Here is a 144179-nt window from a genome sequence, read left to right as displayed (position 1 = left end):
ATCCAAGCTCAGGTAATAATGTGTGACTGGTAAAAATCAAATCTGGTCGGGAGTGCTGCGAATTGAACAGTCGGAGGGCACATCGCATCAGTAACCGCTCAACGGCAATGAAAACATGGTAATTGAAGAGGTGGCAACAAAAATCAAAAGGAGTGATGAATTATGGTTGTAGTCAAACATTTAATCACCATATTTGCTGTAACATACCATGTCTGTTCTTAAACTGCCAGCATGCTTATCTGTGGTAAATAACAAAACTTTGTATACATGTTACCTTGGAAACGAGCCCCCAGTGCAGCACCTTCAGCTCAGAGATGTCAATCAAAATCTTACATCCCCAACTACAGGCTACAGGAAGAGTGGAGAAAATGAATTACTGCCTAAACAACTAAAATTTATTTTATTTTTTGACCACACAAACACACACACGCACGCATACACACACACTAGGGTCTTTGTAGTCTCTGACATGCACACTTTCTCAGGCCCACATCACACACATACTCTCGCACACAGCTGCCCCCCAGCTAGCATCCTCACCGTGTGTATGTGGGTGTTGTGTTAGTAGGGTTATTGTGCTCGTCTGGCCCGAGTATTAGCCGGTTACGGCGCAAAGGTACACTCCTTCCCTTAGGTTAGTTGTTAAGAGGAGGGAGAGTGCAGAGGTGTGTGTGGGGGGACGTGGGCTTTGTGCGTGCGTGCGTATGTGTGTGACTCATTGATGTCAGTGTTGCGAATGTCGTGTTGGTGTGTGTAGGATCGGTGTGACATCTATTGTCACTGTGTGTGCGTGATCAGGTTTGGTATTGTGGAGGTGTAACTGTGTAAGCCGGTCCAGTTGTCTCTTAATGGGGAATCCCCTTGCTACCTTAGACCCTGGACGGCTGATCTGAGCCCTTTTGAATTGGTGTTAAGAACAATAGTTTGTGTGTGTGTGTGTGTGTGCCTATCTTTCTGTGTGAAAGGTAACTGACTGGCATCACCAGCGTATGTTCACACACACACACACACACACACACACACACACACACACACACACACACACACACACACACACACACACGCACTTGCATACACACACACACAGAGTGAGGTAGTGCCTCATGTTATGTGTTCCACAGAGCGGAGGTAATCGGTGTGTGTACACTCAGCTCTTACATAACACCATCCAAGCAGTACACTGACTGAGGGGAGAAAGTTCATTGCTCTCTCTTTCTCTCTCTCTCTCTGTCTGTCTCTTTCTGTCTCTCTCTCTCTCTCTGCCAGTCAGTCTTTTATCTCTGTGAGCTTACTTCCTTCCCCATCTCTCATTTGTTTCTCTATTTATTCATTTCCTTCCTACCCGTCTCTTTCTCTGTCTCTACCTCTTTCTCTTTCTCCTGGCCTCTCAATCTTATATTTAGACCCTTACAGAGTAGTAGAGGTGGATGTTGATGTTTTTTTACTTAAAATGCCTTTATTTTTTAATAGGAAGCTCCTGTCACCAGCAAGTCATGAGTGATGACTGTTAGGTCAGGCCAATATCTTAAATTGGAGATTGGTGATTGTTTGTCACCAAGTCTACATGAAGAGTTAATTACATAAGTATGAACCCATCACAAGTCAGGTGGATTTATTTTATACAGCTATCATTGATGTGAAGATCTTACATCTATAATTTAGATGGAAGTGCTTAACCAAGAACCACATGTAAAAATTAGCTATTTTATTGGGAGGAGAGAATCACAATTTGCAATATGTGGCATTAGATATCATAAATTCAATGCTGTAGCCTACTCACTCAGTAGAGTAGGTTCCCCAGTCAGCTGCAGCAGTAATATAATGGGTGGGGGCAGTGAGGTCAGAGGAGGAGGATTTTGCTGTATGCATTTTGCATTTCATGCATTTGACCTCCTGGAAAAAATCCATCATTTACTTAGCAGAGTCTTGTAAAATCATGTTTTATTCACACTCTGTAAACTGATTAAGAAGTTCACTAATAGTGGGAGTAATACAACTTGGGTAGTGCTGCTGCAATTTGCAAGCTAAGCACAGTATAAGTTAGCCAGAAGCAATCTAACCTACATCCTACATCCCTCTCTATCTGTTTATAAGTCGTGTAAGATTGTTGACGAGCAGAGGGCTGTAACAAAATAGAAGTCACCAAAAGTAATTCACAATAATGATATCCATTGGCAAGTTATGCAGGATATCAGTAAAGACTAGGCATTCACCTGCTGGTAACACTGCAAGTAATTTTGACTTGCATGTACATTTCACAGTTAAGGCGTCAAGCTTACACTCCTGTCCAGGGCCATCGAATGGCTTTTTCTGTACCTGGCAGGCCAGTCAGAACCTGGTTGAAGGCTGGATCAGGAACGTGAGCCTTATGTCGCTCAGGTAGGCCATAATTATACCAGGTATAACAGTGAGGCATAGAGATTGCCATGTGTGGTTTTGCGCGTGGGGTTGGGACGGGGATGTGATGGAGTGAAGAGGACTGGTCTGTACCAGTGCAGAGCAGCTGTGTGTGTACTGCTGAGCTCAGTGCGCAGTAGAGCAGACTGGCTACCATTGTCTAGATGGGTGGGTGGTATTGTATAGTACAGTAGAGTACATACAGCAGGCTGCCATGGAGGTTGGTCATCCTGTAAGGTCAGCTGCTTCAGGGCTTCCTGCCACACACCTCTCTAGTTCTCCCTCTCTTTCTTTCTCTTCCATGCTCTCTATTTCTTTATTTTGCTCTGTATATTGCTGTCTCTCTTTTTTCTCTCTCTGTGAGGTTACATCATCATCAGTCTCTCTCTCTCTCTCTCTCTCTCTCTCTCTCTCTCTCTCTCTCTCTCTCTCTCTCTCTCTCTCTCTCTCTCTCTCTCTCTCTCTCTCTCTCTCTCTCTCTCTCTCTCTCTCTCTCTCTCTCTCTCTCTCTCTCTCTCTCTCTCTCTCTCTCTCTCTCTCTCTCTCTCTCTCTCTCTCTCCCAGCTCTTGCGTAACGTCCAGCTTTATTTGCTCCAGCTGAGGATTCTAATCTCTCCCGCGAGGCAGAGCGAGAGAGCAAAGCAGGAGAGGAGTGGGGCGAGCCGACCTTTCTAACCCGCCTGTGCGCACTGCCTCGTTAACTCAATCACTCCACCAATTAATGGGATCTAGAGCAGGGCCCTGTTTGAGTGTGTGTGTTTTTTTTTGTGGTTATAAAGATGGTTTCCATCATTTATGCCCCCAGTCTTTCATGACTGTATCTAAGTGTGTGTGTCCCACCCCCCAGTGTAGTTTTGTAGGCGCGTGGTCTCCCCTGGCAGCCCCATGCTAAGTGGGGGATAAACAGTGATTATCTACGCTACTTGGTGCGAGAACACACACTGATGGATACACACACCGGGGGAAACCATGATGATGTACACATTCAGCCACTGTAGCAAAATGTGCTCACGTTGATGAGCGGAGACCACGCGCCTACTTGGCTGCAGTCCGAGGACACATACTATTACTGTAACACACTCACACACACAACAAGCGCAAATACTCCACACAGAGCAACGTTCATTGAAGCACACTTTATCTTATCCTTTCTCTCTCTCTTACACACACACACAGAGGCACATACACAATATGCTGGCTGGCTGGCAGCGATGTCCGTGTGAGGTGAGTGTTATGTAAGGCTGATCAACGCTACTTAATCAGCTTTAGGAGACACACTTAACAAGCTGACCAAGGGGGGTGGGGGTTGGAGGAGCTGGAGCAGGAGAGGAGGAGGAGGCGGAGGGGCGCAAGGCAAGGGCAAGGGCACGAGAATAGGGCTTGGTGGAAAAGAGGAGAAAATGAGGAAATGACAGAGGGAAGGACGAGAACAGTGGGGGGAGAAGAGAAAGTGGTGACAGGCGGTGACACGGCATGTGTCCCCAGTCCCTGTTTATGACGGGATAAACACACACACATAAACACGCTGCGCTCTGCCCTCTGTGTCCCCCTCGCAGCCCACTGTGACGCACTGTGGTGATTGCTAGGGTTCTGTGTGTGTGTGTGTGTGCCGCTGTGCATGCATGTGCGCGTGTGAGTGTGTTTGTTTGTCCCCGTGTAAGCCTAAGAGTGTGTGTGTGTGTGTGTTTTGATGGATGTCTGCTCTGCCCAGTGGAGGTGAAGGAGGGCCATGTCACCCCACACCAGTTGTTCACAAAGGCAGACAGAGGTTTGACATTGCTGCAAAGAGTTGAGGCCACTCCAGTGTTCCTTATGTTGTTCCCCCTTGACCCGCGAACATTATGGCATGCCGATCCACTCTACACACTACACCTCATACATGGGAATGATTACCATTCACATGAGACCCAGGACAGACCACTTGCTCCTCAGCCTATGGGCTATCAACCTCATATTTTTGACCTGATAAAGATCCATGTCTGATTGAAATGTCTAATAAGAGTGTATGAATGGAGTTTATAGTGTGCAGGCTCTACTTGCTACTTCTCTACGATTGCCGGATAGCCCAGCACCTTACTTTGAATTGCGCATAACTGTTTATCTCTACAACCTGATATTGTCATCAAAAACAGGCTTGTTTGCATTCTTCATGACAAACATGACAAACAACATGATGATCCAGACACTGTTCTGTGAACTCACCAAGTTGATTTTATTTAATCAATCACCATCTGTTGTTGCCAACCCAATGACTCAGCACTAGAAACAACACTCTTGTATAATAGTGTGCCTTTTATGTATGTCTACGTTTGTGCCGGGAAAAACAAGCCAAGGCGGTGCAGCACAGTGACACGGGCTAAACACCAAGTTTGACCTGGGTCTCCACCCACATGCTTCCCCAGGTCACTAGTCTGGTGTTAATGCAATATTGGTTTGTAGTTTATTTGTCAAAAGCACACCATATATAAACATGACTTGAATATGTAGCTGCTTTCTAGCTTCAGAGGCTGAGGGTAACATTTGGTTGTGGTTCCACGTCCCTCCGTGTTTTGTCTCTAGAGCAAGTTGCAGCACTAAAACTAGTCCCATTGGATACATTATGATGATAGAAAGCACCATTTCCAAACAGTTTGTGCTTTTTGAGGCAAATTGAGCTAAATTATAATGTTTAGTTAATTTCATATGCTCTTTAGTCATGATGGTAGTTTTGTTGCTCTTGTGGTGCACCACTGCCAAGTAAATGTAGAGGAAACACTCCACTCTAAATGATTGTATTTCTCCTATGATAGGCCTTTGTTCTGGTTGGGATGTGGACTCTGTGTCTCCAGTCTCTGTTTCTACATTACTTCTTCAGAACTCATTCCACTGCCTCTCTTCTTCTTTTAACCTTTTCCCAGCTTCCTCTCTCTCTACCCCTGACCCCATCTCCACTAACGCACGCGCACGCACACACACACACACACACACACACACACACACACACACACACACACACATCTCTCTTAAAGGAATGACTAGCAGATGTGGACAGAGCTTTTTCCTTCATCTAAAATTAGCTGCAATAGAAGAATGGCAGGAAAGCGCGCAGGGTTGGACGCACAGACAGGGGGAGGGAGGGAATGGGGGATTGATGGAGGAATAGACCAAAAGTGGGGAATGGAGGAAGGAATCCGTTGCTGGGACTTGGTGAAGTAGTGTGTATTTTTGGTACAGTTCACGCGCGCTGCTGACGCACTGGAGCCACTGGAGGCCCAAACAAAGTCCAACACAGTGTCCAAGTCTGTGAATATGTGTGTGTATTGGGAGCATACACACTTAGCTGTAAATGGATGATGGGGAGGAGATGGATAGCAGCAGGATCATTCAGCCATACAAGAATGGTTATGGATTTTCATGTGGTCATCCCAACAGATAAATAAAAGTCACATCACAAACTTATCAGGAGATAGGAAGCTGACTCGCACCAATCAAATCCACACCCAGGCTGTACTCAGGAAAAGTGATGTTTTTGATGTTGAAGGATGACAGGATTTTTGTAACTTAGGTACTTCCCTCAGCAGTGGTTTTCATACTTTTTAAAAATAATTTAATACTAATTTACAACAGCAGGGAATCTACTTTTTAAAGGGTTAGCTTAAGTTTACATTTTTACCAGTTTGTCTTTCATTGCAGGGACTTGGAAAGTAGGCCTGCGTGATACTGACAAATAATCACATTGCGGTTATTTAGCTGAATATTGCAATTTTGATATAATACAGACACAGATTTTTCAATATTTTAGGTTTTTCAGCCAACAAGAAACAACTGAGATGTTCCTTAAGATTTGTGCTGTTTGAACGGAATGCAAGTTCCGTTAGAGGCCATAGAATTTATGTTTAGGAGCCCATTTTGAGCACCCACCACTCTGATAAAATAATGCCTCTTGCAATTTGGAAATTGAAGTAGTTCATTTTGCAACTCACACCCATGCTTATTTGTAGAAAGCAAGAACGTAGGCCTATTAGGCTAGGCCTGTTTCTATCACCATCATCATGATGCAATGCTGCTGTGAAAACTTCCATCCTTAATCAGTGTAATTACCCATCTATTAGCACTGTGGAAGCTGGAGGTTGTTCACAGCTCCATTTCTGTCTCTCCCCCAAGCAGCAGGAAGGTGTTAGGGACAACAGTGCTGGTTGGCAAGCTGCCTCTGTCCCCTGTTCACCCAGCACCCTAGGGCCTGTTTAGAATGCCAGGCCACCAGCCCTCTGCTCCCCCCTTAAAACTCGCATTAACTCTCCCCTGATGATCACATACAATACCAGGGAGTGTGTGTATGTAGGATGGGAGCTTGTTGACTTGGTCAACATTCGAGACTTTGATGTTGTGTCCCTGTGCTTGGACAACCACCGTCAATTTACTGTTTTTGTTTTGTTTTTTTAGAAAACCTGCACGGCTTTTAAACTGTTAATTCTCTAAATGTCCATGTTTTTGCAGAAAGCAGTCTAGGTAACTCTGTGTGTGTGCATGACTTACTACTGACTGCGAATACGATGTGAATGCAGCCATCATCAGTGCAGTTAGCAGCACCAGAGCAGTGAGAAAAACATGATTCCCCAGGGCCACTCACCTATTCCACTCTCATCTCCAGTTTGAACAACAGCACACAGCTCATAACAAGACACACGCACACAAATACACACACATACACACACATACATCCACAGGCTTCACCTTTTGAGTTTTTGGAGACAAGTGTGCAGTGTAGCCAAGCAATGTAGCTAAAAACAGTGTAAGGGAGCTATCTAAAGTAGCTAAAACTTTGTCCAGGTAGCTGGGTAGTGTAGGTAAGAGTAGCATCAGGGTCTGTAGTGTAGTGTACATAGATCCAGGTACCTACAATATGTAATGTAGCTAAATGTGGCTTCAGGTAGCTATGTAATGTAGCATAAGGTAACTAGGTAATATAGCTAAAGAAAGCTGTAGATAAAAGTATGTCCAGTGGCTTAGTAGAAGCCGATGTAAATGTGTCCAGTAGCAGCAACAGTGTGAGCACTGGGAAACTGTAAGGGCTCAGTGTTCAGATCAGGTGTCTCTCTCCACTGCTCCGTCTCTCACTTGTCGCCATGCTCGCAGAATGTTAATCCACCATGGAATGTGTCGGCTTCAGACGGCAGGCCTCTGTGTGTGTGTGTGTGTGTGTGTGTGTGTGTGTGTGTGTGTGCGTGTGCGCATGACTCAGTTCTCTTTTTGTTTGTTTCATAACACTGTAGGTAGAGGATAAGAATCATTTAAAAGTGCTCTCTGTTAGCGGGAGAGGCCTTGCCGAGTCTTTTGTCGTGCAGCGTGTTGTAGTTGTCAAACTCTCAGTTTAGTGCAGGCCTTGCCGGCTTGTTGCTGGGTTGGTTTATACTAAAGTCTTGTTTGCCTTGAGCAGCCCCTGCTTTAGAGGGTGGAAAAGTTCTGTCTCCTCCCCAGCCAAGGCTGGTGGGCTGTGCACGCTCGCAAAAACACACGCACACACACATATACACACACCTTCTTCTGCCATGCAGCACAGAACTCTGTCTCCTCACGACTACCTGTTGCTGGCAGATTCAGCCTCCCCCCCTCCTTCCTCTCTGTCTCTCTCCATCTCTTGCTCCCACCATCCTCTTCCCTTTCTAATACCTGGTCTATTTGAGTCTGTGTTCTAGGCTTGAAAGGACTAATTGTCGTTTATGCTTTATTTTTTTGTTCTCTTCGTTTCTGGGGGTTTATTTTTAGGCCTTAAGTGTCTGGTTGCTAGGAGACAGTGTGAGAGAGAGAGAGAGAAAGAGAGAGAGAGAGAGAGGCAAGGGAATGGAGGAGAGTTCGCGTTGTGAAGGCTGAATTGCAAACATGCTCACGCACTGAGTCAGCACTGACGCACACACGCACACATAAATATACACACACACAGGGTGTTTTAGTCTGTAGCTGTTATTGTGAACTTGTTTTTCTGGTTTTGTGTATCTTGTCACTAGGTCTGTTCTCTGTGTGTGTCACTGTCATTTATGTTTGGCGATCCTGGCTGTGCTACCTGCTGTCACGATGTGTGTGTGTGTGTGTATATTATATATATATATAGTGTATGTGCACACACAAGCGAGTCTGTGACTGCATGTACATCCCACTAGTCACACAAGCTCTGAATGCATGTTAATTTATTTGAAAGACAGTCCAGTTCAACAAGTGCGCCATCCCCTTGCAATAGTTTTCTTTTGAAGCACTCTTCACTGTTTTCTCCAATATAGCATTTCCACATCTGTTACCATGTGCACAATTATTTCTGAGCAGAATCATGCTATGTTTTATGTCCACGCTCTCTTTTGCCTGTTGGCCTGCACTGGTTTTGATACTAGCCAGATTTTGTTGTTGGCAGAGACTGGACTAGACTGTCAGAAATGAAGTGCATGGATGCATGTGCCACACACAAACACACTCACATACACACACACACACACCACAGGAAACAGACCTGTTGTTGTGGTGCATAACAGTTGCTGACTTCCTGTCCCGCTCTAGTGGCACATTCCAGGAAACCACCTCCCACTGTAGTGCCACTTATCTCTTACAGACACACACACACACACGCACGCACACACACACACACACACACACACACACACACACACAGTGTATTTAACCCTTATTCACCTGACAGATATATGATGTTTCGATCAAGCCACATCTAATTTACTCCTGTGTGGCAAAGTCACCTCTTGACCTTACACACACACACACACACACACACACACACACACACACACGCTAACAGTCCAACTCCATACTGTGGGCCAACAAAACTACATACTCGCTGCCCCAGGGTCACACATTCATTGACATAATAGCATGCTCTTACACACGCAAGTGTGCACACAGACAAACACACTCTTAGAGGCAGTAGTAAGAGTGTAGGCAGTGTTGTTGAAACAGAGGTGAAGTGTCAACTGACAGCTCTCTGCCAGGCTGTTGGCTGGAGAAGTACATTAACACCAGCCTGTGAGATGGAGGGACGGAGGGAAGGAGGGCAGAAGAGAGGCGCCTGTGGCCAGTTACATGTGTGTGTTAGGCCTGACAGCTTTTCCCCAAAATGTACTTTTAACAAAATTATTAGGCTATCATGGGAAAATTCATGCATATATATTTTTTATCCATTTGTTTTTGATACTTTACATATCAGTTTAGATGCACTGAAACGCTACCTTCCAATTGTCGATCTGATGCCTGTAGAGAAGTGCCTGCTGCAAAGCCCCACATTAAAACCATGTCCATAACCGTATAAATCTATATTTTAATGAAGGTACTGTTGCACAAATTCCTTTCATGTGACATCAGTGAAATGTCTTGCCTGACTGTGGGGAGCAAACTTTTTACATTGAAATATAAAAGTGAAAATTGAAAGTGTTTGACTTGCAACGTGCTATTATCACATTCACCACAATAAAGTGTCCTGTGCACAGCACTATATCATAAATGTAGTGTGATAAAAAGAAGTTTGAAAAGTAGTGGGGAGTTACAGCAATAATACCTGATTTGGGTGATGCAAGAAGTGTGAGACACAGAACACACTAGCAGGTATTATGGCTTTCATATAACAGCTACCAATGTACTGTATGTTTACTGTCTGAAAAGTTTATTCCAAGTAGTAAACTCATAAATAAGAATAAAAATATGAGTAAACAAGAAAGTCCCGTAACTAGCTCCCTGGTTACCAGAAGAGTTGGTCTAGCAACCAATAAAGCTCAGCTAGCTGTGCTTTACAGGAATTACCAGCACAGTTGGAACATGTCTTTGACCAATCAGACTGTGTGGCTGAAACTACCTGTTGTATAAAATAGCCTACGAATAATCATCTCTGTTGTCATACAGAGAAAATTACACTGACAACCTAATGAGGTGTGAGGCTGGGTGTACAGGGGAATCACACCATTAAATCTCATTCTGTCATTGCAGTTTCTGCTTTTTAACAACATAACTTGATTCCAGAGGTGGAAAATACATTTGGCACTTTTCCATTTTGTGAGTCTTTATACTCTTACTCCACTCCATTTCAGAGGAAAATATTGTACTTTTTACTCCACTACATTTATCTGGCAGCTACAGTTACTGGTTACTTAATAAGGTTTTACGTGCAAAACATACAATAAGCTCATAAAATATGATACATTGTTGGAGTTTAAACAAGCCAACAGTATATGGATTAGTTAGACCTAGCGCCACCTGGAGTATTTTTCCATTATGGTGTTGCAACTTTTACTTTCACCGGTGCTTGATTCGAACTTTTAAAACAAGATTACAGCTATAATTTATGTTCTTGGCCCTTTGCACCTTGGCCTGTGTGTAAATGCAATATGTAGGTGAGGTGTGTGTCTATCTGTATGTGTGTATGTCTAAGGAGAGAGGTTAATGTCCTGGGAGCAGTACGTTACTTTGGTGAGGGTAAATATACCCAGCAGCACCCTGGGAGCAACAGGACTCTTCTCTCACTGACACAATATTATTCTGCTGTTCTTAACGCCCTCTGGGGAACACACATGCACGCACACACACACATACATACACACACACACACACACACCGGGCTTGTTTATGAGTGTGATTGCACACAGAAAAGTCCAGTTGTCCAGCCCACCAGAGAGTGTATCAGGTGCAGCGCCTCGGGGCTTAATGCGTGTTTATGCGTGGACAGCACTTGGTATTTTTGTTCACTAGGTGCTCATCCTACACGCATTTGTGACTACCAGTGCCTTTTGCTCTTTTAGTCTCCCAGTTCCCGTGTGAAAAAGCTAGATATGTGTTTGTGTCTTTTATTGGAGCTCCCATGTGAAGCGCTGCCTGTTGTGTGTACATGTTGCTAGTTACACAGGCTGTATAGTGAATTTAGCTTGTCCCCTGTGGTCCCGTACCAGACCACTGGGTCCTCACAGCCCAAACTCAAACCAAGTTACCTACAGGCTCAACCTCTGCAGAAACACAAGGACTCCCTCCTCTTAGGTGATCAGTCAGTTATTCACTTATCGTTTCCTAGTGGTTAATCTTTTTTCCGTTTTGTTTTGTTTTTGCATTCCTAAAGTTTTGCGCACATCAGAACAATATCAAGAAATATATGTTGGTCTTTGATAACCACTAGATCTAACGGTCAATTTGGATAACTGCATATGTTTGCAGGACAATATTGTTTTAAATAGACTTTTCAGTCAGTCGATAAAGTACTCATAAGCTTAAAATTTCTGTAGTTGAGGTCAGCCCTAAGACACACACATACTCAAAGTAGGCACACAATGCAAAGCATTGCCTCACGTATTCGACCCATATCTGTTGTGACTTAACTAGCTGTTTACAGTCTAACAGATGAGCATGTGAACTAGATGTGGAATGGTTGCGGGACAGCAGCCTGTTCTGGAAGAGTAGATCCCTATGGATGCTCTGTAGTCTTTTTTTTTCTGTTTTTTTTCTTGCTCCTCCCCTCCAGTTTCCTGGAAGAGGCGTCTGTGTGTTCACTGGAAGACGAGCTATCGAGCACAGTGTAGAGAAAGAGACAAAATTGCTCATCTTACATCATGTCCTGCTCTTCTCATCCTCTCTGTCCCACTCTGCCCCCATCCCTTCCTCCGCCTCCTCCCCCTCCTCCCCCTTCAGCACTTCTCTACTTTCCCTCTTCTCCCCGTCCATGTTGTGTGTTCTTTCTCTCGCTCTCGCTCCCCCGCTCTCTCTCTCGCGCTCTCCCGCTGTTGAACAATAACCCCAGTGTGTGTAAGTGTGTGTGGGGCTATTTTTGGCCCCTCCAAGGCCACAAAGCGCTCTCTCTCTCTCTCTCTCTCTCTCTCTCTCTCTCTCTCTCTCTCTCTCTCTCTCTCTCTCTCTCTCTCTCTCTCTCTCTCTCCCTCTCTCCCTCCTGTAGTTACATGGTAGTGATCTGTAGCCTATAGAAAATGTAGACTATGGCGACCTCTAAGAATAGTTGAGCAGCCTTCTTTGCCTACATCTTTGTATGTGTGTTTAACCCCTCCTAGCCCTCAGGTCAGACAGGGTGCAGGAACATTCTCTGCTCAGACCTCCAAGAAGCAAGAACGATTCCTCCTAGAGAACTTTGTCTCCATCTGGATTATTCAGCAACACCAGCTCCTCCTGTATTTTCATGAAAAAGCACAAGATTTGCCTACATAGCCAATGATTCCTTCTCTTCCTCTGTTTTTCTTCTCTCTGCTGTGTTGTGAACTGAGGGTTTGCAAACAATGGAAACTTTTGGGAAAGTTTTTGGGAAATAATTTTAGGGAATCTTACAGGATTTTATAGAAAGTCTATGAAAATTGTTTTTCTCAAGTGTAACTACACTGAAAACAATTAAAATAATAACGCAAAATTATTCCTTGTTCACCAGCACAAACACTAAAAAGCACAAGCAATATCTATGGACGTTTTTACTTCTTAATACAACAAAATGCATGTAGTCTTCATGTTGTGATACTTTGATCACATGAAAAAAGAAAGCCGGAGCAATAACCTGGAACAACCTGCACACTCAATTAATTTGCATCATCTAGCTAATTTTCTGCAGAATTTAAAGCCGTTTAACCTGGAAAATGGAGGCTGAGCTAAACAGTAATCACTAGTCATCCTTCTAATCTGCGTGCATATCTCCTCTAGACATTTCCACGTGGTAACTTTTAACATCTGATTCCACTGTTTTATCAGGGTTACAGATAAGATGCGCACAAATGTCATCATTGCACAAATTGAGTTTGTGACCCCAAAGACTGATAAGTGTGCTTTTCCAGTGCAAGAAGCAGTGAAACATATAGCTGATGGTTTCATCCAGAGCAATTTACAATGAGTGAGAAGGCAAGGGTTCAGTGTCTTGGTCAAGGACGCTTAGGCAGGAGGTCTTGAACCCTAACCTGGTGGTTATGGGATGGTCTTGCTAACCATGAGGACAGCCTAACAACTCACAATGAGTAACTTTACTTGTAGCATCGCAACAGAAGGTTGATTCTGCAGTAGGGGACAAGGAATCATCCCTTTCCATGACAGTGATACATTTATAACCCACACTCATCATTATCATTGCTATATCTGTGTTTTTACCTATATTTGGTCAAACTCATGCTGATCCTTCCTCCATATGTCAATCATTTCCACTCCTACAACTTGAACCAAGAGATGTGCAAGTTTCCATTGTCTGTTTTATTAGATTAGATTAGATTTAGATTACTTTGCTGCTATATTTTTTCGCATTACTTAACAAAAAGATTCTAGTGAAATTCAGAATTTTCCTTTCCAAAACATACGCTCTTTCCCATCACTCTTTTTCTCAAATGCCCTACTACTGTTTTTCCCCTTCATTTCTGTCCTCCGTCTCTTCTTCTCTCACTCTCCTCTGTCCCTGTCTCTCTCTCTCTCTCTCTCTCCAGCCTTCCCTCTAGTATTGGCCTAATGAATGTTTAATGGACTTTGTGGGAAGAGTCCAGACACTTTGGGATTCAGGCACATGGGCTCTGATTACCCTCCCCCTCCTCCTCCTCCTCTGCAGCCCACCCTCCTCTTTCTCTCCCTCTTTTCACTCTCTCTTTCTCCATCTCACCCTCCCATTCTTTCATTATCCCTCCATCGCTCCCCTCCACCTCCTCGTCTTCTGTCTCTGGCCCCTCTGTTCCCCAGCTCGGCGCTTCAGGCAGTGTCACTCATCCAAGCGCTTGCGACAAAGACAAGGGTGTGTATACGTGTGTGTGTTATAGGAAAACACGGTCTATTTCTCTATCTCACAGTGTTTAGTGCTTTTACAGACTCTCAGAGCTGGCAGTGACCTCACCCCCCCCAACCCCCCACCCACACACACTTGCACTCGTCGTTTCCCACATCCACGCTAAAGCTGAGTTGGGTTAAAGTAGTCCGGTGCCAGCCAACTGCTGCTAATGGCTGTGCTGAGGCCCTGGCCCTGTAGAAAAGCCCTGAGTCGGCAACTCCACTGTTAGTTTGGCACGGGCCCGTTAGTTGATTTGCTGCTGAGTAGGAGTCGTGGCTCTGGGAATCTTTCCTCCTCATCTCTGTTCGCACTCTGCTCTCCGTCTGCCTGCCTGCCTGTCTGTCTCTCCCTCCTTCCCATCAACTCTCTCCCTCCTCTCTCTCCAACATACACTTGGCATCTTAATCTAAGGCTGGTGATGCACTAAGTAATTTTTTGGGCTGTCTAGCTGTCAGATGTTTCAAGGCAAGTTTATTTATAAAGTGCTTTTAACAAGCCGGATTGTCACAAAGGGCTTCAGAGAGAACAAAGGACACAAACAGATAAAACTAAGGATAATAAAAGCAAAAGCTAGAGGGCAAGTACACCATGAACTCCAAGAAATAGGGCTAGAACTCATGTGCGCTTGTGTGTGTGTGTGCATGTGTGTGTGTGTGTGTGTGTGCGTGCGAGTGCCTGTGATTACAGCAAAAATACTGAGGCAATCGTAGAGCACCATCGACCAAGAAGTTGCCCTTTACCAGGCCGTAACAGTCTTCTCACTCTTCTCACAGCTCAGCGCTGTCTACTCTCATCTTCTCAAGCCTTTTGTAATTTCTCTTTTCTCTACTTTCTTTTCTCTTTCTCCTGTTCTCTCTTTCTTGCTCTCTCCCTTTCGGTCGCTTTCATCTCCTCAACCCCCCTCTCTCCTCTCTGTGTGAAACTGGAGGTCATTGTTGGAATGGTGAGCGGCGCACATAGCTGGAATAGCAGCAGTGTTAGAAGTCTGCTAGGGGCCTGCCACCAAGATCACACAGAGGAAAAGAGGCATCCGCACTCCTAGAGAGGGGGAGGAGGAGGTGGAGGGGAGCGGGAAGGAAGGAGGGAAGGAGGGGGGGGGGGGTAAGCAATCTGACCTGGATGACAACAGACTACCAGACAAGCTATGATCTCATCGCTCCCTTAATCCCCCCCTCCCTCCTTCCCTCAACCCCCTCTCTCTTCTCCCACTCCAACCATTGTCTCCCTCTCTCTTCCCACTCTTGTTTCCCTGCTCTCCCTCCCCCCGTCTCTCTTTCTCCCACTTTCTTTTCTCTGTTCTCTCCCTGTCCTAGTGCTCACCCCATCTCGTCTTCCCTCCTTCTCTTTCACTCCACCCCGCCGCCCATCCTCCCCCCTCCACCCCCCCTCCTTCTCCTCTTCCCCTCTCCATTGCTTTCTACCACCTGCCCCTCACTTGTCCCAACTCACAACTCCTCATCCCTCCCTGTATGCACGCACACACACACACACACACACAAAACTCACACACTTGCACTCACTCTGGTGTCCCAGGGCAGAGATTAGGCGCACCCCTATCCTCAACCCTCCACACCAGTCTTTACATTATTGATGCCGAGTCTCGAGTCTCTGTGTGCGTGTGTGTGTGTGTGTGAGAGAGAGAGAGAGAGTGCGCGTGCATGCAGCTCCTCTATGTGCTGTAATGGCTATCTGGTGTCTTCCCCCGGGAGGGAGGGAGGGAGCCAAAGAGAGGGAGAGTCGAGGTCATGGAGGTTAAGTGTGGGGGGGGGGTTAGGTCATGCTCTGGAGCCTCTCTCCCACTGCTCCTGTCCCTCGCTTCTTCATCCTGACTCACAGCTTCACACATGTCATGCACTCACACACACACACGCACAGATTCCAAAAATTCCCTTCTGAAATTCTCCAATCAGGTATACAAGCCTGATGAAACAGATCTGTGTGTGTGTGTGTGTGTTATCCTGTATGTGTGATAGCTGATCCAGTGTGCGTCAGGACAGCTCAGCCCGGGGTGGGCTCAGGGTGGATAGAAGGACAAAGACACCTGTTCTAGCTCTCCAGCTCTCAGCATTCCTCTAAACATAATCCCCAGCGTATCTCTCTCACATGCGCACACACACACACACACACACACAGGGTCAGTGGAGGGAGTTGCATTGTCTCCAAACTATGCAACAGTGCACATCACAGATCATGTTAGCTCTTTGATGTATGGGTTTTGACAGGTAAGTTATACTAAGTGCCCAGATATGAAGTACCCAGCTCCCTGACACACACACACACACACACACACACACACACACGTGTGCGCCATATTCCTGCTTCTGTTTTTCTGTAATATGTTATTGATATGCTGTAGGTACAGGCGATGATGTGGAACCATGCATTTCAGGTAGAGAATGTCTTCTTGTCTTTATTCACACACAAACCGGCTGCGTGTCGAAGTTGTGCTCAAAGTATTTACGAGGGATCCATTTCACTCAATGACCTGAAATGTGATGCTTGTGTGTGTGTGTGTGTGTGTGTGTGTGTGTGTGTATGGTGACCCCTGTGGCCCATGCCAAAGTCAAAGTGATCATTATAGATGCATCTTCACACACACAACACAAAAACACACACACACACGCATACAAACTCAGTCACTGACTCTTCTGCGCACATGCACAAACTCTGGCCTCTAGATCTCCTATTTTTTCTGTATTTATGTCCTTCGTGACTTTGTAAAGCACCTTGCTACAAACCTTTTTAATTAAAACCCCTTTATAAACAAATGTGACTTTTTTTTTTTTCTTTTTTACATTTGGTCATCAAAGGAAGGGTTGCTTAGCTTGCTTGCTCTTTTTTCACACATTTACACACCAATCTTTTACTGTTGGCCACTAAGTGCCTTGCTCGAGGGCTCCTTAGAAGTAGTGGTTGAGAGTAGGGTGAGCACTACTCATTCATTTTTCCTAGCCAAAACAGGGATTTGAGCAGCTTCCTCTTGAGTTGACTTGATACACATTGCTTGCTTAGAACAGAACAATAACAGCACCATCAATCTCCTGTATCTGGAAAGAGTGTGTTGTCCTCCGCTGTGGGAGTGTGTGTGGGTGACTGTGTGTTATTGTTAGAGAAGCGTGCTTGGCTGGGCCAGTCTGTGTGTGTTAGCTCTCTGTGTGTTGCTCTGTGGTCCCAGTCCACTCAGGGTTTGATAATGAGAGGAGTTCTTGTTTGAACGACGGAAGACAAAGAGGAGGAGGAGGGGGGTGGGGAGAGAGAAGGGAAATGCAGTGACAGGAGTGAGTGTTGTAACTTGGAACACAATATTTCATTTACATGCAGGACTCCTACCTACTTACGCAGGTGTGGAAAGTCTGAAAAATTACAGAAAGTGAATAAGAAACGATTTTGCGTTTATTACAATTTTACAAATTGTTGCAAGTTACACAGCTCTTCAGCTAGAGTGTAGTGGCTGGTTCACTGCCACGTAGGCCAGCCACTATCAGCAACATATTGAACACTAACCAAATCCAGTGAAGAAATTAAGATCTAGAATTTCGAGATGGAAAATGTGTAGGAATCCTGTAGCCTACATCATGCTGACTGGAGGAAAACCATTGAGAAAGGGCGGTGAGGGAGTAGCAGGTAGTCTACATTTAATGCGTAATCAGACACATTGGCAGGTAAATTTCCTTTCAGACTAAGTAGCTTAAAACTATTTTTTTTAAGTGGGTTGGAACCCTAAATAGCCCAACGTCTACTGGGTCCTCTATATGGCATGAGAAGCAACACAAGTGAAGTAGTTACTCGTGTCGACCAAAGCCTCCATGAAGAACATTTATAGATGTCCACTAAAGGAGAGTTGGCTCAGCACTGCCTGGCAGATGTGCTATTGACATTATTAAGTGTTATGCAACAGTGACTAAATGGTAAGAGCAGTCCAGTGCAGTAGAGATTATCTGGGCTATCTATCTCCCCCTCTGTCTGTCATCTAGTAAATCCATTGACAGGTCTGCACATCATAATCTGTTGATTTGGACCCATCTCCACCCCAGCCTGTCTCATTTCCTCTGTTGACGTTTACACGCTGTGCAGTGAACAGCTTTGTAAACACTGGCTTCATGCTAGGCTTAGATCCTTTACTGGTTTATGTTTTAGCGGTGTGTCATGTCTTCCCAAAGTAGGAAGTAATAATACTGTTGAATTGATAATTTATTCCCTTAAGAGAAATTGTCTTTTCGCTTGCCCTCTCCACAGGGAGGTCAGAGTGCAGTGTCAGTTTCAAAACTGCGTCGCTGTGGCTGGTTGGGATTTAGTGTCTTGCTCAAGGACACTTCAGCAGGGTGAAGGCTCGCCGATACGTGACTTGATCTCCTCTCTTGTGCTTTTATCAGTGCTACGATGATGATGGTTGTTATGATGAGCCAGTCCAGTCTATATCTGGCTGAGCATTACAAACTTCAGTTCTGCTGATAGTCAGGCGACAGAATGTTAGTGGGAGACGCACACACACAGATATACACACTGACACATTAGTTTACTCATGACTTAATCCTCTCTCAGTTCACACACTGGCACATAAACTCTTTAAAACTTGTACATTTGGGCACACACATGCTCACACAGACAGTCACGCACCCACACCCACAGTCTGTTTCCGCCTCTCTTGCTCTGTTTCCTTCAAGCGTCGGGGAGGAGAGAGATGGAGGGATGGAAAGGAGAGAGGACTGGCCGTGTTGTTTCCTCCGGCCGTAGGAAAGAGTGACTGCACGAGAGGAAAGAGGTGGAGGAGAGGTGGAAAGCTTTTCATATGCTTAACTGTTCCACAAGGCCCACTAACACTATGACTGACTTTCAGTATTAGTTTTAATGTGTGTGTGCGTTTCCTGTGAAGAGCTGTTGTGGTGAGTTGATGGCCCAGAGGGTTGTGGTTTATACACAAAACCTTAGATAGTCTTTGTAAAATCAAGACATTCATAGACTTCAGCTTTCACCTGCTTCCCTGACTTAGCTGTTTCAGTCGAGGGGTACTCAGTGGTTCGGCGGGTTATGGCATGTTGCGGTGTTTTTCATGCCATCGTGAGTTTGAGTCTGGCTCGTACTGCAAGTCATTCTCTCTCTCTGTCTCCTTGTCTCCTGTCTTTCCTCTTGCTCTCCATTGTGCCCATCTGTCCAGTAAAGGTGCTTGAGAATAATCCTACAAAAAATGTTCAGATGCTTTGAGGTTGACTGGAGAGGAGGATGAAAGAGAAGGCAAAATACAGAGAAGACTGGGGGAGGAATGAAAGGAGAGCAATGTGCAACGTGACATATGAGCGAGGACACTCCATTCTATTCTTGACCGAGCTGGACCCTTATGTGTGATCCAGACTTAGCTAGCCAATGATAGCAGACAGGTAGACAGGTACACAGGGCCCTGTCACTTCAGAGCACCACATATCGACGCCTGTAATCCTCTTTCCTCTTATAGACCAGACTCCACTCACCTGAAATAGCTGCCACTGCTGACTCTTAATTGTAATCACATCTTAGTCTTGTCCTGCCTTGCTGTGTACCAGTTTTCAATGGTCTGGTTTCCACTACAGAGCCAAACAAGACTTGTAATATATGTCACTCATTTTCTGAATGTTAGATGCAGTCTCGTCAGCAAAAGAGCAGATTTGTCAGTAAGCAATAGCCTGTAGAGCTTATGTTAAAAAACATTTTGTGTTGGGTGTCCAGGTGGATCAGTGATCTAAGGCGCGTACCATGTAACTGACATCCTGAGTCTGAATCCGACCTGGGACGTTTGTCGCATGTCATCCCCCTCTCTCTTCCCCTTTTCCTGTCTCTCTCTCAGCTGAACTGTCCAATAAAGTATAAATGCCATAAAAATAATCTTTAAAAAAAAACATTTTGCATTGGCTCTTGCCCTGGTAAGACCCACCTACTTGAAGTTATAGTCCCACTTAATTCAGTGGGGAAAAGGTTTTATTACTACTACATGAGCTCTCCACATCATCGCTCTTGCCAGTTTGATTAATTTGTATTAGTATCTCTCGCTCTCGCTCTCAGTGCTCCAGTGACCCAGACTAACCCTCACTCTCTGCGTCTCTCCACTCCAGGGTTTGCCTTCCCAGACTGGGCTTACAAGCCCGAGTCGAGCCCCGGCTCCAGACAGATCCAGCTGTGGCACTTCATCCTGGAGCTGCTGAGGAAAGAGGAGTACCATGATGTCATCGCCTGGCAGGGCGACTACGGAGAGTTTGTCATCAAGGACCCAGATGAGGTGGCCCGGCTGTGGGGGGCCAGGAAGTGTAAACCCCAGATGAACTACGACAAGCTGAGCAGGGCCCTGAGGTATGCTGTCAAAATGGCTTTTGAATGAACAAGTGTGTGTGTGTGTTTCTATGTGTGTCCGTATGTGTGAATATGTATAATTTGGACATTCACCATCAGCTCCTTTGTGTGTTCATTCACCTTTTTGGAATGAGATCACACACAGACAAGTTGGTACTACTATACTTGGGAGAATATTCGCTCATAACTGCATGCCTAACTTAACCTTATCCTTATTCTAGCCACAAAGCAAGAACTTTTCCTGTGTGGGGACAAACACCCTCACAAGTTGCTTTTCAGAAAGTCTAATTGTGCTGTACTACAGTAATCAGGAGTGTAATAATGGTTTGTCGATCTCAATAGTTGAGTTATACCTAACAGACTCTTAAACACACACACACACACACACACACACACAGACACCCCAGAGGGTACACTCTTTCCAGAAGAACATTCTGTAATCCTAACTCTGAACACCAGCTGTGACCCTGGCACTTGACGCCAGTTACAGTGCTGACCTGCTGGAAGCACTTCATTCAGACCCCATATTGTCACAGCTCTGACTCACACTGGCTCTGTTTCACCCAGACATTCTCTTAGTAATGCCTGCCTAGGTACTAACAGCACTTACCAGCTGGTTCCTACCCAAGTCCACTATACTGTTGCAGGAGTGACCCTGGCCACTTGCACTGACATGGTATTGACCTGTACAAGTTTAGCTACTATTTTGCTCCATGCAGTGTTATGGCACTGACCCATTTGGCTGGTCACTCACTACGCCCACACCTTCACACCTACTGGTTTAAGTTAAATCCATGGACACCAACTGAGCCAAGCCCCTTAACTTGTTATGACGGTGACCTGGCACAGTTTTGGCAGAGACCCATAGGTTTGACTTGGTCCAACGGATGAGTTCTGGCTCAGCAATTACTGTTATGTGACAATGGCCTAATCCAGGCCTCGTCCGCGCTCACTGCTCACCGTTTACCCTGGATATGTTGCATAGACACTGTTCACACACACACAGACACTGTAACACTTCAGACAGATTAAACACATTAAGTCAGTGAGAGAACACAGCAGACACTGGCAGAGCTTCTGCTCTAATCACCGTCGCCGTAGGTAATTTGCTTTACTCACATGGCAGCCATATTTGATTTACATCATACTCGGGATGGGAAACACTAGCCGCAAGACAGTGAAGCAGATGGAAACAGAGGCAAAGTCAGCCGGTCTTTGGACAAAAATTATCCTGTGATATCGTTGAGAAATGAGCAGAGCTGGAGGCCAAATCACCCACAAAAGTTGAAATCAAATGCTACAGCAACTGGACTGAAGGTTACATGCATGGATGGATGCTCCCTTGGTACATGCATAACGTTAGCTAATGTTGGTAGTCAGCTACATGTTATTAATGTTATATTTGTCTCCAGAGTTCTTCATAGAATTGTCAGAATTAACTGCCTTTATGTTTAGTGTTAATAATATGCTAACATTATGCTTCATATCCTTAGTGGTGCTTCTTGGACAAACACAAAATTTAATTTTAAATTGGTTGCATCTGCTAGCTAATGCAAGTGTTAGCTGACTTTAGGAGGTTAAAACTAGTTTTTATGGTTAAGACTAGTTGATAGCTACAGCTTATGGCGACCTTACACCAAACGACTTTTCAAGCGATTTCACTGTCGCAGACAAATTTCCAATGTCGGAATAAAATCATGAGAGTTTTGCTAGAGTTGTGGCGCGCTCCCGTCATCTCGATCGTTTGGTGTACGGTGGTCAGAAAACTCAGTCCGAGCTGTCTTAAGTCAGTCTTTTTCTCGCCTTGACGTTCCGATAAAATCAAACATGTTTAATATTATCGGAAGTCTTTAGTCTTGGCTCATGCAAGTAGTGAAGTTCAATGACGTTCTTTTCAAAGTCTTCTAGTGTATGGTAGGCAGTCTTTGCAAAATCTTATAGTCTGTGACTAAAAACTCAGTGACTTATGACACATTGTCTTTAGATGTGAGCTGGATGTGAGAGGGTGTCAGACTTTAGTCTTTTAAAAGTCTTTTCAAAGTCTTTTCTAAGTCTTCTAGTGTATGGTAGGCATTACACAGTTCCAACATAGTTGGTTTGGGAGATAAATATGACATTAATAACATTAAGTACCTGACTACTAACATTAGCTACATTAAGGCTCAACATCATGAATCCATTTGCTTTTGATTTGGACCTTCGTGGATAATTTCCCCTCCAGCTCTGCTCATCACTCCCTGGTATCAGGATAATGTGTGTATATTTGTGTATGTTTCGATTTTTTTTGTCCAACGGCTGGTTGAGTTTACCTCTGTTTGCATCTGCTTTGCCGTCCTCCGGATAGGGTTTCCCACCCCAAGTATGAAGTAAATCAAATATGGCTGCCATGTGAATAGAGTGAATTGTTGCCAGACCAACAAAATAGTTAGGGTATTGCGAGGGAGAAAGCGGCCATAAAATGAATAAAACCCAAGCAACACAACAGACGCTTCTAATTGTTTTTATGCATTTGGCATCCATAAATAGAGATTAGGCCACAATATGTTTTGAATTATACATAGAACCAAAGTTAGACAGTAATCAAGTTTATGATCTATACTTATGACACGTTATAAATGACTCTTCTCACCGCTTTAGCGTTCAGTATTGGCGACATCACACATCCCTGGGGAACACTTCTCTGACACCAGCCGTAGTAAGCCTAGCATCTCATTTACTGTGTCTTGTGTCCCCGGCTTGTTGTTTACAGCAAAATAGGGCCAAGATTAGGCTAAGCACACTAAAGTGATAAACCCACATAGGCTGTTAGAAGAGGGAAATGCATTGAGTTGCCTAATTTAGGGTAGGAGGGCTTATGTAGGTTCACTTACAGTGGTGAGATTAAGATAATGTCTGTTACAGATGGGCTCCTATGGGTATGAAGAGGAATTAACATGCACTGCTAATGTGGGCTTGCACACACACACACACACACACACACACACACACACACACACACACACACACACACACACACACACACACACATTTCGGACTTGGAGCCCAGATTTAGAATTCCAGAATTAGAGAGAAAGAGAATGTGGATGGGTATACTTGTGGTCAGGCTGTGTATTTATAGCACGTCCAGCCTCTGGTGCTGTAACAGATTTGGAGCTTAGGCTGCACTAAGTGCTTATATATAGCAGGTCTTAGTGGCCTCTGATGGAGCGGCCTGAGGGGCTGGTGCGCTCCTCAGGAGTTTCCCTCCTGTCTCTCTATCCGGCACTCTCTGGCCTCACCCTCCGAAGTCCAGGTTGTCCCCCTCTGTGCTTATAAATTGAGCAGAGTCACTTCAAACTTAGAGTGAGAAGGGCAGTCTACAACACGCACACGCACATACACACACACCCATGTTGTCACCTGATTTGACACCAGAGCTGCCGTCAGTCCTTCACCACAACAGACGCTGCAAATGAAGCCTCTCAAGATGCACATCAATAGTAATGTGGCAAGAGGATTAATGGCACTAAAGATTAATGAAGTTATAAAAGACGCACACACACACACGTGCATGGTAACTATCCCCATATGGAGCACATGGTTATGGAGCAAGCCACCTTGAGCCCCTCATATGGAGAAAACCTGGAGTCTGATAATAATGGAGGACAAAGTTAGTGTGGCAATCAGCTTACACACATATGGACACACATGCGCACACACTTCAAACAGCACGCCTGTTTTTGAGTGTGCTTTTTATCGCCCAGCCTTTGTGATTATTATTTTTACCCCCATGATCTTATTCTTTCCTGTCTGCCATGCACATGGTGGAAATTCCCTTAATCAGGAATGCTGCATTGTGTGTGTGTGTGTGTGTGCGTTGGCTTTCCGTTGAGAGGACACAGCCTCAGTCCATGCGTCATCCTAGTCTCCCGCTCCCACGGCCGCTGTGAAATTCCCACTCCTGTTGAGAGGATTACACTCACACTGTGTGCGCGTGCATGCGTTCGTGTGTGCATGTGTGCGCGTGTGTGTGTATGTGTGCTACGTACGCATATATATGTGCTTGACGTTGAGAGGGAGGCAAGGCTTTTCATTCCCTGTTCCACTTTTTAATTCAATTTGTTTTTAATTAGTTAGTTTGTAGTTCTGTCTTTTTACTCAGAGTCAGATGTATAAAAAGGCTGTCATACAAACCAGTAGACCATTAGGGCATATTCCCATTGTTATCCAGATTGTGTCACTAAGAGTCCTTGCTGAACTTTCAGCTCTTTTCAACACAGGCAGTTCATGTCCTCCTCACCTCCTCGTAGCAATTTCCCCAAGTTCTGACAAAATCCTATCAGCGATTGTCTGAAATTTTGTGTGCAACAAATGAACGAAAGGAGGGAGACCAATCCATAACCCCACCCTCATTTTCATCATGGGGGACAAAAATACAATGGTATCCGTGTATTAGTTAGGGCCAGGGACTAAACATGCCCAGTAATAAAGCTGCTAAACCCAAAGCCTTAACCCCCCACCTCCTCACTTCCTCCACCACCGTCTCTCTCTTCTAAATGAGAGTTGTAGTGACCCACAAAGGAGAGATGGTGAAACCAAGCCAATCAGTCATTGCAGAGTGCTGGCTTAATGAGTGTAATCATGCTAAGAGGTCCCAGCTCCTAAAAGGCCCCAGGCCCCTTGTCCTCTAGTCCGCAGCCAGCACTGGCTCTAACATGGCGGTCAGAGGTCAGGGGGACTGCCATGCACAGCTGGCAAAGATTAACAGCATAGCACACACACATGTGCACACAGGCACACACTAGGACATACACTGACATTCATATTCACACACACAAACTCATGCACCATTGCAAACATACTCTTGTCCATGCATGGCCACATGCTTGCATGCTTGTGTCTGTACACTAGTGTTTACTTCATTTCCTACATTCATTTAGCTGCGATGGGCCCCCACAGTTAGAAAAATGTTAATACAATGAAAATTCATCATCTGGCCTTATTGCTCAGACTTAAAAATGTTGTGGAAAAGATTGTCCATATACTATATCATAAGTATCCATATAAATACCCCTTCTTAAACTGCAACACATTCTGGAACTGATGCTGGAATGGGCTCAGAAGTGAAGCAGGAGCCAGAATAACCCCAAGCCCCCACATCTACAAAATAATCTACAGGAAATACTGCTGCATATACACACACAAACAAACACACACACACACACACACGCAGCCACTCACCTAGCTGGCCAGGCCTGTTTGTAGGTCAGAAGGCCTTGCACCACAACAGCCCATTGTGTAGAAACACCCAGGGCCGGAGAGAAAGTGCGGAGGGAGCAGCCAGGGACAGGACCACTGTATGACATTGTGTTCAACGTATGCTTGTGTGTGTTGTCTGTTCATTGTCTGTATCTGCAGCACGTATGTGTTCCCCGTACGTGTGCGTTGTGTGCATCTCATTGTCCCTGACAGAATGAGCCCTTTATTTGCTGTGAGGGCGGAACGCACACGAGCCGTGCACACGCACGCACACACACACCAGTGTATGCTCGAGCACACACTTGCACCCACAGAGCATGTGACCAGGCTAATCAGACCCTGACCAGATCCTCTTGCACACACACACACACACAGAGAGAGAGAGAGAGCATGTGACACCTCGCCTAATCAGACCCCCAACCCAACCCTCATCCCTACACAAACACATTTTATTCCCCCTTACAGAGAGTAAACACTCATCAAACCTGGCTCCTACACAAAGCACTCTCACGTGTGCAGCTTACATACACACACCTGAGTGTGAGCAGCTGGTGTGTGTGTGCGTGTGTGTGTGTGTGTGTGTGTGTGTGTGTGTGTGTGTGTGTGTGTGTGTATGGAAGAGGATCTGGCCGGGGCGTGTGTGTGTACCAGCCAACGCTGACGAAAGAGGCAGAAAATAAACATGGGGCTCATGGGGAGTATTGTAATCCCAACTTCCTGTCACAGTCAGCGCCTATTTACAGCCCAACAATAGGCAAGGCACGGCCCGCGTGCGCCTGGGTGCGTGCACACGCAAGTGTGTTTGAGTGCTGTGCATTTGTCTGTTGACACTTGGATGTAAGTGTGTGTGTGTGTGTGTGTGGACTGACACTGAAATAGATTTGTGAGCTTAGATATATTATTATAGGGTAATACAAAAAGTTGGCCATAGAGAGCAAGTCTATTGTTCTTAAAGTAGAATACCACTCTATCTGAACTGGATGCGACAACATACACTTTTAGTCCCAAAACATTTATGCTGCATGAAGTTACAGTCATCTATCTCCAGCTTTGCCACTTGGCCAATTCATTTTCAATGGAGCTGTGTATTACTTTGGCATCATGGATAAAGGGGCAGGGCAAACTGTGCTGTCCTGTCCGGCTGTACAATATTGTAGATAGTAGATTGTTTTTCACCCAAAAAAATAGAATAGTTGATATAATCAAAATGAAGTTCAGTGGTTTTCCCCTTTTAAATTTCTTCAGAGCTGGTTAAAACACTGAACTAAAATTTCCAAGCTCATTCATTGTCATTGTCATTGTTAATGAGTTCCTGGGTTCCTGTGTTCTTATTCTCCCTCTCTCTCTATCTATCTATCTATCTCTCTATCTCTCTATTTCTCTATCTCTCTCTCTATTTTGGCCCACATCAGGTCTGTGTAATCGCAGGCTTAATCCCTGGCCTACAATCACACAGTGTAACAACTGACTTGATAGAAAACCTCCGCTCTGTTTCCCGGAAGGCTTTCTCTAAATCCATACTTGCATTGATTGTTCAGTCTAATTCCTTGGTTAAACAGGGCGCAGGCTGATACCTTCTGTTGTGTGTGTGTGTGTGTGTGTGTGTGTGTGTGTGTGTGTGCGTGCGCAAGCATGCACATATGTGTTACAGTGTGTGAAACAGAGCAAAAGTGAGATGGCAGCCATCGAGTCAGAGTACATGGAAGAGGTGTGTGTGTGTGTGTGTGCGTGCATGTGTGTGTAAGGCGAGTGCGGTGGGCAGCTAAACACAGGCACTCAAAGAATCTCTTTCTTCTCTTTTGAAGTGAGTTCAAATGCTCTTCAAAGACTGTCTGCCTGTATGACGGCACGGGGAGGGAAGGGGGGGCGCAGGGAGAAAGAATGGGTGACCATGTGCTCTAAACGGCTTCAGTTGCTGCAGCTAGGATTACGCAAAGTTGTTGTCTGCTTCCAACTATGCATTTGAGTATTCTATGTATTAGCAGCATGTACGTGTACAGCCAAGTGCGAGCAAATTTTTTTTGTCCGCTGAATTTCCTTCTAGCCCTCTACCGTGAGCCAGGGTCAGACAGATGTATCAGCGCAGTGATATTATTGGCCTTTCAGGGATGTATCCACACTTATACCAATAATAATGTACCAGTGCAGCACAGAAGATGTCTAATATTTTCACATTTACTGTATACAGCAGTGGTTCTTACGGTGTGCCATCGAGGCCCAAGAGTACGCAGGTTTTCATTCCAACCAAATCACTACAACAGCTGCTTTCACTGATTAGTACAACTTCAGTCAAAGATGGGAACTAATCAGTGAAATTAGCTGCCCTTTGTGGTTGAAATGAAATCCTGCGTACTCTCGGGCCTCGATGACAACCACTACTGTGTACTACAAAATCCTATGATATATGTGTCTTTTAGAATTGGATTAAAGTGCCCACCAAGTGGAGTATGCTATGAATATTTGGTGGAGCTACAATAATGCTGATGCAATGACACAAAATGAATTATTGGTAGATATATTGGAAATTGTTTGTTTTCTTCCCCAGCTATCAGTATGTCTATTGGACCCTCAGCTGGGCCTTAGTACAGGGCCTCGAGTTTGGTATCTTCAGCTGATTTGATCACATTACTGTTGTGGTTGTAATTCTGCTTGACTGAAGACTCGTCTCATCTCCCTGCCTGCCTGCCTGCCTCTCTCTGTCCCCTCGCTCCCCTCCCCTCCTCCCCGGCCCTTGTGAGTGTCTCCCCTAGAGCAGAAATTACATGCTGCTTTGTGCCTGGCGTAAACAATGTTTTCAACAGTGCAGGCCTGTCCTGTCTCTGTCTCTCCCTCTCTCTCACCCTCACCCTCTCCCTCTCCCATCGCCTCAGGGGACGAGTGGAAAGTGGAGAGAGGGAGGGAGGGATAAAGAGGGGGAGGTGGAGTGATGAGAGAGAGAGAGAGAGAGAGAGAGAGAGAGAGAGAGAGAGTGAGAGAGAGATATCAGAGGGATAAAGGGAGAAGAGAGGGAGGGTTGGGGAGAACAAGTGGAAAAGAGCAACAGTCTGTGCCCAGAGCACAAAAAGGCCCAACAAGTCTGTGTAATAAGCATAATAAGAGGGGGTGAAGGGTGCCCCCCTCCTCCCCTCTGTCTGGATAACTACCATTCAGCGTAATGATAGTCAGTGGGCTCTGACTCACTATGAGCATTACCTTAAGACCCAACCTTAAGACCCAAGGCCCCTATTTGTGCCAGCACACACATGTTGGTGGATGGGACAGGGGAGCTAAAGCATGGAGACATGCTGAGCTAAGGACGAGCTGGTTGGATTAAACCTTGTGTTCCACATGGGATGTGAAGGAGGGGGGGGCAGGCGGTTAGAGAGAGCATAGCACACATCTCTCTCTTTCTCTTTCTCTCTCTCTTTGTCTGTCTCTCTCTCTCTCTCTCTCTCTCTCTCTCTCTCTCTCTCTCTCTCTTTATCTTTCTCTTTCTTTCTCTCTTTCTTTCTTTCTTTCTTTCTGTTTCTTCTATTTGCCACCCCTCTCTCTCTCTGTTTTTGAGTGTGTGAGGGTCGGTGGCCAGGTTACATAAAGGGGATGTGAAGCTGGGGAAGAAAGCAGAAAGATGTTACATAAAGAGCTGTAGCAGGACAAAGGTTAATATAAATGGAGCCTTATACTGTAGGCAGTAGCCACAGGAGAGAGAAAGAGAGAAAAAGAGAGAGAATGGCCATTACATAAACAGATAAAGATGGGGTGAATTATTGGTGGCTTTGCTTTGGTGTTATATAAAGAGATGGGTCCATCTAGCAGAATGAATGACAGAATGTGCTGTGATGTGTGTGTGTTTGTGTGTGCCCTTTCACATTTGTCTGTATCCGACAAAATCTAGCCTTAAAAGACCCATTTCTTTACTTCCTGTCTTTTTTTTTGATGGATGTGGATTAGTAAAGATAACACACGCCATCTGAGATGTTCTGACATTACACAAGCGAACACACAAACTCACATACACATACACACACATTCCACGCAGACTCTAAATAGTCTAATGCTCGGTCGCAATGGTTACACCACATAGGTTGACCTCTCTTTATTGTTTGTTTATCCCTTCATGCAACATTACTCTGCCGCTCTAGGACTCTGTCCATCCGCTGCTTCCCATCTTTCTGTTTTCTCTCTTTCTCTCTTTGCCCCTTTCTCTCTCTCTCGCCCTCCTCCCTCTCCCCTATCAGGGTCTGCTTTGTGTGAATGTCATACAACACTCTGTAATATCTATCATTAGCACGGAGAGTGACATGAAAGACCCGTGCTTATTAAAGTGTGTTCCTGTGTATGTGTGCGAGCGTGTGTCATAGTCTCAATGATCTGAGGAACAAAATTATTTTCCTTCACTTCAACACTTCAAATCAACATCTGGAATATTCTGTAGTGGACATGTTAAATTAAATTTAATTAAATTAAATTAAATTAAATGTTTCACTGTTCTTGTTGATTGTGAAAACCAAAATCATGATCATACACAATTGTACGATTAATACACAATTAATTATGCAACCCTAATGTGTGCCTGCATGCATTTTGTGTGTGTGAGTGCAGTGTGTTTTTATAATATGTCTATTTTACGCTCCCTCCCAGGTACTACTACAACAAGCGGATCCTCCACAAGACCAAAGGCAAGAGGTTCACCTACAAGTTCAACTTCAATAAGCTGGTTTTGGTCAACTACCCCTTCATCGACATGGGCTCCACTGGTAAGCCTAGACAGACTGGCTGTGTGTGTGCATGTCTGTGTATGTTCAGACATCACCTAATCCTACAATAGGATAGCTAGATTACATAGGATTACACAGAAAAAGACTATATATTTTCTCTCATCATTCTCCCTCTCTTTTTTCCTCATACTTTTCCCCTCCCTCCTCTCCTCTCCTCTTGCCTTGTCGTCTCCAGGTAGTGGTGTTCCTCAGAGCGCCCCTCCTGTCCCCACCGGCGCAGGCACCCACTTCCGCTTCCCTCCCTCCACGCCCTCTGAAGTGCTCTCCCCAAACGAGGACCTGCGCAGCCCCGGGGGCGTGTTCAGCGCCGTGGCCCGGCGGATGGCGCGCGGCTCGGTCAGCGACTGCAGCGACGGCACCTCAGTCAACTCTGAGATCGAGGAGGGCAACGGGGGAGCAGGAGAGGAGAGGGGGGGAGAGAGGGGGGTGAGCGGAGGAGGAGGAGGGCCAGGTGGAGGAGGAGGAGGAGGCTACCGAGGCATCATCCATCCCCGTCTGTCTCACGAGACTCTGTTCCGCATGTACGGAGGACCGGGCAACCCCGCCGGGCACCCGGGTTCCCGTGGCCCTGCGGGTCACAGGGTCCACCCAGAGCCCCTGTCCCCCTTCCCCGTGTCCCCTCTCCCAGGACCGGGAGGAGCCGGCCTCTTAGCCCCGCCTCTGTCCCCAGCCCTGTCCATGACCCCCTCATCTCACCTCCCCTACACCCCCTCCCCCACCCTGTCCCCCATGCTAGGCTCCCACTTCTCCTTCAACCCAGAGGACATGAAGCGCTACCTGCAGGCCCACACCCAGTCAGTGTACAACTACCACCTCAGCCCCAGAGCGTTCCTCCACTACCCCAACATCGTCATCCCTCAGCCCCACCGGCCCGCAGCAGACAAGGCCGGTCTGTCCGGAGAGAGAGGAGCAACCGAGAGGGGAGAGAGAGCGGCAGCAGCAGGAGGAGGTGGAGGAGAGAGGGGAGGAGAGCGGCACCACCACCCGTCTCTGGCTCATTCTGCTCACCACCACCCCCATCCTCCACACTCTGCCCACCCCCACCCTCACCCCCATTCCCACCCTATCCACCACCCTCTCCACCTGGGTGAGGAGCCTCCACATATGTCTCCTTTCAAGTTCAAGCTGCAGCCACCACCACTGGGCAGGAAGCAGAGGGAGGGTCAGAGCCAGAGCAACCCCAGGCAGAGCTCGCTGTCCTCGGGCTCAGGATCGGGGTCCATGTCCTCCACCTCCGGCCTGGGCTCGTCACTGTCTTTCGGCAGCGACCTGAGCTCAGCCAGCGGCTCAGGCCTGATCTCCAGCTCCTCCTCAACGCAGTCCCTAAACAGTGCAGGCCTGCCCAAGATCAAGGTGAGACCCACAGGCCCAAATATCTCCCATTTTACCTTCATCCGTGCAGTCCTCTCAAAGCTGCACAGTGAAGTTAACAGGGGCTGTGGAAGACGTGTGAAGTAAATCACTGACACTCCATGTGCTCTCTCTCCCTCTCTCTCGCTCTAGGTTGTTGGGAATGTTCACGAACAAACCAAACTTGTTTGTAATATTTTGAATAGATGATATAATCAAAATTAAGTTCAGTGATGTTCCCTTTTTAAATTTCTTTAGAGCAGGTTAAGACTACACTGGACTAAAAGTTCCCTCTCTTTCTCTCTCTCTCTCTCTCTCTATCTGACTGTCTAGGTGGAGCCTATCTCTGATATTGAGTCAGAAGAAGAAGTGGAGGTGACCGACATCAGCGATGAGGACCCGGATGAGCGAGACGAGGAGTTTGACCTCTTCTCCCCCCGCCACTCCAGCGCCTCTGTCCACCACCACCACCACCACCTCGCTAACGGCACAGCCGTGGCCCCACATCAACCTCATCCCTATGAGGACCTGGACGAGGACGTCTTCAAAGCCCCCGCTCCACCCCCGCCCGGCCTGATGCCCTTCTTCACCACCCAGCACACACACTCCAATGCGCATCGCGGGCCGCCCACCCTCAAGAGCGAGCCCAGCGAGCCGGGGGACAGCAACACGCCCCCACCTCAGACAGGCTCGGCAGGAGCTCCCCAGACCAAGTGCATCCCCCTCAAGCTGCGCTTCAAGAGGCGCTGGAGCGAAGACCAGCGCATGGAGGCCTCACAGGAGGAGTCGGACGACAAGAAAGTACGAGCAGAGGAGGAGAGGGAAAGGGAGAGGCAAAGGAACGGAAGGATGGAGACTGAGGAGAACGGGACGGGCAGCGGAGAAGGGGACAGTCCGCCCCCATTGGGGTACGAGAGCTCTTTAGCCACACCGTTGGCCTCCCACCGGAGAGTGAGCGCTGAGCTGCATCGTGCCACTGCACAGCTGTCTCTGGAGAACAAGGACTGCTGATGAGACACACAGCTCAAACACTAATGCTCCAGTACCAGTGGAGGTGGTACAGGAAAATGTAAATGGATCCTCTATAATCCCTCTCCCACACTGACAAACTAGGCAAGATTCCTGAAACCTCCAGTGAACTGGGAGCACAACTCAACACACATATGAACCAACACCTCAAACACAGCCCAACTCTGGTTCTGTCAGACCCCCCAATCCTCAATCTGGATCAGTGTTCCTTTGGGACACATCCTGGGGGAGAAGGGGGTCACTCGGACCCAGCCATCCCAGGCACAGTGACTGAAACGGGGTTGGAATCAGAGGGAGGAAGGCCCCCTCTTGGAACTTGGCTCCAAGTTCACCTCCCACCTGGCCAGTGCAGCTCCAGATGCAAGCCCCACCCCAGTAGCACGTCTCCTGCCTTCAGGCCCCCACCTGTCGGGTCACCAGTCAGTCGTCACTCTCCTCAGGGGACCCGCCACTCCCTTACAGCCCAGCAACAAACCTAGGACGATGGGGTGCACACTCTCCCACATGCTAGTTTTTCTATAGAGATGACGGGGCTTCGATAAGTGCCTGTATGTAAAACCCACAGCCCTGGAGTGACATGGAAGAGAGCGAGGAAGGAAGAGTGGGAGGGAGGAGAGGGGTGGGGGGGTAGAACTGCTATGATTAACCCTTCTTTCACTCATGAAGTCCTTGGAAAGTTGGGCAGATAATGGGGAAAAAATGGTGATAAAAGGAAAGTGTGTCTCAAAGACTGAAAGGGGGGGGGCGCTGTTGAGTGGTGTCTGACTGACAGAACTTCTCGTAAAACTGGCCCACTCCACTCAGGGAAGCCTATCGCTGTATGTTTATTGGATCGACACACACGCTCGCAAAAAAGGCCCAGCCAATGGTGAATGGAACTTGGGGGACTCACAGTTGAAGCTTCGCTCTTGGACGCTAACCAATGTTCACTGCAACTCAAGGACCACAAACACACACACACACATACACACACACACACACACACTCTTTCACTCTCTGGCACACTGTTCTCTCAGAGCTTTTGACTTTTGTATACCCTTCTTTCTGTGTCTCTCTCTTTCTCTCTCCTATCCTGCCCCTCTTTCTCTTGTGGACCACCTGTGGAAAGATCGTGACTCCACTGAAATACTTTTACCCCCGAGGGAGAAGCAAGAAATGAACTGAGGAGAGGAAAAGGGAAGAGATGGGAGAAGAGAAAGAGTTAAGAATTAGTTCAGGTGTCTCTAGATAGAGAGCTGCTGAGGGGACCAAGAGGGGAGGGCAGCAGGGGGGAGAAAGGGTTTGGGGGGGCGTAAGGTAGGGGGTCCAGTAACTGCTAGCCTGTTGACCTAGCCTACCCACCTAATATAGCTTGCATACTGACCATAGGTTCCCTGAAGTCCCAGCAGCATAGAAGCCTAGTTCACCAGCTTGAGCTCCTCTAACAATCATAGTCTCGATAGTGTTAACTAAACCAGCAAATGTTCATACACACAGAATACACACACAAACAAATCACACATGCACGGCACTGCCTTTAGTTCCTTAACTTGCTCCCTCTTTCTCTGGACCTTCAGCCCTCCCTATAGTGACGTCATCCCCAGAGAGTGGAACTGAGCATTGTGGGATCAGTAGGCCGTGAGACCGCCGGCCTGTAGTTGACTACAAGAGTCTGAGAGCCAGAGAGAGCAGGGACACCTTAGACCTCACACACACTGCCTCTCTATGCCTTGTTTTTATAGCATGTACAAAAGTGCAAACTGAGCTCTAATACACACACGTACAGACTATATCTTTATATATTCTATATGAAATTATAAAAAAAAAAGTGAGATTTTAAAGAACCATAGCATTTTAATGATATTGATTGATTCAGGATTTTTTTGTAAGTGGATTATTTTGAGCGGTAAGAAGCGACATATAAAGTGATTTGTGACTTTGCTTCTTGCCTCTCACAGGGAAATGGGGGGGATGGAGGGTAGCTGGGGGGCCGGGGGGTAGAGAGGGGCATATGAAGGGGGTTGGGGGTCTGGGTTTTGTCATACTTTTGTTCCACCGGTAAACAAGCCAGAGAAAAACAGCACAGGCCAGTCTATCAGAAGAATAAGACCAGCAAGAATAAAAACACACCAACACAGGACTGCAGACTGATAATGATTCAGATGCGTGGTTTACTATGCTATACACTTCATTTGCAGTAGCTTTGCCCTTTTAGCATGCAGTCCTCTGCTCTCTCCTGTCTGTACAGTCTATCACAGTGGGGTATTCTGCGGCCCCTGGCCTGAATTGGCCTGGCCTCAGGTCACCTCTCCAAGCCCTGTGTGTGAGTTAGCCCGGGATAGCTCATGGGTTATTAGTGAAGTAGAAATCCTGTCTTTTCTCTTAGGCCAGTTAGCGTAATGCTCCACATTTTGCAGCAGCTCTGGATTAGGTTCCCAGCCAGCGAGGGGGAGAGGGGGATAAGGGGTTAATCATTACTGTAAGATAGCCTGGAAAAGCTGCAAGTACAACATGTGAGGCCTGACCTGAAATACCCTCTCCTCAAGCTATGCACACACACACACACACGCATAAAAGATTCCCCAGCATGCACGTTCCACACACACACATTGTGATTATGCCCCTTTGATGTTTTAATATCCTGGAGCTCTCCATCTCTGCAGCCAGGTCAGACAGGCATCTGATTGGTTAACTCCGTCATGCTGACCAGCAGTCTGCTGCCCCGAGCCAGTCACTCGCAGGCCAGCAACGAGACGGATCTATAGCAGGGAACTGTGGGATAGATTGGCCTCCAGGCCGTCTGTGTAGCTGAGCTGATCGAATTTCCTCATCAGACCCCCGTGGTCTGGATTGGAGCATGTCACAACATGCGCACACACACACACACATACTCTCTCACCCCCAACAAGTCCTGTGTCTGTATTTGAACTGACAGCTGCCTTATTACTACTTTTCATATCTAAGCAACAGATTAGGCATCAGTCTGCCTGCTCTGCTCTCTCTCTTTCTCTCTCGCTCTCTCTCCTATTTTCAATTTCATTTTTTCTCGCTCTGTTTCAAGCATTGTCTAACTTCCTGCTAACTGTGGCGTGATCTGACTCAATCATGATAGTGCGGGGTGAGATTGATTGGGGTTTGTTTTTAACGCAGCCTCTCATCCAGTTTCAGGCCTCTACAGTCAAAGCATGGTAGACAGATAGCACAAAGATTACATTTCTCTATCAAAGTTATTAAGAATAAAGGTTTCTCATTTTATTTTTCTGATGTCAATATTGCTGTTGATTATTATTGTTATTGTTGTTATTATTGTTCTCATTGGATTATTTACCTCTCCCCCTGGCATTATTATTCCATGGCTCTGTTAGCTATTGCATTTACGTTGTGTACATCACTTTGGATGATGTGGACCCCCCCCCCTCCCCACCTCAAAGCTTTTTGACCCCTACCAGATCCCTTCTCCCTGTCTTTGTAGTAGTTTTTACAAATGTAATATAACTAAAATGTGTAATATTAATTCTGAGAGCAGTTGATATGCTGACAGAGAAATAACATCGGGGACTGAGAGGGAGGGGCAGGGGCGGAGGATTTTATTTAGGCGCAAAGGGGAATGATTTTATCTTTTTGTCACGTATTGTAATTTTTATTTTATAATGTTACTTTTCTCTCTCGCTCTCGCTCTTGTATATTTTTTTTTTTCCATTTTTGGGGATTGTATCATTTTAAAAGAAGAAAAAAGATGTGTATTGTTTTACTGTGTAAAGGTCTATCTCTATTTCTCCCTCTTTCTCTCTCTCTCTCTTCTTTCTCCCCATCTCCCCAAGCAGTTACATAACACTCAGATGGAGAGATGAGAGTTAATACCATGATGTAACATTGAATTTCTCCACTTTAATTCTTTCGTGTTTATTTTTTTTTTTCAAACTTGTAATTAAGCTGTAATCAGGGTTAATTAAAACCGGTTAAAACCCAATATGAGTATCGCTGTGTTTGTTTATGTCTGCTCATTGTTTGATGATATCCATATTTATTAATGACACATAATCAGACAGTGGATTTTTATTACCTGGTTGTTTGTAAACAAAGAGATTAACCTCTGACCCCTTCTCTCTCCAACAACCAGCTCATAGTCATATGAGGCGTCTTGACTGCTGTTCCTTCAAGATTACATTACCAATTAAGACAAGATGACAAAATAATGTTTTCTGCCCTAGAAAACGTTGTTTTCTTGCTTTTAGCTCTTTCAAATGATAATTATCTGTTTGGCTGTGCTTTAAGGAATTAAAACATCTTCACAAATGTGCAGTATATGATGGTAAATTGATTCCAGTGCCAATAATAGATAAGGCAGCCATTTGAGAAAAGCTGCTTTAAATCAGTCCATTATGATATTCAATAATTTTTATATTAACTCAGATTTGGGAGAGATTTTGATGATATAATCGTATCACTGGCATACAAAATAAATAAACGTTTGAGTTCAGGTCTGCGGTGTGGAGAACTTTCCAACTTAAAAACAGACGCAGGCAGTGTCCCCGAACTTTGAACAAGAGTTCGCCTTGTATCCTTGCCTTCATGATCAGTGATGGGTAAAAGGATGAAATGAACACACACACACACACACATACACACACACATACACAGAGAGCTGCGGCGATGCAGAGGCCTCTGAGGTTATACGTTCAGTGCGTGATGAGGAAAAGCACTTTGTCTGTGGTGTTGCTGCCCACTCGTCCACATAATGCTCACATAAGGCTCACCCATTTACCTTTTAGTGTGACGTCAATGGCTGCCTTGTCTTAGGAGCACTTGGAGGAGGACGGAGGAGGATGAGCCGCGTGAGTGATGGGAGAGAGAGTTGCTGCACTTGATTGTCACACTTTATGCTTTTTACCAGGCGGAGTTATTTTGCGGCAAACGAACAGGATAAACAAATATTCCAACCGATATACTGTGAAGAGCTTCTGTGCCCCCTATAGTGTATCAGTGTATGCCTTGTGTAACCTAGTTTTACCCGCTTTAACCTTGGTGAGGGTCAATGTGCCGGCACACCAGATGACAGGTGTGTGTGTGTGTGTGTGTGTGTGTGTGTGTGTGTGTGTGTGTGTGTGTGTGTGTGTGTGTGCGTGTGTGTGTGTGTGTCAGCTGCACAGATTCCTGGCCCCTCGCTGTTGACACACCAGCCATCCAGGTGCTCCATTCACAGCAGAGGAGAGAGAGAGAGACCACAGGAACCGCTGTGCTCTCTCACCTGCACCACATCCCTCTTCCCTCGCTTCCTCCGAGCGCCTGCTTTCGCAGAAACCTGCGCACAGCCTGGTATATGCTCTACACATAACCGCAAACTATGCATTATGCACACATGCACATAGTGCAAAAAGTCATTGTGAATGCACAAATGCACAGACGAGTATTGTACTCTTCCATGCTGTGTGACCGTTAACGCACAGTGACACATACAGCGGCATAATGTTCTGTCTGTGCGGCATCATGTTCTGTCTGTGCGCCACATCCTCCACTATACAGAGAAAAACTCCGCGACTCCGCCACAACACACACAGGGATGAGGCGACTTGACTGACAGAAACTTGTCACACTAAAGAACTAAGCACAGACGCGCGTGCACGTACATTTATGTGGTTTGAAATTCTGTTGTATTTTTATTTCCCTTTCCTCCCTCTTTCCTGACAAACTTTCTTTTCAACTGAACTGGCCCCGTAAAGAAACACCACAATCTGTTAGTCTCCGCTACAGGGAGGTGATCGACTGAGCTGAGATGCAAAGGGGAAATTAGACTTATTCAAGTAAATTAACATCATGTTTGATGCAGTAACTTAGCATTTCTATTACAAATATACACCATGTTTAGGCTACTTTGTTCTCTCTGTGCAGGCATTTTACATTGGATGTCTCCCCCTGCTGTTGGAATACTGTACAGCACATTAATAAAACCAAAAACTATTTCCTTAGTGTTGTTAGCTGTGTGGGGATTGTATTTTTTGCTTAATTGGTCATGATGTAAGTGAAGTTGATAGGAAATAGAATTTTTCTTTTTGTTTGGATTTGTTCTGTTGTTTGTTTTTGTTCACAAAATTGCTTTGAGTCACTGGTAACCTAATGACCGTGCAATAAGCAGACGCATCCATACCACCCTGCTCTTGCTTCAACCTATCAGAACATAACCAAACAGTAAACAAATCGTACGTCTAAAACAGTAAGCTTAACCCCGGCCATCCACATGCTTGTTTCCCCACGTTGTCTCTGATAAAAGCAGGAATCTGTGCGTCTGAGGCTCCTCGCCCATGAGAACTGAGTCCCGTTGACTCCTCCATGACATGACACGGACCCCCAGGAACAGCTGAGTGGTGTAAGGTTACTGTGACGAAGAATGCCGGGAGCACACAGGGCCTACTGTTCTCCACGCTGCGGCTCGTGTGGACGCTGGCCCCCTGAACCGCCTCTGTTAGCCTTTAACGATGCTATTATGTGCTTTCCGTTCCAGACTGTTTTTTCTGGCCCTTCATCAGTGTCACAGAGCTGCAGCAAGTCACAGATAAAGGTTCAGGTCAACATGGCTGTCCAGGAATGAGTTGATCAAGGAGGGTGTTTTTACGTTTTGACATCAACGTTCATTTCTTTGGTGGTGAGTATTCATGAAAACACACACACACACTCTCTCTCACACTGGCTTCATCTTTAAGTTTAACACCTTTAGCCAGTGTGTGCTGACATGATTGCTTCTCTCCCCTAAACCCTTAACCCCGCAGAGTTTAAGTGGAGCATTAATCAGGCCTAATGATTCCTAGCTGCCAGTGCAGTGTGTGTGTAGGTGTGTGTGTGTGTATTTGCGCGCATGAACACGTGCACACATGAACACGTGCTCCCTCATTTTTCTGTCTGTGTGCACCTTTGTGTGCAAGAGTGATCGTGTGTATGTGTGTACATGTGTGTGTGTGTGTGTGTGCGTGTGTGTGTGTGTGTGTGTGTGCGTGTGTGTGTGTGTGTATGCTGCCACCCACTATAGAAGGTAGTGTAGTGCTTACAGCAGGAGACTTGGCCTCTGCTGACACTTGATACACAATGAGCCCTTCCACAAGAATGCGCTCCTTCCATAGAAGCCCAAGGTAAAGAATCTACAAGTTGGAAGAACTTCATCTATAAATCTATTGAAAGACTCTTGGCCCTTTATATAAGAACACTTTCATAGAATTGGCCTTGGCCCTTTGGTAGCCTATGGAATTTTGAAAAGCTGACCAAAAACCAAAAAGTTCTCACACTCCACCCATAAAAAGTAAACAACTCCGGGTACAGCGATGCACAAAAGAAAGACAGTTTATTATTCCATGAAGCCCTGTGTGATGACTCCATCCCCATGGCAACAAGACTCCATTGCTCCAGGGATCGTAAAAGAGTGGCTTTTTCGGATGAGACAGGGTGCATGACTTCATGGAAGTTTCCCCAAACTGAGTCCGCGCCGAACCCTTAGAAGCAGTGTTGTTGCCATAGTTTTATTGAAGCGCTGCCTCCCCAGGGCCGCAGAGCTGAAACCAAAAAGAAGCCTTCAGTCTGTCAGTTTCCCCTTTTTTTTATCACCTTCTTCCCCCGCATGCAGACAGACAGAGCTTCCACACACCCGGGGTCCAGGGTTTGATGGAGCAGGGTCTGACTGGGCTGGGGTCAGAGGTCAGGGTCAGGGGTCGGGGGTTATGCTACTGCGAGCGTCTGCTGAGCTGATAAACATTCCAGATGTGAGTTTACAGACAAGTGAGGGATGTGGACCGGGGAAAGAAAGAGATCAGACTGCTGCGTTTTTTATCTTGTTTATTGAAAAAAGAATTGTTGTTGTGAGGGCAGAGTGCTTAATAAGCATCACCGGTTTCCATGCAGTGACCTCTGATGGTAGTCATACAGTTCTTCAGTGCATGGTAGTAGTTTATTTTATGTAAATTTACCATGAAGACTTAGGATTTCTCTCTGTTTCTCTCTCTTTGTCATGAACTTTCTCTCACTCTCACGGTCTTTCTCCATTCCTTCCTTCTATTTACTTTCTTCAGCTGTTGTCTGTACCTGAGGCCAGTCTGACAGCAGAGACCAGCGGGGGGAGGGGAGGGGGGGGGGGGGGGGGGGGGGGGGGGGGGGCAGGTCTCTGGTGTTTGATTGACAGGCCAGTGATGAGCGCACAGAGAGGAGGGTGAAGGGTGAAGGTCAGAGGTTAGGCTCCCATGGAGAGGGGGAGAGGAGAGCCGGGGAAGGAGAAAGGCAGACTTGCTAACAAGGGGACAGGAGGGGGGTCGACACATACTTATATAAAATATGTTTCATCCTCTTTTTGCTGTAATCTAGCTGTGAGTTAGCTAATAAGACAAAATAAGATGAAATTCTAATGATCCCCGTGGGGAAATTGGGCCACTGCAGCAGCAAATAGTGATAGGATGCAACAAAGAAGAAAGAATATAAATAAGAATATAGCAAAAGAGAGTTGTATACACATATGCAAGTGACAGTAGAAAGAAGAAATAGAAGAAAAGAAGAAAGTAGAAATGTATAAATGAAAATATGAGGTATGGTTGTGCAAAATAGCAGCAGTAATGGCAGTAGAACAGGATGAAAAAGAATGAAAATATATATATTAGAATAGCCTTTTCCAAAAAGTATTAAATGCTGTATGTACAGCATGAAATTAAAAGCATGAAGTTAAGCATTAAAACCCTCCTGCTGTGTTCGTTTCATGTTAATTAATTCTTTGTTCCCGGTCCAAAATGACCGCCCCATTATAGCTGATTATAAATCCATAATAATACATATTATCACCTAATGTTGTGTTAGATCTTTTTATCAACTTAAGTTCTTGTGAATATTACAAGTTTTGAACTTCTATTTGCTATTTATGGCCTGTAGGCCTCATTGACCTGAGCTCATACAACTTGTTTTTGAGTAAAAAAAGCATAATGTATGGATTATTTTGACTATAACAAATACTCAGATGAAACATATTGTGCTATTTATCACAGACTACTTTGTGTCAAAGTTTAACAAGGACATTTGTTTTGAAACCGTTTCAAATTTTTAAATAGTGGCACAAAATAACATCTGTTATGTTCCCAGTCAAAACTGACCAGTATGATTTTATTAGTAAAGAAAGGACATAGGGCCATAACTACACATGAAAACTTTACTGCATCTTCACTGTCAGTTTCCTGGCCTCTCTCCTCCTCACCAGTGTCATGATCAAAGATACTGTAAGATCAAGAGCCTCACATACAGTATATTGTTTCGTCATTGTGCTGCCACAGAATGAATTGTGAGCAAGGCCTCAAAAAAGCTTCATATACAAGAGCTGCGAGAAAAGTTCTATATATTATTGAAACAATGTTGCGATTGTTTGTGAGAATGCCAACAGGTGTGGTTCCCGTGGGGGAAAGATTCTATTGGGGAAAGGTTCCCGTGGGGGTTGCTATGGAAGCCAAGAAGGGGAGTGAGGTGTGTGTGTGTGTGTGTGTGTGTGTGTGCTCAAACACACATGCATGTGGGGGTCTGGGAGAGGAAGTGTGTCCATCTGATGAATGGGCAATTGCCTGAACTCAATTTTATACACTAATTGTAGTCTCCCATTCATTTCTAATGACCGGTCATTTTTGACCGGGAACACCACAGGTGTACAAAAGTTAAATAAAACACCCAAAATGTTATGAAAATTATCAAAATGTATTTTGTGTGTTCAGATGCCCTGTGTGGACAAAGTCATGGAACCTTATGACAATCAGATTAAATGAACTACATTTTTCAGAGAGAAAACTTGTAAATCAGTCCAATTCGACCGGAACACAATAGGAGGGTTAAGTGAAATATAAAAATATCTATATATATACAATATATAACAAATATTATATATTATTATATTCACATTACTAGGTCTGCTACAAAAAGTGTCTAGGTGTGTAGATGTGTTGTTAAAAATCTATACACCTTATCAAACATATTCAATTTATACAGATGCAGATAACATGTAAAAAACAAGATTTGGAGATGTGCATCACCTGATAAAAAAACTCCAGATGTACAGAATGTATATGTACAGAAGAATGACAATGTGCAAGGCGCATGTGCATTGTCGTCTATTCTCATTATCACTATCATAATCCCATCACAGTGCGAGCAAATGTTGTATGGAATATTCCAGACCGTAGGAATGCAAAAGTAGTCCAGGATCGTTCACATAGGTGGTGCACATGTCTGGCTCCAGCACCCTCCTCCTAAGTTGGCTGAAGCCGGGGCCGTTTGGGCAGGAGGCGCTGTACAGTCTGATAGCTGTCGGCATGAAAGAGCACTTAAGATGGACTTCAGTTAAGACCTCATCCTCCCCTCTGCTATATTGTCTCCAGAGGCTACAGAGTCAGGCTTTTTCACCAGTTTGTTTATCCTGTCTGATTCATAGAGCATGTAGAGTCGTCTGTTGGATACACTGAAACTCCCGAGCCTCCTCAAGAAGACCAGTCTACTCTGCCCTCTCCTGTACAGTGCCAGTCCAGTCTGCTGTTGACGTGAACCCTGAGGTACTTGTAGGACTGCCTCATCTCCAACCATGGATGGTGACGGGTGGTGTCAGCGGCTACCTGCTCCATCAGAAACCCATCACCATCTCTACTGGCGTCAAGCTGCAGACAGTTCTCCTTATGACTGGGAATGGAAGCTCCTATGGGATGGAGAATGGGCACAAACTCAGATGATGGAAACACTGATATATAGGCAATATATAGGCATACATACACAAACACACTAAACACTAAACATACTGAAAGCTAACAAAAGCATCTTAGCATAAAGGTCACATTCAGATGCATCTACTGAGTTGAGAGGCTTTTTATCCTGCAGTTAAGCTACCTGTCCGAAATTAAACTTTTCCAGGTTGAACTTGTAAGTTGCAGTACTTAACATTTACAGGTAGATGTCGCCCTAATTCAACATTTAATCAGTACTAAGCCTTTTCTATTTGTCTTTCTCTCTCTCCCACACACACACACACACACACACACACACACAAGCACGCACAGTCTTGTAAATACAGAGCCTCATTCAACCAATCAGCACTTTCGTTTCTTTCAGTCTACACATTTCTTCCCTCTCTCATCACATGCCTCAGTGAGAAATGAACACGCGCGCATCAGGCCGGCAGGGGGCGCTGCTCCGAGGTCCTGCTCGGCTGTCTGTCTCAGCGTGAGTCTGGCTGTCTACTACAAACAGAGCAGAGGATTATGTAATGTTTACTATTATGGCACTATCCCTGGCAGGCTAGTGCGTGGTGCTCTTCTCCTCTACCAGGATCAAAGGTCATGATGCAAAAGCCCACAAATCAGAGTTATCAAACGCAGGATGCACATCTCACACTTGTGTCATCCTAAACATCCAAGTGTTTGTCTCCAGCATCCTACATCTTTGAATGCCACAGTCGTCTCTCCCTGCCGCCCTGCCTCGCACGGTGCACGGCACACCGGTTGTCTCCTACTACTTGCAGTACAAACACGGGGTTAGCCGAGTTTACGCCAGACCACGCCCCCTTGGTCCAGCTGGTGGCAACACTCGTGATGACATCATCGCCGTGCGCGGCCATTGGCTGGGAGATCTCTCACACCTGCCCAATCGCCTGTCGATGAAGTGACGTCAGCCGAGATTGGCCCGTTCAGTTTCTATGGAGTGGGCGGGGCGGAGTAATTACCGACGTCAGAGCGAGCGGAATGCAGCGCCGTGATTGGTTGAGAGCCACGAAGTGAGGGTCTGTTGCTGAGAGAAAAGAAAGAGGGAGAGAGAGAGCAGTTTGCAAGGACCGATGCCTCAGCTGCACCACACAGGAGTTCACCATCTGTGAAAGAAACTTTTTTAAAACATGCATTCTGTGTTCACTCTGCTGCTCTGTGCACTCTGTGTCTCACCATGCTTTTACCCATCGTGGTTTGCCAAATTGGAAAAGTGTTGATAATTTCGTAGTTGGGCTGCTAGAGAACAGAATAGCAAAATGATCGCATTGAGGGGCTTTAATCCTGTTGCACCAACTTAGATCTTGACAAGAAGGGGTGATGCATTATCGCCGTCTGCCCAAGGATGGCACTTGTGCTGTCAATTATGGTAAACATACTCCTTTTCAGAAGGGGAGGGGGCATTTGTGCCTTTCTATTGGCTATCACTGATTTGGCCCCTCCCTTTGACCCGCCCACATACTGTTCCTATGGTTCCCAAAGCCCTTATTGGATACTGTAAAGTTTGGGACAGGGCACCGGTTTGGGCCAGCATCCCTCCGCCATTCGCTGGATAATCCCGTCAGTCAACTGGCCTTTGACAGCTCGCCACGCCTTTTAGCTCGTAGCGTCAACGCTGATAGGCTACTGTACCTGTCACAGACCTCTGATTGGTCAACTCGCCCAGCTGTTAGTGGTTCATTCACCATTTTGTGACTGTAGTGGAAAAGAGACTGATAGTTTTTTATCCTTGTTTGAGTTTCTGTGGGGAAAAGACATGTTTTGCGGAGGAAAAGTAAAGTGTGAGTCTGGACCGCACAGCCGTCGCCGACAGCCAAGGGATGTTGTCCGGAGTTGTTCAAGCCTCCTCATCCGCAAAATAGGACCATAAATCTTTCTCTGGCGAAGTGAAACGTTCTGTTTGGGTGAGTTGAAACTAAGTTAGCAAGGTAGGGAAGCTCAACCGACTTGAATTTTATATTCCAGGAGCAGCAAGTTGGCATCAGATACAACCAACTACCAACGGTCGGTCGGTTGGTCTGATAGCGTCCAAAGAAATGGAGTGACACCGCTTGCGAGCCAAGGAAGAGACGAGAGAAAAGGAGGAGGGGTGGGGGGTGTACAGCCTAAAACTTTGTCAAATGTTTTACTGCAGAGTCTACTGGACGTGCGGGGAACAGTTTAGCTTCTGTCGGTTAACACTACAACACCGTGGTTAACGTTGTGTACTTTCCCTCGACCTTAGTTTGCGAGTTTGCGTAGAATAATGCTAGCGTAGTAAAATAATCGACCCATTTGCAGCATTGCTCCTTTTTCACGCAGCCAAATGTTTACTAATAGCCTCGCTGTGTTTTTCAGTGTGTATAAAATGCACAGAGGAAAATGAAACACAACATCAGAACATAACGTCCCGTTTCCTTGTGGTCTGGCTCCTGACGTTGTCATTATCTTGGTACTAGTCTACCAGCGTTGCGTACTACGACTACTACAACCACCACTACTACTAACGTTACTGAGCTGCTTACTAGAGCGAACCACTAATACTGAAAGGTGGTTTCTTTATTCAACTTTTTCCCCATCTAGACAGGGTTTCACGCCACTGGCTTTAAGGAAGCTTCTCCGGAGTGGCTGCATTATCTATTATCGGCATCGTAGTAGATATTTGCATGCCAAACATCGTTGCATGAGAATTAGAATTAGGCCCGTCTAGTTGGGGTAATAAAACGTCACTCGATACCGGTTGTTTGTGTTTGCTACCGAGCACCATACGCAGAGCAGACCGACTGACTGCCTCGAGTCATAATACTCCTTTGACATTGTGTAGCGCCTCTCGTAGTACTCGCAAAGATCAGCGCAAAGAAGCGTACGGGCAAAAAGACCGGGAATGCATTCGCTGTTTTCTCGGCTTTTCCCCCCGCCGACACTCCACTTTTCTGCATTGCAAAACTGCAATCAGTGTCGATGCATCTTTGATCTCCCTGAACGAGCAGTTTTAACAGTTTGTCATATTTGTGCTGGGGCATATTTTCAGTGATAGAAATAAATGCTGTCTTTTTATTTTTTTATTTTTTTTGGACATTCACTTTGGACTTTAGGGCAAGTGACCCCACGTATCCTGCAGATGCACATTGTGATATGCATGCATTTTGTGCATTTATCATATCTTCATTATTGCACTTGTGTATGCAGAAGATAAATCCCTAATGGTCCAGGGCATCTTTGCATAGCTTGTAGAGTAGTTGGCCATTGATGTGGCATTGGCAGTTCTGCCATTTGGTCCCAAACAGGAACAGTCACCTCTGATCTATGCTACAGCCTCCTGATCAATACGGGCCAGAATGCACAAATCCCAGGCCTCAATATTTTTCTTTTATTGATAATATGTACAGTCAGATATGCCATCCAGAAAACAGCTGCCAGTATTCATACTACGTCACAACGGATGTTCTCCAAACACACTCTCACACACTTACACTCTCACACACACACACACACATACGCTTCACAGCTCGCACTCTCGCTCCACCAAAAATACCCTAACGAAATGGTTTTACTCATGTCATGTTGCCTCTACAGTCACATCCCACTCACTCGTGAGTGCATGAGCCAAAGTCACTAGTGTGTGTGTAACAGAGAGCATGTGTTCTGTTTTTTTTTTTTTTTTTTTGCTGTTTCATGTGTGAGTGTGTTCCCTGGTGACCCAGTTAAGGGCAAAGTCGCCCTGCCATGCTGGAGGCCACGGTAGGCTTCACTACTATGGTAGTAAGGCAGTTTTCCTCCATCGTACCACCGTACTACTGTGTAGCCAGGCTGCTCGCCTCTCTCCATCCCTGTCCCCCTCACTGCAGCCCTGCGCCCATACAGACACCCATAAAATGCTTTTAGGAGAGGGATGAGCTGCAGTGTGCCTGGTAACCACACACACACACACACACACACTCTCACACACACTCGCACATGCTGACATAGTGTGTAGTGCAAGTGCAGTGTCGAACAAGGTAGACACAACCTGAAGTCACACACATATGGTCTTATACACTATATACTATATGCAACTCAAATGCCCCCCTTTCTCCCACACACACACACACACACACACGTACTGTGCCATGTTGCAGTGGGGCATACGCTAAATTCCCTACGAGTGGTTCAATAAACTGGCATTATAGTAGTGGTTTATTAGGGTTGTATAGTACTGTAATAAATTGGAGTGTAATAGGAGCATACATGTGTACTCTCCCCACTGTATGACTGCTGCTTCCTGTAGCATTGACATTGAGATGAGATTTCCTTATGAATGACCCTTCTGTGTGTGTGCACGCTCACATAGTGCATGCGTGCCTTCGTATCAAACCTGCTATCAAATCACCAGCAATGAATACAGCAAAGAATGCTTCCTGTGCTGTGAGTGTGTTTGCATGAAAATGTGCATTACTTTATTATCTCAAAATTAAAAGAATGAAAAAATGTATTATTTATTTATTTATTTTTATGTTAGTTTTTACAGCAAAGTGAAACTTGTACTGGTCGAAGAGTGAGCTCCTCTGTGTGTGTGTGTGTGTGTGTGTCTGTGTGTGTGTGCATGTGCATGTGTGAGCGCGTGTGCATGTGTGTGCCTGTGTGCAGACGAGTGTTTATACAGCACAGTGAATGTGTGAGTGAGACAATATATAGGGCCAAGGGAGAATTTAACAGTGTATGCATGACTGCACTGTAAATTCCAGGGAGAGCGTTTAGTGTGTGTGTGCGTGTGTGTGTGTATGAAGTTTGATGTTGCTATGCTGTGGAAGGAGTTATATGGTGTGCTAGTGTATGTTTATTGTGTGAAACAGCCTCTTTTTGCAGTTTAAGGAGGAGTCCAGCCGAATGCCATGGAAACGATAGCCGTCGATTATCTATCTATTCAGGATTTTGCTGCCGGCCAGCCGGCAAATATCTCTCACTTCACCTGCTGTTATGCTGAAAGTTTTAGGCTTTTTGAATTATCTAAATTATGATTGAGCTCCTCTCTGCTCATTTTGATTCAGGCCATGAGACAATTATGATTTTACAATAATTTCATTTAGACTGTCAGTCCTAATTTATGATTGACCAGTTGTGTGCTGAAAACAATGCCAGCACCTTATAGATTTTGATTTATGCGAGGTCTTGGCATGTATGCTTTCAGCTAACAAACAATGAGATCCAAAGACCTACTTTTTGGTAAACATTTAATAAGGTTAGATATGCATTACCTAGAATAGTTCAGGTACTGTAGCTTTTACAGTAATCTGCCAATTTAAATTCAGCTGATGTTTGTCAAGCAAAAATTGCATAACCCTGTAGGTTCCTATGGAGGGAAAATTATGACTACTTGTGGTACATTTCTTTAAATGTTTTTCATTATGAATTTCTGAGTAAAAAAACAAAACAAAAAAGCTCTTGATGCGTTCCATGCTAAATTGATTTAGACCGAGGCACGTAGGCTGCCTACTGACATCCACCAAATACACAGACCTGAAAATAAAGAATAGGTCTATATTTAATTCTACATAGTCAGTATTATCTGCAAGTTGTGCACGTACCCTATTGTGCAGTCCAGTACCTTGAAAAGTTCAGACTGCTAACAGAATGTGAACACACACACATGCTTGCTGCTTGCTTATCAGCCAAAGCCAAGAGCATTTTGGGAGGCCATAACCATGACCAAACACATTTTTCTAAGCTGAGATCAGATCCTAGCGAGTCATTTAGCCAGTCAGTCAGTCAGTCAGTTAGTCAGTCTGTCAGCCAGCCAGTGGCCCTGACTCCTTCCTCTCCTCACCAGTGCACTACAGTCCCCCTACAGTACCGACACTCCCAGTCCAGGCACCAGCGTCTACTCTAATGAATGGGTGCTTGGCCTAGTACTTGTAGAGTGTGCATTCCTGCAGTCTGATTTTTCTTTCTTTTTTCCCTTGCTTTGTCTGTGATGGACAACTTGTACACGGCCATAACATTTCTGTCTTGGCTAGCTAGCTACCTAGTCAAAAAATGGAATTTGCAGAAAATCTTGAAAAAAATAAAATACCAGAGCAAGAGTGTGAGTAAAGCATGTGGAGTTCCATTTCATATATTTCTCCTGCTTTTCTTTTCCTTATTTAAAGTTCAGTGACAACCTTTGGTGGGTTGAGCTGAATTATATAAATAATGATAATAATAGCGTATTTGCCAGTTTATACAGTGAATAGGATGTGAGGGCAGAGGTCAAAATGGAGCATCAGTGACGAGTGTGAGAATAACTCGGGGAGTTTATTAGTGATACAGGAACAGGAAGAGATGCTATGCTGTACAGCAGGAAGTGGAAGTGGGGTGTGACCAGTTTATGTTATGTTTTGTCACGGCAAACAAACAGTTAATGGTCAGCTAATGCATGTGTGACAAACTTCTCCAATGTCTCGAACAGGGTGTGTTTCCGTGTAATTCTGTGTATATGTGTGTGTGTATATGTATATATGCGTGTGTGTGTGTGTGTGTACTTGCGGGAATGCTGGTATTTGCATATGTTAGTGAGTTGTTGACCGCACATGAGTGTCTGTGTGTGTGTGTGTGTGTGTGTGTGTGTGTTTGTGCATGTGTGTGTGTGTGACTGTATTTAGCCTGTACTCTTGCATCAGTGAGTGTGCCTGATCCTGTGCCAGCCTTTTAATTTCTCTCATTTTGGGCACATCTTACCATGGCAGATTATTCCAGTTATATTGTCTTTTCGGCCAAACGTGTGCCTGAGCGTGCCAGTGAGTGTCAGTGTGTGTCAGTGAGAGAACGAGAAAAGAAGACAGGGAAAGACCGAGATGCCGAGAAAGAGTGAGAGAGGGCCTGCGTGCGCTAGAATGACTGTGGAAATTCCCAGTGACTACACAAGAACAGCCTATTTGAACAAACAGCCAAACAGCCGCATACTCCTCCCTCTCTCTCTCTCTGTGTCTCTCACTCTCTCTTTCTCCCTCTCTTTCTCTTTCTCTCTCTCTCACTCACTCGTGTTGTAGGGTGACCTCACCCTGGCCACTGCCAGCCCTTTCCTCCTGATGGGAGTCAAAATAAAAGCCGTGTTGTTGCAATCCCAAGCGAACGCGCAGCATGGGGTCTATACTGCATAGCGTGAGAAAGCTACCCTGTCGCATGTCGAAGTAGCAGGAGGGAGTACAGTGAGGAGCTCGGGCGACCTGTAGTATAAGGCTAAAAGTGTGTGTGTGTGTGTGTGAGAGAGAGAGAGAGAGAGAGAGAGAGAGAGAGACATCAAGAGAAAGCTTTTTTGTCTCGGCATGCGTTTGAAATGAAGGAGATGTAGGCCTCATTAAAGGCAAAGGTTTGGATACTGGAGATGGACTCAGATGTACCATAAGAGACCAATTGTTATGAGTGACCTTGGTTATTTATGCTTATGCTTCTTTCTTTCTTTCTTTCTTTCTTTCTTTCTCTTTCTTTCTTTCTTTCTTTCTTTCTTTCTTTCTTTCTTTCTTTATTTCCTTCCCTCCTTTTAATTTATGTCTTTGTTAATCCTTTATTTCTAAATAGGCTAACCATGAGGTTAAACCGCACTCTCAGATGTACTTATCCAGGATTACCCAGGGCATCAATCAATATTTCGAAAACAACATAACTATCATAAACATAACTAATTATTTATTTACTATTTACTAACTAATTGGTATTCAACTAACTATATAAACATAACTATCTTTTGTAAGCAAAGGTCTTAAGAAAAATCATAATATTGATAATAACCTACAGCAATCATTTACAAAATCAATTATAAAAGTAGCCGTCAGTCTTTAAAATGGTGAATAACTAATTTTGGAGTGAAGCATATATGTATTGAGTATATATATACACACACACACGCACATGCACACACACACACACACACACACACATACATACACACACACTCTAGTGGATTAGGCAGACATGGGGGGTGAATGAAAGAGTGTGTCAGATATTGAGCCAATGTGATATCCAGTGCAGTGTAGCACACTTCCAGGTATGACGTCATTTCTAATCTCAGCAATTTTTGATGATGAAGATAATAAATGACCACCTGTCTTCTACTTCTCCCTCTTTTTTTCTAGCCTGCAATACGGAGAGGACAGAAGGACAGAAAAGGGGCAGAGAAAGAAAGAAAAAATTACAAGGAGTGCCTAAGAAGCAAAAAAGAGGAGCGCCACACAACCTGCAGCACTTTGTGAACAGAGAAGAAGGGATGAGACCGCTAAAGAAACACGGAGGGCGTTCTCCCCCGCTGACCAGGGGCAGGGGGGGAAGGAAGAGAGGAAGCTCTCAGGCCCCCCCAGAGAAAGATACCAGAAAAGACAGAGTCAGGAGGGAGACACTCGTCAAAACCCCACAGCACATCCCACCGAACCCCAATACTCCCTCCACACGCAGACAGACCCCGCCCACCACAGCCAGCTCGCATAAAGAGCCAATCACAAATAGCAATACACCTACGAGGGAGGAGTCTAATGAGCTAAAGAAACCTGTGGTATCAGTAGAGAAGGATGGAAAGAAGGGTGAAGAAAAGATAGAGGAGGGGAAGACAGTGGGGACAAATGGAAATAGTACCCCGTCCAATGATACCATAGCCTCTCCTACCTCTACCCCAACGCCACTCTCCGCAGCCATTCCCACCCTCGCCACCAATCATAGCCCCAGCCCCGGCTCCGGCTCGGTCTCCAGTAGGAAAACGGCCACCTTCAAGGCCCGTGTCCCCAAGAAGAAATACACTTATGAGCACTTTGCTAGCAATGCAAATGCCCTAACTACCACCCCTACCTCCAGCCCTGCTCTCACACACAACAGTTACTACAATAACCGTAAAAACAGCGATAGCTTGAATATGACTAATAACAATGTCACCAGTAGTAACAGCATTAGTAATAGTATTAGTAAGAGCATTAGTGGTAGCGTCAACAGTAGTGCTAATAGTAACAGTACAAGTGGTATTAATAGCACCGCTAACAGTAGTAACAGTAGTACTAGCAGTAATAGTATTAGCAATAGCAGTAGTAGTATAAGTAATAATAGCTCAGGTAATCAGCCATTAGCGCTAACTGCGGATAGTAAAGTTACAGAAGCTAACCATTTTAGCAGTGTCTCCATGGAGGACGGGGCTCTCAGGACAGCAGCTTCCCAGGACAGAGAGTCCCAAGCTGGGGAAAATGAGGCAGAGGGGGCCCCGAACTCAGTGCGCTCCTCATCCACTGATACAGCCAGCGAGCACTCAGCTGACCTGGAAGTGATGGAGACAACAGGACCAAGCCTCCATCAAAAGAGCTCCCACAGCCTGGCTCCCCTCCTTAACTCCCACCCCAAAGAGGCCAGTGTGTCAGAGGGGCTAGTCGAAGCTCTGGCCAAGGGCCTGAAGAACCAGAGAGTCCTGGCTCGCCAGCTGAGGACAGCCATGGAGAATGGGGCTGGGGCTGCAGGGGAGGGAGGGGGCAAGGGGAGAGACTCGGGCCCCCTGTCCCCGCTGTTCAGACCGGGGGTGGTGCGCAGGGTGAGTGGAGGCAATGTTGAAGTCCAGCTCCAAGGAGAGGAGGGACTTGCTCAGTACCCCTTCCATGGTGGAGCCATGATGACATCGTCAGCAGGGGATGAGAGCACTGTAGAGTTCATTTTGGATGCCCCTCCGCCTGGCACGGTCCCTGTGGCTGTTGGAACCCAAGTGTGTGTGCCTTTTGGAGGAGAGGAGGGGGGTCCCCTGGTGTACAGAGAGGGGGTGGTCTCTCAAGTGGACCCCCACCCTGCTGTCTCGTTCCCTTACCGGGTTCTCCTGAGCGAAGACAGAGAGACTCTGGAGGATGGAGGGATGGGGGAGGAGGAGAGGAGGAAAGCTAAGGGCCAGGCAGTGTGGGTGTCCAGACAGAGCCTGAGACTGCTCACCCCTCCTTGGGATGTCCCACATTTGGATGGAGGGAGGGCAAGGGAGAGAGAGCGGGAGAGGGAAAGGGAAGAGAGAGAGCGGAGGGAGGAGATGGAGGTGGAGAGAGAGGTGTGCCAGTTGAGTATTGGAATGGGGGTGCTGGGAGGGGGAGCTAGGTTGGGCCATGGCTTCACTCATCAGGGGGTCATGGGGGGGCATCCCTATGGAAACGCACATCCACCCCCCCACTCCTCCACCGTCACTTCTAGTGTTGTGGCCAGCACAGTCCATGGCTGCGGAGATAACTACCCTGACAGAGAGAGGGAAAGAGGGAGACAGAAACAGCCAAACACCCCAGAGGAAGACATGGAGGTGTCTCACTTCAACATGGGCCTCTCCGGTGGTCCCAAGCCAAGTGCCGGGATGCCCCAGCACAGACACATCCTCTCCAAGTCCGCTGGCTACCCTCCCTCCTCCCCCCACCTCTCTTTGGTGCGGGGCCTGGGACCTCCACACCTCTCTACCCTAGCCAGTCCCCAGCCACCCCCTTCCCCTGCCTTACTGGGGCCCGAGATGAACATTGCCCCCCCAAACCTACCTCCATCCAAGACCACTCCCACCCAGACCCCCACTCCCACTTCTGGAGGGGGGTCCTCCTCTACCTCCTCCTCTCGCTCCCGGACCCCCCTCTCACTGGCCCAGCAGAAGTACAAGAAGGGAGATGTGGTGTGCACCCCTAACGGGATCCGTAAGAAGTTCAACGGTAAGCAGTGGAGGAGGCTGTGCTCCAGGGAGGGCTGCATGAAGGAGTCTCAGCGTCGAGGATACTGTTCCAGACACCTGTCCATGAGGACCAAAGAGATGGAGGCAGCGGGGGGAGAGAGGGGAGGAGGGAGTAGCTCAGGGACAGTCACTCCCTCTGACCTGCGCGGGAGAGCGAGTAGTGAGTTCGACTGGGACGACACATCGAGAGAGAGCAGCGAGGCCAGCAGCAGAGGAGACTCCAGACCCCGCCTGGTCCTCCCCTCCCTCCTCCCCCACGACCTGTCATCGCGCTTCGACTTCGACGAGTGCGAGGCCGCCACCATGCTGGTGTCATTAGGGAGCTCTCGCTCTGGCACCCCCTCCTTTTCTCCTATCTCTAACCAGTCGCCCTTCTCCCCTGCCCCCTCTCCCTCACCCTCCCCGCTGTTCGGATTCCGGCCAGCCAACTTCTCCCCCATCACCGCCTCTCCGGTCCTCCCGCATCGGAGGCACAGGCAGCCCAGTGGGACGGGGGGCGGAGGGGGAGGGGGCAGCAAGGCAACAACCCCAGGTGGGGGAGGAGAGAGGGAGAGACACACTTCAGGCATCCAGCCCTCCTTCCACACCAACCTGACGTTTACAGTCCCCATGAGCCCCAGCAAACGAAAGCCAGACGCGCCTCCTCCCCCTCCCCCTCCCTCACACCACCACGACTACACACCTAAGACAGAGCTGGAGCAGGGGGACCTCAACAACTCCTTCAGGGTGCTATCCCCCCAGACGCCAGCCTCACATTCCCGCACACACACTCCCACCTTCTCCCGTCCCAGAGGGGTGACTACCCCCTCCTCCAGTAGGCCCCCGTCCTCCACTGCCACCTCCCCTCCTCCTCTGCTTGTGTCCCCGACTCCCCCTTCTCTCACTCCCGATGGAGGGCCTCGTCGTGTGGTCCCTGTATCCCAGCAGGCCTTGCGGGACTCCCCTGTCATTGTGAGGAACCCCGAAGTCCCACTGGCAAAGTTTACTGAATGTCCCCTGGGAAGAGGAGGAGGAAACGGGGGAGGGACAAATAACCCCAGCCCCAGCCTCACCCCCCTCACCCCTCAGCCAATTTCTGGCCTCCAGGTTCCCGTCCCCATCAATGCTGCTGCAGCCACAGTAACCAACGGCACCGTCCTCCTCCGGAGCCCTGCTCCAACTCTGGTGCTGGTGTCCCCGACCCCATCCTCCCTGCCCACCGCCGGCACCCCTGCCAACCCCCTACAGACCCTGTCGGTTACCGTCAGCACAACAGTTACAGCTCCCACCCCCTGCAGTACAGCAAGCCCTGGGGAACGAGAGGGGGACAGGGGGACAGGGTTTGGGGGTGAAGTCCAGCAGCCAGTTCCCTGTCACCCTTCTCCCACCGCCCTGCTCCCCCTGATCCTGCCGGCTGAAAGCTTACACCCTGCACCACGCAAGGACATCATCATGGGACGCCCTGGCACAGGTGAGAATCGCTGTGTATGTGGGTGTGTAGTTGTCTGTGAGGTCAGTGATTATGAAAGAATATGGAAATTTTGGGCAAATTAATTGCAATGTTGTCAATTTGTGAAAAAGGCTGCAATTATTACAAAGACAGCAGAGGACAGTAGATATGTGGAATAAGCATATTGCATGGTGTAGTCTGTGTGCGTTCCGAAATAGTGAAATCAAATGATAACTATGTTCAGCAGCTATTCCAAAGAAAAAACAATAATGCAAGAATCCAAGAAAGTGGACTTTTTTTTAAAGGACTTTCTTTTCTTTTTTATTGATGTATCACTCTCAAGTCAAAGCATATTCTTATATGTCTTATCAAATTGCAGCTCTGCACAAACTGAAGTAGGTTTAATGAGAGGCTATTCTCATGTTTTCCATTTCCACCAAAACCCCATTTTTGGAACATGAAGACCTCAGGGGAAGGAATTAGTTACGACCCTTCAGTAGCAGGGCATAAAAGGTTAGGGGCCCTCTGGAAATGTTTTTTTCTATGGCTAAATTAATGACTTCTAGTTTGTTGTTAGAATTAAAATATAAATAGTCCATATATCTATGGCTAAACTTAATTATCATTAGGATTGTCTTAAAGATATTATCTTTTTAAAGGAGATTTTTTTTTTATTAGCTGTGTGACTCGGTAGTGTGTTACATCGACTCAGCAGGGATTGAGGAAGTTCTGGTCACTGGCCTTGAACTAGCAGGTTATTTTTACAGTATCCTGGCAAGCATTCTTTTTCTCAAAAATTGAAGCAGATTAATACATTCTCAAAGACTACACAGAAAATGAAATGATAGTGCAGCTACGTCTAGTGAATGGTAACGCATGAGAGAAAGATGAAAAATTGTGTTTATTAGTATCAATGCAGTTAAAGGTACAATAAGTGGCATAAGTGTTAAAAATCAAAATAATGAGAGCACTGGCCAACTTGCGTCTGAGCTTAGCTTTCCCAGTATCTCTTTTTATTTTGTACACACACACACACACACACACACACACACACACACACACACACACATACACACACACACACAGAAACAGAGTGAGCCTTAATTGTAAAATGACATATCCCTGTAAAATGTTTAAAAAGTAAATTGAAAGGGCCTTATTGACTTTAAAAGTTAAGGTATTTTATTTTCTCAGTGATTTATTTCTCGCTATATAATTTGTATAATTATTTTATTACAGCCAACCAGAAGTACACTGTATTGTATTTCATTCATTAAATAAAACTAATTCAGGTGAACAGTCATTCAATCAGCAGACTGTTGAAGTCCTGAGCTTGGATAATGTATAAAATTGCACAAAATAAATTAAGGATAAGCTGTCTGAATTTAAAAATAAATAATTTGTGACATAATTGGGAAAACATGAGGAAAATCATTTATGTCTGAGAGCAGTCCCACAGTCTAATAAGAGGTTAGACTCACATGAGCATGCCACGACCTGTGTGTGGCGATGCCTAATAGAAGAAGAAGCTCCTGATAGCAAGCATGCTGTTGTCCCATATGGCCTCCGCTACTCGTCTGTCCACCGGCCTCCTGTCTGCGGGTAATGTAACGCTAACCTAGCGTGCTAAAGCTGGGTCACGTGGCCCGCGTAAGCCCTTGAACTGGGACCTGTGATTCACCAGGTCAATTCAGAGTTGGGCTCTTTGGGATCTCTGTTGATGACTTCTCCTGAATTCACTACTTGGCACTCGATGACACTAGACAAATCTGTCCGCTCCAAACCTCAAAGTGGGGGAGAGGGAGCTTGGTTTATTTGGTGATTTCGTAAAGGGTTCCTTTATGTGGCATATTTAAGATCTGAACACTGTTATTAGAATAACAAAATTACCAAAAAAAAAAGCCAAAATTACCAAAGTAATAATTAAACTGTAGTAGGTGGAGATTTTATTCACAAATGGGAACGGGACGCTCTAGCTGGTTGCAAAGTTATTTGCGTGTGTGTGTGTGAGAGAGAGAGCAAGAGAGAAAAATGTATGCACGAGCATGCATGCTTTGGTGTGTTTGTGTTTTCGATAGGGATTAGGCTATACGTTATAGGGGATTAATTTAGTCGATATTGGAGAGTCTCTCTGATGTTCTGAGTCATTATGGACAGAAACTTTGTGGTTGAGTGGTAACAATCATACCTATATAGACAAGACCCAGCACAACAGAATGGATTTATAATAGAAAGGAATGGGGAACTTAGATAAGAAAAAAAAAAAAAAAACAATCTGAAGAAAAGCAAATACTGGAGGACTGAGGAAGAATAACTCTGTTGTCAGAGACTAGCTGTATTCTGCCTTGAATCAGCGCTTCCCAAGAAATTAACATTTTAAGGAGAAAGCGAGAGTGGTTATGGAACGTGGGCTAGATGTATGTAGGCCAGTTATGGACTGTTTCCACCAACTCATACTGTGTGTGTGTGTGTGTGTGTGTGTGTGTGTTTGTGTGTGTTTGAGAGAGAGAGAAATAGGGTTTAGATCAGAAAGAGAATGAGGAATGCCTCAGAGAGGATGAGAGGGTGGATGAATGAAGATGTAGAAAGAAGAAAAGACGACATTTCAATAGTGGATTTTGGAGAAATCTTTTCGTTGTTTGTTTTCTGGAAGATTGTTCGGCAAGACGAATCGCACCAACACGCTGTCTCTCTTGGTGTGTGTGCGTGTGTGTTTAGGGTTGGATTTGACTCCCTGACCTTAGCAACTATTATCCCCTCACACACTACGAAATATTTCCGCTGACTCATGCTGCGTGTATGTGTGTGTGTGTGTGTGTTTGTTTGTTTGTTTATTAGTGACTCACGTAATGTTATAGTGAAAGAAGGTGTGGGCAGAGTTCTTGGCTAGTAAGAGCGTGGTGAGTTCATTCTAAATGTGTGTGTGTGTGTGTGTAGGCTATAGGCCTGGTCCTATACGTTGAAGTGCCAGAATATTGTGTGGGTGTGTGAAGAACAATTTCGTTGTCAAGCTCCTGTGTGGGAATATGCTGTACTACAGTGTGTGTGTGTGTGTGTGTGTGTATGTGTGTGTGTGAGCGTGATTCATGCCCTGCTGAAAATTAGAGCCCATTTCTCAATTCTGTTGCATATGGACACAAATTATTAGTTATAGTTCACTTTAGCCGGGCCTTTTGCCCTCAGAGTGTCTGTACTTAATGCCGTGCGGACGTTCATGAGTAAGACAGAGAAATGGACAGGGAGGGGAGAGCTGTCATTTTGAGCGTACGGTCCCTTCTCAAATCCCCTTTTTTGCAGCTGAAAGGACGCTGAATGAATGAATAGCGTCTCTTTGTGTGAGTGCATGCATGCTTGCGTGTGTGTGTGTGTGTGTGTGTGTGTGTATGTGTGTGTGTGCATCTATTTTGAAGATCTTTGAGTGAAGAGCACATGTGGGTGTTTTCTGTAGTTTCTGTAGAGTTAGAAAGTGTGTGTGAGCTTTTGCGAATACTTGTGGGGGAGTGTGTCATAGAGGGAAAGCAGGAAACTGTGTGGGGTGTGTGCATGCACGCAAGTTTGTCTTTGAATCTTCTTATCAGCTAGTGAAATATGAGCAAACTTAAATTGCTAATTTCCTAATGTTTGTAAGATTATTTAATTCAGTGCTTGTCACACCATCTCAAAATTGTTTGTGTCAGAATCTGTGTATATTATAAAAGTATACTAACAATTTCTGTTTAACATTAATTGTTTGGAGTCATTGGGAATTGTTTAGCAAAAAAAAAAAAAAGGAATGGGTACCCTAAACCCTCAGAAACCCCGCAGAAATAGTGCTGACAATTCCCGATCTTGACGTATGTTTGCATATTTCACATATGTATTGGTGAGTGTGTGTTGGTAGGTAGTAGGGTCCAGTAGGGCAGGGCGATGTTGTTGAAATCAATATCACAATAATCATACAATGTTTTTTTCTATGTCAGTATATATCATGATATGGCTTATGTATGCGAAATCACGTTAATCAAATTGATGATCATTGCATTGAACTGCATGGTAATGTTAAGTGTGATTGTGGTGGTTGGTGGTGGTGTGTGGTTTCATACCTCATTTTGTCCGTTTTTAAATAATTTGCTTGTTATCAATTGAGACAACAGAATTGTGTATCACAATATCACAGTATCATCATGTCATAACAATATGATTGCACTGAAAGACGATAAAAGATATAATATTGAATTATTGCCCAGCCTTAGTTCTGAGTATCAGGATACCGAAACTGAAACAGCATTTAGACCATCATGTGACACTAAAACTCTCCATTGAAATTCTTTTAGGCAAAGGCAAGGTAAACTTTATTTATATAGCACATTTCATACACAAGGCAAATACAATGTGCTTCAATATGCAGCTTTTTAGGTGAGTTAGCAGCTCCTTAAAGCAGGGTGACCCACTGCACCTATTCAATGGTTCAACTCATTAATTTACAACAAAAACATTATTGAACAATTAAATGAATAGATAAAATGTGCAAAGTAAATAATATTGTATTGCTGGTTATGTAACTGTGGTCAGGGAGGAACCTCCATCCTATCGGCACTGGACAACATGACTGGCCAATATCTGATATTTAATAAAAGGCCAATATCGGTCAAAATTTCAGCAAATGGATATATCATTCTAAACCTAGTAGATAGTACAGTGAAGCTGCAAAATTTATGTATAGCTGGAAGAGAAAGAGACAGACTGAGACTATGATATGGAAAAAGAAGGGAGTCAGTTGAGTTAAATTAGAATTAACTTAGAAATAAAGAGTTGTGGTGAGCTCTCTCTGTGGTTTTCACCACTCCCCCCTATTGTCTATGTATACAGTAAGCATAAACATACACACTGATATTCTGGTGTTTTTTTTACTTCACTCAGAAAGATTGCAGTAATCCCCTGGCTCCATAAAGTTCCCCTAGTGACATTGACACACACTTTTAAGACAATGCTGTGTATGTGTTTTGTGTGTGTGTGTGTGTGTGTGTGTGTGTGTGTGTGTGTGTGTGTGTGTGTGTGTGCCCTCCCACCTGGGACACACTAATGAGTGAGCAAGAAGGTCAATGTCATCTTAGTCTACCCATAACTTCCTGTAAAATAGAAGCGTCGAAGGAATGGGCAGAAAACTAAGTGTTAGCGACAAGGTGAAGGATGAGACCATTTTTATGTTGTCACGTGTGCGTTGCATGCAGTGTGTGTGTATGAGAGAGAGTAACCAAGCGTCAATCATTGAGCACCGGATATGATGTGTGAGCGCCAAACGTCTGTTGCCATGGCAACAAAGCAAACATCACACTGATGTAGCCTGTGCATAACACAGAATATTCACAAATAGAAATTGCAGCCCCTGAGTGTGTGTGTGTGTGTGTGTGTGTGTGTGAGAGTGTGTAAACACATGTGAGCGTACTGCCATGAAGTTCCTCCTCTCTGTGTGGAAAGTGACAAGCACACGTGCCACACACACACACACACACACACACACACACACATACACACACAAACACACTATCGTTGCTTCCTCTTTTATTCCATCTGGGGCATTTTAGTCAACAGAAATGATTCAGGAAAATCAGATGTTTTCCTCTAAATTAATTAAAGGTTGACTGTGTGAAGTGTTCCAGGTCAGATATTCATTACACCGTCGTATTTACCACAGCCACCAGCGTGAAGTAAATAACTAAAAATCATGTCACCTGCATTTCCACACAATAGACTCTTTGTAAAACGGACAATTTATATTGCAGCATTTAGATGGAAATTGTTGTACAGTTTTCCTCAAGCATTTGCTTTTTTTTTTTACGTTTACAGGGAGTGCAGCATTATCAGGGGGCAAACTTCCTTGACTCCAGTTTGGAAGTAAGCGAGGAAGGTGTGTGTGGTGTCCTTTACATAGGACACCCAGATGAGGTTTTTTGCTGTGCAGTTCTGTAATGAGTGGTTTCTATTTGTTCTCTGGGGCCATCGAAAAGGCCTGGTTTCACATGGGAACACCAGCTTTCTCTGTGTGCCCATACAGGCAAATTTGGATAGTTAGAAAGGGGAGTTAGTCGTTCTCACCCAGCCCACCTATAAGGCTCTGCATCTCACATACTTGTGCTGCATGATTATGGCTGTGATCACAATTATTAATCTCGATAATTTGCACAAAATTCTTTTACTGCACTTTTTTTTTTTAAATCAACATGTTGACTATTTTCAACAACAGTGGACATTCTAAATTAAATGTTTCAATATTACAGATATGCCAATATTCCACAATTCTAAATAATTTAAATAAAAATTGCAATATATGATATATAATATAATGCAGTTAAGCATTTTCTCACACACACATAGTTTGTGCAACACCGAGGAAACACATCACACTCCCTTAATTACACGTGAACACACTTTTTTCGCAGTGTTGTTTTGCACTCGGAGATGCATCTTTTCCTCTGTCCTCCCGCCTTCCTCCATCTCATTTTTGATTTTTCTGAAAACTATGACGCGTTCATGTTAACCCTTCGCTCCATCGCATTGCAGTGGCTTTGCCTCCCCTCCTCTCCACTTCGCTCTCTTCATCCTGGTCTACCCGGATACGGATACCCGGGAATAACATCCCCGCTCCCCCCCCACCCCTCCTTTACGTAACGCTTAAAGCCCTGCACATCCTCCCTGGCCATGGCAACAACCACATCTGGATCACACAGCCATCTACAGTGGCACCGAAGCACATGTGAAGCACTCAACACTTATCACAAAAGTCATGTGCAACGATAATCCTATTTCACATTTGGAAAAGCACACTTTGGGGAAATTCTCAAAATGCACTGGTGCATTGGGACTCCTGAGTGTGAGGTGACTCCAAGGCTTAGACTGCATGCACACAAAGTTAGTACAGGGATCTGATTTTTCTTCAGGATTTCAGTTGAGGGTTGGAAACATAACTTCCATTCATTGCTCATAGGAGATCGCAGTTTTCCTGCTTTTTTGTGTTCCTCACATTCTAAAGTACAATTTGAGCAGAGTTTTTAAATTTTCTTAGGAATTTCTCTTCTTTCCTTCATCCCACTCGCCGCCTCCTCCTCCTCCTCCTCCTCCTCCTCCTCTCTTTTCCTTGCTTCTCCTCTTCCAGAGTCTTTTCACTGGCTGTCTGGTGCTGCCAGTCTGTTGGCCATTTATCTGCAGGCTAGTAGTGCCCCCAGATGGCCAGACACATACATTACAAGTTCCATCACGCAGTGGATAGGAGGAGCTGGATCTCCGAACACTGGTCTGAAGTTGGTGTTACGTAGATTCTCCTCATTCGTGGTTGGGGAGAGAACGCTGACCCTGCATCTGTAGCCACAGAGTAGGTTCAGGAAAATGGTGTGATGTGTGTATTTAAAGTCAAGCGTTTGAATAGTTTTGTGGGTTGTGAGTTCTACCGAGTTCACTGCAACCTCTGCTGCTTTCTTCTCAAAATTCACTGATGCAGAGATGTCCCAAGGTCTTCCTTCTGCAACACAAAAGGAAAGCATTAAGGAAGGAATTAGGGGACGTTTTTTGACAGTTTTCTGACATTAATGGTCCAGTGTGTTGAAAATCTGCTCTTTGGGTCCCACACAATTATTTTTCTGGGTGTCCATCAGCCATTGATTTGTCAAAATATTTCTCTTTGAATTGTTGCGCAAGTTCAGTTTGATGCAGTAGTTGGTGATGGTCACTGGTAGACCGGGAGCCACAAGCGACACGGGGACCTGTGCCCAACATGGCTGTTGCCATGGTAACTGCAAAGATTTGGTGGATCGAGTTATAATTGGACGGAGCAAATGGTGGGTTGTGGGAGGGAGAGACACAGAGCACAGGGGTGGAAGATGAATTAAAGGATGAGAGAGATGGGATGGGAGGGTGAGAGAGGGCTGTACTCCGCCTATAGTGCCAGCTTGGGTAAAGGGGAAGGGGGAAGAAAAGTTTCTCTAGTGGGGGCATGTGGTTGTTGACAGATGTGTGTGTGTGGTGGGGGCAGACACATGCATACATACGCACATTACAAACATGATGTATGTAAGTGCAGACAGCCAATGAAACCCGCTAAACACCTACACAGATAGCACACTGCCAATCCCAGGCAGCAGGGAGAGATAGTTAAGCTTAGCTGAGGGGGGATCTCTCACGTTTTTTCCCCTCTCTCTTACTCTGTCTCTGGCTGTTTGACATTTGAAACCGTCTACAAGATGGCCAAAAACATGACATACTTTCACATTAATAATCCGACATTGGCAGCAGTTTGTAGTGAATCAATGTGGGCTTATTCAAACCAGACTGAAAGTAAAACTCGTTACGCTGCTCTGAATAATTGGTTGGATGTTATAGTTCATTATCTGGGGCTTGCGCTGTTTACCCAGGGTTGTAACCTCTGAGCAATCACAGTAATCCCTCATCTCCACCCCTGCCTCTCTTTCACCCTCTTTTCCTGTCACTCACTCCGTCAGCCAGCCTTTCCGCCTCCCTCCCCGTGACTCTGTTTACCGGATTGACTTGTTTGAGAGCTCAGGGCAGTTGATAAGCCTTAATCTCTTACTCTCTCTCTCTCTCTCTCTCTCCCCCTCTCTTCTTCGGTGCTAATTCCTATTAATTTAACTCTTTCTGTAACACCCCAGACTTAAAGAGGCATGGTCACCCCATATCTGCATGACACAAGATCCTTGATGCCAACACACTGTGGGGAAAAACAGTACAGGCAGATTGAATGGGAGCTTAGGCACGTTAAAAAAAGAAGCTCATTTAATAACTGTTTAAGATGTTACAAGATGATTTCCCTTTTCCCTCCATTGCATTCTTGTATAGTTACAGACACATCCAAAGCCAGAGTGCTGACTTGTTTGATTTTAATAGAAATGTGTAACCAAGGCTTGAGAGGGTTAAGTTTTTTACTACAGAAGACAGCATCTGCCAGTGGCTCTCACGACCTTATTGGTCAGTTCCCAAGCTCCTTATGAGCTGACTGGCTGTTAGTGGCAATTAAGTCCCTCCCAGTATTGTGTGTGCGTGATTGACAGATGAGCTGAGCAGCTTGACTTCTTGATTCATACAGTACGCTGAGACCATTAAACACAATTCCTCTTTATGTCTGCATAGAGTCGTGTTACAACGCAACTATTTCAGGTATCTGTGTGTGTAGGTGTTCCCCTTGCCGTGCCTTTGTGATCTGTCTCCCCCATCTCTGGCCCCCCACACCCTTCCTCCCTTAAGAGAAGTTCTGTTTTCACAAGTTGTTTTCTCTCTACCCTCCTCTCCGCCGTCCCTCCCTCCCTCTCTCTCCTGCAGAAAATGACTCTCAGTCTATTTTTACCCTCTGGTCCTCTCCACTCTTATCCCGTTCCACCCATTTTCCCTCTCTTTCAAACCACCCCTCCTCTCCTGGTTTCAATTCTCTTCTCTCTCTCTCTCTCTCTCTCTGTGTGTGTGAGTGTTGCATCAGAACATTTAAAATTCTGTCTGGAGGAGGCAAATTTGCATGATGGAGAGATGGAAAACTGTTCGGGGATTGAAAGGGCTTTTTATGGTGGAAAATTACATCACTTGCCTCCCCACTGGTGGCTGTGTTCCTAAAAGCAAAAGGTACAGCGTCACCAAAGGGGAAGAGTTTACAATCCTTTCCACATACAAGCATGTACTGCTGACTTGTAACATGGCCAGCAGCTAGCATATCCATTCAGATCTTCCTAAAAAACATAAATGACTGAATTAAACTAAACTAAATGGCAGAATTACCCTGCTTACTCAGACGGAAATAAGAGGTGAGGATGTTCGTTGACGTCATGACCCCATGGTCCCCATCAACATCCTCCTATTTGGTACAGTATTCTATCAGATTGCACAGGGGAAATGACTCAAATCCTCAACGTTGTCAATAGTGTGGCCACAAGGTAGCTTACGAGCGCCATCCCCGCATTTGATGGTCTTTATGGGTACTGAACCTGAATCTGGAACTTGGCATTTGTAGGGGGGCGGGATCTTGTCCTACTTGTGTTAAGCCATTGGTTGGCCTACATCTGAGTGTCGGCGTTTGATTCGTGCTTTCACTAATCAGTCCAGGTTTACTACGAACCGTATACCAATGATATTGGTCTAGGGTGGGTTTACTTTAGGAACTTGCAATTGCATACTTTGAGGCCATTAATTGAACATCAGTCAGAATTTATATGCGGAGTCAGTAGAACGCCATGGTCCGTTTTATTATTGGTATTGTATATTCAGGATGAACTCCATTTCTTTGGTGCGATCAGCCGCCGTAAAGCTGTGTGAAATTTGCATATGACTGGCATTCCAGTGCACACTCTAACCAATCAGGGTTCGTGGCGGTCGGATGACAGGTGGTTGCTTTAGCCAATGCCGGAGTGTAAATCCACTGAAAGGGGCGGGACACGGTTGGGCGAGGTTGACAGGCAGAGGAGGGGGGAAGGAGGGGGGGGGGCAAACAGCCTAGTTTACAACAAGAGGAAGAGGGAGGGAAAGAGAAAGAAAGGGCCAAGGCTTGCGAGAGAGAGCGAGAAAAAAAAAACAAGGGAGTAAACTCGGGCTGGGTGCTGAGAAGATGTGATACGAGGACTTTTCTACACCAAAACAAGACTCGTAACATCAACTACGAGTATTAACCGAACTGGACGGTGTGCGCGCCGTTGTCGGGGGGACGTCCGCACGAAGTGGCTAGCTAACCTGCTGCAGACGGACCTCACCAACGGCTGTAACCTACTGTATATTTTGTTTAAAGCTCTCCGGTCCGAGTCCTGTGTTTGAACATCTCCAACTGGCCACTCGTTTGCTGCCTTTAGAGCTCGACTGAGGAACAGAGAGGAACATACAAAGCCAACTGTGATCATCCCCTTTCTCTTCACTGACTGGAGTCGGGAGTCCTCATCGTTGTCGCGTTATTGCTGGCTGCTGCGCTGTATTGTAGTCCATCAGTAGCTAGCTAACGTCAGGTTGGGGCTAAATTGGCCAGGTAGGATAGGAGCTGGTAAGTTAGCGAGTGCTTAAAAGATCAGCTAGCCACTAGACGGGACGATAGCGTACGTAATTATCTCTTTACAATTAAACTGATGGATAGCGGGCTAGTAAGAGATGGGTGATGGATGAATGCACCAGATTTATAGCCAACAACATCTGCTTTTTGACTTTACTGCGTAGTAAATAGGAATACACTTAAGCTCAATGCTTTCCTTTAGTTGGTTATGTTGGATGTTGGCAGGTGTTAACTAAATTGCCATCTTAAGACAGGTGTTTATTACAATTTGGGGGTTAAGAGATTGAAAACCAAGTTGACTTTATTTGGTTTACGCTCTGATATGGCAAACTGTTCTTGCAGAATTATTTTAGCAGCCAATACGTGTGAATACGCCTTTGTGTTGAGACATGAGAACAATTGCGTTTCTTTTGCCTCTTTCTGTGCGGCGGGTGCACGACCAGGGGCGTTCCCGAGGGGTTGGTCTAATTTGGAGCGGTGCACTTGAGGCTCCAGTTGTTGCAAGAGGCGGCTAAATTAGCAACTCTGCAATTTGTTATGTGAACCAGCAATGATAAACGTCAGTGTTTTAGTAAATAGTGTACATTCGGATAGTATGCAAAGTCACCACACCGCTTTCCAAGTTAGAAGTACTTTATGATAGCCCCAATTTGCTTGTTGCAATGCTGGTTAGCCTGATCGATACGGTGGCCCGCTTGCAGTAGCCCTTTCGCTATCGGACTCGGGGCTTCCTAGGCTTCTTAATAGTTGCCGACTCCACCTAACCACAGCTGTATTGTAGTGTAGAGCAAGGTTTGACATGACCCAGAAAGACTGCGTAGTTCCCGGACGGGTGTTTTAATCCAGGCCGTGGATGAGCTCAAGGCCTTGTTAACCCTTTCAGCACCAGACTGCTGTAGTAATGTAAACAAACAGAGGGAGCGGGGGCATCGGGGGTAATTAGACCAAAGGGAGGAGAACCTTGCCTCTGATCATCATCTTCCTTTCGATGGGTCGTCTATACGCTGTTGCATTTTTTACAAATATAAATTAAGTTTCAGATTTTGTTATAATCCGTTGTAGTACATTTTGTCCACGGATGTTTGATTGTTCAGTGCGCGTTATCAGATTGCGGCATTCTGCGATGAGGATAGATGGACTCTACTTGACCGACAGATATCTTTATACTCACATTGGAATAAAAAATACCTCTCTACGCCACATCGTAAAACATCGCGGATGATGCAGTGGTTATTGTGAATGATGACTGCAACCTGTAGGGAAGAGACGGATACAGACACCATTGAGCACTTGTCTTTTCATCTGTGGAGTTGCCATCTCTATCAGATCGAGATTTTGGATTAAGGATGTTTTGTCACGTGGATTTCTGTCAATCGTTGTAAAAAATATATTTTAAAAAGGACATAATCATTGTTTTAGGAAAAAACAACAAGGATTTTATTCAACCATGTTTTCATCAGAGAATCCTCAATATCTCCGCCAAGGATTAAGCATGTTTGGTCAGTCCATGTCAGTTACTTTACTGTTTGTATGAGATTGCACTATCGTTTTTGCAGCACCTGATCAACTGTAAATAACTTCTCATAATTTCTAATGTTTAGTTCAGTTGTAGCATAATGCAGGCCTACAGTCTTAAATTAATATACTGGTAGAACTGATTTTTGAACACTTACATAAAAAAAGGGAAGGTTGTTTAATTTACTTTAAATGGGAGGGGGGAGTCCAGCCTTATTGTTATGAAAACTTTCAGTAATGTAAATTTATATTAACCTGTTTGGAAAACCAAATAAACATAATATGGGTTGTGTAGCCCCTTACTCATTCAAAGTTCTGACAATGCCAGCTTCCGTTCTCCATCCAGCCTGTTATGGGGAGCAAATGGTCTTTTGTGCAGCTGCTGTTGATTGAGTGATTTAATCAATAAAGTGGCTATAGGTGTTGTGGTGTGGCAGTAGTGATATCCCCTAACCCAGTGGCGCTCAATCCTGGTCCCCGGGGCCGAAGTACTGCTGTTTTCTGTCTCACCAGGTAGTTAATTGCATTCACCTGGCTTCCCAGGTGTAAATCAGTCCCTGATTAGATGGCTAGAATGAAAACCAGCAGGGCTCTGGCTCCTGAGGACCCTAAATCTAAATAGTGGTCTTATCTTAGTACAGTGGTTCTCAAACCTGGTTCTCAGGACCCAGAGTCCTGCTGGTTTTCTACTCTACCTGGTATTCATTGTATTCTGTTACATCATCACACGGCCATCTTGGTAGGAAAATAACAGGTGATTGTAATAAATTAACAGGTGGTTATAATCAAACGACAGCCACAGCCAATGAACTGTCTATATTGTAAGGCACCATATTGGTAGGAAATGCATGTGACATCATGGGAATACTATGAATTTAATTACATTCACCTGGTGTAATCAAGGGCTAAATGAGACCTGGGACACCAGGTGAGCATAATCAATTACCAGGTAAAATAGAAAATTAGCAGGGCTCTGGCTCCTGAGGACCAGGATTGAGAACCACTGTCTTAGTTGTATATATTCTCCACCCTAATAGACAAGAGTATATTGTAACATTGTAAGGTAGACTATCTTTCAAGAGTGATTAGAGTTGGAGTAGAACTGTGTTTCTGTTGGGAGGGTCGTACTTGGAGCTTTCATTCCCTAAATAAGGAAATAGCATCTTGATTATCTGGATGTAAGAGGAAGGCCTGGTTCTTCTGATCTGATTTCTGGATAGAGCATCATATAATGAAGTAATGGGCATTAGATAGCACTGGCTGTTGATAATAAAATGTACTGTCTTCCTCTGCAGTGTGGACCAATGTGGAGCCCCGGTCAGTTCCAGTGTTCCCCTGGCATTCATTGGTTCCTTTCCTGGCACCCACCCAATCAGATGCTTCTTCTCAGCCAGGAGAGGGCCAGCAACCAATCAACCACCCCCAAGCAGCCAGTCTGAAGACAGGTACTGAATATATTTATGTGGTTGACTGAATGGCTGTAGAAAATGTGTTATCTCCACTTAACTCTATTTGTCATTTTTTGATTATACTATTTTACTTTGATTTAAATATATGCTCCGCTCCACTCTGATCAAGTACCTCCTCGCTTTTTTCCCCCAGAGTGTCAGGGGGTGGCAGCGTTGCCACAGGAGCCTTTGGAGGTACCTCCCACTGTGGAGAGGGGTCCCCCGTCCCGGCCTCCCCCCTCGTCTGACGAGCCACCCCCAGAGAAGGAAAAGGGAGATGCAGAGAGAGAGAGGCCTGACAGTGAGACAGAGAGTGACGTGGATGACCCGTAAGTGCAGTGTTGTTGTTAATGGTGATAATGTGTGTAAATCTGTGAGAGGCTGTGTGTACACATAAGCGTACGCATTGCATATATACCCTTAAGTGGGGTGTTGTTTGTATGTGTGTATGAAAGAGGTTATGTATGAGTCCAAGTCATCCTTCACATAAATTCTGTGTGTGGTGTACCCACACATACGTGAGTGTGATATTTTTTGTATCCTCGCGCTAATTTGGGCAGAGCAGCTCAATGCCAGAACAAAGCAGATGGGAACAAAAGCATTCCATCTCTGGGCTTTATCACTATATGAAAGGCAGTGGCCAGGCTGTCAGCCATTGAAATGGATGAGCTATCTGCTGAATCTGCTGATGTATCTCATGGGAGATGAACTACTTGTGCTCTGTGTCTACATCTGATAGACTGGCAGTTCTTAGGTAAATAATCCTCAATAAGACCTAGAGAATTTCTCAGGTTTTAAACATTAAAGAGGAAAAGAGAGACTAGAGTTTCTGTGTAGGCCTACATGCCTTGTGAGGTTTTTTTTCTTGCAAAATGAAATCTTATTTTCATAATAAAGATTATAAATAGAGGGTTGCTTTTTATTTGTCTCCTCCCAGCTTCCTCCCAGGAGTCTTACCTGACCAGCCCCTCTCTACATCACCAGTGAAGAGACGTACTCAGTCCCTCAGCGCGCTGCCCAAAGACGGGGACAAGAGCAGCCCTGGCAAGGTAGTCCGTCACCGTCTGCCTCCACCGGCACCTCAACATTCCCACTCTCCCTTTTACTGAAATGTGTAACCTAATATCTCTCGCTCTTTCTTGCTCACTCACTCAGAGGGAGAAGGACCACATCCGGCGGCCAATGAATGCATTTATGATCTTCAGTAAGCGCCATCGGGCGTTGGTGCACCAGCGGCACCCAAACCAGGACAACCGGACTGTCAGCAAGATCCTGGGGGAGTGGTGGTACGCCCTGGGACCTAAGGAGAAACAGAAGTACCATGACCTGGCCTTCCAGGTACACAGATGCATGTGAACACACAACAATTAATAACAATGATTTTGGATATTGTGCTTTTGTTTTTCGTCAGTGTGTATAAGTTTGAAATAATAGGAGACTGGATTCTATGCCTGTCTACATATGCTCCTTCACCATATACTACCTTTTCACAAACTACTTCTTCCTTCTCCCTGTCCCCTCTCCCGTTCCCAGGTGAAAGAGGCCCATTTCAAGGCCCACCCAGACTGGAAGTGGTGCAACAAAGACAGGAAAAAGTCCAGCTCTGAAGGCCGTGGGGTCCCGGGAGGCAAAGACATCCGAGAGAGGAGCATGTCCGAGACCACAGGTCAGTTTTACTCAACTTTCACATTATGCACCCCCACATTTACACGTAAACACACACACTCAAACACTCTTATACTATTCAATCCTATAAAGTTAAATTGTCCCCTTTTTGTCCTCTGACAGAGCCCCATTCTGTGGAGCTGAAGGGGGTTGGTCCAGGTCTGGTGGGTGTGTCTGAGCGGAGTACAGGGGAGGGCCATGTGGGCCAGCTTACCCGTCCCCGAGCCTTCTCTCAAAGTGCCATGCACAGCCTGGAGCGGAGTGAGAGGGGTAACACACAGGCCCTGGCAGAGTTGGCACAGGTAGGGCGGGGCACAGTTCATAGGCCTGGGAACTTGACTTTACAATGTGCAACAAAAGTGCCTGCATCACTAGGCAAATTGTAAGCAAAAATCATCACTGCTGGAGACATTGGCAATGTTCTGATACCATTTTTGTACACATCACATGCTTAAAAAAAGGTTGGTTTGTTCTCTAATGCAATAACTTGAGAATGGGGATTATGTTTTTTCTGGCAACTCTGCCTTTTCCAAACATGGAGACGTGGAAAATGAAAGTGATAACTGTTTAACAGTTAGTCAATGTGACGACATAGCAAAATTTGCTATGTTGACACATTGACTTATCTGGCATATAAGAACAATAGATGGCACTGGAATACAACCATTCTATTTTTTTCGTAAGCATCTCTGCTACAGTATCTCTTCACTTCATTACTTCAGATGTGTGGGGATGGAGGCGGTCAGTTTTCGGGCCGTGCCCCACCCCTGTCGCAGTCCCAGCGGGGGGTCAGCGAGGACATGACCAGTGACGAGGAGCGCATGGTCATCTGTGAGGAGGAAGGAGATGACGATGTCATTGGTGAGAAGTCAAAACTACTGTACCCATGAAGCCATATGTTAGATTTGAGAAAAATGCTGCAGTCAGTAAACTGCTTCCTGTGGCATTGCCCCACCTTGCAAATTCCCAGCAACTGCTTGTGAAATTTCCTGTCAATGGTAAACTGTGATTCTCCCACTGAAGTAATATTTTATGCCATCAGTTGTGCCCTAGTACCACCATGTCAGAAAAATCCTGGGAGGGAGTCTGCTCTAGCATCTTTCCCAATAACAAGTGTAACTGTTCCTTTCTACAAAGTAACATTATCATAACAGCATGATAAGTGTAACTATGGCTATGGATATATTCAGCATTTTTATGTGATTTTTGAGATCTGATTATAAGATTTCATAAGACCACAATACTGTGTGTTCACACTTGGACTGACAATGGCTTTTAATCCGTCCATCTGCATAACTTTTTCCCACTCCCCTTCTCCATTTCTTTATATTGTTTATATGCATGTTGTGGCTGGATTCTGTCCAGTCTATGTAGGATTCTGATCTGATGCCAATGTGAGCAGATTCTGATTTTTGTGCATCCAGACACTCATCACATCCTGGCTTGATTGGATGATAAGTTGCATTGAAATGACAAGTCTAACTGTAGCCTAAATTTCTTTCCACAGAGGACCCGTATCCTAGCAGCTCCATAGACCTCAAGTGTAAGGAGAGAGTGACTGACAGCGATAGTGAGAACGGCTCTGGAGACGAAAGTGATCGCAAGGTAACCAGCCTCCCACCACAGCCTGTTCTCTCCTGTTATTGATCTTTTCAACCAGTTCTTTTCTGTTATGCCCTCATGTTCTCAAAATACTCACTCTCTCCATCTACCTTTTCAGAGAGTTTTTGCTCCAGTCATCTGCTCTTCTACATCATCATCTTCCTCTCACCCCACCCCTCACGGCAGGAGCGTCTCACTCTCCTCTTACCCCACCAGCAAGCGCTATGATGAAGGGAGATCAGGAGGCGGAGGATATTCAGACCGCAGGAGGAAGGGAGGAGGAGAGGGAGAGGGTAAGGACGGATTTGGGGGAGAGGGAGGAGGAGCACCAGCTCATTCTCTTTCGCTCTCTTCTGGCCAGTCAGTCATCTCCAGTTCTCCGGCTGGAGGGCCTTCCTCTGTGGTGGGTCCCCTGGGTCTGAACCCTCTCCTGGGCATGGGGGCTGTGAGGGTGGCTTCCACGGTGGTGACTAATGTGGTGCGTCCAGTTATCAGCACACCGGTCCCCATCGCCAGCAAACCCCGAGATGGAGGCACATCGTCCAGCCCGCACCCGCCAGACAGAAAGTCCCTGACCCCACAGCAGCATCCCCAACTTCTGATTGGCGCAGGAACAGGAAGCGGGGCAGCAGCCACAGGGGGTGGGTACTACTCCTCAACGTCACCTAATCCTGTAGGTGCAGGGGTGGGCCCAGGTGGAGTAGTGACCAATTTGGTGTTAGGAGGGGCGTTCTCTGCCCAGCCCACTGTGCAGCTAATCTCACCCTCTTCCCAGCCTCAGTCCTCCCAGCAGCAGGCCCCTCCCACCACCCATGTCTCAGCCCCACACAGCCAAACCAATGGGCCCCTGCCTCTGCCCCTGCTTCAGCCCCAGTTCCTTCCCGCCTCCTCCCTGGCACCCCCTGGGGGTAAGGCCATCACACAGGTTCAATACATCCTGCCCACCCTACCTGCCAGCACCAACCCCAAGAGTCCCCCTCAGCATCTCAGCCAGCCAACCAGTATCTTCAACCTGCCCACAGCTCCGCCCACACATGTGTCCTTGGCCAATGGAAAGCAGCAAGGTTCAAGTTCACTGACAGGATATACCTCCAGTCCATCAATGGGAGTGGTCAGCCCGGGGGCCAGAGGTGAGGGCTTTAGATGAGCAGTCACGACATATTGGGCTGCCTCAAGCCCTTAGGTACATATAGCTATTACCCTGTACTGACTGCTAATGAAGTGCTCATTGTCTCTCTCTTTGCCTCAGTGCAAACACAGTCTCCGGTGCTCCAGGGTAAAATGCTGGTTCCCATGGCAACAGTGCGGACTGCGCCAGCCCCTGCCCAGCAGTTTCCCATTGTTGCTCCACCTCTTCCTGTCCAGAACGGTGCTCAGGCAGGAAGCAAGGTGAGTGAGCACATCATTGAACACACTGACACAGAATTTTTCCACCTTATCTAATTTTTGTTAGTAGCTCTGAGTGAAGGCAAGTCGTAAGCATTTCTGGTCTTTCCGTTTTGTCTCTCCCATTCACCCCCCCCCCCCCCCCCCCCCCCCCTCTCTCTCTCTCTCTCTGTTCCTCCTTCCATCTCTTTCCAGATCATCCAGATAGCTCCCATGCCTGTGGTCCAATCCCAGCTCCCTCAGGGCGGAGCAGTGCACTCTGCCAGCCCCTTCCCTGTAACCGTGGGAACAGCTGCTGTAGTGGCTCCAGGGTCAGCCTCCCAGGCTGTACTACTGCCACCAGCACCTACCAGGTAGGAAACAACAAACACACACACAGAAATACACACACTTGCGGTGAGGGACTGAACAGGGATCACCACCCTCATGGGCTTTTCACTCAGCTTCAGAGCATCCACTGCTGACTTTATCACATCTGTTCAGCTATACACACAAACAATAGACCTAGGTTGTTGTGGTTGCAAGTAATTCTTAGCATTTGTTTTGGTTCTAAACCCCACCTAAGTGGTGGGGTTTAGAACAACACAAATAGTATCAGGTAAGTTTTCAATCACAGAAAAGTATTCTGAATTGACTGTGAAATATTTTCCTGTGATTACCCATCTTACACCCACTGTATTCTCATGAGGTAAACCCCACCTTCCGTCACCCAAGAAGGCTAAAATAAACTATTTACTACTATAAAGTATTTGCTAGTACAACTTGACCCAGCTCTGACACGTTAACAGGCATCCATATATGAACATACACCTCACTCATCCTGTCCTGGGATACTATTGGTCTTAGTAGTCATTCCATCAGTGTCAGTTCTTCTCTTCTTTATTGACATGTGAACTAATGGGGCTTTTGTTGACTATAAAGATAAATGCTCCGTTGTTGAACAGGTGTTGTCATCAAAATGAATGTGTCGGCTTTTCCTTTCTAGTCTTTAGATTGAAGTGGATCCAGCTACATTACATTTGACACTTTGTAAAACAGAACCTTGATTGAATTAAGGTTAGATAAATTATACCATACAGGAGGAGCTTGTATTGTATCTGATGGTAATGCAGTCCAGATTTCAGATGTACGCATTGAGAATAGTGAGTAGATGATGTGAGAAACTAAAACTCCAGTAGTGGTGCAGCCGTAGCAGTGCAGCTCTATTCTGGAGCTGGATGTTTAGTGTTAGTCATGCTGCTGGTGGCCCAAGTTGCTTCTGCCTGCCGCCCCCACACTAGCTCTCAGCTCCTAACATACACACACACAGCGCAGCACTAGTCATCCAGTGCTGCTATCTCTGATGTACACTCACCCACTGACCCCCACTGCAGCATTTCTGTCTTTCTCTTCCTCTTTCCTTCTAATCTTGTCTCTGTTCCCCTCATTCCTATTCTGGTTTATTATTGTCCCTCAACACCTCCTGTCACTACAGCTGCACCTTATTTGACATTTCTCATTACTAAAATGTCATCTTCCCTTCTCTGTCTCTCTTTGTTTTCTTTGTTTTTTTTCCTCTCTCTCTCCTCTTATTACCTCTCCTCTCTCTGTTCCTCCCATCCAGGATCACCTATGTCCAGTCCACTCCAGGGGTCCCATCCACTCTGCCTCTGGTCTCCACAACAACAGGCTCTTCCCCCACCCAGCAAGCTCTGCCAGTGCCAGGATCTGCATATGTTCCATCGCCCCTAGCAACACTAGGCTTCACAGCCATCGCGCCCCCCGGACAGACCCTGGTGCAGCCGCTGATTGCAGGTCAGTGTGACGGAGAGCTGAATTCATAGGTTCTGTTCTTTTTACTCTTATTCCACTTTTGTTATATGGCCTACTGTTCCGACATCATCATATGTCTCTCTAGTCTCTTGATTGAATAAATATGCTGAAATACAATGACTTTAAAGTGGTAATCTGCAAATTTGTTTTTTGTTTTGTTTTGTTTATGGGTTTTCCTTTGTATTCAGTGGTCACTGCTGTTTTTGCACAACACTTCCCACAGAACACTTGGCAACAGTGTGGCCAGTGTTAGTACGTTACAGTACTGTCACAGATGCAGACAGAGCTACTGACATATCCGGACAGGCAGTTGGAGAGGCAGACTGTGAATCATTACTGTGTTATATCAATCAGCAACAGAGGGGCAAAATTGACATTTATTAATATGAAACTTTTGTGGATTATTACATTAAGTGTTATGGAAAAATAGCAAAAATCTCTGTTGAAGTGGATCTCCTGTCTCCTTCCTCCAGGTCAGCCACCACTACTAGCCACAGCCCAGTCCCCACAGCCCTCCACCCCAGCCCCTGCCTCCGGCACCGGGGGCCAGATAGTCACCGCCATCTACCCTCCTTCGCCCAGCGTCACCATGGCAACGGGAGTGGTCTCCATGACAGCAGTGCCCCCCAGCGTGGTCTACTCCGTCTCCAGCCCTACCAGTGTTTCCCCCCACATTCTGCCCAAACACACAACAGCTCCCACCACGATCGCACACACATATCCACAGACGCACCCGGACAGACAGGCAGACAGGCACCTGTCTCAGGACAGAGCTATGGATCGACAGACTGACAGGCAGGCTGAGAGGCAGACAGAGCTACTGATGCATCCGGACAGACATTTGGAGAGGCAGACTCAGGCTTCCAGCAGTAGCAGCTCAGTGGCACCTCCCAGTGGCTCAGCTGTTTCAATAAGGCCCTGCAGTCCCCCTATACAAATCCACACACCTGGTAATATATTTTTATTCAAGACTCCATTTGTAAAGTTTTAAGCTGTAATGTCTCTAATTATCATGAATCAAGAGGCCTCATTAAACAAAACTGAAGAACTTGTAGTACACTCCTTCCAACAAATTTGCTTTAATGATGGCTGACAGTTTTTTTTTATTATTGGTACCATGGTTTAAACTGATCTTTATTTTTCTGACTTTACAGGCAGTACACCAGGCACCCCCAAACTCCCCCAGCTTCCAGTCAGGACCCCTCAGAAAGTGAAGGCAACGGTGGCTAACATCCCCATCGGCAACTATGAAGGAGGAGGCCGAGGAAAGGAGAGGGACAGGGAGAAGGACAGGGAGAGGGAGCGAGAGAGGGAGAGGGAGAAGGAGAGAGAGAGAGAAGCTTTTGCCAACAGTCGTTTCTCCTTTGAGCCTGAGCCAGCGGGGCAGATGGGGTCTCCCTCCACACATCCTGCTGAGGAGCCCCTCTGCTCCGACAGACCCCCAGAGGGCTCCGGTGCAGCGGACTCCTCCGACACACGGAGCAGAGATATGACTGCCAAAGAGGTGAGACAGGCATCACGTAACACCTTTACTACTCAGTTGATATGTACACATAATATCTCTGGTCATGTGTAAAATACGTTGAACCTCTTCTCCATATTTCTGTGCAGGCTGGATGGAAGGAGTCCCTCCCCTCCTCTCCTCTGCCCCCTCCATCAGCCACAGAACCCGCCCTTCCGCCCCCCCAGACAGATAAAGATGGTCCTCCACCCAAAAAGGTCAAGGCCCGCCCACCACCACTTAAGAAGACCTTTGACTCTGTGGACAAGTGAGTATAAACCTGTGTATAGTTATGTAAGTGTCTAAGTGATAGTATATTGGTGTGTAATTTAACATCTCTGTGTATATATGTATGTGTGTAATTTAACATCTCTGTATGTGTGTGTGTGTGTGTGTGTTGATGTGGCAGGGTGCTGTCGGAGGTGTATTTCGAGGAGCGCTTCGCAGAGCTGCCAGAGTTCCGGCCTGAGGAGGTTCTGCCTTCACCCACCCTGCAGAGCCTGGCCACCTCCCCCCGCGCCATTTTGGGCAGCTACCGCCGCAAGAGGAAGAACTCCACAGGTCTCGCTCACAGTGGCATTTCACAATGCAGTGGCCGAATGCCTTTAAACTTTCTCTGTAGGGCAGCTGCAGTAACTGTCATGGATGTGCTAGCATTTAGAGTCCAGCAGATAGATAATTTTTGTGGCGGATACTGATAACTGCTGAAGAAAATTCATGATATTTGAATTCTGCTGACTTATTATTGTGGTATTGTTGTTTCTCAATGTAATTCATCATCAAAACTATTCTTTGGAACAAATTCTTGACCAGAATTCTAAAACACATTTTCTTTTTTTACATTTTTAAATAACTATATCGTTGTGTCGAAATCTGTGATTTGATTATATTATGATTATATTGGCCCACTTTTGACTTTGAGTTTGTTTCCCCTGTGTCACCTAGACTTGGACTCGTCCACAGAGGACCCAGTCTCTCCTAAGAGGAAGAGCCGGCGGCGCTCCAGCTGCAGCTCTGAGCCCAACACGCCTAAGAGTGCCGCCAAGTGTGAGGGAGACATCTTCACCTTCGAAAGAGCAGGTAACAACACACAGGGAAGGACAAGGCAGGGAAAGGATAGGTGTGTGAGAGAGATGACACTGCACACATGCATAATTCCTCCTCCATGTTTATCTTCCTCTTGGTTATTCTCACGATCAGGGGATGTGTTTGTACCTACTTAACTCCACCTCTTGGAGTGTATCACTTACGGTGCTCTTTGAAGGGGCATATACAAAGAAGTTAATCACTATAACTAGTTTCCCAGAAGGATCAAGCTAACTCCACCTGTATGTCCCTTTCCCCAGGCACGGACGGGGAAGACATCCTGGGAGAGCTGGAGTTTGATAAGGTGCCCTACTCGTCCCTACGACGAACCCTGGACCAGAGGAGAGCACTGGTCATGCAACTCTTCCAGGAGCACGGCTTCTTCCCATCAGGTTGGTCTCTCACACTCACTCACACACACACGCACACACACACACAATCTTATACATACTCTCAGAATCTGTTTCCACGTGCAGGCATTCATGCATGTGTACACAAACTATTTATCCCACAAATTAGATTATATACCCCTTGTTTAAAAAGAGGCTGCCTAGTATATGAATATACTGTATTTTATCATTGTTTGCAGGTAGACAGGAAAGATGGTAGAGGGAGATGAGACTTAATGAAATAACCCATGAGAAAACCCACCAGAATGTTTTCCCGTTCTGGTTTCACAATTCTAATTTCCTGCCATCCCTCTTCCAGCTCAGGCCACCGCAGCCTTCCAGACACGATACTCGGACATCTTTCCCACTAAGGTGTGTCTGCAGCTGAAGATCAGGGAGGTCCGGCAGAAGATCATGCAGACAGCTGCTCCCTCTGAGGTCTCTGGCATGGGCATCTCTGATTCCTCCTCCCTCCCCGGACCCTCAGGCTCCCAGTCAGGAGAAGGATCTGGAAGAGGAGGCGGGGAGCCTCCAGGCGAAGATGTGGATCGAGACGCAGAAACTAGCCCAGAGGAGCCTCGTGATTCACAGGACTCTTCTAGATGAGGGATGCTGAAGAGTTAGATTGAGCAATCGGCGACTGTTGAAGTCACGCATCTCCGCCCCGCCTCTCTGCCTTCACTTTTTTTTTTTAAAGGCCACACTCTTTACCTCTCCTCTGGTCTAATTCTGATTCTTTCCATCCTCAGCGGCCAACTTGAGAGAGTGAGATGAAGAGAGAGTGTGTATGCAATGTTGGGGCATTGATGTTTTCTTTAAAATGTGTCATTCCCTTGTACCAAAAAAGGACATGTGAAACACCAGTGGCACAAAAATACCACATAACACCACCACCACACACACACACACACACACACACACCCTGCAGACTCCAATTCCCACACTTGAATTAGCACTCTGTATTAACCTTGGATAAAGCTTCCATTGATGCCAGTGAACGATGGACCATTGTATTCACCTGCACTCATTTGCCTTGAAGAAAGGGTTCTCGTTTTAGATGGAGAGACTTGCATAACCCATTCTGAGATGGTGGAAAAGTTAGCAATTTTAGAACTCTCACATTAACTTTTTATGTTTTATTTGTTTTTTTTTAACTAATAGGGTTATAGGAATAAAAGCAGTGAATTACTGCTTGAGAAACAACCTGTATGTACACTCAACTGGCGTCTGCTTGTTTGTTTCTGCTGGACATTAGGGGGCTGGGCCCTCACCGGCTGGAAACTATTTGATTGGATGGAGAACCCGTTGCTATGGAGCTGGATCGGAAAGATCTTTTACCGGTTCCGTTTCCCCACTTTATTGCTCAAACATAGACCTTCAAGTGAGGTCTACTTGGACTGACCTTTGACTGAAACTTAAGTGGACTTTTGGCAGTGCCATCATTCCTGCAAATATCTGTCTGGCCAAGTCCTCCCTTCCCATGATTGACCTTAGCAGATGCCAGTGTGTAGGAACCAAGCATTCCTGTGCCTCTCATTCGCTAGCCATGAAGGAAGGAGGTGGGCCAGAGTCAATGGGCACATCCTGGCTCTTAGTTGGACTGAATTTTATTAGTTGCCTCAACTACGTTAGTTTTAAGCATTTTTGTTTTGTTTTTAGGAGGGGGGGGGGATTCGTCATTTAAGCGGAGGTCAGGCTGTCTAGGCCTTAATCCTCTATTGCCAAGCAGTTTTATTAACTTTTTTTAAACAAGAACAATTTGATTTTTATTCAACATTTTCATTATTCAGTTTGTTGTTATTGTACTATTCCTATGACTATTATTACTCCTCATATCATTGTAGTGAACCCTGGTCCTTACTTCTGTTCCTCAGTGCTGGCAGATGTTCCTCTCAATTCTGCCAACTGTTTATTTCTCATGCTAGTTTTTTTTATAATTTTGGAGGCAGGGTGAGGATGTGTGAGAGATGCCACTCCACACCTGTACAATTCCTCCATCGTAGTCTTCCCTTTGATTGCCCTCACCTCAGCAAGGACCTGCGGTGCACTTTTTTATTATTATTCATTTCAAAGAGGAAAACACACAAAACGTGGACCTTTATATTCTTTCAAGAGAAATAAGCAGTATGTTTTTAGACAACCCTGTATCCCTCTCTCACTCCCTCGCTACTAAGTTTGATTCTATAGCCTCAACACTTGTATTTCTCCTTCCTCCACCTCTTTCCTTCCCTCCTTCCTCCCTTTGTCACTTTATTGCTCTCTCCAGATCTCCTTTTTGGGCGGGTGGAGAGAAAACTGGGGGGAAGTGAGGGGAGGGTAATTAATCAAAGAGAGTTGGTAGGATATAATATTGGTTGTGTCTTTGTGCAAGACTTGGTTGTGTTGTACATAATTACTGTAGAGTCAGTAGACTCGTTATATTATTGATAAGGAAAAATCTGTCATTGAACATAAGTTGACTTTTAAAGACACCCATTACCGAAGGTAAAACACATGAAATGGAAAAAAACAGTAATAAATATGGCTATTAATGTTTTTGTGTTATACTCCTTGTTTTGCTGTTCCAGTATGCAAGAGAGGAATTTATATGAATAATTTAAGTTTGTATCTGTATCTTTCAGTATACAAATAAAACTAGGTGTTCAATTCAACAGTGATTTTGTTTATCGCTAGCTATCTAAAATGGATTCTCCATGAGCAGATTTACCATATACCAAGTGCTTCAACACTGCTGTCCTAGCCTCAAGAGTACAATTGAGTTTCACCCCTTTAACATAACAGTCACTTATGAAAGCAAAGGTAGGACTGTTTCTACTGTGTTTAGTAGTCTGGATGTGGCATGTATGGTTGTGTTGAATGAGGCTGACTGCTGCTTACTTAATCGATAGTGCTTAATCTAAATTTTATAAATTGATTTAAGTAGGTAATACACTAACAATAAATTCAAATACAGAATCTTGAAAAACATTTATTCATTTCACTTATTTACATCAGAATACTTTGCTTCAATGGCATTATCGAGCCTTTCAACAAAAGTAAAAATCACAGCCATTTGACATAAATGGTAAATCAATCAAACAGAATACAATGTTTATCTGAGGCACAGCCAATGGTCCTCAATTATCATGTCAGACATTTTTCAATCAATTTCAACACTGACCCTCCTCAACTTTGTAAAAGTGAGACGTTCACATACTTTGGTCTACGGTTTCTCGAACTTTAAATGCATTTTATTTTCATCATTTTGGGGCATTCTTGTCCAGTAAGTATCTGGTTTTGGTAAATCATATTACTCTGAATTAATCATATTACTCTCCCTCCCAGTAGTCCTTAAGGCATTTGTCTCCCCTTTAGTCAGTATCAAGACTAATAATACTGGACTCTCAGTTCAGTTCATTGATAGTTCTGAAGAATGGGTTCTAGTTTTTGTTGTTTGCCCCTCGTCCTCAGAGGAGCTGCACTCCATCCACAGCGACGGTGTCCATGGCCAGGCCGTTCTCCAGGGCTGTGTGGTAAATCTCCAAGGCCTGCTCCAACGGCAGCGCTCCTCCCTCACTGGTCTCAATGATGGCTATGGTCTCCCCAAACTCATTACACATGATAGTAGGGGTGCCCTGCCCCTGGAAGGAGAGATGGAAAGAGAATTCAGGTTAACTAACAACATAGAATGGACACACAGTGAGCCACATTTTCAGACATTGATTAAGCCTCACCCTCTGACTAACTGTGTTTCAATAAATACTTTAAATACTAATGATTTAGTCAACAGGACTAGGCTTAGTTCCTATCCACTGAACCAGCTGATGTTAACCTCATGCTATACCTCCAGTTGGCTAGTTTCATATGTTTTACAGAAAAGAAAATAAGGTGACTTAGAAATCCATTCTGACCTGCTGAAGATCTGAGGCCTGGATCTGGATGAGCTGAGGCTGGCCATTAGTCAGATCCACAGTTGAGGCATCCACGAGTGCCACTGCAGAGCTGGTCTCCATGGCGGCTTGGGCAGCAGCCTCCTCATCCAGCCTCTGTTGTCTGGCGTGGGTCTTTTTGTGGTTCCTCAGGTTGGAGAAGGTCTTGAAGGCTTTGCCACACTGTGGACATACATGCGGCCGTTCGCCCGTGTGTGTGCGCCGGTGCTCAGCCAGGTGCATGCTCTGGATGAAACCCTTTCCGCAGACTTCGCAGCGGAATGGCCGTTCTCCCGAGTGTGTGCGCAGGTGCTCTCGCAGGTGTGTGTTCTGGCGGAAGCGCTTGCCACACTCCTGGCAGGGGAAGGGGCGTTCGCCAGTGTGGACCCGCTGGTGAAGAGCAACTCCTGAGGAAGAGACGAACAGCTTGCCACAGATGGGGCACTGGTGGGCTTTGGGCCGCTTACCCGAGGTGCTCCGCGGCCGCCCGGGGCCCATGCCTAAGTGGCTCAGTCGGTGAAGTCGCAGGTTGGCAGGAGAATTGAGCTTCTTCCCACAGATGTTGCAATCTAGGCCCCCCCGCACAAGAGCAGACGAGGACCCTGACTCTCCCTGCCCTGTGGCTGAGGTGGAGGGCTCTGAGGCGGGCTTTCCGCCTGGCTCTGCCTGGGTGTGGGTCTCCTTGCCCACCTCCACCCCTGTGTCGGCTTGGACCTGGGTGGGGTGCTGCTCCAGACAGTGGCTGTCTCGCTGCCTCCTAGTCAGGAAGCCATTCTCACAGTGGGGACAGGGGAAGGGGGCCGGAGCCCCTGGGTGTTGGGTGTAGCGGTGCGCTGCTAGCCTGGCTGGCCATCGAAAGGTGGCAGGGCAGTCAGGGCAGGACAGTTTTGTGGCATTGGAGTGGAGCAGGCTGTGCTGGCGGAGGTTGGAAGACTGGGAGAAGGTGCGGTGGCAGACATCACAACGGTAAGGCCGCACACCAGAGTGAATGAGATTGTGCCGCATCAGGTTAGCTAGAGACGAGAATGTTTTACCACAGTCTGAACACTGGAAGGGCCGCTCGCCAGTGTGTGTGCGGAGATGGTTCCTCACGTGGATCTGCTTCTTAAAGGACTTGCCACAGATGCCACAAATGAAGTTGCGCTCAGTAACATGGGACTTGCGTCGATGGTGAACTAGCTGCAGCTGGGAGGGGAAAGTCTTAGTGCACGAACGACAAGGAAAGGGCCCTTTGTCTGTTGCCCCAGCTGGAGCAGCCTCTGTTGGGTCAGACGAGCTAGACGAGGCTCCTACACCAGCGTCATCCTGGGGAGTAGGATTTGCAGCTAAGCCAGTCTCAGAGCCATCCTCCACCTGTTGGGAGTCACTGTTGGTCCCTGAGAATGGGGCAGCCATTTCCACGCTGTTCTTCTCCCCCTGCTTCCCTTCACTTCCTTCCACTTTGCTCTGGGAACTGAGTGCCGTATCCTCTCCCAATCGTTCCATCTCTTCCTCTGTGAGGGGGGCCAGCAGGTTGATTTTTGCCTCCTCCAGGGTTTGAGACACCTCCCTCTTCTCCCTGGCTCTCTGCAGGATGGCCAGAGCAGACAGAGATGCTCTTCTGGGAGCTGAGACCTAAAGAGGACAACAGGCATATGTCACATCAAAACCTCAATCTCATGCATTTATTGTGGCCTTTCCCTCATAATTTTGTCCAGGACATCAGAAAGCCACATTGTTTAGTGTGCCATGCTGGACTAGCATGCCATTTTCCATATTCCTTAGAAAAGTCCTCCCACTTTTAAGTAGAATTTGACTACAATGAAATGCGCCCAGCTCTTGTGAACTAAGTATGCAAAACAGAGTTCTGAGTCATCTAAAATTAGCTTGTTAAAATCACAGGGTCTACAAAGAAACTGTTCAAATGTGGTGAGCCACGACTAACACCAAAGGAGACAGAGTTTTTATATTTTTATGGTGAGGCCCCCAAGTTATGGAACAGCTTGCCTGATAATATTAGAAGGGCTGAGTCTGTCACAGCTTTTAAATCACAACCGAAAACACTTTTTAAAACTTGCTTTTTCCTAATCGTTTTATTCTCCTTCTCTGTTGGCTTTTTATTGTTTAGTGTCTTTTTATGCCATTTCTTTTTATTTTATGTCATTGTTTTAATCGTATTGGTGTTCAGCACTTTGTAACTTTAGTGCAATATAAATACAACTATTATTATTATTATTATTTTTTTATTATTATTATTATTATTATTATTATTATTATTATTATTATTATTATTATTATTATTATTATTATCAAGTCCACCACCAAAACGTTTATGACTAAAAACAAAGAGGCAACATGAAGCTACTGACAAGCTGGAAGAGGATAGGTTAATTCTGCTACCATGGTGACGGGAGTGGTTGTCCCAGATGTGTCGCGGTTGAGGTGGGTCCGACGGTGGTACAGGTACTTGGTCATGTTGGTGAACGTTTTGTTGCAGAACTGGCACTTGTGCAGGGGGTCAGCAGTGTGGGACTTCCTACAAAACACAGGGAGAGAGAGATGACACACAGACACTTTCACACAGTGAAAGAACCAAAAGTTCAGATAGGCTTGTCAGTTGATCACAAGCTACACTGTAGCATCATAAAACAAGTTATCATTGACAGCCATAACAGCTGTTAAATTAAATAATTCACTGTTTATATATGGTAGAAGTGTTTTGCTAGCAGTTCATTTTTCCCCCCAGAGAAAGTTCAATGTGCATGCTTTCTTCCAGCAACGATTTTTGGGTGGGGATTGAAACCGATTCAAACTTCCAATCACAAGCCCTCTTCTCTACCATCTAGGCCAGTGCCGCCCCCCCAAACCTTTTACCTGTGCATGATGAGAGTCATCTCAGTGGTGAAGCCGTGGCCACAGTCCACACACAGGTACCTGGCCACCCCAGAGTGAGTGCGCATGTGTGTCTGCAGCGATGTTGCCTTCTTGAACACCTTGCCACACTCTGGGCACTCGTGCGTGCCCTGCTCGTGCACGCGCTTGTGAGCGGCCAGTCGGTTGACAGAGGTGAAGGTGCGGTTGCAGAGCTCACACTGTTGGGGCTTGGCCCAGACTGTTGCTTTCTTCTCCACGACTCGAAGCCTTATCTCCTCCATCTTCTCTACAGGCTCTTCCCTCCCTCGCACCTCCTCAAAGCCGCTCATGACCCCTGGCTCGCCGCTCTCTTTGTCCTGACCCAGGAAGTGCTCCCCCTGGTGCTGGAGGAAGTCCTCTGGGGTCTGGAAGAGAAGCGAGCACTCTGAGCATTCATAAGGGTGGATGACCACCATCTCTGCTGGCTGCTGCTGCTGCTGCTGCTGCTGGGTGTCATCCTGGACAGCGGGGGCCAACCTTATCTCCAGTCTCTGAACACCATTCTCCAGGACCCCCAGCTTTCCCGAAGAGCCTCGCCCCAGAGCGGGCAACAGAGGGGGCAACTTGGTCCGGCGCTGGCTGGGAGTGGTGGAGCCGTCGGCCAGGGCCTGGGCCGTGAGAATCTGCAGGTGCATAGTGGCTGAGCCGGGGGTCGGGGACACTGGAGGCAGCAGGGAGGAGCGGGGGGGTGTAGCAAGTTTAGGGACAGACTGACGTTTCTTCTGTTGCTGTCGTTGCTGCTGCTGTTGTTGCTGCTGTTGCTGGGCAAGCACCTGAGGGAGACACAGAGCAATGTAAAGAAAAGAGCCATACCATTCTGAAACCTCCAAATCCCTTCATCCCACTCCCAACCTCATGCCTCTGATGTGAGGTATTTACAAAACCAAATACCTGTGCCAAGATCTCCCCAGCCTGCTGTTCACTCAACACATAGTTCTGCACACTGTTCAGTGGAGTAACGGTGCCATCAGGCTGCAGCACGTACTCCTGTTGTAAGGGAGGAAAAGAGCAGATGTTACTCAAATCAACATTGAAATGTTTACATCAATCAGTCCAGCGCTCCAGAGAGCAAACATAATAAAGTAATGTTTTGTGTTTTGTAAAGAGAATGTAAGTGATTTCTGATAAAGACTAGTCCATTTAAGAATAGCAGAGCTGCTGAATCTCTGTTTAGAACTGCTGTTCTTGCCTAAAACCCTCTGGTTTCTCTCGGTAGGTTATCAAGTGCTTTGTAAGCTGGATGTCTGCAATTTGGACAAGTCACCCATTCAAGCTAGTATTTGCTAACTAGAGTTCTAACTGCAACAAGCCAATGTATTAGTCTACACAACCAAAGCAGAAAATCATTGAAATAAATGTGTTTCACTTTGGCGCAGTTTGACTGCAGTCTATATGCGCATGGCCTGAATGTAATAAATATAAAGTTGGAAACAGTCACTTGTTAATAATCTCTCTCGGCCATGACTCAAACTTGGAAAAAGATTTTAAAAGTGTCATAATCACCCAGAGATTATATGGAGAGCTAGCTTTTGGATTTGTGGAGAAACATTGCCTGAAACTAATGCTGCATTTGAGTGCTGTCAAAAATATTGTAATTGAGTCGAGCACACATGAATGACTCAGCAAAGTGGTAAATACTGAGTAAATGGGAATTTTCAATGATACCAGAGTTGCCAAGACGTGACTTTAGGGAGCAGACAGCATGGAGGCCATATCAACAACTGATGGTATTGTTTGGCACTCTATGTAAATAATTAGTACCGAACAAATATACAACTTTTAGTTCATACATCAATTAAAAACATAAATTAAATCCCTGATGCACAGCACAAAGTAGCTCTTGACGCCTTTGTTACAGGAGCTATTTTGTTATTTTCAACCAAAAGCACTTGAATACACTAAACTAATGCACTATGCAATAACAAGTCCTATTGCGGGGTCTGTGTTGTCAGACAGGACTGCACATTGATCACTAAAGTAAAGCAGGCAAGTATTCAAATTCACAGTTGGACCATTGCCTACTTTGTTTTCCGATTAATCACACTATTAGAGATCTGGCCTACCATTACCTAGTGTCAGCTGGTTTGGTTGTGTGTCAAATAGGATTTTCAGGTCTGTCATAAGGCAGACCAACTCTGCTTTGGTTGTCTGGGATCGACCTTTTGGCTAAAAACAAATGACAATTCACTTCATGATTTGCAATATTTAATCCTCTTCAGCAATGACTAATGGCAAACCGAAATCTGGTATTAGGTTGTGAAAGAGGCTGCCTAACATAGTCTACATCCTTACCTATTCTAGCACATTATCTACATTTATGTAATTGAATCTGCTCAATGACACCTTCTCGGCACAACATTAATTTCAAGGGCCAACCTATTTCAATAGACTAAGTATTAATTACTGTGAGAAGTAGTCTCCTGCCCAAAATATTGGTTCCTCCTAATGATCTGTTAGTGCCACCAGTGGAGCAAGTTAGTCTGGAGCCCTGCAAGTTAATTAAATTACCAAAGATTGTGATCATGATGAAAAGACTTGTACCCTAGTATAGACACAGTATTGTCCCAGATTGGGACAAAAAGTTATACAGTAGTTAATAATGGCATAATAGTCAGTTAAGTACTGATGACTATCAGTGCTGTTTGGCTCTGGTTTCCAGTGCCTTACCGTGGTCTCGGTGTTGCTGTGTGTGCTGCTCCTGCTGTGCGTCTGTCGGTGCTCCAGCCAGATCTCAGGCGAGTCGAACAGAGCCAGGCAGTCCAGACACTGGTACTGGACTGGCCCCGACAGCTGGGCCTCTGACCCGGCCTCCTCCGTCTCCAGAACCTCACACAGCTCTGGGGAACAGTCGTACAAACATACAGATAGGTTAGTATTGCCGTTTAAACTTAAGAATACTTCCACGCATGTACAAAAATGTTGAATGTACATTTAAGATTTTTGTTAAATGACACAAGATTGTATTCTGTGTCAGTGACCTTAAACTTGAATGAGATGGTATGAAGTGCCAAAACAGTTGTTAGCTTAACTGAGAATTTACTTTGTTTTCTTTTAATGTGACAGCGATATTATAGTGTGCAAAAGGGTTTTAATCAAACTTATTTATTGTTACAATGATTGCAGGTTCAAGGTTAACTGCATAGAATACCACAATGTTGCATCATGTACAGAAAATCTTCATCCACACTAACCTACAATCACTGTCTCAACACACTCATTTCTCAATTTCTCACGCATCCATGTATGCTCATACACTCTCTCTCTCTCCCTCTCTCTCTCTCTCACACACACACACACACACACACACGCTCTCTCCACAAACCCATCTCTCACCTTGCTGTTCCACCTCCATCCCAGCCTCTCTCATGTGCATCTCCTGGTGCTGCAGCAGCTCCTCTGGGTTCATGAGCAGGGTCCCGCACTCCAGACACTGGTACTGCTGGGTCTGTCCCATCTCTGTGACGCCCTGGATGGTCATGGTCTCTCCTGCCTCACCCTCCCCTTCCCCCTCTAGCCCGTTGTGGATCTGCTGGTGGACCAGCACGTCCTCCAAGGTGTTGAAGAGCTGGTGGCACTCGCTGCACATGTACTGGTGCTCCACATAAACACCCTCTGGGTCCTCCTGTTGCTCAGCCATGGTTGTGGTGTGTGTGTGTGTGTGTGTGTGTGTTGTCTTATTCAAGTAATAAGTGCGTCATGAAGAGGATGTCACTTGCCGATCAGATGTGAACTTTATGTGAGTGAGTGTGAGAGAGACCACAAATAGGCTGCTGAGGTGGTGAGTGTGAAACTGAAATTGCACTATTATGTTTCTTTTTTTGTCTATTATGTTTCTTTTTTCATCCAGAATGTCAGTGCAACAGCAAACCTGTAGGAAATAGAAACAGATAAGAAGGGATAATTACATATGGCGATGTGGTCAAATATCTGCTCAATCATGGAAAAACAGTAATTATGTGCAAACCTTCACATTGCACATGGCCTCGTGACAATATATGATTGTGTCTGTCTGCCGCATAACGTTAACAGTAAGGTTACATATCTCATTATGTACAAAAAAAAAGTCAGGAGGGTTTTGACAGAGACTGCCTGCGACAGCCAGGCACACAGACATCGCAAACTTCAAAAGTAAATGAAGGCCTTTGGTTAATTCGCAGCGCAACGATAATTCAATAAGAGCTAATTATGTTTGTTTTGCTTACAAGTGTGTGTTTCATAGCTGTGTTTACAGTGTGTGATGGCATATGGAGAGCTGTTGGCGGCGCTCCCTCTGATATTACAGACCTGTTTCTCGGCACCGCAGTTTCCTGACAGTGGCTCCCCGGTTCGAGGCGGTCGTCAGGCGGCGCTACCCACTTTTCCCCGAAGCTCTCCGGCTACCGCGACGGGCCCTTCTTCTCCCTTACCTCTCATTTACTCTCGTTGGACAATCCCTTGTGCGGTCGTCACTCTTCCCTCACACAACAAAGTCCCCTTCTACTGCTCTGTTTTCCTCAACTGTGGCCTGAAAAATGACAATTTAAAGGGTGTCCGTGGGAAATTAGCTTTCAATGCGTGAAATAAAACGTTTGCCCGCCGATCGCCTCCATTCTTGTGATACGAAGCCCCGCCTAATGCGGTAGCTGTTGACATTTCAGAACCTATGATTGGAGAGATTGTCTGTCAATCATAAATCATGCGCTTTTGTTATGGTCTTTGTAGTCTTTTTGTCGAGTGCTGGAGTTCCTTGATAACTGTTGTACACTTGGTTGTGCAATTGAGTTTTGGAATTTATGATAAATGAATGTAGTTTTGAGTTACGCTTTAAGGGATTTCTATCTTTAGATTCTCTTCGACAATTTTCTCAGCCCTCATATCCTTGCTTGCATTTGTGGTCATTTAGAGGTTGAGTGCTTTAAATGTACGTTAAAATTTACGTGCAGAAAAGTTACCTTATATACATTGACCTCATAATAACATGGTCCATATTTATCAGTCAGATAAAAAACACTCTTTATTATGTTTATTCCATTATAGGCCTGCTGGTTTTCCACTCACTACTTTTTAGGGAGGCATAGTGCTGGTAAAAACTCCGTTTCCCATGAATCAACACGAGCTTTACGTTGTTGTGCGTCAACTCCCCAGTCCCCCCACCATCACTGTTCCACAGAGGAAGAAAGGGGGAGACGGGCAACCTATACAAAACGCTGTAAGTGTAGTTTTATTTATATCGAATATTAAATATATACATATAGCTTAAGCCTGTGCCTTCTTGGCTCTTTATAACGATCACTTCCCCCTGCCCCGGCTTTAGTTCACACAAATATGAGCGGCAGCGGGCGGCCCAGGACCAGCTCATTTGCTGAGCCTCCAGGAGCTCCCGGAGCCGCTGCAGCCGGTGCCGGATCAGCAGTAGCCGGTGGAAGCTCAGCAGGAAAAACTGGGGCTTCACAGGCCAGTGGAAGCAGCTCGACGAGCTTCGGAAATTTGAAACTATCCAGTAAGTATTATGTAGTAATTCTAGCATAGGTCCAGTGTATACGTTATTATCAAATCTTGGGTTGTAATCATTTAACTAATGTTTCAGCTTTTTTTAAATGTCGAGGTAGCGTTAACGATCATTGGTCTGCTATCGCGGAGCTAACCTTTAGCCAGTAGCTGTTAGCTAGTTTGCTAACTTTAGCTAGCTAGCCAGCTAACGTTAGCTATGTTTTTCAATAAGGAACCTCTGCGATCAAGGGCTTTTATTGCATAGCTAACGTTAGCTGCTGGTGCCAAGCTTGGAGCGAACACATTGTCATTTTGGGTGGAAATATTTCCAAATTTTACGGTAACATTAGCTGCACATTAATAGTGGATTATAAGTGTAAGGTTGGTGTTAGCCGGCCCTCTCATAAATTCGTCGTTGGTGTCAGAAGTGGAAGCTAGCTAGCCTGCTAGCGATAGGAAAGGAGTGAGCTGAACATGAACTGGTCTAGGCGTCGTCCTCAGTCCAGCCTGATCTTGCCTCGATAGCTGTAACTGGACTACGCTAACGTTAGTACAGGTTGCCTGGAATGCCTGTTAGCTAATCTGAAGTCTTTAGACATGGAATCGATTTTGAGTGGAAATAACTTGAATAATTAAGTTACAACCAGCTTTCTTGTTTGCTCATTAACTAGCTTACGTTAACGTTACCGTCAGCTGACGTTACCTTATTTAGCTAACTACCCAGATGTCATATATGCATGCATAGATAAGTATAGACAGTTGGTCAAGTAAAGAACTCCATCTATATCAGCTATACATTTATATAAATGACTTACTCCCAGGTAAAGTGAGGATATGCTAGCTCAATGGAAGCATGCATCTGGAGACATCTTTATGTGGTTTGTTCCTTATACATTGCTCTAGTCAACAATACAAGCACCCAGGTAGCCGGGTTCTGAACTAAAATACATTTCTGTAAGCCTCACAGGAAGCCATTATCCCTTCAGGTAGATTACACCACCGACCTATGATATCTGTGCTGAGGTTGATGGTTGGTTTAATGTAAAGTATTCACTCCTTGAAACAGCAGTTTGCCAACAGGCCTTCCAGCTGGTTGTGTTGGTGTGATGACAAGAACTTGCAGAATGCCCAGGGGTAGTGCAGCTATGCAGAGGTGGCAGCTGGCTGAAGATCTGTAGGGATGGACAGAGGTGTTCACAAGGTCAGACTTGGAGAGACCATAGCTGATAATACCTGTGTTAAATATAGTTTGTCACCAACATGTAAGCCTGACTGAAGTGCGCCAGCGTTTTAAAAGTGGCAAAGAAAACCAGGAATTATTTGGGCCTATGGGACAATGATTGGAATAAGTGAAATGATTGACAAAGAACATGGTTAGAAGTCTAAGTTTGGCTCCGCCTGCTGTGCCTTCAGTGTTTGCTGAATTTAGTACATGTAGCCAATCAGCAGATCTTCATTAGCTTGCTTGGCTCAGATTCTCTCACTTATTGTTTTTGAATGCAAGTTGACTTGTTTTTTTCTTGCTCTCAGTCTTCCTACAAGGGTGTGCCTCGCTGTGAAAGCATTGTTCCTACCTCAGAGGTGTCTACTCTGGACCTTGCAGAAACCCAAACAAAAGGGCTAGCACCAGTGTTCGAGGCTGCTAGAAGTAGCACTTGACTTGTATACGAGTGAGGTGTAAAGCAGAGATCAAGAGTTGTAAATGTGAGACAGCACAGTGTTGTACAAAACAGGCCAGTTTAGTTAATTGCATCTTGGATTACTTGGCCACACTGTGGAGTGAGTTGACAAGTTGTTTTCCAGCTTTTAATGTATAGCCCCAGGTGAAATTGTTGTCAGGTGTGTCATGACTTGGCCAAACAGATTTATTAATTTAAATGTTGGTTTATATTAGTCTAGGATAGCTTATATTTGTTTTAGTTAGCCTAAAGTTGGTTTATATTTTGTGATCAATTCATTGCCAGATACATGGCCTGCTGTGCACTTTCTTTTAATTATTGTAGACATTGGGGGAGGGAGCCTGAAAAACATGTATTATGGATTAAGAGGCCCAGCACCAATAGCTTAGGGGTGATTCATTCTCCGAGCCACACTTCGAATAAATCCATCTCCAGACAATATCGGGCAATAATTACTAGAGGCCACTAACTTGGTGTTAGGAAATGCAGAGTATCATGCGATTGCTGATCATTTTATCAAGTAATGGGTGTACTGACGTTTTATATTTAGAAATAAGCCTAGCCACCTAGCTAATTGATCAAAGGTCTGGGTGTGATGAAAGTCACTCCCCCCTTACTCTTTTGTCTTACTCATCAGGCTTGCATTAACTTCCACAGAAACCAAAGCTATTCACTGACAGCTGGCCAGAGTGCTCATCTTTGCATTCATTATTCAAGGGACTATCATGCCACGGCTGCTCCATATTTAATGTTCTCCCCTCTGACTCAACTTGTTTAAAAAGAGTGTGAAAGTGATGCTAACAGGCAGCGTACAGAACAGTGTATTGTTGAGCTACAGTATAGGAACTTGCGAGAACCTCACAGTGACTGACCTCAGAAAGCTGAATATTTTAGTTTGAGGGCAGAGACGTGATCTAGATCAATCATATAGGCATGCTACCGATGGCTGTTTACGGCTAAGTTTGAAAAAGTTTTGGCCGGCATATTACCGAAACATACAAGTATATGGTTGTCGTTAGTCATTAAGAACCACCTGGAGATAGTAGTGTTCCCAATTTATTAAAGCACACAGTGTTATAATTCAAGCAGCTGTATTCATACAGAGAAGAAGCACTTAGCGAAGCAACAGTTCTACCTTCATTATTTGTCAGGCTGTAGGAAAGACCTTAATGCCTCGTCATCTGCCTCCATTTCGAGATGCATAGTCTGTGGTATTGAAAGATGTAAGTCTGCAGCTGAATTAGGAGGCACAGAGACCTACTAGAGATCAGGAGGGGTCTTGTTGAGACAGGCGAAGTGAGCAAGCCTAGGAAATGGTAGCACTCTGGGTGTGCTACTGTCCGTGCAATTTTATCACAGGCTCTGACAAGCCGGTTGGCAACAGGCCTCTTCTCTACTGTTCTTCCCTCCCAATGTCATTGCTTCTGGTGCTGATTTGTCAGATCATTCTTGATCCTACACGTGCACACTCGCAACACACCGAGCTACTATTTGACCATAACTAGAACTGTCACTTACTGTTAGATCTTGAGCGTCTCACTTTGCATGCTTTCCACAAGGTCGAACATTAGCCAGACAGTGACGCTGTTCCAGTACTTTAAAACGCACACCTTGCAATTCTTCCCTTCCTGTGAAGTCGTCTCTAATCTGACTATAGCGCTAGAGCTCTTACCTATCCACTTACATACAGTATATGTGATAAGTGTGTACCTCAACTCATCCACCGGGTGGGTGTGTGTGTGGTTTTGTGTGAGAAATTATCGTATTGGGGATACTGAGGTGAGTGAGATTGCAAAGGTGCAGAGCTGGAACCGGGATGGAGCCTGTAAGCTAGTTTTCCCCGGGGGAGGAGGGGAAAGTGTTGTGGGAAGTATCAGGAGCTCATTACCAGCCAGTGGAGTGTGTCTGGGGAGCCACCGCTGAGGTCACGACCGTTTAGAGGAGGAGGGAGTGCTTGTTGATGTTTAGTGTCTCCCTCCGCGGGGACATTTGTGGAAAGACTGAGCTGCAGGGGGTTATGTCACTGTGTCTCTCATGTGAAGGTGAAGGTGGGAGAGTGGAAGGGAGAGAAAAGTATGTCTGCCATTGTGAGTGCTCAATATTGGCTTATGTGAAGGGTTTTATTCCGTAGCATTAATTGTTCAATTTGGAAAAATGCTGCCAGGTGAAATTCCTCCGTCAATATTTAAGTTTGATGCAGATGATGAACTGACTTTTTCAAATGGCGGATGTCTCATTTTGGAATAAAAGCCCCAGTGAGTTTTTCTGATAATGTAAAATATCAGCTGGCATTCGTGGCGGTTTCAGGATCTCTATAACCAAGTGTATTGCTACCCTCATCCACCAGGAGACAGTGGCAAAGTGACGACGGTGGTAGCCACGCCTGGCCAGGGCCCCGATCGCCCACAGGAAGTGTCCTACACGGACATCAAGGTGATAGGCAATGGCTCCTTTGGAGTGGTCTACCAGGCCCGCCTCATCGACAGCCAGGAGATGGTGGCGATCAAGAAGGTTCTGCAGGACAAGAGGTTTAAGGTACGCTTGGACATGCTTGGTTGGTTAGATTATTACAGCAATACAAAATACAAAATGCTGTCCATTGTGTATTATAAAGAAATGGTACAGGTGGTTTTGGATTGAAGCAAATGGATTTTCTTTCTTTTTTTTTAGAAGACACTCCTGTTTCACACTCTAGATTGGAATTTAATGTTCGTTTTACAGAACATAATTTTACAGAATAAGACATTTTTGTCATTTTACAGAATGAAAAAAGACCACATGCCAGTTTGCTATTACAGACATGTTCTTCCATAAAGACATCCATCACCCCCTGCCCTTGTCTCCTTTTTCCCTTCTCTCTGCCTCACTCTCCTCATTGTAGAACCGAGAACTACAGATCATGAGGAAATTGGACCACTGCAACATTGTGAGGCTACGTTACTTCTTCTACTCCAGCGGAGAGAAGGTGTGTATGCAGTGAAAAAAAAAAACTATGGAGAACTATGCCTCCACGCCCAGTCAATTAACAGCACATGCATCAAGGATGATTCATAGACTTGTTTCACACAGGTAGAACTAGGTCTATAGTCTAGTATTCATTCATACTCTGTACCAAACCTACAGTTTGTTTTGTTGCTTATGCTCATAGAATTCACTAGCAGTAGCACTAGAATTCACTTTCTCTCAAGTCCCCCTTGATTGACTTTCTTTCTCACTCTCTGTGTTTTGTTCTCTTCCTGTTGTTCCTCCTGTCCAGAAAGATGAAGTCTACCTGAACCTGGTGCTGGACTTTGTCCCCGAGACGGTGTACAGGGTGGCTCGGCACTTCAACAAGGCCAAGACCACCATCCCCATCATCTATGTTAAGGTGGGTAGACCCACACACACGACTGGGTTTGCTTTCTAGTGTTTTCCCCACAGTGCCACAGAGCTTCAGGCATCAAGAGGCAAATTCAACTCAGTCATTCAGGGGTGAGGTACTTTACTCCTCCAGTGTATCCCCTAGAATTTTTTTAGGCCTTCCAAAGTTACCGGTCTCATCGCAAATAGGCATTGCCGTGGGGTTGGCCCGAGGAGTTAGACCCATGGAATGCTACGCATGCTACGCATCCCGTAGGGTCTGACCATGGAAGTATTATATTATCTCTACATCTGACATCTAATTACAAAATGTGTCTCCCAGTGAATGTATTTCCTTTCTGGATATAACTGCAACAAAAATGTGTCTTCTAGTTAAGTGGCCTTCATCAATACATCCATTCTTTGTAAATACAAAATGGATGTCCACCTCACCTTGCCCATTATTTGGGTAAATAACCCAATGCAAATGCTTTTGCCATATCCAGTGGGTAGCAAAGCAAAAACATTCTCACCCCTTGACAAGCAACTAAAACCTGGTTTTGTTGTTCCTTGATGGGGAAAGTGTAAACCTATATCATACAGGTTTATAGCCTTTCTTGTAAGGAAAAACCGTACTGGTCAGTGTTTACATCTCTTCATCACGTACCTGCAACACCTGCCCGAAATCACCCCTGTTACTAAGGCTACGAGCTGCGAGTAGGCGCAGTGTACAGGGGCTTTTTATTTTGAAGTTCAGCTTCCATGTGTGACATATGTTTACACTGGGGAAATATCTTAGCTAGTAGGCAGAAAATCTGCTACTTTATTGTTTTCACATCATCATGAATACATTGCGGGGAGAGAGACAAGACCCACACAAACCACCCTGGTAAGTAAAAGTAACTCTATAAGTAGTCGTTTTTGCCTGGAGACATATTTTGTAATTAGCCTGTGTGAAGATGTCAGACCCTATGGGAGGCGTAGCTGTTTTCTTCATCAGCTGCTTGTGAAGGAGCGGCTGATGCTGGCCGATTTGCGCTTGTGGATGGCTCTGAACTTTCAGATGAGCTGGCAGCGTCTGCCGTGACAGGCATACATTTATTGTAGAAAATAATTGAATAAAATAAAAAGTATTTGTATTTTTTTGTTTTGTTTTTTTACATTTATTGCGTTCACATGCTATTTTGTCGAAAGCAAACCAGACAAACGATAAACAAACAAACATAAGCTGTTATGGAGGCTGCAGCTTTGCAAGTTGGAAAAATATTCAGTGTTGGCAGAGGTTTGCACAGTACTGATTTGATGTAGCCTATTGTAAATACACACATATGAAAAGATCAGACTTTTTAGTCACAATTCACAACTCTGACATGGAAATGGCTGATATTTGCACTTGTACAATGTGTTGAAAGCGTATTTAGCTAGCATGCTGTAGCTTGCAAAGCCACCAATGCGCTGTGGGGCTGTACAGAATCTGCACTTGTTACACTCATGCTATGTTCACTGGTTTGCGCGATAACAGTCTTTATCTCTCTCCAGTTATCAAATAGAAAAACACGATGGGTTTAAATTACCTTTCATCCTACTCACTCGTATTAAGTTTCATCAACTCAAATCTCTCTGCGAGTTATTAAAGAAAGATCAATGGAAACTGAAAGAAAATTTTGTTCAGTCATTGCCTGTGGATGTAATAAAGGGCCAAGTATTTTCCTGTGCTTTTTTTTTTTTTTTACAGACAGCTCACTGGTTAAGGATTATGAAAGCAGAAAGGGAAAGATGGTCCCATGGGAATTACTCTGTTTGCAATACACTTGGTTGCCTGTCTAAAAGGGTGCTCGTTTGTGTGTGTGTGTGTGTGTGTGTGTGCGTGTGTGTGTGTGTGTTTTTACTATGCCTGTAGCAGCAGAGAGGACATTATAGCTGTCTCATGGCCCATTTCCCCACCTCAGCCTGCTGCTCCCCTGTGGTGCAGAGATGCATACTGATCTCTCTCGCACACACACACGCACACGGACACACACACACACACACCGGCTGTGCCCTCAGCCAACACCTCTCTCCCCACCCTCCTCCCCTCTGTCATCCCTTGCTTCGTCCTCTCATCTCTCACATGCTTCCTTCCTCCAGCGACACAGTTCCATTGCAGCATGTCTGGGGTCTTCTTTCCTTCCCTCCTGTCCCGTGGGTCCTAAGCCCTTGTCACGTCTGTCATTCTCGCTCTTTCTTCCCGTCTCCTCTCTCTCTCTCTCTGCCCCCTTTTCACCATCATCTCTCATCCCTCCATCATCTTGTCTGTAATCATTTTGTAATCTGTGGCCCGCCTGCTGTCTCTGTTGGGTTGTGTGGGTGATAATGATGATGATAATGGTGATGGCGATGATGATTTGTCATTAAAAGATGCTTCCCGTCTGCGTTCTACAGATGCATCAAATAGGTGCCAACGTGACTTTTTAATTTTGGGGGTGATTTTCAACTTTTATTTGGATGCATATCTCCTATTTGTTTCTTGGAGATCAGGACAGATCACTTTCTCCCCATGATTCTTGCATTTTTTGTTTGTCTCGTTTGTTTGATTTTTGTGTGTTGTCATGATCACATCACCGTTGCTAGGATGAGTAGAAAAGGAGGGGACATCAACATCACAGGAGTCAAACATTGGGGGGGAGTGGGTGGGGACTTCCAGAGAGAATTTTTCACGCTTATGTTGTCAGTGTTTTGTTTTAAAAACAGGCCACTGCAGACCGCATCACACACCACCCAGCTTCTTCTTCCAACACCCATCTACATAATGCACCCAAAAATTCAGTTAATAAGCACATGGAAAACTGATTGGCACGTGAAGACATCCATGCAGACTCTCTAGGCTTTGGAAAATAAATTATCTTGCCATTTGATAATCCTGGGTAACAGAATCCAGACAAAGTAACCACTCTCCTTGGGGTCCAGTCAAGACTGCGATGAAATTTATGCTTCTGGTTACACACTATAATCTTCAAATTTAATACAATACGTTGTGCTTTATAGCTAGCACATTTCCAGTGAGTCATGAATCCGCTGACTGGACATGAGAATAGGGAAAAAAACGAGAATAGGGAACTCCTCCCCAACTGCTCATTTGCTTTTCTTCCCAGGTACTTTAGTATTTGTATGATCCTATGTAAATTGTTAACACTGACGGGCATTACGCCTTCCCTCTCTGTCCCCCCTCAGGTGTACATGTACCAGCTGTTCCGCAGTCTGGCTTATATCCATTCCCAGGGCGTGTGTCACAGAGACATCAAGCCCCAGAACCTGCTGGTGGACCCAGAGACGGCCATCCTCAAACTCTGTGACTTTGGCAGGTCAGTACCAGACAGTGCCTCTGGATACGTCTGTCTGCCTCTATCCTTCTTTCCATCCTGGTGACTGTGTCTGTCTCAGAGTGTATGTTTAGGTGCCTGTCTGTTTGTGTACCCGTCTCCTCTGTCTTGACTTTCCCTGTGTAAATCTGTCATATGTCTTACCTCCCTGTCTTGGTCGCTTGCATGCTGTGGTTTTGAAAACAAATGCACTGAGAAATGAGAGGTTTATGTTGACTGGCACTCTCTTCCTCAACTGTCTCTTCTGCCTCGTCTCCTTTCTACCCACTCCTAGTGCAAAGCAGCTAGTTCGCGGGGAGCCCAACGTGTCCTATATCTGCTCACGGTACTACCGTGCCCCTGAGCTCATCTTCGGTGCCACCGACTACACGTCCAACATTGACATCTGGTCGGCTGGCTGCGTGCTGGCTGAACTGCTGCTGGGCCAGCCCATCTTCCCCGGGGACAGTGGCGTGGACCAGCTAGTAGAGATTATCAAGGTAAGAAAGAGAGGGGTGCGCTAGGAAAGGTGGATGATGGCACAAAATACTAGAGGACGTTTTGGGAGCTTAGACTTGGTATGATAGTCGTGGAATGGAAACGGTGTGGCTGTCAGAACGAATTTCAATATTCAAATTTCAGTCGATTGTCAAAAAATCATAATGAATTTGAATCCCAACCTGCCCTGTTAAATGCAGCAAAAACAGCAGTTTTGTTTTTTTAACTGAACATATTTGGATTCCTGTCAGCAAAAGGCAAGATTCAGCAGAACGCCAACTCAAATCTTTCAAGAAGTTGAATGATGGAAAAACTGCATGCTGTGAATCAACTCCGTATAGAATCTCTATCTGTTTAGAATGCATTGTCTGTTCATTGCACTCCCCTTTCACGTGTTAATATTAAGTAAATTATCACCAGTATTTGAATTTAAGTCAAATTTGACTCATTTCTGTCAATTCATAATCAACTTTAATTTTTAGGGACAATTTACAGCCCCACTGCACAGTTATTACCAGTATGTAAGGTGTAAATGTTCAGTTTGGTTATATACAGTACTTGCATCCAGATTTTGGAGTGAGCAAATAGAGAGCAGCATAGCCAGAAGGACAATGGATCCTGTAAGGAGCTGTAAATTTGATATGAAACGGATATCCATGTGAGGACCTGCAGTAACAAATCCCTCCTCTTTTTTGTGGACAAGCAGACACGTCTATACTTGTAACAAATATTGATTATACATGCAATAACCTGCCATCCTTACGTTGTAGGTTCTGGGGACTCCAACAAGAGAGCAGATCCGAGAGATGAACCCCAACTACACAGAGTTCAAATTCCCACAGATCAAAGCACACCCTTGGACAAAGGTACAGTCTCTTTAGTGTTGAACATCAATGCTAAATACCAATCATCCACGCATAAGTTCAAAGTATTAGTATTGCTAAGAAAGTGAAACAAATGGCAAACATTCTGAAACATACTGCATAATAAGTCTACAGTATTTGCCTGTGTTCTCTTTTAAAAAGTAATCTGCACTTGGTATCGTCTCAAAACATTCCACTCAGAGCATCTTTGGACCTTTTGATTTTTGCAAGAATAACTCTTGCAATTACACAAACCCAAATTCCTGGTGGGACTGATATTCTCTCTCCAGCACTAGTACAAAGCCCTGAAGTTCTTTGATTTCCATGCATTCTCTCTCCTCCCTCCCCCTCCCCCTCCCCCATCAGGTGTTTAAGCCCCGCACCCCACCGGAGGCCATCTCACTCTGCTCTCGTCTGTTGGAATACACGCCGGTGACCAGGCTGTCTCCCCTGGAGGCCTGCGCCCACGCCTTCTTTGATGAGCTGCGCCAGCCCAACACCCGCCTGCCCAGCGGACGAGACCTGCCGCTCCTCTTCAACTTCAGCCCCGTCGGTCAGTTGATCTGTTTGTGCCTCCATCTTTCTTTTTTTCCTCAATTTCTCACATTTAAATGTTTGTGATGTCTTTGTGCTGATCGTATTTTGTGTGGAATTAAATCTTTGTCTGTCTTTTCTGCTCTCTCAGAGCTGTCTATCCAGCCCCAGTTGAACTCCACACTCATTCCTCCTCACGCTCGCGCACAGACGTCGCCTGCCTCACATGGTATGTATGGCAATTAACAATGATGCCCTATTTGATGTTTTAGCTATCGTGCCCAGACGGTATCACGTTTTCTATGTTGTCAGTTTTATCAAGCTGTTAGACCCCAAGTGAATCCAAAAAGAGTTCTTTCCTGCAGTGAGACAATCTGTATGCGTGGGTGACATGTCTGCTCCCTCTCTCCCCCTGCAGAGGGCAGTGTCTCAGACAGTACCGCCCAGCCCAGCTCAGCACCTGGATCCATCAACAACAGCACCTGAGCATCCATCCCTCTGTTGTCCTTTCTCTTGTCTTCCCCCTTTCCTTTTCTCTTCTCTGCTCTTCTCCCTCTCAATCCCCCCCTCCTGGCTCCAAACTCCTTTTTAAAAAGAAAAAATATATATATATATACACGCCCACACCAACACTCAACATTGCTTATTTCCCCTGGATGTTAACTGTTTCCAATATAAAGCAAATTCTGTGGCTTTTGGCTTCAGGAGAGTGGAGGTGTTTGTAAGGACACTCAAAGTAGCCATTCTTGGGCTTAATATAAGCTGCAGTTGTGAGCCCAGGTTGGCCCTCGTCTAGCCTGTTACAAGAGAAACTAGCATGGATTAGGCTGGGGTGTTTAGGAGACAAGGAGGTGGGCTGTACATGTTTTGTGGATCTAACAATAGGATTTTCTGTATTATAATCTATGACAGTCGACTTTTATCCCTTTTATGTTCTATTTATTTGCATTGGCTTATTTTATGTGTGGCAGTGGTGCCGTTGAATGGGGTCCGGATGGGCCACGGAGTTGAGAGAGAGGGCCGCCTTTCAGGCCTGACTGATATTGACAATCATCCTTTAGTAGAGTTAAAAATGGAACGGTTGTGTCGTTAGCAAGTACAACCCACTTTGTAGAGAGACTTCGAAGGAAGCCAATGGCTTTTCTGTCACTCCCTACTCTAAACTCTGCTCAAGTGTTGTCAGTTCACCCAGCCAAACGGTGAACGGAAGAAAAGAATAGGATTTTTTTTATTTGCTTTTATCACAATTTGATACCAAACGGAAGCAACACATTGATTTGGCTCATTTTGTCCATGTCATTTTAGATAAGAGGTGATTTTAAATGTTCCATCCAAACGAGGGAGCCGCAGTCTGTTGTAGAATGCAACCTGTCTTGGTTTCTTTTCCGATATGAGAGCCTTAACTGTCTTTTATTTGAACGAGAGGGAGCTTTATAAGAGTAGAATGCACACGTTCGGTTTCTTCAGTATACGCTATACGTCTTCATTGGTTTAGCTGGAAACCGAGTGTTTCATGTTATTCTGAAGTGAGTATTGCACATCTCCAAAGGGTGTAGAGGGGGAAGCAAAGGGGCTAGCTGTGGATATTGTCCAACTGATAACACAACCTTACAGAGAGAGAGACGGTGGTGTGGGGCTCTAGTTGCATCTGTTGAAGTGAAGCCTCAGTGTATCAAATGTCATACATACAGTTGCCCAGGACATACTGTCGGGTGAGTAGTCAGCTCATTCATTATATGTCACCTTTATAGTGTTCACAGTTTCATATCGGCATGATTATGTTGAAGGATGACTTGTCGGATGCAGCCACTGAGACGACTTTGGCTACAGAGACTACTGGCTACTTTCACTCGTCACCTGGCTCTTCGTCATTTCCATTGAAGCCAATATACACAGTACTTGTTTGCAGGGCAAGGTGCGCATGTGTTGACTTTGAATGAATTTTCTTCGTTCGTGAGTGTGATTGATCGGAAACCCATTCCCCCTCCCCCCGCCGCCGCCGCCGCCACCGCCCCAAACAGCCTACTCATGGCGCTCATATCAGGTTCTTCTCGTCCTGTAATGGTGGTAGGTACTGATCTTGAATGACTGCGCAGCCTCACGGTCCACCATTGGCATGGACTCGTTTTCTTCCTTCCACCACACAGATGTGCATGTTCACCCTGAGTTGACCACACTAGATTACTTCCACTGATGTCAACAATGGTCTGACCAGAAATAATGCTCAAACCCCCAGAACCCAACCACTTTTGGAGCCTCCCCTTCCATTCCCCTTTCTCCTCATCCCTCTGCCTTCTCTCTCCCTCTTTCCCTCTCTTTTTCTCACTGCTAAACTGTAAATATCAAGTACCTTTTATTTTATTTTGTTATTTTTGTTATTATTGTTATTATATTGTTGTTCTTGTAATTTCATTTTTTTTTTTCTCTAGTAGACAGAAGCCGGCGCAGCAGCGACCGGGCTGTTTATCCTCAGTCTCAGTCTGTAAATACGATTTCATTTCAGTCCCTGGTTCAGGAGGGGAAAAACAGAACAAAATGTTTCATTTTTATTCTCTCTCCCTCCATTTCTCTCTTCTTGCCTTTCCCTTTTCCCCCATAAATGTTGTCATGATTCTTTTATTTATTGTACTGTGTTTTTTGGGGTTGGGGGGGGTCGTTGTTCTCCACCGGGGTGGTAAGAATAAGGGGTTTGTGCTTCTCCTTTTTTTTTGTTTTGTTTTTTTTTTGTTTCAAGTCCAACAATGTCACATGCAAATGATTTAACATCCAAGATACTGTACTTTGATCCAGACATTGGAGTGCGCTTTCCAATCAGTGGTCTTGTATGTATGCAGGTACACATGCTAGCCAATAGGTGGAACTACAGTTTTCCATTGAACTTCAATGTGAAGGGAATGTTACATGCCTCCGGGTCTATAGGGTTGAGGTGTTGGGAGTGAACACAGATCAGCCTATGTGTGTGTGGCCTGGCGATATTGCTGTGTCTGGGTGGGTGTGGAGGAAAAGGGGGAAAATGTATCTGTCCAATGATGTGTACCATCTCCTGTGTCCGACTGTCTCCTGTTTTGCTTCCTGTGTGTAGTATGAGTGTAGCGGGGCTGACCTCTGTTACGTCAGTGTGTATGCTTTACAGATACTGGGTGAGTGAGTTTCTTGAGCGCATCTGTAGGGAATGTATGTGTTTGTATGCGTGCTGGCAGACCATGGACATAAATTCTCTGTACTCCTGACTTTTTCCTAAAATGAAGAGCTGACTTAAATGTGTTCTTTTAATGCTCCCCCCCCCCCCCCCCCCCTTTTCTGTCACGCGTTGGTTTTAATTTGTTGTGATCCTGCTCTTTTATCACCCTTGTCCGAGGGTAAAAACGTCATTGTTGGGAACAGAACGGTTGTATAAAGGAGATGATGGAGAGAGAGGGATGGAGGGAGAGAGACTGTTTTTGTTTGTTGGTATAAATAATTAAACTCATTAATAAAGTGATGAAACTGTTCCTGTCTCATGTCTGTGATTGAATTATTCTTGAATAATTGAGCCACATTTGCATTATCACAGTCGCATTAAAACAGCATTTTTTTTTTAGTGATTACTGGCAATGATTTATGTAGACTGAGTAAAAGAATAATAATAGTAAGTAAAACGTACAAATGTGGACCATCCAAGCTAGTTCTGCCCTTTCTGTGCTACAGATATAATAGTCTTCAGTCTATGAAACGTGCTAATTAACAGGAGATGCCTGTAGTAAGCCAGCTGAAGGCAGAGTGGGGGCCAGGAAGCCATAAGGCACTATGTGATATAGTGTTATTGTTGCTGATTCATAGGAGCGATCCATCAGGAGGATGCATCACTAACTGATGCATCTCTCATGCTTCTCATCCTGCTGGCAACTGAGGATGCAATCTGTGTGTTCAGTCACACAAGCCTTAATCAGGCAGAGCCTCCGGATGAGAGTAAGGATAAAGGTGAGTTTGTGTTGTACCAAGGTGAGGTGTCGAGCCATTAACTATTCATGATCTTTCTGGGGTTATTGTTTTCTTTTGTTTTACCTTTAGTTGAGAGGAATTATTTTTCTTGCTCTTAGCACTTTCTTGACCCTTGCATATCATTAAGTCACTTTGCTTCTTTGGATGATGTGAAAACATCCCCTTATTCTACTATTTCTGTATAACAGGAATGCCTTGAGTGGAAATGTAAGCAGCAATGGATTCAGCACAACTTTTATCCACTTTGGTGTGGAATTTTGAATGTAAGGTGTAGAACAATATAAAGATCTCTGTGCACAGTTAAGGTCAGGTGCATTACCAGTAGCCATTGAAACAGGCAGGTTTAGTAATACTCCTGAAGACGAAAGAACATGTCTACTTTGTGATTTGGGAGAAATTGAGAATGAGATTAATTTTATGTTCTGCTGTCCAGCATATTATTGATCTAAGAAATGTTTTGTATAGCAAAATGACTTCTGTCTTTATGAATTTCTTTTGGCTTGATAATTATGAAAAACTTGGACTATGTTTTAGAAATGGTAGTTTCCATATTGCATCCCTTCATTTGTGAAGCATGGGGAAAAAGGATTAATCTTTTTCTTTTTTATGATGGTGTACAACCCATGTAGCTAATTGGTTGTGTCATATAAGTCCATGTGGGCTGGGCACCTTGTGTGTATGACACTTTAATAAACTAATCAATCAATCAAATAAACATGCTAATTAGGTATGAGCCATAGGATTTGTTTTAGCTTTGTATATGGAAGGATTAATGAAATGCAGCTCTTGTCATGTTCTACCGCTGAGTCAGGTGGATCAATGAACTCTGGAAGGGGCCAGCTGGAGGATGACGAAATTAGAATGGTTGTTATGGGAACCATGCAAATGCAAATGTCAGTGAAAATATTTTTGACCTTGTCTGATGAAATGTTGTGCTTCCACAGTTTGATTATATTAGACGGGTGAACGCAATGGAGGGTTGGGCTGGTTCATAGGCATTAACATGCTGGCATTCATACTGTGTTGCATGAGGACTTGAGTGATATTTTCATTTAGCCGTTCTCTTTCTTCTAGACTCGTCCAAACACGAGTCTTTTGTTTGAAGTTATAATCTGAGCATCTCAATTCAATTCAGGTCTCATTCTGCTTCATGACTACAAGAACCTTCGATACACATCTCAAACATGCCTGAATATCTTCATTCTCAATGCTGACAGCTTAATAAGGACCAGGGAGGTCTCTCTCCCACACAACTGTCTCACAGCGACTCAAATTCTTCCATCACACAGGATTCTGCTGTTCACTGCTGTAAAGAAGGGCAGGATTTAATGAAGTCTCAGGGTGTCCATGAACTTTTCTTCTTTTTCGTTTTTTCTCTATGTTCAGTAGAAAATATTTATGGGCTCCTGCAGAACCTCTGCTGCCCAGTGCTTTACTAAAATGTCTTTGTTACCTTTAAGCTTGCTCCTCAGGTTCAGCTCAGCTAAATTAATACTAAAGTCCTTGTATGACCCGGCCCAGTTCTTGGCATTTATTTATAAAAAATGAACTTAAGTCTTTTTCAGGCATTTAGCTTGAATTTATATTATGTGGTCATTTCAAAGAGTATGATTCACTTTACTAATTATTAATACACTTGCAGAGGATAAAAATGAACTTTTTGTAGGACAATGTAATTCTGTTGGCAGGAGAAATCTTTTTGATGGTTACTTGGTGAATAATGTTGATTGTTATTGATAAAATGTCAGTTTCAATAAGTAGTGAAGGGTTGCACCCTTTCCTATGTTTTCCACGAGTGAAGCTAAGTATGAATGTCAATGTGTCGTTAATCATTCCTGTTGGGAGTTACAAGAGGTGATGGCTTCAAGGTTTAATTGATGAAATGCCCTATTATTGATGAAAAGGGCTGTTAGGACTGTAGAAAGGAGATTGGATAAGAGGGAATCTCAGTGATATTGAGTGTATCTCAGTATCAATGTTTCTATCAATATTGTGTATGTCTACCATTATCAATATTATTATTATATATATCACGCCAGTATCCTCTGATTTTGCAATAAGAGGAAAATGTATGCGTAAGATCCTATTACCACTGCAGCACAGCAGCAGAAACTGGGAGAGAGAGAGAGAGAGAGAGAGAGAGAGAGAGAGATCAAGAATGGCACCAGGGACTGAAAAGAGATGTAGAGAGAACAACCAGACAGGAGAGGAAGTAGATGAGAGAGAAGAGGAAGAGGGTGGATGTGTGAGGTTGATGAGCAATCAATGCAGCATGACATGACAGCCTTCTTCTCCTGGGCCCTGCAAGCTCTGAACCACATCCTTCAGTGAAAAACATGCCTGCCATGTCCTCATCATACTGATATGATGTGTCAAGGTTGAATAATGTTATTCTGCGGTGTGCCGAGCAGCTTGCACAGTTTCTGTGGAGATTGAGTGGCCCGGGCCCCTCTGGCTGAACGCCCGGCCGGCTCTTTAATACCATTTGGAGTCAGGTTAAACGGTCTGGAGGAGCTGCTCATCTTCCCAATCAGCCAATAGGGCATACAGGGGCACTGTGTAATTCTGGGAAAGGAGTAGAGTGGGCTAGTCTATACTTCCGCTGACCTCTGTATGGTATACTTGACGCGGCAGAATCCAGACACATCAACTGACTCCGAGGAGAGTAAATTCAATAACTGTTTTATAGATATGTGTATAATCAAGTGCTGTTGAGGTCATCCTTGAGCCTATGTCCTGAGAAATCTGACAGTTATTGCTATAATTTCATGAAAAAGACTTAAAATGTCAGCCCTCAAATTCTCCCTTACATGTTAATACCTGGTGTCATCAAACATTTGAAATTATTTGGGTTTGACATTCCCAAAGGCCACAGTAAGCTGAAATAGACCATGCAGCTTAGGCTCCTGTGGCTTGTCTGATAAGCATGTAAATAAGCTCATGTAAAAAAAAAGATCAGATGTAATTTATCTTTCCAATACCAAACACATTTACAGTAGAGTCAGTGATGTGAAACTGGTTCTTTTTCTGCAGATCCAAAAATATAGTTCAAATCAGATGATGTGTGAAGGAGGGGAATAAACTGTCAGCTGTCGATTCTGACAATTCATTCGATCTGACAATTCATTCGCACACATGTAAACCAGAAATTGATGTAGCCAGCTTCCTGATATTGGGGGAGCATAAATAATGGGACAAACTACTTGAAGTAAACTAACTTTGTAATATATGATTGATGGTCACGTTAACACCACATCCTTTATATCTTCCAAGCACATATCATAGCCTCTTGCATTACAATGCAGTATAATGTCACTTTAGCTGAAGAATGGACTATATCAGTATTTTGGTGTGAATAAATAGATGACCATGTCCAGGACCTGAGCTATACCAGTACAGTAGTATACTGGGCAAAATCTATACCCTTCTATGATCATGCATTATGTTTTACAGGATCACTTTGTTTCGTCCTGACCAATTTTCCTATGAAAACCAATAGGAGTGGTTTGAAGGAGCGACTGCAGAGGGTATCGTTTTTGACTGGCACACTATATACACAGCAATAAGTGACTAGTTTGATGGAAGTGATGTTTGGCTGGTTAACTGGTTTATAGCCAGTATGTCAACCATAAAGGCATCTGTTCTGCACTGAAGTTTGTCTGGATAGGTTTAAAACAAGGTTTTCAGCCATCAAGTTAAAAAAAATGCTTGCCATCCAATTGCTGTAATGGTCAGTATTTGACAGGAATACTTACTTTTTGGGATGTTTTTTGACCATTTGGAATGGAATTTGAACAATTTTGAATAGTTGAAAATTGCTCAAAAAGTAGGCTGACCAAACTGACTGATTTTATTGGCTAAACCTGGAGCAACATGTATCACATACTGTAATTAAGCATAAAACCAACATCCCCCACCTCCATACACATACACACACTGCTCCCTGAATAGGCTTAAATACAGTCTGTCAAAGATGTTGGGATAAAATAGTCCAAACATCTTTGACAGACTGCCCTGACCCTGTAATGTAAGCGCGCGTTTGGAATACAAACTCCCTTTTATGTGTAGTCGAATACTATTGGTGTGTGAAATGGCTGACAGCCTATCAGATCAAGCCTTCCTAACATGCAGAAAAAAATGCAGTTGTCCTATTTCCTCGATTGGTAACGTCTGAGTCCGGTGAGTTATGTTGAAATAATTGTACTTAATTTACGTGAATGCCACTTTTTACATGACATACTCCATACTGGTATTTTTGTATGGAGGTTTTCAACGGGGGGAGACAACTAATGTTAACTTTTAGTCTGTCGCCGCCATTATACCACCGAAGAAGCGTATCCCGCCCTCCTTCTTCGGTCGGTTCTTCTTCTTCTCCTTCTCCTTGCTACCAGAAAGTAAACACCATTGGTCCAAGTAGCAGACGGGGTTTAGTTGCTAGCTAATATGGTTGCACCGCTCGCTATGAATGGTGTTGAGTTATTACATTAGCTTCTTAGCTAGCTAGCTACCACGCCAGGGAAGCGTTAGCCATATTGTCAGTAAGATGGCCATCGTTGCTTGTTAGCAGCAGCAACCTACCGGACAGAAAGACCATCAACCGGTTAGCTAGCTGCTAACTGTTAGCTTTAGCTAGCTACGAAACCGTTGTTTGCATTACCTCTGCTTGAACCCGCAGCAAAACTGTCAAGTGAGCTAACGCTAACGCTAACGCTTGATACTAGCTAATGATGCTATGAACTAGGGCATTGTCTTGCCCTCTTTATCCCTTGCGTAGTCAACATCAGACAGACATTGCCCCTGCTATAATCAAAACCCACTCACGAGCGGTGCCAAATGTTAGGTGTTGCACATTAATTACGTTTACAGAAAATGCCAGGTGCCCATTTGCATCACCTATGAACCCATAATCAGAACGGAAAGCACTTTAAGTTAAAGTGGTTCAACGTTTGTAGAGAAAAGGAGGTTGATACCAGAAGCAGACCTCATCACTGGTCATGAGTCTGGTGTATTCTAGTCTAGCACTGACCTGATGGTCTGTGTCTGACCATCTGTGCCATGACAGCATGGCCTTTACTGATAAGAAAGACACAGACATACACTTCATTAGACCGCCGTGCTAACAGAGGGCACAATTAATGTCATACTGGGCTGTTTCTTTCCCTTGCATTTACAAGTTGCCAATTATTTGCCAATTAAAAATTGCAAATTATTTACTGTGTGTCACATTGATGATTTCTTGCAAAAGGGTAGGTGGGTAGATTACTGATCCCCCCAGTTTCTCCCAGTTTCTCTCTGTTTCATTTCTTCCCTTTTTGAGCAGAGCTTTGCTAGTGCGCTGTGAGGTCTGGTCTGTAGCCAGCGAGTGAGGCAAGCTGCAGAGATTGTGTTCTGATTATAGTTACACGCAGTAGCAGCAGGAGCAAGACTCTGCTCTTCCAGTGGGTCCAATTACAGCACATATCTCATTGATGCTGGAGCTTAACTTCAGCTTGGCCCATGAAATGGCAGAGAGGCAGACTTGGCAAGGTCTCTACCTGAGCAGACACCTGCATGGTCAAAATAACAATTAGGCTAGCCCAGGCTCGGCCCATGGTGAGTCATCTTGGCAACCCCAAAGTTACCCGCACTTGTGCCCGACTTGTCCTCTCTTAATGCATGCAGGCGCTTCTTTTCATCAGGAGAGGGCAATGTTCACAACCTAACTTTAAATTTAATGCACTATTGTGTAAGCATTTGTATGAGCCTCACATTGTAATATTACTTGCATATTCCAAGGATTCAGAGTTTTGAGAACAGTTAAAAGACTTAGGCCTCAGTGATATAGTAGAGCCAAAGTGAGGAGTTAGGGGTGTGGTTACACCACCACTCACATAGACTAGTCGTTAGGTATGTTCCATATACCCGTGTATGCCATCATCTAAATCACTGTTTTGCATTGCTACTTTTCTTATGAAATGTTTTTGATTTCTAATCCCCTGGCAGCCATGGAGAGTTCTTCGTCAGTGTACATGTGTTTCCCCTGCTACCAGGAGTTTGACACTCTGGAAGAGGTGCTTAAGCACCAGCTGACGTGCACTGCTGAGGTTGCAGATGGTCCGCCAGTCACATCTGGAACCACCCCTGTCAGTGTCCCGCTGCTACAGACTCGGGTAACTACTGGCATCGTCTACAGTTTCACATTTTATCATCTGATCACAGTAGGGTATTTGACTGAAAGGTCTAGATGCATAAAAGTCGGATCTTTGCTATTGAATCTTAAAAAACAGATATGGAAGTGCTCAGGTTTGTATTCAGAAATCTATGTAGTCTGGGTGCAGTCCAGCCACAGCAGAACCATAACAGCCATTTTCAGGCCAAATGTGGGCGCACAGCAATATGATCTCATAAAATCTGATCTTCAGAATCAGATCCAGAAAATGACATTGAAATAATTAGTCATAATCTGCACACACTCTGCTACTCATCAAAGTAGTAGTGCCCTTGATCTGAAGCTAGGCCACACTTAACATTCAGTAGTTGGTAATGACACACTGGATGCTTCTAAGTCATAGCTGACTACTAACATTATATTTAGGTTTATACACTTACAACATTGTATTTTTACCAGAGCACATTCAGTATGTTTATTTCTGTGTTATCATTGCTACCCAACATTATTCATCATTACAAGCCCTCGCAAGATCACATTTTGTACCAGAATTGTAAATATTATATTATTATATTTGTTTAGAATAGTGCTTTCTTCTCAAAGGTCTAATGTACAGTAGATGTGGAGATCTTAGTAATAGCCATAATTTGTTGTGCTGAATTCTCTCTCTTTTGTTTGCACTGGTCTAATTAGGGCATTATCAGTGGAACACATGCAGACATTGACAAATCTATGAAAGACCAATATCTGCCACCAAGTCAGTGCAGCAATTTAACAGACTCTAATTTTAACCCTGAAAAATTGGTAATGGCTGCGTGATAATGCCAATATAATTATTATACAGTTTTTGTAAGTACTCAAGTGCTACCTGGAACTGCTTTCTGTTTAGTGTAATGGAAAAGTAACACATTAGCACGTTGTTTATCAGACTAATGAACCGCTGGTGTACAAAACAGTTATAATGGGTAAAAAAATGCAGCAGTGCTGAAATTGAATTGATTATGGGTAACTGTTGAATTTGCAAATCAGGCTGTACATTTCAGAATATGTGAGTGTGCATGTTTCATATTTTAAATGAGCTTTGGTCTGGCATTTTGATACATATCAGTGTTATGAACATCTAATTTTCTCAAAATTACCTCCACTCCTGAGGGGTTGGGATGTACAGGACTCTATTATATTGCAGCATATATACCTTATGTCTAATGAAGATGCAATTTTTGGTCGTATCGGAATGGATAGGCTATAAGCCTGTAATCCCACCCAGATTGTAGGCTAGAGTAGGATTTGCAGATAGAAAAGTAGCATTCAACCTTCCAATTCCAACATGGTTACAAAATACAGGCCCATACTCCAAATGTTTTATTTAAGATTATTTTTGGGGGCATTTTAAATTTATTGGATAGATCACAGTAGAGAGAGACAGAAAAGATTTGGAGAGAGAGGGGGATGACATGCGACAGACGTCCCAGGCCGGATTTAGACCCATGATGCCGCAATTACATGGTATGCGCCTTAGCCAACTGAATCACCAGGATGCTCCCTGTACTCCAGTTTTAATGAACAATTCATCATTATGAGAATGAAGGAATCCTCCAATCCTTTTTTGTCTTTCTGTGACAGGGCTACCCTTTTGTTTCTGTTTGGGTGAGGTCTACAATTTATGCCATTTCTCAGTGTGTTCTCTCTATGTAAGAAATGCATGCAACAGTATGTAAATTCTTTTGCATTTCCATTGTTTGGCTAATTGTACATTTCAAAGCCCTGTGGGTTTTTACATAATGCATTATATTCAATATATTGTACATTATGGCATACTTTTTTGGTTTGAAATGTATTCCTTTGGGATACATTTAATCAGAATGTTGAGCCCCATTAATTCAGAACTCTACAAAGGCCGCTGTCTGAATTTCAGAGTCTGAAAGTTGTATAATGAGTTGAGGTATTTGTTTGACATACTGAGCTGAGTCTTGGCACGACTGGTACTTCCCTTGCCCTTCCCATGACAGCTTCAGAAAGCCCCCAGGGTTAAAAGCACTCATTGGCCTGCTGAGTGACGTCTAACAGTGGGGCATGGCTGTGTGAGCCTGCACCGAGACTTCCCATCCTTACTGTCTTCAACACAAGTCCATAAAGCATGGTGACACTCATGACAGACAGATTGCATCCAGAGTCGCCAGCAGGAAGAGGAGCATGAGAGATGCATCAGTCAGTGCCACCGCTTCTCCTGATGGATCACTCATTGGCCTTCTCATAGATGAATCAGCTGGAGAAACACTCTATAAACCTGAGAGCCTTATGGCGTCCTGGCCCACGCTTTGCCATGGTTTATTACAAGCATCCCCACTTCATTAGCCAGATTATCATAATTTCTGTGTACATTATGTGACATTGCTATAAAACAGGGCCTCAAATGGATGTAGAGAGCTGTTATAACAAATTTCCCATTTCTCGGATCAGTGTTTGGATTCAGAGAACTGCAATTACAGGAAATAGGCTGCTAGGAATTTAGAGGCAATGCTTTATAGCATTAAGGCAAGGCAAACTTTATTTATATAGCACATTTCATACACAAGGTAAATACAATGTGCTTCACATAAAACAGAAAAAATACATAAAATGACATTAACGAAAGAAAGAAAGATATTGAGCAGTCACTCTCACACTGGTGACACATCTGGTCAGCCAGTATAACTTCTCTGAGAGTGACTCCCTCAATTTTTCCTCTCAAAAGGAAATCAATTTAGATGAGATCTTGAAGGATTCCTTGAAGGAGCCTAGAGTCTTTCCAGTGGTCTTACCCCACCCTATAGGCAGGCCCCACAGCCCCTATAGGACTTGTAAATGTTCCTGTAGAACAATACACAGATCATCTAAACAATTACAATTATGAACTTCAAGAAATCCTTCAATTCTCAATACAGGTTTGAGGATCCCGTCAGAGCGGATAAACTACTCACCAGAGTTCCTCTAGACTCCTGTTGGGATCCTGTTCGTGACTCCAATTGATGAATAATTTTGTATAAAATAGGTAAAACATAAATAAAAGAAATAAATAAAGATAACACCTGTTACATCTACATACAGATGATTTAGCAGAAGGCCACAGAGAAAATGAATGTTTTGAGCTGACTTTTTTGACAGTGGGAACACATCTCAGTGCTTCTGGAAGTTTATTACAGTAATTGGGAGCATAATTACTAAAAGCAGCTTCACCTGATTTAGTTTTCACCCTGGGAACAACTAACAGACCGGTCCCAGATGACCTCAGAGGTTTGGGTGGCTCATATCCTAGGAGCAGGTCAGAAATGTATTTTGGAGCTAAGCCATTTAGCGCTTTATAGACAAACAGCAGAATTTTAAAATAAATTCTATGGCACACTGGAAGCCAATGCAGTGACCTAAGAACTGGTGCAATGTGTTCTGTTTTCTTTGTCTTAGTCAGAACTCTGGCAGCAGCATTCTGAATGAGCTGTAACCAAGACCGGAGAGAAGACCATTGCAGTAGTCTAACCTGCTGGTAATGAAAGCGTGTATCAGCTTTTCTAAATCAGGTTTTGACATACGACCCCGTACTTTGGTTATATTTTTAAGATGATAAAAGGCTGATCTTGTAATGGTATTGATGTTTGTTAAAATTGAGATCAGCATCCATAATAACACCAAGATTCCTAGCTTGGACTCTTGAGAGACAGGGAGTCAAGGTGAGCCCTAATTGTCTGCCTCTTTTCCTTAGTACCGAAGATAATTACCTCAGTTTTGTCTTTATTTAGCTGAAGAAAGTTTTGGCACATCCAGTCATTAATTTCCTCAATACACTGAATCAGATAATCTACAGGACCAAAGTCACTTGAAGAAAGAGATATATATAGAGCTGAGTGTCATCTGCATAATTGTGGTAGTGAATGCTATTTTTCTGTATGATATGTCCTAGTGGAAGCATGTAGAGGTTGAATAAAAGAGGGCCAAGGATTGAGCCCTGTGGAACTCCACGTCATACTGACCCTTTCAGAGACAAAGTCACCGATAGACACAAAGTAGTTCCTGCCTTGCAGGTTGGTCTTGAACCAATTTAAGACCGGGCCAGAGAGTCCAACCCAATTTTCTAGTCTATCTAATAATATTGTGTGATCAACAGTGTCAAATGCAGCACTAAGATCCAGAAGTACAAGGATAGAAGGCTTGCCTGAATCTGTGTTTATACGAAGATCATTCACAACTCTAATAAGGGCTATCTCAGTACTATGATGGGGTCTAAATCCGGATTGGAAATGGTCAAAGTGGGCATTTGAAATTAAATAGTTAAGCTGATTGAAGACAATTTTTTCCAGGATCTTACTAATAAAAGGGAGATTGAATGAATTAAATGAGAAGTATAGAAATTAATAACCAGGTAGCGCTAAAGTGTATCGTGTACTTAATTATTCTCTCTTTTACCATGAAGAGAAGATCAAATGTTATTAAAGGAGAATGATGCAGAAATGTTACACTCCCCTCAATTTACTTAATACATAGGTCCAGAAATCCCAACCCTTCCCTTTAATTACATGTTTGTGTCCACATGCAGTTTCTTGGTGCACTTCTTTTAGCCTAATCAGTGATTAGGTTCATGAGAAGTGCACCCTGCTCTGACAGAACAGATCCACCCTCTCTTCTGATTCTCTTTTTGGAACGTAGTGACTCATCCACTGTATCTGCAGAACTCCCTTATCAAAACGCTAAAAATATACACGTTTAGGCCCTCCAATAATGATTTAGGAATTAAGTAATGGATTTTACTATGCCAGATAAATTCACCGTCGGCAACATTAGTGATCCAGCGCTATGATTTTAATTCAGTCAGGAAAGGTTTGCTATGGATTTCTAAGGCAAGGCGTGTCATTTTTCAGTTTTTGATGGTTCATTTAATTTGTTAGAACTGCTTTAGTGCCCTTTTTTCTAGGCTCATCCAATTCTCAGCAGGTTGAGGGGGCGTAGCCCTGTCAGCATGCTTAGCATCACCTAACTAGACGAATTAGCTAATCGAGGTACCTACAAGAGCATTAGTGTCACTTACCTCGGAGTTTCAGGCTTCTTGATCCATAAATGTGATGGCACTGCTCCTTTCTTTTTCTTTCTTTTTTTAAGATTATTTTTTGCCCATTTTTGCCTTTATTCGATAGTTGACAGTAGAGAGAGGGGATGACATGTGACAAAGGTCCCAGGTTAGACTAAAACCCTGGATGTTGGGTTTACATGGTCTGTGCCTTAGCCAACTGAGCCACCAGTATACCCCCCCACTTTGCCTTTCTTCAACATTAAATTACTACCATACTGAGTGTTAGTGATAGTGTTTACTGATGCCAGTTGCTGAAGCCCTCCTGAATATGGGCAGCGCAGAGAAAGCTTGTAGGACGGACTGAGAGCCTTATCGTCCCTCTAAGTGTGCCATCCATTGCATATGAATGTTTTCTTTAGGGAGCAAATATCCAGTGCTGGAACTTCGACACTTGTTGACAACACATAACCGAGTAAATTTGGCTAGTTCTGCAGGTAGCTAGGTGGCTATTGTTTGACAGACCATGGGGAACCTTAACATTAACTATACATACTGTTGACCAATCAGAGCATTCATTAAAATGTGGGATTATTTAACAAAATGTTCTCTTGGAAATATATTGGACAACAGTTCAGTTGACAGCCAGAGGGATAGCTGCTCAAAGGAAATCAAATCTCCACAACACTGACAGTTTTACTATTTTAGGTAACTTTACATTAAACATGTTAAACAATACCTTGTGATTCTCACTGCACTGTACCTGCAGTTTTGTAATTCCATTCAGTCAATCAGCAGTTGCACCAAACCTGGTTAGTTAAGATGTTTTTAGTCAGCTTTACGTTTACAGCAAACAGATCCGATTCAACCACATGTGGTCTTCAGTAATCACATACCAGAATACTAAAACAAAAGCCTCGCAATTATTGTGTGAGACACGTTGAATTGCCCTGAATGAGGGAGTTTTCAGAAGCCAGACGTCTTTAACCTCGACCTTGATGTTCCCTTCAGTTTTTATCATCTAAATGGAAGGAGGGAGCGGATGTGAAACCCCACAGAGTGACCCATTGAACCCTGATGGGCCCATGATATTTATCGGCCGGGCTCAGGCCTTATCTGCTCTGTCTGGAGCTCTGGCTCAGAGGAACCTTGGCTCCAAACACACGCTGCTCTCATTGACCTCACTGCCCCACCAACACTGAATTCTCATCCCTCATCTGCCAGAAAAAAAACAGCCACTCCAGCTTGAATTGACTTGAACCAATTACACAGCGGGTATTTGATTAAGAGCGAACTGCTACTCAGTATTACAAGGGGCAGATTCCTTTGTATGCAGAAACGAATGGGAACGACAAGCGGATCATTGAAAGTAGTCTCTGTGTTCTCTTCTGTTTTTCCACCCTTTCTTTTTCTTGTTTTTGCAGCAACAGGTAATAGGCCAGCTTGTATCTACATCCAGGGCCATTGTGGCCCCACAGATCCAGGTCCAAGCAGGAGGGTCCTCTACCTCACCTAACAGTGCACCCAAGCATGCCGCAGCTGGTACCGCGGTCTCCTTGTCATCAGACCAGCCCAGAATCCTCTACCAGTGTGGGGACTGCGATGAACTGTTCAAGACCCTGGACCTTTGGCAGCAACACCGCAAAGAAGGGTCATGTCGACAGCCTGTCTCTGGAACTGAGGAAAAACTTGATCCAGGACCCGATCCAGGACCCGATCCAGGACCCGATCCAGAACCAGATCCAGAACCAGATCCAGGGGAGACTAGACTGTCAGAGAATGCACCAGTAGAGGCTCAGGATCAAACCACAATACCCAAGGCAGGGAAGGAGAAGCAGTCACAGTCTTCCGAGTCGTGTGCCCCTTCGACCTCTAATCCAGAGGATTCTTCTCCCTCCAAGAAGAGAGGGGCCAACAAAAAGCCTAAGCCAGAACCTGTGCTCCTTTGTGTGGACTGTGGTTCAAGCTTCGGCCTGGTGTCTGAGCTAGTGGCCCATCGCAAGAGCCAGCATGGCTTGGAGGAAGCCCTGCACCGCTGCTTTGTATGTGGGGAGAGCTTTCTCAACACCACCCTCTTTCTCTACCACCGCAAGCAGCACCGGCAGAAGGGTGAGGAAAAAGAAGTGGAAGTGGTTTTAGAAGAGATGCTGGAGGATGTTTGTACTCGGAGTAATGGCACTGACGAGCAGGGGCAGGATGCCACTCCCTCCGCCACCGCTTCCACCTCCAGCTTCACACAGCCTGAGTCGTTCATGTGCACCCAGTGTGGGGAGAGCTTCAACAATGAGGTAGGACTGGCCACACATCGTAAAGAGAAGCATGGCCTGCAGGAGGCCCTCCACCATTGCTCCCAGTGTGGCCAGGACTTCATGAACACCACCCAGTACCTGTACCATCGCCGGCTGCACCGCCCCAAACCAGGGACAGAGGTGGAGGATGGAGCTGAGACTGGTGTCGAAATAGCTACCACTACCCCTCAGGATATCCCACAGACCTCGAAGCGTCAACTCTCCCCTCCTGCCTCCTCCAGTGAATCAGGTTTGCCTCAACCCAAGAGAGGCAGGCCCTCCATGAGGGCCCGCCGCATTAATGTGGTCAAAAGTAAGTGGAACTAATATCCATTGAAAAAACTGAAGGAATTTGTCATAGGCCTGAGATGTTGATGTACTGATTTTTTGTTTTGACAGAGAACGACAAGGAGGCAGCCATCAAGGAGGAGTTGGAGAGCAGCCCTGTAACAGACTCAGACACCACCAACCTCCCTCCACCTGCTAAGCTGTTGCAGGACTGGGCCCGCACCCCGCTACCCCATGTTTGCCCCTACTGTGGCAAAACCTTCACACGCCGCGTCTTCCTCCGCACCCATGTCTACAGCCACACTGGAGAAAAACTCTTCACGTGCAAGGTGTCAATTGAAATTTGATCAAAATGTCTGTTGTCTACTGTCTGAGGGATAATTTGCTTTGATGTGGATTCCATGTATGTCATGCAAGTGACATGGAAGGCATGATATGATGCTTTGAAGTGGTTTAGGTGTTGTAGCATACATTTATGGGACTTGACAAAGCTCCGGTCTCATTATATTTGACAGATCCTCCGTTTTTTTTACAGTGTGTATCACAAGGTTGTGCTCTGCACAATGGAAATGTTGGAGAATTATAGTGAGAGCAATTTCAGTCAAATATAACCTTATTTATTCCCTTATAAGGGGTAATTAAAATGGGTACTTTGGTGCATTGTGTAAATACAATAAACAGTAGCACTAATCCTGATTATTGTTGTTGTGAAGGTGTGCACAAAGGCCTTTACTAACTCCCAGAGCCTGCTGCGCCACAGCTTGAGCCACACGGGCACCAAGCCCTTCAACTGTGATGTGTGTGGCAAGAACTTCTCCCAGGCGGCCACCCTGAAGAGACACAAACGCACTCACACATCAACACTGCCTCGACGCAAGCGTGGACGCAAACCGGTACAGTTTCTAGAAACTTCTATTTGCTAAAAGATGTTCTTTCATATGTTCCTGATGTTCTAGATAAGGGTTCCAATCCAAAACACTATGTATCCATTTTGGAAAAAAATGCAACATGAAATTCCTCAGTATTCATCATTTCAAAACTACAGATGATTCTATTGAAAATTTTGAGCAGTTTTTAAGCAAAGATTAAGAAGATCCATACCTTTTTATTTGATCCCATGATGTGTTTTACTATGATGTCAGCAATCATTTTATCAAGTAGGCTTTTTTCAGATGGTGGATACCATATTTTGGAATGAAATCTTGAATTTAAAATTTTCTTACAAAGAAGTGCATTTTTGTGTATAACTTGCGGTGAAATGGTGTGTCATGTCCCTCTCTGCAGGTGTGTACTTTGGACAATGAAGGAGCCGCCCATCTCTTCCCCTGTCCTCATTGCCCCTCACGGTTCAACACTGAGGATCAGCTCAACCATCACAAGTAATAACACTCTGGTAACATTAGGCATTGAGCCTACTCTATTTGTAGGAATGTAGGAGGGAGTTATGGCGACAACCCAAGGAACATCAATGACATACATTACATTCAACACTGTACCTTACTCTCACCTACTTCCATATAGACCAGACACTGTTTATGTCCAATAATTCCAACCTTGTTTACAGGTGTAAATACATTAGAATTACCGCAGCAAGCAGAATCCAGGACAGGATTTAGATAAAACCTCTCCCCCCTTAGCCAGGAGCAGTAGTAGCTGAGCCGTGTCCGACCACTGAGCAAGGCCTCTAAGCTGTGTAGTAAACACACTGCCTGAGATGTCTGGGTGCCCTTGAGCCCCAGCCACAGATGATTGACAGACGCAGGCCCAGTAAATTAAGATGATAATGATAACAATCCAGGACGGGGGAAGAGAAAAGTGTAAGAGCTTGGTCCTATTCTACCTGAGGAGGGGGGAGAGGGGTGTGTGTGTGTGTGTGTGTGTGTGTGTAGGGGGTATGATTAACTTGTCAGTGACCTCCGAACCAATGGGAGGGCGTGCTTGGAGAGCCAATGGACCATTCCCCTTGAACCATTTCTCTGTTACTAGTTGAGGAAAAGCAGGAAATCGTATATATATATATGCAGTGTACTCTACGTACACCATCTCCCCCAATCATTAGAGAACATTTGGCTGGGAGGAGAGGTGACCCCGACTGAAATTTTAATTCTCCCAGCTGCCTCAGGGTCAGCTGTCCCTGAAATATTGATTTCTTATTGTCTACTTAACATGGAAGAGAAACAGCCTGGCCTCCTATATAGGCCTTCAGAGGTCCTTGCACATAACCTCTAGCATCCTACATTAGGAGACTTGTGCGGTTAAGTACTTTACGAATCCATTACCTGTAGCAGTGAACTATACATAATACATAGACTGGAATGTATTTTTTAGTGGAGCATTATGTTTCTTTAACTTAAACATAGTCTGTGTCTGTACTGATTATTGGAAGCTCTCCAAAGAAGCAGCATTGTCTTTACATGGTGCGACATACAGTACTGATGCAGCATTAGTTGAATACACCCTAGCGCCTCTCCCCTCTCCTCCCCTAAGGCTATATCCAGTGTAACGTTATGCAATGGATAAATATAGTCTTTCATGTCCTAACTCTCTGACTCCCCCAGTTTACTGCCGTTCTTTTATCTCCAGCCGCTATACACTCTGCTAATACCCCTTATTTAACCTGAAGCACAGCTAATCACGTAGGTAATCCTCATACAAGTCACATGTAAAGTGGCAGCTTAAAGCTAAAACATGGTTATTTCCCTCTTTATGACAGTGTAAGTGTCCTTGAAGTGGGGCTTGAAAAGTCACAGAGCTACGATAGCACAAATTTCGGTATGATTACTACCTGTATGTGAAAGGCATGATTAACACGTCTTTTGAGTAAGTTTTTCCGTCTTGACATCCATGCATTATTTCTCTGCAGGTGAAAGCAACCAGAAAACTGAGCTGTCACTGTGTCAATAGCACAAGGAATGGTATATTGTTTATCATCTTCCTTCAATGGGTGTGTGTGCTTGTGTATGTTCTACAGACTGCTCCACACCAGCCACCCGTTCCCATGCACACAGTGTGGAGAGGCCTTCAAACGCAGGAAGGAGCTGGACCTGCACTCCCTCTCTCACCAAGGTCAGAGTTCAGGGCTCAGCGTAGCATTGACCTTTCACCCCCAAATTTGTATGATTAACTGCAGAAATTATATGTACCAGTCGTCTGGGCTGGAATGTTTGTGTTTTTTCCTCTGTGTCACTCAGTCTTTGTCTGTTTTACTCCAATGTTTATGTCCCATACTTTGCATTCTCTCCCTACCTTTTTTCCCCCTTGTCTTGATCTGTCTTTGATCTATGTTTCTATCTATCCGTGAGAATGTGTAAATGCATTCAGGAGGATTAAAGACGAGACCAGATGTGATATACGTGTCATGCATCCAGATCCAACTCCCCGTGTCTAGTTGTAATGGAAAGCTATTAGATATGATGTTCCCATCAGTTCAGCTTGCAGTGAATTACTATTGATTGATGCAAAGTCGGCAATAAATGCCCCCTTCAGCTTCCCCTGGTGGCCTACCTTGTTTATTTACAAACATACATCTCCATGTTATATGTGCATTGTCCCTCAGATGCATTAGGTCAATGAATTTCCATTGATTTGTGTCCCATGTGGAATAGAGGAGGAAGGCGAAGGTAAATGAATTGGGTCAACATGTCGACGCTTGATCTTAATCAGGTGGGGCGTTGTCACGGCACCCTCATTAGCTCAGCCTGAAGAGGTGGCTTGCGTCAGAGGTCAGAGGTACGTGGCTCCTCTGAGAGAGATGATTGGAGAAATTGATCCATTGATCAGTCCAGGGCCATAGGCTGAGACCATCCTTATTAAGGGTTTAAATGGAGGGTCCCAGTGGAGAGCAGAGTGGATAACCCCACTGGGAAAGACAGCACAGATGGTTAGCAGATCGCAAGATGTTGGCCTGATGACCTATGGACTTACTGATGAACCATCAGTACACAACTTTTCCCAGCCAGGTTTTTAAAAGCTACCCAGTGTGAATATGTGTATGATATGCAACTCATGACCATAGTCACGTTCTTCCTTTGTTTGCTGACAAAAGATTTTGCTTCAGCTTAATGTTTGGGCAACATAGCCCATCACCAGCCAGTCATGTACAAGCATTGATATATGTACCACCTATCACTGCAACACCATTGGCACTACAGCTAGCAATCAATGAGCTCAAATCAGCCATCGGATAGTAGCATGGTGATGTATTCGCTTGTAGTGTGAGAGCAGTGACTTGGCACTCGCTCATCTTAACCCTGATGCTGTTTCATCCCAGACAAGGAGCCAGCAACATGTCCCAACTGCACAGCCCAGTTTGTCAACCAGTCGGTGTTGGACATCCACATGCAGCGTTGCCCTAGCAATGAGGAGGAGAGGAATGTTGGTCGAGGACGGGGCCAGGGGCGAGGACGCTGCACTGGACAGGTTAGGAGGATAGAAAATAATAGAAGTTTGTTCTTTTTTCTGGTAGGTTTTGCCTCTCAAATCCATGTTCATTCAGTGTTTGCCAATTCCGAAGTGGCATGATCTGTTTTTAATGAAATGAATTGAAGCAAGTTGTCAGACCATGAGTTGTATTTTACCTTTTACCTTTAACCTTTTTCCTTTCATTTCCACCCTCTTTCTCTTTGCTTTCCCATCCCCTCTTCCTCTCCTCCCCCTGGCCTTTCCCCCTTGTGTCTCTTCCTCCTTCCTTCCCTTTCTCCCTCCTCCCTGTATGCCTCCCTCAGATTGAGTGCGACCTGTGCGGACACCGCTGCATGACCCAGGAGGGCCTGGACCTCCATCGGTTATCCCACACAGGCCAAACGCCTCTCAAGTGCCCGGTGACGCCCTGCCGTCGCCGGTTTGCTTCCAATGCTGCCCTGGAGGAGCATGTGCTGGCCCACTTCCAGGGAACGCACGGCAAGGCCAAAAACCGACCCCGCTTCCGCTGCCAGATCTGCCACAAGGACTTTGCCTACACTTCCACCTTCAAGGTCCACATGAGGACACACACTGATGAGAGGCCCTTTGAGGTGAGGAGGGGTGGTGTGTGTGTGTATGTGCAAAGAGGGGAAAGGAGGAAATGGGAGAGAATGGGAGTAGGTGGCCATGTTTACTGGTCAAACTGCATGGTGTATCATACATAAATCGGCAGCACTCTTTCAGCCTTCTGAAGTCACCTTCCTTTTTATACATGGCTTTCAAGCCCCAAAGTGCCTGTATTTCAAATCGAAATCCAGCGCTGCCTGACTCCCCATGGTCACACCCATTCGTAGCTGTGGCCGTCTCTCTGGTTCCGGACCATGGCCATTTGTGCAGTGTGTGTCCTGCGGGTGTTTCCCCCTCCCTGTGTACCTGTGATTAATGACAGGGGCTGAGTTAGGGCCTGTCAGCTCCCCTCTGTGGCTGTTACTATTCTGGGACTCTCTCCCTCTCTCTCTCTGCTGCTCTGGTGACTGGGCAGGACCTCAACCATAGACCTACCCAAGCCCCTCACAGCACACGAGGCTGTAGAAATTGATTGAATGTATGTGTCTTTGCTTTGAGCCTTATCTATCGAACGTGCTGAGGATTGAGGTTCACGGGGCCTTGAATCTCAAACATACAGGTAGTCATGGGGATGAATTTTAATTCAAACCAAATATACTGTGTGCGATCCTGAATGAAGACCTATATTTACTGAGTACATAAAGAACCAACGCAACAGGCATCAGAATATGAGCACATATATTACGGCACACATTATACTGACATTGAAACTGTTGTGCTGCCAACAGGGTTTACAATTCCAGTGTGAGTGTCCCTAGTGGGAATCAAAGCAAAGCACAACCAAGCCATTTTGTCACTATGCTCTACCCACTGAGCCACAGTGCCTCAGGTTTCATCAGGTTTCCACTGGTAGTTCATTGTCTCCAGTCAGGTGGGAGCTAGCAAAGAGCTAATGTTTGGCTGGCAGGCCAGGTACTACTGTGGAATTGTAAATGTGAATACTCTATTGAGAAATGGTCTAGCTCTCAGCTCACCAGTAACACCTGTTTCTGCTACATGTCCCCTGTGTAGTGATCATACTCTCTCTTTCCCACTTTTGTCTTTTTTATTGCTTTGTATCTGTCTCTCCCTTGTTTTTCCTGCTCCTCCTCTGCCCCAGCCAGAAGTGCTGCATCTGCAGAAAAATACAAAGAGAGGTCTCAGAAAATATTTTTTGCAGTTGAGGAAAGGCATTGTTGTGAACATAATTCCATATTTTCATACCTCCTTCCCCTTTTCTCTTCACAACTTCTCTTCTTTTGTGTATTTTCCTCCCCTATTTCCCCTTGTCCACTTCCCATTCTCCTCCGCCCGTCCACCAGTGCACCACATGTGGCAAGCGCTTCCGCCAGCTGCCCCACCTGCAGGACCACGAGCGCATCCACAGCGGCCTGCGGCCTTTCTGCTGCTGGGTTTGCGGCAAGAGTTTCAGCGTGGCTGCCCGTCTCACCGAACATGCCCGTACCCATAGTGGCGAGAAACCGTACCCCTGCCCCCACTGCCCCTCCGCCTTCCGCTCACGCTCCAACCTGGATAAACACATCCGGCTGCACGGCGACCTGCCTCTAGACGCCAACGACCTGGCTGTGCAGGCGGCCGAGGCTGCCCACGTCCAGAAGGTGCTGGAGGGGGCCAAAGTGCTGACTTCTCTGGCCGCCACAGGAGAGGGAGACCCCGGCACTGTGCAGACCATCTACGTGTTGCAGGGGGCCGAAGGCGGGGCCGAGACGGTCATGATCCCGTCGGATCAGCTCGCCGCCATGGACGGCTCCTCACAGGTCGTCATCCTGCCCTCCTCTGTCCTGGGAACTCAGGCCATCACTGTTCCCACCATCACCATGGATGGCAGTGAAATTACCATGGTGGAGGGCCAGTCACCTGCCATTGAGTTCATTGTGGAGGAGACTGTATAAAGAATAGAAGGAATAGAACAATAGAGAAAAAGTATGAAAGATTAGTAAAGAATAAAGACTGTTCATGGAGTAAAGAAGATGATGATTGGAGGATATTAAGCCATCACTGGCAATTATTCCCTTATGTGTATATATTTGATGCATTGATTTCTGAGCCACTCTGAAGGGAACTTGTGTTCTGTGGGGTTATGAATTTTTCAGAGATGTTGTCCAAGACTTTGCCTGAGCAGTAAGGAGAGGTTTGGATAGCCAGTGTTGAAATGGTTTAAGCTATATAGTTAATAATTCAAACTAAGAAGAAATGCTCAGGAAAACAGGATGAACCCTCAAAATGTGTCTTTCAAACTGATTGAAAAACAGATTGTAAAATTGTCCCTCAATTGTATACAGACAACATCTATTTACAGCCCCTTTTTATTAGGGGAGGACTGGTTGTGGCCCATAAAGTCTGTTCTGCTTTCTTTATAATAAAACGCTTCAGCTTTCACATTTGTGAGCGTCCATCATTTTATGATGAGGATGACACGAGGGCATTGCCCCTCTCTTCCATCAGATAGGATGGGCTTTATAGGCTCTGCCGTAAATTGCCCCTGCTACCTTTTGACATAAACAATGTGGGGCCTTCTGGAGGGAAATATACAGACCCAGGATAAGCCAATGTAGAGCTTTTCAACCCCTCCCCCCCCCCCCCCTCTCTCTGTCTCTCTGTCTCTCTCTCTCTCTCTGCCTGGCTCTGACTCTCTCTCTCTCTCTCACAAACGGCGGGCGAAGGCAGAGTGAATTAGAATTGTGTGTGTATAGATTAACAGTAATGTTTCAATAAGTTGTAGGACATTATGTTATTGATTGGTTTCGGGTTGTAATTACATACAATAATAACAGGGACGTGACAAGATTTATGATGATTTAGCAGAAGTGGAGCATTATGCAGTGGCAAGTAGTGTTATGAAATGATCCTGCTATCGCTGTATAGTTATCAAAAATAATGATCCCATTTGTGTCTGAATGGGAAGAGGCGTAATGTGATATAAGTTTTGCCAGCACTGCAGTAGCCCATTATAGGTTTCTAAAGCGCAGTTTATGGCTGTCTCCCACCCAGTGATTGCTGACAGGGGGGTTTGAAACCACACACACGCAGAGGCACTCAGTCTTAGTTTGTTTTCATGTCATGGAGGGAGAAATGCTGATGATTGTGCGGGGAACTGAAATAGGGAAATTGCAGCATTTCAGCTGAGTGAGAAGCATATAAAGACATAGAGGGCTCCTGAGGAGCAAAGGGAAGCCAATGCCAAAAATTCAGCTGCTCTTCATTGCATTTCTGAGAGAGAGAGAGTCAACAGGCAACCAGTCGATAAATGGATGTTTTTTTTTCCTTCCTAGCAAATCTTGAGAGCTGATATTCTGGTGGAGTGCCATTTATCATATCTGCTGCCTAACATTGAAACTAAAGACACACACACAACACACACGCAGACTGGTAATGAAATTTTGGATACTGAAGGTGAAATCATGAGACCAATATGCTCCGGGGAAGCGGTCTGACTGCAGTATAATGATGTTGTTGCTGTACAGAAGACAGTATATTGTCTGACTGTGTTCTGATTGTTTTGTAGCCTACAGCCAGTCCATTCCTCCTCAGCTCACACTCAGCTTTGTCTTGGTTTTATCATTCATCTTTGTGTTTTTTTTTCATTTTGTTTTACAGGCTATAGCCATTGGACTGCTGTGGTCATTCCATATGGAGAGTATGAATTAAAGGCACAATCTGGAATCATACAGCATCGCCTATAGCATCTTTTTGATTCCACTACTGACTTTATTTGTGTTTATTTCATAGGACAGAAGAGTGAGACAGTTCATACAAAGACTGACAGTATGTAACAGCTCAACCCAAGTTCTAAATGCATTTGAAACGCTAAATGTTTTGTTCACTTTGGTATTGTTTGTAAATGTTAGAGCAAAAAAGACCTGTATTTTGAGTCAGGAGGTCCTAAACTACAGTTACACTTGCATCAGTGTGATTTCTTTTTCAGGTCTGGATGCACAAAATCATCTTTTGCACACATCAGCTCTTCAAAGATGTGAATGTGATTGGAATTCTGCATAGGCTACGGTTTTACTTGTCGCTTTTATCATGATGTCAGGACACTTGGGTGACAGGTCAGACTGGTTTTGTGCACATTGATATTGGATTGTGGAAAACCAGATATGAAAGCAGCTGGGTTGGCATTGGCATTATAGTTCAGCATAGTCTGAACACAAATCCAGCGATAATATGCATTTAAGAAATGTAAATTGTGAGATGGAAGAGGGAAAAAAATAATAGCTACAGACAGACTGAAATATATACAGTCACATGTGATGCACAACAGCCATTTTCAGTCAGTGTTGACATAGAGCAATGTGGTCTCAAAAAATCTTGAATATCAACTCAAAATCACATTGACACATACAACTACAGGAGATGCACAATGGACAATGAAAACAAGTTTGGACGCAGAGTGATGTGACCTGAAAAAAACCGGTCTTGATGCTCAGCTTTCAAAAATCAAATTGAAATGGCAAATGTGACAACAGCCCTACTCTAGTACTGTGTGTGTATACCTATTGTAAAATGGCACAATGTGTTAGTCTTTATAGCAGTGACCTTAGGAGCTGTTCCTTTTCAAAACACCTTTTGACAACACTGACAAAAATAGCTTTCTTTTCAGAGGACTTCATTCTTGGCCCTCTAACTGAAAAAACATCCTTGAATAAACTGATTTGGACGGCATAGGACTGAATTCCCTTTCTATTTTGCACCTCATTGATTAAAATATGTATATTATATATCAACCAATATACAGTATATGATTCATAAACAAGCATGCACGTAGCCGATAGGAATATAAATTACATGCTTGCATGTGCAGGGATTTTGTAATTATGTCTCTAAATTATTCATGACAGTTTACACACCGCAGAAGCAAGCAGCAGAAAGGGGGATTCCTGTATCTTTGAAGCAAGCCAAATGAAATGGACAGTTATCCACATACTCGGGACCTAAATTGGCATCAGATTTAGGAACGTCCTTTGCTTATCATGGAGAAATGAGACATAAGCACATGCAGTAGCTGCTCTCACCCTGGGCATCCCTTTCTCACCTCTTTTTATGTCATAAACACTAAAAATACCCGAGTGACCCTCAAGAGAGAACGTGCATATTCAGCTCTCACAGCAGTAAACTCGCTGACATCACAGTGTCCCATGCAGGTGGAGGACACCAGCAGCTTAATTTTGGCTTACACCTCTAGGTAAGTATAGTAGTAGGGCAGCTATTGAACCGAATGAACTGAATGTATACAATTTTTCACAGTTATATGAGGCCATTGCAGATTGCTATAATCCCTATTTGTGGCTTTTTTTTTTTTTTTACATTTGGCAGTCTTCCCATGGCAACTTCCCCTCAGCATAACTGAATCTACTTTTTGATACAAGCCCAATTATAACTTGAAAATTTGTAACAGAGTGTAGAAAAGAACTGGAGTGCCTAAGTGCGTTCACTAAGTACAAGACCCTATGAATTGAAAAATTGCATTCTTGAGTTGTTAAGCAATGTAACAATATAGTATGTAGCAACAGTAGGAATATTATAGTGATATAGGAGATAATAAAATACCGTAACTATAAAGTCACTTTAAACTTGCCACCGAGTACCACCGACACACTTAGTCCCTAGAGGAATATTATAGGAATATTATAGTGATTTTTCGTTGGAGCATTTTTATTGACATCTCAGCAACCTGAAGGAGCTGGTCTGGGAGTTTGTTTCCAAGGAAGATGTAGACAAAATTCTGTTAGCTGATAAACCCCCCCCCCAACAACTTAGGTGCAGAAATGTGCTGAAAAAACTATCCACAAAACATAAAGACACATTTCCTTTATAGTGTTATTCTCTTATGTCAACATTAACATAAGTGACATAATGTCTACATAATTGCTATATTTGCATTCTCATGGTTTCATTGCTAATTTATTTGACAAATAAATTAATCCCCAAACATCCCATGCAATGTACAGTATATCCCATTGAACAACATGTAGCAGAGGCATTTTATCCCATTGTAACAGCCCTATAAAAAAAAAGAACCATACTAATTCTACCATAAAATTTGAAAGGATACTATACAAATACCACAGCAAAACTTTAAACTATCATGCAGCTAGTAAAAGTCAAAAATGATACTGTAGAAAATCATATAGGAATGCTATAGGAGTTTAAAAAAAAAAAAGATCAGGTCACTATATACTCACTACTGCACACTATGTCCCTGCAAGAATATAGGAGTATCATAGTGATTTTTGTTGGGGAGAGAGCCAACTGTTATTAAGTCAGAGTTATTCATCGGTGACCTCTGCTTGGTGTGTGCAAAATTTGTTACTCTTGTCACAACAATGCACCCTTGTTTACCTCAGCTGCTCTACTATACGTGTATCCCTTGCTCTTTTACACACACACAATCCAGGTGATTTTAGTTCATGTACTTTCAGTTGATTAAGATTATGTAATCACATTGGCAACATGTAACAGTCCTATGCGCTGCATAATAAAGACAATGGTTTTGGCTTCCTGAATCTAACTCATTGTATGCATTATCTATTGTTGATACCATGATAAATTAAGTTTATTCTATTCCAACAAGCTATGCGATTTGCCACACTCTTTAGTGTGTATACAAGTGAATTTACAGTAAATTATGAATATATTAAAGAGAAGATGGCTCACTGTCTTCACTGAAAAACAATTCTCTTCTCTTATGATAATCTATCTTAAAGAATAAAGCCAGAGTTAGGGGGCGTGCAAAAACATAATGTAGTCCTTTGTATTTGACTAAGTGAGTGCAGTTATGCAAACTTACTCAGTAGGCTACAGCTGACTTCCCAACTCTATTATCATATCATAGTTATTAATGTATGATTGACCTATTTAAGTAATGGTATACATTTATCATTCTGTGTGCCTTGTGATTATCTATTTATTGCTCTCACTCTCTTCCTATCCACCCTCTGTCCTTCCCTTATTTTCTTTTTCTCCTTTCTTTTTTCATCATCACTCCCCCACTCTCTCTCTCTCTCTCTCTCTCTCTCTCTCTCTTTTCCCCCTGCGACATAGCCTATGTCTCTCTCTTTGCTGAGGTGGCTGTACCTGCTGTGACTTTGACAAAGTAGTCTCCACACGTGTAGTGGTGTAATTCTGTGTGTGTGTGTGTGTGTGTGTGTGTGGGCGCATGGGTGCAGAAGAGTGTGTGCATGCATTGGTTACACATCCTCCATGTTTGGCTTGCAAGTGTGTGCGACTGTTGCATTTGTTTCATGTGTATGTGAACTCCCGGTCTGAACGCATGCTGTGTGTGTGTTTGTGTGTGTGTGTGTGTATGCGTGTGTGTGTGTGTGTGTGTGCATACTGCAGCATACTAGCTTTTACCTCTACTGCTCATGTCATACTATACTCCTCTGTTTCGTCCTCCATTGCCCCCTCCCTCTTTTTTCATCCTTCCCTCTTGTTCACCTTGTTTCTCCCTGCGTACACCTCTTCCCCCCCTGTACCTCCCCCCCAGCAACCTCCCCCCCCATACACCCCCCCTCCTCACCTCCTTGTCTCCTCCCTCTTTGTCCCCTCCCTCCTCTTTCCTAACCTCCTCTCTCTCATTGATAGTGGAGCATATGTGACTAGAATACTGAGGAGCTAATCATTATTCCACGAGCAAAGCGCAGCGCTTGGGTGGAATGTCAATTCTCTCCCTTCCTCTCTCTCTCTCTCTCTCTCTCTCTCTCTCTCACTCTCTCTCTCTCTCTCTCTCTCTCACTCTCTTTTCCCCTCACACTCTCTTTCTCTACCCCTCTTTCCGCATGCTTTCCAAACAATAGTTAACATGGGAACCATATTTGTGTATTACAAAGAGAAAAGGAAGGAAACACACACACATACACACTCAGAATGTGAACTGCGAACACCGGGCACTCGACACTGCACCTGTGTGCAGTGTATGTGTCTGGATAAGTTTTTTTATGTTTGTGCCTCACCCCCCCCCCCCCAACCCCCCCACTCCCCACCCCCCCCTCCCCCACCCCCCACCACACACCCCTAATGATCCGCGGATGGTATTTGAAGTTTGCATGTGTGTGATACATCGTTGTTACGTAAAAAGCGCTCCACATCAATTTGTCAGGAGCAAAGTGGTGTGGGATGAAGATAAGAGAGAGACAGCTGTTGAATGCATATTTAGAGAGAGGCAGAATGAAAGCGGGAGAGTGACAGCAGACTTACAGTGGACATAATGAGGCTGAAATCACAACTAACATCAAGTTGAATTGCTTTGTGTGCTGTGCAGTGTATTGGATTATCAAAGTATATTTAAAAAATCGAATAAATATTCTAACAGATAAAAAGCAGATGAAAAGACCAACTTATCAGTACAGTAACAAAAAACAATTACACTGACAAAACAAAATATTCCAAGCAGATATTACTATTACAATGTCATTATATTGAGATATAATGTTATGCAGATAATCACACTCACAGGCTTGATGCAGTGTTGCCCTGTTGTGCTGAAAACCACATGAGGGATAAATTAAACCAGAGGTAAATTAGACCACACACACACACACACACACACACACACACTGGGACTGCGGGCGTATGTCAATGTGTGTGATGGAATGGGAGAGACAGAGCACGGAGACTCGTCCTGACTTCCTGGAGTCTGCAGCTGTGGGTCACAGCCAGGGGTAACGCTGTGTACTCCGCCCCTCCGTGGCCTTCCCAACTCTCCCACACACACACACACACACACACACACACACACACACACACACCACGTGCACAGACGCGCACACACTTAACAAACAATTCTAAATTCGTAAGTTGGACGGATGTAGATACACTCATACACAAACACGCATGCATGCACACACACATACAAAAAAAAAATGCCATAGCCACAGGGAATTGCTAGCGTGACAAGGGTTCAGTCTAATAGGCTCAAACATGAGTGAGTAATAGGTGTTCCAGCACTGTCCGCCCACTAGACAGAAACATCTTGAGATGCACATTATTTTATGAGATGCAAAGTGAATAGGTGAAAACATGGAGCATTGGGTGGGGGGCTGGCTTCAGACAAAAGCAGAGGAGACAGCTCAGCATTGTCACATGCTGTATTTGCTTCTCTATGTGATTAGGGGACAGCTTAGTGGACATACCAGAGTTGATGTATCCAAAGGCTCATATCAGAGGATATTAGTCGATATGGGCGACACAAATAGGCCAAAACTTTACATTATGCTGTTGTTTATTCATATGAAGTGGACTGAATACAATTTTGGTTGGGTTGTAGCAGTGTGGATTAATTAGTAATAGACAGCAGATTTTCTTGTCATTTTATGAATCTAAATTTCAACACCTATCTTGTAACCTAACACCTCTTTTTAAGCATAATTCACAAATCTTCTGTGACTTTATCGCAATACGGTTTTGCCACTAGTAATTAAAGAGCCACCTCATGCACAGAGTGACAAAATCAATGATCCAGCACAATGCGGTGAGTTTAATAGCTTTGGAAGACATGAAATGCTAAGGGAGCATTGAGGCTGCAAGGTTAAGAAAAGATCTATACTGAAAAGGCTACTTGGACAGGCCAGTGCATTAGAGAGGAGCAGAGGCATCATAAGGCCAACATCCCAGTCTCGTTAGAGGAGATGAGACAGCATCGCGTGATAGAAGTGGGATATGGGAGTCAGGCTGTGACATCACGTAGTGTGAGCTGCTTCTCTGGAGACTGCTGTCCGCTCGCAGTGAGCTCACGCTGTTGTGGAGTTGTGCCTTATATGAGTGAACATTATAAATAGTGAGGAGGACGTCAGGACAGTTCAAGGAAGTCCCCCATGAAGTGTCAGGGTGCTCTGCTGAGAGGAGAAATGTTCTTCAGAAAAATGTGTGTGTGTGTGTGTGTGGGCATAGATGTTTGTTTGATCTATCTGTGTGTGTGCACTGATTGGATATTTGACTTTGCGTGTTTGCCTCTGCTACCTGTGTGTGTGTGTGTGTAAGTATGTGTGGTGTATATCAGTGTATATCAGTGACAGTATGTCAATATGTGCCTTAGTATGTGAATCTGATTTTGGGTTTACATCTGCCTCTGCTGTGTGTAGGTTGATATGTATCTGTGTGTGTGTGTGTGTGTGTGTGTGTGTGTCATGGGGATATGAGGACAGTCATGTGGTGGTGTGATAGTGTTTGTCACCCTGAGCATGTAGCCATGTCAAACTCTGTCAGAGTAGTTTACCCCAGCTGGCAATGTAACACATCCCTATGATTACTCTCTCTCTCTCTTTGTTTCCATGAGTGTATTTATGTGTGTGTCTGTGAGTGTGTGTGTGTGTGTGTGGGTCTCGGTCTGGTGGTGTGTGTTTTCTTCATGGGCAGTTTTTTTTTTTGCCTTTCCCCTTATTTCAAATGCTTATCTCAGAGACTGACAGAGAGAAGAGAGGGTGGGGGCAGATGAGTTGATATTCATCTTTGAGAAAAATACCTAGGAGCGAGAGAGAGAGAGAGAGAGAGAGAGAGAGAAAGGGAGGAGAGAACAGAGGGAGGGGGCAGAAAGAGAGAGAGATAGAGAGATAGAGAGAAAGAGAAAAGGAGTGGGTGTTGGGAAGGAGGAGGGAGGGGGAAGAGAGTAGGAGGGTGCAGGGAGAGAGGGAGCCAGGGAGGGAGAGCTGATTAGATTGGAGAGAGCCGAGGAGGTACGGGTATACTATTGAGCAAGGAGAGAGAGAGAGAGAGAGAGAGAGAGAGAGAGAGAGAGGGAGAGAGAGAGAGGCAGAGGGGAGGGTGAGTAAGTGAATGCAGTTTGCAGTCGCGTGTCACGGAATCACAGCGAAGTCCACAGGCAGCGGATGGATTGGACGTGAATCAACAAATGGATACAGAAAAACTGGATGTACAGTGCATATGAGGAGAGAAAAAAGAGAGGGGGGGGAGAGTCTGCCTTCATATCCTTTTATCTCTGCATCAGATACTGCTGTGAGGAACCCAGAGGGAGGGAAAGGAAAATACCGGACAACTCATTTCTCTCTAACACCCTTGGAAGCCGAGGAGCTGTGAGCCAGAATACAGAGTCGACACTGGGACTTGCTCGTTAGCTCGCTGGGATCGGGTATACGCTCAGTAAGTATTTGTGTAGGCTACAAAATGCTAATGTATGAGTGTGTGTATGTGAATTGACGCCTCTGGCTTGTGCGGCACCTCTGATGCTTTTTTCATGAAGAGAAAGAGAAAAGGGAGAAAATAAGAGAGGAAGAGGGGAATGCAATCGCAATGTCTATTCTATTGTGATATGGTGTGTACATCATTGAACAGCTTATTTTTTTTAAACAACTACCCCAGACTTGACTCTGTGTGCTTGTGTGTGTGTGTGTGTGTGTGTGTGTATATGTGTGGCTTTTCCTCCACAGTGCCAGTGTGTGTGTGTGTATGCGAGTGTGTGTGTGTGTGAGCTGATAATAGCAGCCCCATTGGTATTCAGCGGAGGGAGCTCCAGGATCTCGCTGCGCCTTTACCCAGGATGGGATCACAGAGCGGGGATTGTGCTCGCCTGTGGAGAGCCCGCTGAAATGGGTGAGTGTCTGTCCCTCTCTTTCCCTTTTTCTTTTTCCCATTCTCTTTCTCCTCGTCTTGTTTCTTATTTATCTCTGGCTGCCTTTGACTCTCCTCTTCCTCAGTCTGCTGCTATCGTTCGTCCACGGTACATGCATCCCTGATGAGTGCTCCCTTCATTTCCTTGTGTCTCTGGGTCTGCCCCCCCCCCCCCCCCCCCCCATCCAACTCTACAGCCCCCCCACCAGCCCTCCACCCCTCTTTCCGTCCTCTTTTCATCCAGCATCCATCTCTCCATGTCTCCTCCCCCACGGAGACATAAACAGGGCTGTCCGGTTTGATGGATTTGGAAGAAATCTGAATAGCTCACTTTAATTTGTTGCTCCTCTCTCCTCCTCTATCCCCCCTTCTCTCTCTCCTTCACTCCTTGGCGGTGTCTCCCCTCCCCCTCCTTGCCTCCATCCCTCTCTCTGTCTCTCCAAGCTCCTCTCTACATTCTGTTTGAATTCACACACACCGAAGACATTCGAGTCTCTCTCCTGACTCAGGCAATGAATGGGGATGCTGTGGATGTGTGTGAGCGTCGCTATTTCTGTTTCTGTGTCAGTCATTTTGATAGTGTTATATGTGTGTGTGTGTGTGTGTGTGTGTGTGTGTGTGCGTGTGTGTGTGCGTGCCTGTCTGTGATACGATGGAGAGGGCAGAGGTGTGTGTTCAGTCTTAATGTGGAGGATTGGTGGAACAGAAGGTTATGAAGTAGATCAATGCGTTTAATTGCTTCAGGCATGACAGCTGTGACACATATGCACACACACACACACGCACGCACGCACACACACACACACACACACGCTGTCACTCCTCTTGCATGCTGCCGTCTTTGCACACCTTGCTGGCACGCCTTCTGCACGCCATTCTCACCCACCTACATCTTTTCACACCTGTGACACAATGACATGCTAATGGTGCCAACAAAGACTGCATACACATGCATGCACACACACACACACACACCTACACACACACGCACACACACACACACACACACACACACACACATACACACACACACGTGCACACACAAATGCACACATGTGCTCAGGCACACACACACACACACACACACACACGTACAGACGCTGAGTAAACTAACCATTGCGCCAACAAACACACAAAGTCTCACCCTAAATGGTCCTGTGAGGATAGGGGTGTCACCGGAGGGTTGCATCTATCCACACAACAGTATTGATTGGAGCCGATACACTGAATGGCCCTTAATGTTTCACCTTAAATGGACCATCACCTCCCTGGACTCTGGAAGAAGGAAGAAGTCACTAAACCTATTTAATGGTTTCCTTCTGTTCTGTACCGAGAGCAGACTATGCCATTACTGTATGTCTCTGAGACTGGATATCTACTCCTTTCAGGAACCAAATGTGTTCTCTGTATTTTTAGGAAATAGGTATAGGTATTCATCGCTCAGCTGTTAGGTAGGCTACAATAAGGTTTGAAGGTTTTGCTTCACACTCAAAAGAGTACATTTGTGGGTTCAACAGGTGCGAATTGTAGCATAGTAACAGAGAGGAGGATTACCTGTGGTGTAGCTAAAATATGGCATCCTGCTGCTATTGTTAGGTTTAGCCAATCTGCTTGACAAGAGGCACAATGGTTGGATTTATCAGGAAATAAAAAAAAGCTAACCAGGCGGCCAAGTCTGTCTAGGCTTAAGCCAACATTGTTTTTTTCCATCTGGCGTGTACATGAATACCTGTCTGCCTGGCATGTTGTTGGTTTGGTTTAATTAGAAAGAGCCAAAGTGAAGCTAGTCCATGCCAGTCAAGGCTGCCTGCCTGTACCTGACCAGAGCTAGGAGACTGGCCCGTGGGCCTCCAATCTGCCTCAGGCACATTCACCAGTTATAGACCTTTCTTTCTCTTTCACTATGCTCCCTCAAATACATCTTGTCTCTGATACTGTGCAGCAAGATGGACAGCTAACTGGGATTGAAGAACTGACAGGGGAGAAAGATTGGATGAAAGGAGGAAAGGTGAAGACATGAGATTGGCGAGAGGGAATAGGAGAGACGTGAGGGGGGAGAGTGTTTGGAGGTGAGGTTGCTGGTGCTGTTGGAGTTGTTAGGAGAGAGTGAAAGGAGCGAGTCGTATAGTTAGCGGAAAGGAGGAGGAGGGAGCAAACAAGTAGCAAAGTCGGAAGAAGAGTGACAAGGACGGAATAGACAGCAGGACGACAGGCAGGGTGGAGTGTGACGAGGAGGAGAATGACGTACGCGATAAGGGAGAGTGACACAAATGTCACCATCCTAACCTTTCACGCACTCTCTCGCTTTCTCTCCTTTTCACTTTGCCTCTCTCCTTCCTCTCATTGCAGATCTGAAGCCGTGCAGAGATGGGCACCAAATGTGCAACATGGGGGCTAACATTCACCTTCTAGCGACTAGCTTCCCACTCCTGACCACCTGCACCTTCTCCAGCCATCAGCTAGAAGCTTCCCGGCAAGGGCTGAACCTGCGGAGTTGAGGTCGGACAAGCCAGGCTGTGATTCAAGAGGCGGTCCACAGGAAGTACAGAAAAACAGTTGGTGACAGGCGTCAGAGGAGTAGTCTTACAACAAACCAATCAACCTGTTGATTGTATGGTTTAGCCTCCGGGACTTCATCAGAAATGAAATAGGCAGCAGTGATGCTTGAGCAATGGCATGGAGCTTTTGGACATGCCCGGATTTATCGACCGGATATCCTATCGAGATTACGGGACTTTTGTGCACACCTCAGAGTCAGGCCACTTTTCCAGATTGGCTTGTGGGCAAAAGCGAGTAATTGAAAATCCCCCCTTGAGAGACCCTCTGTTCTGATTTGTTGTGGGGGAGGAGGGCTTACTTTTGAAAGGAACAATTTTCAAAACCCTCTTTTTCTCGCATTTTTTTTTGTCTCTCTTTTTCACCATCTTTTCATACATTGCAGAGGAATACATTATGAAGCAGCTCCATTCTTCCTGATCCTCCCTCGGTGACGGAGAGAGAGGAGGGACAGACTGTCCAGAATAGATAACGAGCACGGAGACAGACACTGAGGAGAGGAGCAGGAAAAAAGAGCAGAAGATAGAGGGAAACAGGTAGAGAGAGAAGGGAGAAGGCAAGAGAGCAAGAGAAGGAAGCAGAGAAAGCGAGAAAAGAAAAAGAGAGAATTAACTAGGATTGTTCAAAATCCTCTTGGAGACTTAGAGTCTCTTTCTAATTCGTCTGTGTCGTGCTGGAGGCTAGTTAGCACAATGGGCAGGGGAGGGGGCAGGATTTACGCCAGGGGGGGCACTTGAGCACCAGAGTAGGGTTAAGTCCCCCCTGCACTCGCCCGGGCCGTATGTTGGTGTTTGGCAGGGAGACAGATTGAGAGATGGTCTGGTAAATAGACAAGTATAGTGAATGACAGACAAGCTGTGAGGCTGGTAAGACAGACAGAAAGGCATATCGGAAGACAGAAAGACAGGTAAGCAGCCATTCCGAGTGTCAGGCAGAAAGCCAGGGAGACATTCATTGCCGGCAGAATAGACAGTGTGCGACTCAGCCATCATTGTCATTCTAGGCAGTGTGTAAGGAAGAGAGAGAGAGAGGGAAAGAAAGCAGAGACAGGAAGAGAGGAGAGGAGCATCCCTCTGTTAGTAGCTCCTTGAGACTGGGAATCTCACTTCAATTACAGGCATCTGACTGCATCCCCCTCAGTCAGTACTGTGGCAAGCCCAGGCACTAAAAAACAGGCAGGGGGGCTGTTACTAGAGAGGAAATACAGGTTAGAGGGAGAGAGAGAAAGGCAGGGAGAGAAACAGAGGGAGAGAGCAGGTGTCGGAAATCCTCCCCTTCATCTGCTTGTCATTTACTGCTTTATGTTCTCTCGTCGTCTGGCGAGGCGATTGGTTTTCTGATGCCGGCATTCCTCGGCTCGTAGGCCCTCCACAATCCCAAGGAAGAGAAGAAGGGGGGGGGGGGCGGACGGAGGGACGGAGAAAAAGAAAGCATAGAAGGCAAGGTGGAGGCCCATTTTTTGATTGACTAATTTTTCACCCCTTGCTTTTCTTATTTGTCAAGGGGGGCTCCAGTTGTTTTTGTTTGTTTTGTTTTTTTTGAATAAGATATCGGAAAAGAAACACCAGCCCGTTCAATCCCCCAGTCTCTCTGTTCACAGCATTGAACCTCTCTTCCTTTCATCAATTATTGATTTTTCTTACCTTCTTCTAAAAGGATTATTTTCCCTCTCTCATTATGAACAGTGGAATCTTTTAGATTCCCTCTATATCTCCTCACCCCTAATGACACAGTGTGAACCCCTCTGACTCCCCCACAGCCTCCCCCCTGGCTGAAGTGCTAAACCCCCTGTGGTCTCTGATCTCCATGCCTGTGTTGACTTCCCACTACAGAGATATATGGCACAGCGCTTCTGATACCGTCTGATTCATTCTGTAAGTAGGACTCTCTCTCTTTCTCTCTCTCTCTGTGTGTGTGTGTGTGTGTGTGTGTGTGTCTGTTCACATATACAATGTGTGTTATTAGCGTGTGTTCATCTCATGTATGCTCCCATGCCAGTCTTTCTGCAGTGTTGGTCTTATGGTGTCTTCAAAGCAGAGCGGATCTGCTTTTCTTTGCTGCCTCAGCTCCAGGCAATTTGAGCGTGTGTGTGTGTGTGTGTGTGTGTGTGTGTGTGTGTGTGTATGCCAAAGAAAGAGATTGTGATCTTACAGCCAAGCTTACAACAGCATCAGAGTGGTGTCAGAAAAAGGCAAAAGAGGTGTCTTTCTCTGTGTGTGTGTGTGTGTGTGTGTGTGTGTGTGTGTGTGTGTGTGTGGGAGTATGTGTATGTTTGTGCCTGCCTACATATTGGTCCTGAGGTTAATTTGAACTAATTAGTGGTGAGTATTTTTGCTTCTCGGAGCAGTTTTTTGGTTCTGTGTCAGTGTACTTGCGTTCATTAGGGTGAGAGAGAAAGGGGGTGGGGGTGGGAGGGTGAAGCGGGGGGAGGGGGAGGGGGTGTTGAGCAAAAACTGAAAAGGGTGAACCAGCTAATGAGAATGATTCTGATTCCCTGGCTAGTTCTTTGTTGCCTCCATTTCACATCAAATGCCCCGAGTGTTAGACCCGTGTCCCTCCTCTGCATATCATTCCACTCTCCTTTTATCTCTGGATGTGTCGCCTTAGATGAAGCCCTATACAGAGACCAAGCCTCTGCAATGTCCTGCATATTACAAAGCCCATCCATCTCGGCGGACACATCCACATCTTTATACACTCCCACAGTCACCAGGCCCTGCACCGGGAGACGCTCAATCAAGATAGTCCCTTCAAACAGACCAATGAACTGTGAATAACGCCATTACACAAACTCCCGGCTCGGAGCGTTACAGAGACAGAAAGACTGTGAGGAGGGGGGGTAGAAAAGAGGAGGGAAAAGAGAGAGAGAGGGGGAGAGAGAGAGAGAGGAAGAGAGAAAAACATTCTGAAGATAGAGGCACAAGAGTGGAGGGAAATGAGAGAGGAGAGACAGAGAGCAATAGAGAGCGACACACATAGAGGAGGGGGGTGAGAAACAGAGAGGCAGAGGGAGTGTGTGGGTCTAGTGGGGCCGTGGAGCAGGAAAAGACCTCTGCTCCGTGGGAGCACTCTGATGGGCTTAGCAAGGCCCTGCTTTGTTCACACTGTTGGTCAGCCTCGCAGAATTAAGATTACTAAATAATACGATTACTGCAGCTGCACACTGATAACACACTGCTGCCGATCCCCTTTGTCACTTTCAGAAAACCCATAGAAGAGAGGAGGAGAGGCGTGTGATGCCATCAAAGGCATGACTATACTGACTACATTACACTGTCATAAGAGCCCATGCTCCACAACATGGCTTCTCTGCCTGCCCAGTGTGTAAAAGTGAAAAGTGTTGGCATGGCGTATCATCACTGGAGTTATAGATATGATAACAGACCATATACAGTAAATTACTGACAGAAAAATAACGTCAGCCCGTGTCTTTTTGATCTGCTTTTCCATTGATTGGATGTGTGCTGTTCAGTGCTGTCGAATCATGTGAGATCATTATTGGTTTGTCTCATCTTTTGTTCAATTATTAATGCACTGCTCGAATATTGTCAGCTTCAAAAAAGGAAAAAGTCAAGCAAATGGGGAAACCTCCCAGCCACTCTCATATATCATGCGGCCATTGCACATGTGTAAACATACACCGAGGCTCTCATGGTGTGATCTCAGCGCCTGTCCTCCCCTTATCTCGATGTTTTACACTGCATCCTGCGCGTGGGCTATTTGTTTCATGTATTCGCTCTTGACAGCTTTGACACGGATTTCTGCCAAGTTGACCTTGCAGTTTAAAGTGTAATAAAAGCTGAATTCCCAGGCTATGTTGCACATCGATACGTGTTCTTGTGGTAGTTGATAAATGGTCTCCCACCCCTCGGGAGAGAGGAAAAGAAGTAGGCAGCAGAAACCACCGCCCAGTGCTGCTCAGTGGAAGCAAAGTACAGCCATCTGAAACCCACAGCTCCCAGAGAAGCGAGCTAATATTAGGGTTGGGGCTGGGCTCAAACCCCCCCCTATGATGGGAAGTACCTCCACTCTCCTCTCAGCGGGATCGACCATTTGCCTGCAGAGCTAAAGATTAGCTTGGAGCAGGAAACAGAAAGTACCTATTTGGCATGTAATGGCATGGTAGAAGAGCAGCAAAAACAGCCCACTGGGGAGGGCACAAAACTAAATCAATGGATTATGACACACAGCACAAACATGTGGTTCAAAACACAGCCTAAACCTGTCTACTTCCATCGAAAGTTAGCAACTATTCACTTCAGTTTTTGTTCCTGTGCAGCACATTTGTCGTCTGGTGGAAGTTTCATGTTAATGTCATGAAGTGTATTTGTTTTTAGTAACATCAAATGCCTGCTGCGGTGACAATTACATGAACTTTGACCCCTGGCCCTCACCAGCTGAGCCCCATAGTCAGAAATAACTCTATGACTCACACTGTAGAACCAGTAGGACTCCAGTCAAAGAGCGGTGGGCTACGCAGCAATTGCAACCCATGTAGAAACACTTAGTCAGTTGGGCTTGAGCGACCAGACATGTAGAAACAGAAAGACAATTGGGGATGATGTGTCAAATTATTAATTAAGCGTTAGTGTCAGTGGGTTTCCCCTTTTTAAGTGCTCTCCCCCAAAGAATAATGCTATGTATGCTCAAATCATTCTGCTCGACTTGGTCTAAATTGGTGCAGAAATGCACATGGTTCACGAGACAATCTCTCACACTGAGTTTGCTGAAATCAAAGCTTCCCATTGCCCCTGTTTGTACCAGTTTGGTCCTTTCAGATTGATCGTCCCATCATCCCTAGGGTTGGAATTTTCTCATTGCTGATTTCAGTTTTTATTTCCTGGTTCCAAGTTTTATTGTCCTTAACAATATGGTTCTTTGATGATTCTCTGATTAATTTGTTGTACAAGCAAAAACACATTTTCAGATTTGTATCTTCATTAATCATTTCACAGTTCTTTGTTGTGAGCAGCTGTTCCTTCTTGAAAGGTGGACAACAGTTGTTATTTCTTTTGCTGTGCTTTAATACATGATAGCAGGAAATGCTTAATATTTCCCAAAATGATATTTGCTATCACACTGCTCAGTGAATACATGAAATAGATAATTGTTTGACTGTTATCAACAGTGATTCCATAATTTTGTTATCAACTTGGGATTGCATTTGGTTTTTTGTTTCATCTTACCCCATTGGTGTCTTTAGTGTGGCAGTTCACCCCTAAAGCCTAAAGTGTCTCAGACAGCCCCTGCTCCGAAAACAATTGGGTTAATTTGGGATATGAGATCTCCTCTAACACCCCGCAGTTTCCTCTGCCTTCAATCCTCCCGCCGCTTGACCACCAGCGCGAGGCACAGCAGCCTGCACTAAACCTTTGCTCCTCATTGCCTAATGGAGCAGAAAAAATGGCCCCGTTTGCTTAGTCGTTTGTCCACTCCTGCTTGCTTCAGGCTGGCTGGCCTTGGGGGAAAGAGGGGGAATGGGGGAGTGGGGTGTTGGGGGGTGGGAGGTGATGAGGAATGAGTAGACAACGATGGGGATGGACATTAGGACACACATGCCCTGGTCACACTGTGCTTCCCACTAAGCTGTGCGGCTGGCCATAAAGTGAATGCTGCTAATGGCCTTTCAGTTAATGGAGTCATTAAGATTGGATTGCAAGAAGATAAAAGGAATGTGTGTATAATGTGTGTGAAAGGGGTAGAAGTGTGAGTGTTTGTGCATGTGTAC

At 45.1% G+C, this 144179-nt stretch overlaps 5 protein-coding genes across 6 annotated transcripts in view; 4 read left to right on the top strand and 1 right to left on the bottom strand.

Moving 5' to 3' along the window:
• erfl3 (Ets2 repressor factor like 3) overlaps window positions 1–34089 on the top strand; it is a 45459-nt gene extending 11370 nt beyond the window's left edge. Inside the window, exons 2-5 of the mRNA XM_071908634.2 lie at window positions 20227–20461; window positions 30320–30435; window positions 30632–31809; window positions 32140–34089. Of these exons, the coding sequence (XP_071764735.2) occupies window positions 20227–20461; window positions 30320–30435; window positions 30632–31809; window positions 32140–32817 (2207 nt within the window). The 3' untranslated portion in view covers window positions 32818–34089. The remainder of the gene's footprint in view (window positions 1–20226; window positions 20462–30319; window positions 30436–30631; window positions 31810–32139) is intronic.
• Window positions 34090–45311: 11222 nt separating this feature from the next.
• Window positions 45312–81903, top strand: cicb (capicua transcriptional repressor b). Its single transcript, XM_071908832.2, has 21 exons — window positions 45312–45466; window positions 51629–55654; window positions 69449–69598; window positions 69756–69930; window positions 70539–70650; window positions 70757–70939; window positions 71135–71267; window positions 71390–71568; window positions 71989–72127; window positions 72774–72871; window positions 72987–73998; window positions 74118–74257; window positions 74450–74607; window positions 75858–76048; window positions 76540–77016; window positions 77221–77570; window positions 77678–77835; window positions 77968–78128; window positions 78513–78647; window positions 78914–79045; window positions 79362–81903. The coding sequence occupies exons 2-21, from the start codon at window positions 51760–51762 to the stop codon at window positions 79646–79648; spliced, it is 8265 nt and encodes a 2754-aa protein (XP_071764933.2). The 5' UTR covers window positions 45312–45466; window positions 51629–51759; the 3' UTR covers window positions 79649–81903.
• A 123-nt stretch (window positions 81904–82026) lies between these two features.
• Window positions 82027–90423, bottom strand: znf526 (zinc finger protein 526). The gene is made up of 8 exons (XM_071909129.2): window positions 90127–90423; window positions 89176–89710; window positions 88510–88679; window positions 86734–86829; window positions 85804–86615; window positions 85330–85465; window positions 82933–84564; window positions 82027–82662 (listed from the first exon to the last, which is right to left on the bottom strand). Exons 2-8 carry the CDS (start codon window positions 89477–89479, stop codon window positions 82489–82491), a joined length of 3324 nt encoding a protein of 1107 aa, XP_071765230.2. The 5' UTR covers window positions 89480–89710; window positions 90127–90423; the 3' UTR covers window positions 82027–82488.
• A 535-nt stretch (window positions 90424–90958) lies between these two features.
• Window positions 90959–105052, top strand: gsk3ab (glycogen synthase kinase 3 alpha b). The gene is made up of 11 exons (XM_071908622.2): window positions 90959–91030; window positions 91136–91321; window positions 95338–95525; window positions 95872–95955; window positions 96247–96357; window positions 99540–99670; window positions 99963–100167; window positions 100936–101031; window positions 101395–101581; window positions 101714–101791; window positions 101981–105052. Exons 2-11 carry the CDS (start codon window positions 91147–91149, stop codon window positions 102046–102048), a joined length of 1323 nt encoding a protein of 440 aa, XP_071764723.1. The 5' UTR covers window positions 90959–91030; window positions 91136–91146; the 3' UTR covers window positions 102049–105052.
• A 6002-nt stretch (window positions 105053–111054) lies between these two features.
• znf574 (zinc finger protein 574) lies at window positions 111055–128061 on the top strand. Of its 2 annotated transcripts, none has more exons than XM_078287383.1 (10): window positions 111055–111135; window positions 111526–111692; window positions 118151–119327; window positions 119414–119631; window positions 120016–120195; window positions 120587–120681; window positions 122274–122368; window positions 123573–123721; window positions 124027–124314; window positions 127928–128061. In XM_078287383.1, exons 2-10 carry the CDS (start codon window positions 111528–111530, stop codon window positions 127976–127978), a joined length of 2418 nt encoding a protein of 805 aa, XP_078143509.1. In that variant the 5' UTR covers window positions 111055–111135; window positions 111526–111527; the 3' UTR covers window positions 127979–128061. The 2 variants fall into 2 exon arrangements, with proteins under 2 accessions (XP_078143509.1, XP_071765168.2); XM_071909067.2 differs by lacking the exon at window positions 127928–128061 and adding an exon at window positions 125632–126709.
• The last annotated feature ends 16118 nt before the right edge of the window (window positions 128062–144179 follow it).

The sequence above is a fragment of the Centroberyx gerrardi genome, chromosome 12, assembly GCF_048128805.1.
Source record: "Centroberyx gerrardi isolate f3 chromosome 12, fCenGer3.hap1.cur.20231027, whole genome shotgun sequence".
Classification (NCBI taxonomy): Eukaryota; Metazoa; Chordata; class Actinopteri; order Beryciformes; family Berycidae; genus Centroberyx; species Centroberyx gerrardi.
This window is presented reverse-complemented; position numbering and strand designations above follow the sequence as displayed.

What these genes read in the sequence shown, in the direction of transcription:
- cicb (XM_071908832.2), top strand. Translation starts at nt 51,760, where the DNA reads ATGAGACCGCTAAAGAAACACGGAGGGCGTTCTCCCCCGCTGACCAGG. An exon ending in CATGGGACGCCCTGGCACAG is followed by an intron (nt 55,655 to 69,448) that starts GTGAGAATCGCT and finishes CTTCCTCTGCAG; the next exon opens with TGTGGACCAATGTGGAGCCC. An exon ending in AGGAGATGACGATGTCATTG is followed by an intron (nt 72,128 to 72,773) that starts GTGAGAAGTCAA and finishes TTCTTTCCACAG; the next exon opens with AGGACCCGTATCCTAGCAGC.
- znf526 (XM_071909129.2), bottom strand. Translation starts at nt 89,479, where the DNA reads ATGGCTGAGCAACAGGAGGACCCAGAGGGTGTTTATGTGGAGCACCAG. An exon ending in CTGGGGAGATCTTGGCACAG is followed by an intron (nt 86,616 to 86,733) that starts GTATTTGGTTTT and finishes TGTCTCCCTCAG; the next exon opens with GTGCTTGCCCAGCAACAGCA. An exon ending in CAACCACTCCCGTCACCATG is followed by an intron (nt 84,565 to 85,329) that starts GTAGCAGAATTA and finishes TGTCCTCTTTAG; the next exon opens with GTCTCAGCTCCCAGAAGAGC.
- gsk3ab (XM_071908622.2), top strand. Translation starts at nt 91,147, where the DNA reads ATGAGCGGCAGCGGGCGGCCCAGGACCAGCTCATTTGCTGAGCCTCCA. An exon ending in AAGCACACCCTTGGACAAAG is followed by an intron (nt 101,032 to 101,394) that starts GTACAGTCTCTT and finishes CTCCCCCATCAG; the next exon opens with GTGTTTAAGCCCCGCACCCC. An exon ending in CTTCAACTTCAGCCCCGTCG is followed by an intron (nt 101,582 to 101,713) that starts GTCAGTTGATCT and finishes CTGCTCTCTCAG; the next exon opens with AGCTGTCTATCCAGCCCCAG.
- znf574 (XM_071909067.2), top strand. Translation starts at nt 111,528, where the DNA reads ATGGAGAGTTCTTCGTCAGTGTACATGTGTTTCCCCTGCTACCAGGAG. An exon ending in CCGCATTAATGTGGTCAAAA is followed by an intron (nt 119,328 to 119,413) that starts GTAAGTGGAACT and finishes TTGTTTTGACAG; the next exon opens with AGAACGACAAGGAGGCAGCC. An exon ending in GATCAGCTCAACCATCACAA is followed by an intron (nt 120,682 to 122,273) that starts GTAATAACACTC and finishes TATGTTCTACAG; the next exon opens with ACTGCTCCACACCAGCCACC.